The 121,896-nt window shown below is 39.2% G+C and overlaps 3 protein-coding genes and 1 long non-coding RNA gene across 4 annotated transcripts; all 4 read left to right on the top strand.

Annotated features, from left to right (window-relative positions):
- The first annotated feature begins 31,421 nt into the window (after window positions 1–31,421).
- On the top strand, window positions 31,422–92,525 carry LOC116721690 (helicase ARIP4-like). Its single transcript, XM_032565579.1, is given in 27 exon segments — window positions 31,422–31,548; window positions 43,150–43,306; window positions 72,913–73,156; window positions 75,097–75,230; window positions 75,441–75,656; window positions 79,913–80,129; window positions 80,291–80,465; window positions 80,705–80,838; window positions 80,989–81,185; window positions 81,317–81,520; window positions 81,609–81,747; window positions 81,832–82,009; window positions 82,125–82,346; window positions 82,444–82,562; window positions 82,723–82,847; window positions 83,448–83,547; window positions 83,644–83,849; window positions 84,361–84,536; window positions 85,321–85,517; window positions 85,666–85,729; window positions 85,731–85,866; window positions 85,972–86,006; window positions 86,008–86,062; window positions 86,286–86,381; window positions 86,874–87,262; window positions 87,264–87,578; window positions 87,580–92,525. Coding segments are annotated over 26 exon segments (4,545 nt in total). The 5' UTR covers window positions 31,422–31,548; window positions 43,150–43,197; the 3' UTR covers window positions 87,943–92,525.
- Window positions 92,526–93,608: 1,083 nt separating this feature from the next.
- On the top strand, window positions 93,609–118,364 carry LOC116721710 (uncharacterized). The gene is made up of 4 exons (XR_004339667.1): window positions 93,609–93,622; window positions 106,774–106,781; window positions 109,130–109,141; window positions 116,733–118,364. It is a non-coding gene; the product is annotated as an uncharacterized LOC116721710 (long non-coding RNA).
- Window positions 94,274–104,839, top strand: tmem115 (transmembrane protein 115). The gene is given in 4 exon segments (XM_032565496.1): window positions 94,274–95,798; window positions 98,110–98,430; window positions 98,432–98,475; window positions 101,262–104,839. Coding segments are annotated over 4 exon segments (1,164 nt in total). The 5' UTR covers window positions 94,274–95,306; the 3' UTR covers window positions 101,569–104,839.
- On the top strand, window positions 108,617–118,364 carry rhoab (ras homolog gene family, member Ab). The gene is made up of 5 exons (XM_032565523.1): window positions 108,617–108,742; window positions 113,795–113,952; window positions 114,451–114,571; window positions 114,990–115,120; window positions 115,809–118,364. Exons 2-5 carry the CDS (start codon window positions 113,797–113,799, stop codon window positions 115,980–115,982), a joined length of 582 nt encoding a protein of 193 aa, XP_032421414.1. The 5' UTR covers window positions 108,617–108,742; window positions 113,795–113,796; the 3' UTR covers window positions 115,983–118,364.
- Window positions 118,365–121,896: the final 3,532 nt, after the last annotated feature.

Consider the following 121,896-nt stretch of genomic DNA (forward strand, 5'->3'; position numbering starts at 1 on the left):
GCAAAACCAAAAATTACAAATAATTTTTTATAATTGTTCCTTTATGTTGTCTATTCTAATAGCAGGAGACACTAGTAAGGTAGAAATCCTCTACTCAACATACCTCAGATTCAGACAATTTCCAAATGTCAGCTAGAAACCACATGGTCTGCTGCCACTTTCCTCCTTCATTAAGGTAATGTAGATTCACATCAAAACCACTAGATGGCAAGTAAAAGACAGCCAATAGGATCAACCAGTATCTGTGGCATATATACACCACCCTGGCTTTATTCAAATTACAAAAAGACTGATGCTAATTCATTGAATAAGATTCAAAAGACTTTTTTCAGCAATCATCTATTTATTTATTTATTTTTTGCACGGCTTGTGAAACTGTTTCTTGGTCCGTTGCTCTATTGTTGATCAAATCGGGGATTCCTAATTATGTTCTAAGCCTTTTTTTAAAAAAACGTTTACAATATGATCATGCTCAAAGAAAGATTTTGTTGACTTTTGTCTGCTCGACGCTTAAACCGAAATGGCCAAGAATGCCCTAATTTCAATCAAACTTACATAAATGGTGCTCAGAAAACAGACGAACTGTGGGTGCACAAAGATGTGAATTCAAAGAGAACTGTGAGAAGCTTTCTCTTTTTTCACAAATAAATGTGATAAGATGACAGCAACACTTACACATGTCTCGATGTCCCTCCTCGAGGACAATCTCACAGTAGTTGGAGACGCTCTCACCACCAGCAGTGTGTAATAGATTGCTCCTTTTCAACCAAACACACACATGCACACAGGTGCCTGTTGCCTCTCCTTGGTGTTAAAAATCGAGTAGACCCTGTTCACACAGGTTGCACAACCGCTGACAGACTGTAAGTAACACATGCAAAAAAGGTGGAAACTGGGGCATAAATTGGATAACTAAGCTTGAATCAATAGGCCTCACTCTGAGAATGATCATTGGCTGAATGAGTGTTATAAAACCTAGTTAACAAGCCCACAAAGAGGTTGTTGTCCAGCCTGAAGATGGTTGTTTGGAGACAAATTATTCTGCGTATCGAGTAACTGACCGGCCAACTGAATGAGCATCCCACTGAGTTATTAACTCGCTGGCTCACTTACAACTAAGAGGGCAACTACAGCTCTGTAGGGGTTAAGAAGCAGCACTACACCTAAAGTGTCTGGTGAAAAAAGAAAATCCTATCAATTTCAACTGCAGAGCCTGCTGGTTAAATGGGCAACAGTCTTGGAGTCGCTGTACGACTGCTCTTTCTGTTTGACTCTGAAACGAAAACAGGCTGATTCTGCCAAATAGAAGCAGGCGGTGAATTGCTTAAACAGAAAACACATGATGAAGTTGAGGCTGAGATGAGAAGAACAAAAGGTTTAGGACATTCAACAGGATGCTTGACGGACTGATGCACACTTTGAAACCAGTGCCAATAGAAATAATCTCCCCTCCTCAAACGTTTGTAGATATATAAACATGAAAATTGACCATGTTTTTGTCCATCTAGCTTTTCTGTTCGCTATGCATTCATAATCAGTTTCAGCAGCACACCAGTGTGGATTTCTAGTGTTTATACTCATTAACTTGTCTCAGAACATATAAAGACTTGAGTCTCTCCCAAGGAACTGGTCTGTAGCAAAGAGATCAATTCCAGTTACGTAGTTATTGGTGGGTATGAAAAGCAAAAAAACAAAAAAAAAGAAAGCTATGGTGCTGTTTATCAGATGAAGCATTGCACCACCTGAACTATTACCGTAATAGCACACACACAGGGAGAGTCATGATAAAGCGTGTTGAGAAGAAGCCGTGGTTGGTTTATAATTTTTTGTTTTTGTTTCATTTGTTGTGATGTTATGACTCATGTTTACAGAGATGCATTTTTACCTCATGGAATATTTTGACCTGAAGAGGAGAAAAACCCCCGTTCCATTCACATTTTAGGTGTGCAAAAAGAATAAAAGAGGGAATAACTCAGCTATTTGGTCTTTACAGCAAAAAAAAAAAAAAAAAACACATCTGTGCAAGGTTAGCATCAGATATCATGAAAGTAGCTCAGTACATATCCCAAATGAGGCATGAACGATGAACAACACATTTCTCCTATGACCTTTACATCATGGATTAGTTATTGTTGATCATGTGATTAGAATATGTCATGTAAAGATACTTTAATTATCACATATTGCTGTTGTTCTTAAAGTAAATCAATAAAAAAGAAAATAAATGCTGTGGCACAGTCCAAAGTCTCAGGACTCTTTGATAACCTGATGCCTGTATAACGTGTGTAACATTTATGTGGCACTTCAAACATCTACATTTAGTTTATAACAGCTGGGAGCCTCAGATGTGTTGATTTGCTACGAGACATTTTTATACATTTGTTTGATTTTGAGAAGACAGGAAAAAAAAAAAAAAGTATGACAAGTACTTCTTTTAGAAATACAGTCGCTGCAACGTGCACTTACAGTCTAATTTTACATAACTTCTCACAAACTTTACATAATTCATTTCTTTAATCGAAATCATTGTGAGGAGTCTGATACATAAGGGGAAATTAATTAGACAAATGCATATGGGTGTCAACATGAGGCAGGATTAGAATAGAATTTTGAGTAAATAATTTTTTAGGTATTTAAGAATAAATAAATTCCCACAAGGTTTGATAGTCTTGTGATTTAAAGACAAGCAAACTTTGATTTGCTTGTCTTATGATTATTAGACAAGCAAATTATGCTTTTCTCTGCTCTTTCAGTGAGTTAATAAATACATTCAGCAAAAAGTTAATAGGTTTAAGTGATCAATTTTAATCATTTTAACCTACTGTAAACAAACAAAAGACAGAGGCACAGATTACATGATTTCTACTGGCTCTCATTCATTCATTCATTCATTCATTCATTACACATCTAAAAGCTGTTGCGTTGTTCTTTCTCCATCCTCGCTTAGTTTTTGTCCTCCCTCTCCGTTGTTTACAGAGCAGGCTTGTTTAGCCCTAAATAAAACTCGCTTCATAATTACTCTCATTAAAACAGACTCAACCCAAACAAAGCCCGTTTTGTGCTATGTGTCAAATAAGCAAATCGGAAGAGCAAAAAATAATTCCACCAGACAAATAAAGGATTGAGTGGGAAAATACCAAAGGTTTGATTCAATATGGACTCAAACTAGCTGAACTATATGGTCAATCAAATTGAACCAAACTTTATCCATTAAAACACGTATTTGTGAAACAGTAAGAATCAGAGGAACAGAAACATTCACAACTATTTTTCTCTTTAATTTTATAGGCAGACGAATTTGGAGCGGTAAACGACACACACATCAGAGAATGGCAATAAGTTAGTATTGGACTGCTTTCTTTTATTACTTCTCAGCAAAAGTCACTGACCAGTGTATTGACAAGCTATATGAACTGAAAGCATGTTTTTGTTGTTGTTGTTTTTTTAAGAAAACATTTGCCACAATTTAATTCAGGGTTAATTTTTAACCCCTTAGTAAGATCCAATGATTTTTTTTTATGTTTCAGTGAGTTGCTCCTTCCTGGTTTGCAAATATCATTTCCCTCAACCAGCAGCCCTTTTCTCTCCACCAGCAGCAGCCACAGCAGCAGGCTATTTCATGCTGTGTGTGTAGTAAAAGGATTAATTTGTGCTTCTCAGGCTCCAAATGGCCAGTAAGTGGGGCAGAAGGTTATAAATAGAGAACACCTTAGTAGCAACAATTTCTATTTACTGATATAAATTGCTCGAAACACAGCAAAACAAGCTGTTGCCACTCTAACACATCTTTTATATGATTTGGCCCACATTGTTTTTCTGGTATCTTTTTTTTTTTTTTACTGATTTCTCTCTTGCATTTGGTGCATCAGTGTGTAAATTTGAGCAGCATGGAAATCCATCATGGAAAATAGGTTTTTTTAAATAGCTGATCATTGCAATTTGAACAGATTCTAAATGTTTCTAATGCCATAAGAGGTCACACATTAACTCCATCTCCTGTTTGAAATGTGGCTTAGTGCAGGTCTGGGCAGTCCAATGTTTCCATGAGGTATCTGGAAGAAATTGTGGATGTAGCACTTGCTTAAAAAAAAAAAACCTCAACAGACTGTCATGCCAGTAAAATATATCAGAAAATATCGCCTTTAGTCCCTTCAGTGTGCATCGAGACGAATACAACCTGTAAATGAATCATCTCAGATTTATCAGATGGAACTGAACGAGCCCTTTCCACACCAAAAACAACCAAAATGAGTGTGAAACCTCAGAAAAAACTTTACAAAAACTCCAAAAGATATGCTAGCTTCTGCATGCATGATTGCATTTTTTGTTGTTTTAGAACAATCTTAAACAACACAAAGCTTTGTTGTTATGAGACACCAAGAGATAAAAGCTTGTAAAAAAACCATTTTGGTTTACCTTATTATCCTTCAGATTCAGTACGGGTTTAGAAACGTACACCCTACCTTCAACGTGTGCAGCAGAGGTGTCATCATGCTGCAGCTTCTAGATGCTCCAGGGACTCGAGGGACAAACGGCTTTTAGATGTGTCTCTACTTCAACATGCCTGAGTCAAATAATCTGATCATTAGCAGGACCCTGGAGAACTTGACTCCATACTGAGGAGGTAATTCAGCCATTTTATTCAGGTGTGCTGAACCAGAGACACATATAAAAGCCGCAGGACGCCGGCCCTTGAAGACCGGAGTTGCAGACCCCTGTTCTAAATGCAGCCTGCTCCCACACACCTGATCCAAATGGTTAAATTGCCTGCTCAGCAGGTCGTCCAGTTCTGCAAAGCATTGTTGATGACCCAGTTTGATTCAAGTGTAATGAAGTGTGGACACATGTAGTACATGCAATACACCAGCCAATACACCATCATTGGACTTTTATGCTCCTATATACGGGCTTTCAATTGTTGCTTTGTCCTTACTAAATGAATACTGCAATCTGTGATGTGTGGTTTTGTGCACAGGAGATTCCATGTAATCATTTATAAAAAGAGTAAAGATCCTATATCAGTTAAAACCCTAAAAACTGTCACAGTTATGGTAACAAGTCAGGCTGGTAGAAACCGACCCGTCGTTCTGCGCTGCAGGCGTGGGCTCTGGTGAAGTTTTAAACGGGATGCTTGTTAATTAAATTTAGAACTCAGTAGGCTTTTAAAATGAGCCATCAATAATTCAGGATCAGCTATGACCTTTAATTAGGATGCTAATAGCTCAAAATGCACACTTCCCTTGTTATTTGCTCTCACTGACGACACGTCTCACACCTTGAAATATAGACTGAGCCCATGAGATATTTGGCTAAGTGTTTCGAAACGTTCTCACTTTATTTTTAAATTTAAAACAATTTCAAAATTTAATCTCAGCCTAGTATAGATTCTGCGAATATCCCCATTATCTTGATGCACTCTGTGTCACAAGTGTATTCGCTGCTTGGAATTGAATCACTCAACATGCTGATATTTACATCAGAACCTGCCAATCGACACATTTCTCAGATCTGTGGTTGTTCATTTTTGAAAAATAATGACGCACTTTATTATGAATTTCAAGTTTTCTTAAGATTTAAGTTGTTTTTTATATACTGAATATATTTAAATGTTTAATTATCAAAGTGCAGCCGAACAGTATCGCAGGCACTGTTACTTTGCAATAAGAAAAGTCCTGGGTTTGAATCCCATGCACGGAGTTTGCATGTTCTCCCTGTACGTCTCTGGGTTTTCTCTGGGTGCTCTTCTTGCCACAGTCCAACAACACCGACTGTTAGGTCAACTGGTCTACCTAAATTGCCATTAGATGTCAGTGTGTGGTTGTGTGTCTTAGTGTTGCCCTGTGATGGACTGGCAATCTGTCCAGGAAGCATGCATGCTAGTACTGGGGGAAGTAATTAATCAAAAGCTGTTCTTCATTAATGTCAGTGCCATGAAACACAAAATTTATGACTTGACTGTTTACACTAAGCAGCAATGTAAAAACCATCCTCATCAACAATGTACAACTGTTTACACGTTTTGCTGTAAGAATCTGTCTAATTTCGATTTACCAGTCAGTCTGAAACGCAGCCCTGAATTTTGATTGCAGACACTGGAGGGTCTTAAAAATCAGCAGGCGCACAGAGGACTCTGTCACTTCTCAATACACAAAATCAATAGAAGCGAGAAGGTTTTTATGAGGTTGCAGTGTGATGGCGAGGAAATGCAGCCTGTCCTTGGCAGGGCCACAACACAACAGAACTGCTGAGCCACAATATGTTCTGCTGGATTTACCTCCCTCTCCAACTCTCTCCTCCTCTCCTCCCTTTATGCCGCTCATTACGTGTCATGCAGGACCGTCAAACAGAATCAGGAGCAGGCGGGCGGACTGCTGGAGGAGACCTTTATATTCACAGAGGTGCCTGTGCTCAACGTGAAGGGGTGTTGCTCGTTTCGTTGCTTTGGCAAAGCGGCAAAACGCTTCCAAAGCAACATGTTGCTGTGTTCACTCAGACAGTACAATATGATTTGTGCAAGGATGAAACGTTGCTCTTCATTTAAATCAGCTCTTGTAGTTGATGTGTTATCTGTGTAAGGGTGTTGTATCGACAACTCTGGCTCAGCAGGATAAGTAGTCGTCCTGCAGTTAGAAAGTAGTGAGTTAGATGCTCCCTTGAGCAAGGCATTTAGCTTCAAGTTGCGAACTGCTCTGGTTGTTGGTGTATGGATGTCTCTGCATACGTGAATATGGTTTGTTGAAACCCTTGAGTGGCTTGGATGGCTAATAAAGTGCCATATAGGTTTTGTCCATTTACCATTTACAGTATGCCAAGTTTAAATGCCTATAGTGGCGACAACGAATTAAATTTGGTACAAAAAATAAGCTGTGGCTCTTTCAAAGCAGCTGAAAAACCGCTTTCAGACGTATCATCCAATGTGACCGACTTTCAAAGATCCTATTTTTACCTTCACGCTGGTGACAATGACACTATATTTCAGTGTGTCTCTGTGCCGACCCTTCCCGCTGAGTCCAAAGGAAAGCAGGAGCTAAAACCGTAATGAAAATGAAGCTGTGCTATTCAGAGGAAACTGTCATACTTGCTGTTGTAAGGGTGCAAACACGGTAAGTGTCAGTTTTAAATAAATAAGAGAATGTGTTCCTGGATATTACACCCAACCGTTTTAGGAAGACAGATAGAAATCTGTGGAATCCTGATCTTTTCTCTCTGCATTCTTTTTTCTACCACCCATCCTTGAACAAACCCGAGTAAAGGCCGAAGGACGGAACAATAAATCAGTTTAGAGCTTGAAAAAGGAAACATAGAGAAAAGGTGCAAAGTTATTGAGAAAGAAAAGCCATTCATTTATCAGACTTTGCAGTGTGAAGGCGATAACGCTAATGGGACTACGACGTAGAAACGCCCTGAGAGCGTGTGAGGATCCACGTACTGCCGAGCGCCGCTACGGTATCAATACATTTGCTGTGATGTGGTGACAACATAATGAGAAACGCAGCACGACCCTTGCAGGTGCAGAAGCGGGAAAGTGGCAGAGCACAGCAACATATTCACTGACAAACACACACACACACACACACACAAAAAGACTCAAGAACTGTATTCTCAGCTGAACGAAACAAACACAGAAGATGAGCAATAGCATACATGAAAAATAGCGCTGACATGAAAAAACAAAACACAAAAAAGTCTGCAGTGCCTCACAAAATAATTTAACCTGTCCACATTTTTGTCATTTTTTCCATCAACAACTTCAATGTATGTTTTTGTGATTTCCTCTGATACAGCATCTCAAACTAGTGTATTTTTCTGAAGTAGGAATAAAATGAAATAAATTTAAAACCTTTGAAACCAATCTAAAATATTGCTTTTCTGCAATTACATTTTCAAACTTAGCCCCAGCGAGTCGTTACTTTGTAGAAAGTCATTTTGTTTAATTACAGCTGCAAGCATTTTGGTGTGTGTACAAGCTACACACAACCTCAGGGAGGAGGCGGAGCAGAACAATTGTTTCACAGCTTGTCTGTCTCATATTACACTGACACGACAGGGTGACAGTTTTAAGAAATACGTAACAAAACAAAAAAAACATATACTGTATGTATTTTTGCAATAGTTACAAAATGCATCTTTAAACAAAAAATAAATAAATTACACTGAGATTTTTGTTGACTTTGCAGAGAGGTACTGTACTGGGTGGGCTACTTTTTAAACCAGAATAATTACCGTGGGTGAATCATAGCAATGTAATAATACATAATTTGATAAAAGGGGTTCCAATCGTGTCCTGTGTATTAATGCTAAATTCTGAAACCAATTATGAAAAACTATTACCAGCGGCTGTTACCATAGAAACTCAAGCAATCTCCCATCTATTACCTGACATTTTTAATACTTCTTTAAAAAAAATAAAACTAAAAAGCTACTTTGTGTAAACAGTGCCTAATAGTTTATGTTTTGCTTCAGTGTGCTGCAACTTTAACTTTTAATATTCTGTTATACAAAATTTATAAATACTAATATATTTTTTGCACACTTTTATGCAACATTGTTTTTCTTGTGGCCTTTGAGTATTAACCTCTGTTGTATTTGGTGAAGTCTGAGGGGAAAACGGCCCAAAGAGGACACACAGATAAGGCAAACGAGGTCCATTTTAATTGAACTGTCACATCTGAACCAATTGTAAAATAGGTTGCATACGACAGTGCACCACACTTTTCAGATTAGAACAACATTTTTAAATCCCTCTACCATTCTCCTTTTCTTCTATCTATCTCATACAATTTCAGTAAAATACATCCCAGATTTGTGGTTGCAATGCGACAAAATGTGAAAAAAATAAAAATAATGGCCTGTGAATATGTCTGCAAATAAAAGACCTAGCCCTTGAAAACTTTATTTCACGTTGCAGTAGACCGCAGACTGATACCGCGGTACAGGAATGCCCTAACCTGACAATATTGTGCAAACTTGTAATATTGGGTGACCAGGTTGAAGCATTACAATGTACTCTGCTCACGACATGAGGTCAGGGCAAACTGTGCCGGCGTTTGTTACAAATCCCTGCTGAGCCTCTAGAAGGAGACGCAGCTCTCCTAAGAAACACGCCAACAGGCTCTTCCATCGACAACTTTCTGTGCTGTCGCTTAAATGCTGCTCCAAGTTTCAACCTGGAAATAAACGAAACAGCGACGTTTCAAACACAGTCAGCCACCTTGCGTGTACCGACAATTGTATTTCCATCTTAAATCAGTTAACTCAGTTACACCGTTTTAACTGAGCGATTGTGTCACCTTAAATTAGTTTTGTATTTTTACAATAATGCAAAAATACAATGAGGGCTGTTGAAAAACAGAAAAACAGATGTACCTCTGTGTTAGGATAATTCTTCATTATTTAACTGCTTAACATTAAGTAGGTGACGCCACAGAGATCTCTTCATTTGAAAGCACATCCCTCTCTTGTTGGCTTGTTGCTGTTTGCATATAATGCAGGATGCCAAAGTTACAATTGTTGTCCTTCAACAATTTTATAAAATGTTTCTTGATTTTCTCATCAGTGTTCCTCTTTAAGCAGTTTCCAACTTTGTCAATCTACTTTCCATCAAGTCAACCCACTGACCTCACGCTGAAATAATCTCACACACCTAAAAGTTTTATTTTTTCTAGTTTCTAAGTCTGTAAGAGAGGGACAGCTTGCTGATGTTAATGTCTCTAATCTTCCCTTATTTAAGAGTTTTAATTACTGATTGAAGTTCACTTTTCTCAGCTTCAGAAAGGAGGCATTTCAGAAAAATACGTCTCTCATTGATTTTAAATTCACTTCCTCCTTTTTGGGATGTAAATTGCCTGTAGAGCAAGGAATAATGTTTTTGTTTCTACAGTCTTAATTGTTTCAGTTAAAAACAAAAAAAACTCATCCAGCTATCTGCAAGTATCGTCTCTGTGATTCTGTATATTCCACTCCTTAGCCTGGTTCTGATAGCCGGATCACATCTGCTCAGCCCATTACTGGGCTTCACTTATAACCCAGGAGACAGCATCTTTTCTTTGCTGAAGAGTAATGCAGTTCTGGGTGTGATGCTGTAGTTATTGCCATCTTATCTCCAGGTGCAGCCACCCGACCACGTTCAGTATTTGGAAGCTATGTGGCCGCCTGATAGAGATCGGGGAGAAGACAAGAGAGCCTCCGTCTGTTGGTCGAACACATTGGAGCTTTACTTTTTCTTTTTTTTTTTTTAGAAACAGACTCTTGCTCTCGTTTTGGCCAAATGCAGTTCACAATCGCTTTATTTTTTTGAAACAAAACATTTTACTTTTGACTTTAGGCGATAAACAATTTTATGCAAAAGGGTTTCGATCAGTTGCTCCTCAAGGCCTCACGTTCTTGTTGAGCTTTCGGAGGTTTTTCTCTAATTTTCTTTCCACTCCTTGCACCTGACTATTTCAGCACATTGCACAGGTTGGTCAAAAAGAAAGTCAAGAATTTTATTTTAAAAAAAATGGTGTAACAAGCTCTAGAAATCCTATTTTCAGTGACCAAGTATGTCAAAGACATGTTTTTGAGAAATTGTACAGGCAGAAATAAGTTTACAAATTTGTCTGTGCTTCATTTGTTCAGATTAGGAGCTCCTTATGCCTGAATAATTCACACGCTCTCTCCCCTGTGATGAACCCTGAGTAAACAGTACAATTTCCCCTGCAATACAAAGACCCAGTTTAATTAAAACCGCATCAGATGAATCTCAGAGATCAGATTAGCCTTCTTACCTAACATCTTGCATGTAATGAAGTGGACGGTTAGATTGTGAAATCCTTTGTGTTTGCAGCAGATGGCGGATGCTCTAATAACCCAAAACAGCTGGCAACATATGAAGCAACACATTTCCTAGCAATAAAAAAAAAAAAATTCCTGCCAAAGGAATTCTTATGAAGGAAAAGGTTACAAAGCTGTCAATCTGAATTTTTAGGACAATGTCCCGTTTTTTAATTCTAGCATTGTGGTGTGTTTCTCCCAAATTAAGCTTGTTGAGCTACTTTAAAGAATTGAATCTTGTGGCAACACAAAAAAGAAAAGAGAAATCAACCACAAATCTCAGCTGCACTCATCCAAACGTTCAGAGTGAAGCAGCGGCCTGCGTGCATTTAGCGTGAAACAGCTTAAGTTTCTATCTCTGCCACACAGGGCCACAGGGACGGCCTGTAATCAGTCAATTCAGCAGTTTGGGAACTGAATCATAGCGACGCTTGTTCTTCTGCTGATGTGTGAAAAAAAAAAATCATGTCGCCCTGAGCAGAAATGTCAGCAGCACACCTCAGTAGCAATTGCAGTTGATTCCCAGCGAAAAATCACTCTGACAGGACGTTGCTGCCTCGCGAGTGGTAGACGCGTAATATTTAACAGGGAACGGCTCTCACACATCCTCTCCTCTGGAAGGTGAAAATTAGTCACGAGTGTCGAAAATGCACAAAAGAAAAGAAACATTCGAGCACTTTATTTCCTTCGTTGGTCTGACTTGCGCCTGACTCGGTAGGTGAGCTTTTGGATTAGTTTTTATAATGTGGGGAGGATGCACCAATAAAACCCAATAACAGCAGCAGGTTTATGGATATGGAGTGTAAACTCTGCTCTGAATTTCCAGCATCACAACTTTGTTGCTGCATGTATTCAGACTATTCTACACTGCAAAAAAAACCAAACTTTTAGTAGAAGTATTTCTGTCTACATTCTGGGGCAAATATCTTAGTAAAATTGAAATAAGACAAAACTGACAAGTAACTTTTCAGCAAGAAATAGAGCTTGTCGTGAGCCAGTAATTCCTTAATATGGATTAAAAAATATATATTAGTTTCACCTGCAAATTATTGCATGTAGAATGCACTGTAAAAAAACACAAAATCCTACCAGGTGTTTTTGTCTAGTTTCTAGTGCAAATATCTTATTACACTTGAAATAAGACAACACAAGCAAGCGGCGCAAAACAGTTAAGAAATCCCACCTGAAACACACACACACACACACACACCCACACACATTCATGCCCTCACATGCTCACACATTTGAGTCTGTTCTGTGTCAGATGATTAGCATTCATTTAAGTTGAGCCAGCAAGCAACAAATTCATGATGCAAAAGCAAGAGTGCTGCCTGCACCACATGTGCTGTAGATTATTCCTGTCTGTTTCTCTTCCTCTTCCTCAACCCTTCATCTCCATTTCATCGACACCTCCTGTCGTTTTGAATCTTTACCGATGCTTTTTGGTTTTTTTCTTGCTTAAAAATGCTAAACCGTTTAAAAATAAGTCGTGATCTACATGTGCTACCGTGTTTTTTTTTTTATATCACCCCCTTTTTCACCAGAGTCTTTTCACTGGAAGTGAAAATGTGAACATTTTTTTTCCATGGCCAAACAATTTAAACCCATCTGAAGAATAAGGAAAAAGAAGAAACTCAGCAACTTCAGCATACCAGCACACAAATTGACTCTGTATTGAAAAGAGCAAGCTGTCTGTCGCCATCATGTTGGCAGCAGCCAGTGTTGACTGATTGTGTTTAATTCTGTCCTGCTCGCTGTTATGAAGAAATCCAGCGTGATTCGTGTTTTTAAAGGTTTTTTTTAATAGATTGTTTAGGAATTAATCCTTCCTGACTGCTTCTGAAATTCTCCTCATTGTTGCACATTTTTCACTATTTTTATTCTACTTCAGTTGACTTGGCTTATTAGAGCAGTATATTTAGGAAAAATAATATTTTTTTTTCACATTTTATAATTGTTCTGTTTTGAGTCTAAATGGGGTTTTTTTTCCTAGTGGTTAACACATAACAGTGTCCAGACCTTTTTAGCCAGAGCACTGATAATTTCTTCAACACATTAAAATTCCTCTTGTCTTTATTTCCCTTTATTTCCTAAGATTTTTCTTTTTGTTTTTTAGTCTATATTTTTATATCTTTATTACATATGCACTATTTACTATTTATAATTTCAAGCTTTTATATTTTTATCGTGCTATTTTGCCACTGGAAGTTGCTATAATCTAGTTATTTTTTGCTGCTATCTAATTCTATCCAGTTATATTTTATGAAATTCAGAGCAAATTCAACTCAAATCATTGCTGTTAGGGATTTTTTGGTATTATCATTTTATTCTTACTTTAGTTCACATTAAGTCTATAGATCTTTGTGATTTTCTGTTTAAAGTGTTCTCTTCTTTAAATGACCTGGAGGTCACTACTGTCTGTTCAACTTTACGAGAAATAGATAACACTGAGTTTCTCAGCCCTTTTGCAAGAACACCCCCTAATTTAGTAAATACCTGTGAACAGTCGTATTTTGTTTTCTTGACAGTATTGACCGAGATTTGAACCGGGCTCAGACCTTTGATCAGATATCACATCTGGACCTGGGTTGTTAGATGTTTGGGTTAGAAGTTTTACGACCTCTGTTGTTTTTCCTGACTGCCCTCTTGCCTGTCCTTGTTTGACAATAAAAACAGGAGCTCATGTGAGAGCAGTTCAGAATGCTTTGTGGATTCCTCGGAGGAAGGATTCTCAGAGCCATCTCCCAGGAGTTCTTAAAGCCTTCTCCTTTTGCAAAAGCTTGGCTATAAAATTCATATACGTTGTCTGTGGTTCTTTCTTTTATTTAGGTTCGAAAGGAAAATACCTATCAATTGCAACTCATTATGATACACGGTAATCATGTGGCCACATTCAGACTCAGTTACAAACAATTCAAGCTAAATTTTGGTCAAGTATTACGGCCAAATTCAGATTTTCTTTAATTATGTATCATGTTTGATTTTATACGTTAAAATCCAAAGAAAAAGTAAAAGAAATTTTAAAAACCACACACACATGTGGCGGTATAAAGCAATATCTCACAATATCTAACAGCTGAAAAACAATACGCCGTCAATACAAAGAGCAAACAGTGGTGAAAGAGGTAGACTCTGTTCAACAGGAGGAGGAAATATGTAAAAAAACAAATATGTCATTTGCTAATATTTGCATTTTTGACGGGTCTCTTAATTTCAAATCAAATCCAAGTCGACAAGCAGAAAGAGATGCTTAAAAGAACTTTTAAATCGAATCTGTTTTATAATTATATATTTTACAATTTCACAGTTTCACACGATTCCAGACAAAAGCAAAAGAGATCAGTTTATCTTTTGATATATTATTATCGCATCAGACTCCCTCTCCTGCTTGTATCACTGTGGCTCTTATCTCCATCTTCCTCTCACTCCTTTCTCTCGACCCTTTCACCTTATTCAACTCTCTCCCTGCTTTCCCCTTCCCCCTCGCTCTTTTCTTATCTTTACACACCCATCCTTTACAGGAGAGAGCTTGTATCCTATTGCTCAAACAAAGCCATCTGTTGGCTGCAAGTCAGTGTTTGAAAAGAGGGCAGGGAAGAAGGGAAAAAGAAAAGGAGCAAGATTTTATGTGGAGAGAGTGACGTGTTGAGCTGTTCTCAGTAAGATAACTGGACTGGGAAAAGAAGAAATGTACTCTACTCTCTTTCGGATGATGCATGTTACTGTTATCCTTAAAGAGACAGTCCTACAAACATGACACCCATGATTTAATGTTGGAATCAGTGTAAACAGTCGAGGAAAGTATTCACAGCCCTGGGATTTTTCACTTTTTGTCAAATTTAAACAAACAAACTTCCATGTGTTTTTGTCAGTGTTTTATTGTTGGAAAAAAATGACTGAATTACCCTAAAATACTTAGAGTGGAAAGTGGCACAGAGCGCATAAAAACACTGTTTTCAGATCATTTGTAAAAGATTTTTAGAGCACATCTAATTCTTCTAATTCAAAATCATGTTGTTTATTCTCCTTCCATGATCTATCACATCATAGATAATGAAAAAAAATTAAAACAAATAAACATTTGGGATTTTACCGCAACAAAGTATGACAACGTTAAAGGGTTGTGTCTATTTTTGCAAGCCATGTCTGCAGTGTCGTTACCAAATGTCGCCTTCAAAAAATCCACATCAGCAATAACTTTATTGTTTCTAAATAGAGTGGATGTTCATCAAGATTTTCAGTGTAGAAAAATAACAGAAATGTATAAACACACTGCTGTAAACACTGTGCTAGCGTTCAACACCGTCAATCTGAGCATATTGTCGCCACATAAGCATAATAACTCCTGATTTGTATTATAAATCATCTGGTTTAACAAGGAAATGAAAATTAAGATATAGAAGTTCAGAAAACAACAAGGCTAGAGAATTTTTAAAAATCATCTAGCCAGACATCTGCAAAAAAAAATATGGAAGGATAGCTAAATATCCATTGAAAGTGTCAGGATCTGTGTTTTTCTGTGTTTATTTAGAGTTTTCTGTGTCCTTAAGTCTCTTCGTTGTCCTGTCCTCCCCTTGATTGTTCCCAGGTGTGTCTCGTCTCTGTGATTACCCTCCCGTGTATTTAACTCCACCTGTGTTCTTTCCTCGTCGGGTCCTCGTCAATGTTTGGTCAACGTCAACGTCAATTATTCGTCAATGTTAGCTTCTGTGTCGTCAGTGTTTCCTTGTGCCTGCTGTTCGTCGTTACTGGACTTATTTTCGTCATTAAATCATCATATTCATCTCATCTGGGTCTACAGCGACTGCCTCACCACCTCACCCGCACCCCCCCATGACAGAAGGACCCGACCCTAACCGAACGGTGAGGCACGCTATTTTTATTGTTACATCATGGACCCAGAAGAGTTAAAGGAGCTAACGGATACCATCGGGGAATATAAGGAGGCGATGGCCAAGCCGTACGCTGCCAGCCGACGCCTCGGTTTCGCCATCCGCCTGGGACTCTTGCTGGACTACTGGGTTCCTCGTTTTCCGCACCCGGGGTTGGTGGAGTTGCAGAGGGAGGCAGAGTGGGAGCGTATGGCGGCTCTAGCCGTCATGGCTGGCGAACCTCTGCCTCCCAAGCCGCACAGTTTCTCCGCCAGCCCAGATCCCGCTCCAGTTCCGGGACCAGCACCTCCAGCTCCACCCGAGGCCGTTCCAGCCGGCGTTCCAGCCGGCGCACCCGAGGCCGTTCCAGCCGGCGTTCCAGCCGGCGCACCCGAGGCCGTTCCAGCCGGCGTTCCAGCCGGCGCACCGGAGGCCGTTCCAGCCGGCGTTCCAGCCGGCGCACCGGAGGCCGTTCCAGCCGGCGTTCCAGCCGGCGCACCCGAGGCCGAATCAGCCGGCGTTCCAGCCGGCGCACCCGAGGCCGAATCAGCCGGCGTTCCAGCCGGCGCACCCGAGGCCGAATCAGCCGGCGTTCCAGCCGGCGCACCCGAGGCCGAATCAGCCGGCGTTCCAGCTGGCGCACCCGAGGCCGAATCAGCCGGCGTTCCAGCCGGCGCTCCCCAGACCGAATCAGCCGGCGTTCCAGCCGGCGTTCCGGCCGAGACCCTCAGTGTTCCTCCCGAGACCGAGACTCCTAGTGTTCCTTCCGAGACTCCCAGTGTTCCTCCTGAGACCCTGACCTCCAGCGTTCCTCCTGAGACCCTGACCTCCAGCGTTCCTCCTGAGACCGTGACCTCCAGCGTTCCTCCTGAGACCCTGACCTCCAGCGTTCCTCCTGAGACCCTGACCTCCAGCGTTCCTCCTGAGACCCTGACCTCCAGCGTTCCTCCTGAGACCGAGACCCCCTGCGTTCCGACCGAGACCCCCTGCGTTCCGACCGAGACCCCCTGCGTTCCGACCGAGACCCCCTGCGTTCCACCCGAGACCCTGACCCCCTGCGTTCCGACTCTGACCCTGACCCTCTGCGTTCCGACTCTGACCCTGACCCTCTGCGTTCCTCCCGAGACCCCCAGTGTTCCACCCGAGACCGAGACCCCCAGTGTTCCACCCGAGACCGAGACCCCCTGTGCTCCGACCGAGACCCCCTGTGCTCCGACCGAGACCCCCTGTGCTCCGACCGAGACTCCCAGCGTTCCACCAGAGACCCTGCATCGGGGGGCTCGTCGTCGCCGTCTGTGGGCGGCCCCCGGGGCTCATCATCGCCACCTCCAGGGCCGCGGACGGCCGCTGGACCGCCTCCTGGGGTCCCGCCTCCGAGGTTCCCGCCTCCAGTGCCGCGGACGGCCGCCGGACCGCCTCCGTGGTTCCCGCCTCCAGTGCCGCGGACGGCCGCCGGACCGCCTCCGTGGTTCCCGCCTCCAGTGCCGCGGACGGCCGCCGGACCGCCTCCGTGGTTCCCGCCGCCGCGGACGACCGCCAGACCACCTCCGTGGTTCCCGCCTCCTTTGCCTCCGCCCACCCTGTGGGTAGTTTTTTGTTTGTTTATGGACTCTTGGCCCTTCTTGTGTTTCCGCCCACGATGGTGGGTTGTTTTTTGTTTTTCTGGACTCTGGCCCCCCGTCCAGCGCCCCTCCGCCCACCCTTGTTGTGTTTTTTTTTTGTGGGCGTCTGGTAGCCGCCCTTGAGGGGGGGGTACTGTCAGGATCTGTGTTTTTCTGTGTTTATTTAGAGTTTTCTGTGTCCTTAAGTCTCTTCGTTGTCCTGTCCTCCCCTTGATTGTTCCCAGGTGTGTCTCGTCTCTGTGATTACCCTCCCGTGTATTTAACTCCACCTGTGTTCTTTGTTCCTCGTCGGGTCCTCGTCAATGTTTGGTCAACGTCAACGTCAATTATTCGTCAATGTTAGCTTCTGTGTCGTCAGTGTTTCCTTGTGCCTGCTGTTCGTCGTTACTGGACTTATTTTCGTCATTAAATCATCATATTCATCTCATCTGGGTCTACAGCGTCTGCCTCACCACCTCACCCGCACCCCCCCATGACAGAAAGCCTGAGCTAATTACACGGAGTGGCACACAAAAAGACGAATACACACTGGAAGAGGAGAGAACCGATGCATGTAGCGAGTGAGCAGGATTGATGTGAGCAGGCAGTGAGGCAGAGCAGCTCGGAGGAGGGAGGCAGAGTGTGTGTGTGAGAACCAGAGAGAGAAATGGGCGGGTGGTGAGCAAACACGCTCTCCATGTGATTCAATCTGTTCACATGGCCTCTCATTAAGCTGGTATAAATAGTTAATGTGAGGAGCAGTGTGCTACAAAAACTATCATCTTATTTATTTTTATTATTATTTTTTTTACTCTGAATGAGTTAAAATGCAAGAGCCAGGTATGAAAAAAAAAAGAACAAACATGACCAAAACTAAAAAACACAAGACTGGTGAGGACAGGGAATCCGGTTAAACAGGATAGTAACTAGAACCGGTACTGGCTCCATTCTGTTGTTGGTTATAGGCAGATAGCTGAAGCTGTCATCTGCTTCGCAAGTTTCTGTGTTATGTAATAACGGATAGGCACTGGCATCTCTGTGATCCCCTCCTGTGGACGAATGAATGAATCCCGGGGTGTGTCTTGAATACAGTGTGCACATACTGGCGCTGGCGCATGTTGACCAGCTGCAGCCCCACTCCTGCAGAAATACTGCAAAAAACTCCATCCTGATTGGGTTTCTGGGTTTCTGTACAGCGTGTGTGCAGACTCAGAGACAGCATATGAATGAGGAGTGGAAGACGAGTAGTTCTGCTCTGTGCACAACAGCAATGTTATGTTCAGTCTCTTTCAGGCGTTACTCCTAGGAGAGATGTCCCTGTCATCTGATGTCACTGGTGACATTTAAAATGCAAGTTTATTTGCATTTCTACATCAAATGTTCTTCTGAAGTTACTTATTACAAGTAAAGACTTTTGTTAGCTTTGTTTCTATTTATACTCAAGCAAATGTGGTGTTTTTGGTTTAACTGGTGTTTGGTTTAACAGTCTTACAAACTGGTGTATTAAGTATTACTTTGCAATTAAATTTGTTTATAATATGGTGTCTGGGGAAAACTTATAGCATTTAATGTAAAATGAAACATTATCATTTATATATTAATCATAACAACGCAATGTCTGGCAGAGAATACCTGCACACTTTATGTACTTTATGGTTGATTTCAGCCACAATGACTGGTTAGAAATGGCTTGATGATCTGCGGCCTTTAACAAACTGCTGAAATTCTCAACTGAATGAATCCAATGGCGTCTTTGAGAATCAGGTTGAACATCCCCTGAAACTCTACTCACAATCTGTGGGGCTTAGGCAAAAACACAGCAACAACAATCATCTCACTTTCACGTGCTTATTCTTGTTTTGGTTGATTTCGAATCCCAAAAAAACACACATGCAGTTCTACCTTAGGCTAGTGGAACGCCATGCCATGGCTGACTGGTGTGTAGGTCCCATATACTGTAACCTGTGAGCAAGAGACTGAAAGACTACGCTTTGCATGGCATATGGCTTATGTTGTAAAGCTTTAGATGCTTCGGACTGAAACTGTTCTCTTGTAGCCCGTTAACAGCTCTGGGCAGGTGTTGAAAACGCATTTTGTAACAGGGATAAGTGATGCATTGGCTTGCAGCTTCTTTTAAGTCATTACACATTCTAGTTGTGCTGCCTGAACAATAAACATGCTCCACATGTTTTGGAAATTTGCACGTAGGAGAATAGGTTCTTAAGATTCTGTGATCAGTGCCAAGGTTTGGTCTTACAAATGGTTTATGGGATGGTACGGTAGATTACAGAACTGTGTGCTACATATGATACGATACCACAGATACCGTACTGTATGGTATGGGAATATCCATTATCTTTTCTTTTTTTGTCGACTTTATGTCACTGTAAGTCAATAAACACTGATATTTTCATGGGATGCTAACTCTGCAAATCAAATGCAGGCCTACACGACTAAAAAAAGCAAAGGCACGCACTTGCATATACACCCCCACACGCCTACACATCCCCACACACACACTCGCACGCACCCCCCCCCCCCCCCCCTCCCCCCCCCCCACACACACACCCACGCCTTCACACTAAACCCTCTCATCCATGCGGAAACACGTGAGGGTATGAAGGCACTTCCAGCATCCAGCTGCATCCCATCTTCAGCATAAAAAAATGAAGCTCCTGTCACTTTAATTAATGACATGGTTACAATCAAGCTTTTAAAATGACCCCATAATAATGACACGTAGTTACAATGGCACGGTCTGCGAATAACTGCTAGTGCAACGCACTACGCTGCTGAGCCAAGGAGGAAGGGAATACTATTACAGCACATGACGCCGCGGAATCAAATCATTTCGATCCGTATCCAAAGCAGCACCCGTGCAGGCTTTCCGCTAACCAACATGGTGGTTGTAAGCCACCTTCACATGCGGAATTAACCCCATTCTGTAGACAGAAATGCGTGCTGAAATAAACAGTTTTGACTCAGTTGTGCTGCGTGCAGCGTTTCAGCACCGGGGACAGCGCTCTGGTTTTTCATTTCAGCCCTCTCCCGATACGAACGCAACATCATTTCTTTTTCCAAATCTTACACGAGCGAAAGGGGGTGTCTACGTAACATCTCGTTAATCCTGACCCTGTCTCCAAATCAAATGTCGTGTTTTTGTCTGTTTTCTATGAAGCATCTCCGTGCTAGATAAAACGTTACACACAGTGCCAACCACCCTAAGCAACGCCAACCCTGCTGCTCCTACCTTGCCATCCCCATGCCAGGGCCTCCGACTCCCATTCCTCCCCCGGCAGCTGCCCCGTTGACCGGCTTCATATGCTGTCCTGGCCCCGGTCCTGTTCCGGGTCCACCGGGCATAGCCGACCCCATCATCCCGGCGGCTCCCGGCTCCCCACCGCCCTCCATGCTCGCTTCGTTCCCCATCTCTGTCCGAGCTCAGGAGATTGGAGGGAGGTGAAGGCAGGCTGGGTCAAATCGACAGCGTTTCTGCTTTTTCTTTTCTTTTTTTTTTGTTTCCGTGACGCCCTAAGTTAAATGAATATATATAAAAAAATGTCAATAGGAAAAAAGGGGGAGGGGGGAGAGAAAACAGCGACTAAACTCAGCGCTGCTCCTCCATCACCGCCATCATCGTCCGCATCCTCATTCTCGTCAGCTTCAGCACCAGTCTCCTTCTGACGAAGGGGCGGGAGCGTGCCGCACGGCCACGGCGGCCAGAAGGCGAGGAAGAGCGAGATCACTGCTGACGATTAGCTACTCCACAATGAAGAAAACTCTCACTGAAATAAAAGCAAATAAGCTTTAAGACATCAGTTGACATAATTGGTGAGCATCAATTATACTCCCAAAATCATTTTAAATCTCAACTGTTACGAACTGATGATGTAAGTCTCAAACAAGTACAATAAACACCAAAAAAAAATGCAGTTTATGAGCCTGACACAAAGACAACTGACGAAAGAGACCATGGATTATAACACTACTACTAACTCGCGGGCGCGACTTCTTGCTGCGCGTGCTTGTCAGTCTTTTCCCAGGGAAGGACACGATGGCGACGCGAACGCGCAGAGGCGTCCACTGCACTGAAGCGTCACGTGGGCGAAGAGAGTACATGGTGTTACACACCTGCTCGGAGCTTTTTATTTATCAGGAGCTCAGCCTTGATCTGAACCAGGCGGTGTGGCTGCTGCAGGCGTTTGGGTTTTTGTAAAAGTTCTTTTTAATAAGCAATGAGAAATACATCTTTCATTGTTCTGTAACATTTTTGGAAACATAAATGAGGAGGATAAACATTCTACGGTAAAGCAGAAGATCCTTTCTTTGCTGTTGCCTGCAAGATTAAATTCAAGGCATCTAAGATCTATTGAGAGTCTGCTGTTTCCTGTTGTTGCCCCTTACAGTAACTGTATTTTTTTAATATCTTTATTTATGTTGCCAGTTTGAAGATTACTTCCACTCATCTTGTTCCACTTTCTGTTCATTTTCTAGTGATAACTTTGTGGTTTTAATGACCTCTTTGAATTGTTCTCATATCAGATTGGAATAGTTGTACAACTTCAGTCATGTTTAAAACCTTTGGTTGGGACTTTTCAACTTTGAACACATTCTTGGATCAATTACTAAGTTGCAGACGTAGCACACACATTGTTTTAGTCATCATCAAGGAACTAACATGATTTAGACTGAAACTTTGAGAAGTCTTCTTGTCAGAAATTGCAGAATTTGTTTAAATTGGTTGGTTTTCCTTCATAGCAATCCTTCAAATTCTTGGATTTCATCTTGTGTCAACGTTGAAATAGTTAAAACTGGGAGACGGTCGGGTTTGTAAAGAGGGGAATGAGCTAAGACTTACATCAGAACTGGTTTAATAATGACTAATACAGGAATGGACTTGGCCTTAACCATAGAAAATATTTGCAGACTAATCTTAAAGCCATGATTAGATCAACTATATAATGTCAGAAGAGAGGTTAAATAGCCAGCAATAATTATGGAAAACCCTTGTTAATAATGGCTGCAAAAAGGTTACGACTTCTCTGCAACTTGCTCTAATATTAGTGAGGGTATTCATAAATAAAAAAACATTCATACAAATCTGTACAACCTGAAAAGTTATTCTAAGATTTATGCACATAGTGAGTGTATTGGTTTAGCTTTCTGCTCCCTTCACACCTGACCTACATTTACTTTCCCTCAGCATTTTTTGTGCTTTAATTTATTCATGGCAAGATCCTTAGTCTTGGGTGCTTAACTGATTCATTTTATTTTTATCACTTGGCTTGTTCCGCTTTCTGTTCATTTTTATATAACCTGACTCCGTAGCAAAGTTTATTCAGCTTCCTCTGTCAACTAGCGTTTGCCCTTTTAGTCATACCTTTGGTTTATCTTAGACAATAGATATCAACAATAAGACTTCAAAACCACTTTCATGTCTTCAAACTGTTAAAAAACATCCTCTTTCCTCCCTTGCTTTTCAAATAAAAAGTTAAAAAATTCATGTTTTCTCGGGTTGGGGTGTGGGGGGGTTGCCACATAAAATGGATTTGAGACAACTACAAAATGAACAAAGCAGTCTGAAAGTCAAGACAAAAACTTTTGTGGTGATTTGGGTTTTATCTGCCAGACTCTGAGGTACCCACTAGGATCTTCAAGTACATGAAACCTTCTTTTTCTTTTATAATTCAAAAAGAAAAAAAAAGAAAAAGATAAACTCTTAGGTACTGAAAAACAACCCATGGTTATGCATTTGATCTGATACCTTCTAGCATCAGTGTCAGAGCTGTAGCTCCCCAAAAATAAGACAAACACAACAAGCTGCAAATGCGAATTTTTGTTTTAAATACATGTAAGTATACATGACAAAACCTAAAATTGAGCGTTTTGCAAAAAAAAAGAAGCACTGAAAGGTATATTTAGCCAGTTCAGCCACAAAACTACTGCTTAAGATAACAGACAGGCGGCATCTCACGGCCAAAGTCGATGTAAGGAAGGAAGGTCTGCTCTCTGTTGCACTGCCAAGTGTTTCCCTCTGAGGCGAGACTTTATAGTGATGAAGGAAACCCTGCCAGCCACAGCCTGGATACTGTGGAGCTTTTCTTTCAAAGGAAGGTAGAAGCTAAAGCGCAGCTGCAAATGTTAAGAGAGACCAGAATCTTACCCCCTTTAGCCTGTTTTGCTACTTATGTATTAATCCTGTTGCAATAATAAGCTGTGAAGTTGTGATTTGGCTAGTTGTGTTGAGCAAAAGGTTTTGCACCAGGGACAATGAAAAGAGAGCATCATCTTTACAGGCTCACTCAGAAACAAAACCATTAAGAATGAATTAGTCAACATGAACTGTAATATATTTAGATTTATTTGCTTGTAGTGTGTATATTCTACCTCAATTTGTTTTTTCATCATGCAAAAAATCAAACATCAGGACAAGCCACCTCACATCGGTGATTTTGAAAAGATTGTATAGCAGAGTCATACAACAACCAGCTATAAATTTTCAGCTCCAAGAAAAAACCTCATTGTTGTAGAGATCAACAAATGTTGCATATTTACCACAAAAATAAATACATTTTATGATCAAATATGAGCATTTTGACTCCACTAGAACTGAGTTAATCAGGTTGCTCGTGTTATATCAGTTTGGAGCCTGAACAGGGTCCATACTTATCTTTTATTAGATCTTTTTGTCTTGCATGAAACCATGACTTGTTTTGGTTTGACAAGCCCCTGGAAACACAGTATTTACTCAGACTGATAAACATCCCCATGTGCAATTAGGAAAAAATAAAACATAGATGATAACTTCAAGATTTCCTTGAGAAAATTTAACATTTAAAGAAATAGAGAAGCTTAGTCGGTATTGTAAAGGCAATAAGAAAGATTCGTTCTCCAAACTGAGCTTCTTAAATGCTGCAATTCTGAAAAACAGTTCAAACCTGCATTAAAAAACAGCATTTCAATTTCTTCATGACCGATCTATGTTTCTGCTTTCAGTGAGCATTCATAAGTTTAAAACTTTTCACATTGTGTAACTTCAACTTTATGTCATCTGCAAAGTCGCCCATAATTTTGAAGTGGACGGAATACATTTGAGTTTCTTGATGTAACTTGAAAGTATGTCAGAAAGAGGAATGGGTGTAAATACTTTTGCGATGAACTGTTGGCAACATTTCCCATTTCCCCAGCAACAGACTCCAGTGGCAGGAGTCCAAGCTGCCTTTTTAAACTCGCCGTCACTGAGTGGTGAATGAATCATTGAAACCAACAAATAGTCTCTAAAGCCAATGCAGGGTTTCCTGATCCAACAGAGTCCTGGCTGCTCAAGGAAATCTGCAACTCCAGAACTGATGGCTTTGTCAGACTGGCTCATTGATGTGACTGTGGGAGCAAATACTTAAGGAGATTAAAGGGAGCAATGTGCCAGCACTCCAATTCGCTCCAAGCAACAGCCCAGGGCAGGGAAACCCTATTGGTCAGCTGTGAATTGATGACTGAATGAGTGATGGGCAGGGTGGACATGAATCAGTACTTGCACTGCCTGAGTCCAGGTGTGGCGGCAGAGGGAAGTATTCACGTCGTTTCCTCCCAGAACGCACCAACAACACAACTGGCTTCTGACATTTCATAGGTTAAGACACCAAGAAGCCATTATTTCTGCCATAGAACAACTTTGTTTTTTAGGTGGGAATCATTGATAACCTAGAAAAAAAAAAGACTCACGTAACATTAAAACATTTTTTAAGTATTTAAAAACAAACTTATTACTTACTTTTGTCTCCAGACTTTCTGGAGCTTTTTTCAGTGCTATGTTATGTATTTTCAATCTTCTGTTTTTTCCCAGTCCCTGGGCTTGATCAATCATGAGGTGGAATGTGTGTTCAAGAAGTGGACAGAGATAAAAAGAGTTAGGGCTTTAAGAAAAACAATGTCTACAGCAGATAAACTATCTGAAAAGATGTCTTTAAGAAATGATAAATGGGATGGTGGACTGAAGATAATTATTGGTGGAAGAAGCACCTGAAGGTTTTCCTAAAATCCAGACTCGGCGTCCTCTGTGGAGGATACGGACTCTGGGGAACTTAGGTAAAATGTGAGTCTGTTACCATGGCAGCTGTGAAGCTCCCCAGCATCAGATGTAATTGGTGGGACTGTTCTCACTGACACACATTTTAAATCATTTTGAGGATGAATTTGTTCATTTAGAAAAACACTAGCCTTCTGCCTGTCAGGTATTTAGCCAAAGCTACTGTTTGTTCAACATTCAAATTTTGACCAATTAACTGGTCATAAAGTCAATGTAGGCAGACTTAAGAAGGTACATATATTTATAATTTAATTTATGGCATGAATGTTTCTGATGAATTTATAAGAAGCTCAAAATCCTGGCTTTCTGGATGACCAGTAAAGACACCCCGACACCAGCTGGTATAGAAGATGACATGGTTAAAATAATACATTTCAAGATAATATTATTTTAGAATTCATTAATCAAAAGGTTATGAGGCTATTCTTTTCAATCCATTCTTTAGATGCCTCAGCTTCCAACACCAGTCACTTTAATCCATTTAGCTTGTGCTGGAAAGTTAACAAATTATGCTGGGTCAAACCCTATTGCGTTAAAGTAACCCAAGTCTGGATTGGTCCATTTTAGACCTACAGCCGTTCAAGGAAAATCATCAAAACTGGATTGTATTTAGCCCTGCAGCTTTTGGTTTGTTTGTTTGTTGCCTAATTTTTTGTGGATCGAACACTTGCTCATCCCTTGAGTTCAGAAGCTTTTTTTTTTTCTATTCTTGAATGATTCATGAGTCACAAACATTCCCCTGAAAAATGTTCTGGAGATTTAATAAAAATGAGAGGAAAAGCAGCTTAAAATTCAAAGACAGAATTTAAAACACCGTCAGTAAATCCGAAGAAATACTGATCAATGCCACTGTAAAAGATTACAAATAAAATCTGTCACTTTGAGAAATATAGAACAGAACGCCTTTGATTAAAATTAAACACAGTGCTCTTTATGGCATCAAACACACACACACACGCCCCCCACACACAACTGGGCTTTAGTATAGCTTTATTTATCCTACAAGCATGAGATAATCTTTGAAGATGATTACAAATAATAATAAATAAATATTAGTTATCAGTTAAATCTATATCCCTCCTATTTCTTGGTGCAGGACTGACTTTCACAGAGCATTCAGTGTTGTTTACCTAAAACACACAGGGTTTAAAATGAAGCTGGAGGAGATCAGGTCTGGATTCAGGTGTGTTTGTTCTTCAGCGTGCCTTGCACAAAGTTTTTATTGTGTTCAGCAGAATGACACTGAAAGCTTTAGGCTGTTTTTCTTCTTCCCGTCACAGCTCTGTGTTTGCAGTCCATGCGCTGCAACATATTTCATTCTTCTCTAGACAAGAGAGATGTTAGAAATAAATGGGCTTGTAAAAAGGAGAGTTTGTTGGAGGGAAGAGAGAAGGTTGTTTGTGTCTCATTCTTTTCTCGAATCTATTCTCCTTCTCAGTTGTGTAGTCATAAAAACCGTCACAAATAGAATTGTACTCATCAAAACACATTTTATTGTTCTCCTTTATTTTGAGTGGAAGCGCTACAGATGACAGAAGTGAACCCTGAAGTGTTTGCTCCTTTGCATGCTAAGGAGTGAGTGTAATAAGCTGTTTCATCAGTTCTGTAACTTCATGCTTCTCTCCATAACTCACAAAAGAGCTGCACTCCCCTTTTCATCCTCTGAATGCAGAGTTAATTACTGTAATGTGCGTGACGGGAAAGACTTCGCTCCTCGTCAGCATTCTGCTCGGGCAGCGACCCAGCACGTCCTACAGAGGAGCCGAAAGAAAGAAGAAAATAATAGGAAGCCTAAAATTAGAAGTTCTTTTCTTCTTATTATTATTAACATGGTTATTAAATTTGGTTTGAAACTGATCTGGAATACGAGCTTATATCTTTTAGTGTCAGGAAGATACCACAACCTGCCTACAGTGGCATAAGTGGGACATTTTAAAGTAACATGTCGTTGAAACACCTTTTGATTCAAGCCTACAATTCAGTCCACATTTACCATCAATTATAGAGAACTGGATTAACTCTTTTTAATTAAATGGCACATGACCTGGGAAACAAATAGGGGCTCAACAACGTATTGCAACCACTTTTCAGTTTAACTGTAAAGGAAATATGCTACCTTACAATCGAGAAAAAGATCAATCAAAGTCAGACGTCTCACAGCATGTAGAGCAACAAGCATCCTGGCAAGGGTTTGTGTCGACTCATTTTATCTTTTTCGGCTTTTTTCCTCTGAAAGGCAGAGCAACAGACGACTCTGAAAAGAACATAAATAAAATGTAAAAACAAGAACTCAGTCACAGACACCCCATTACATCATCTACCAGAGGCTTTTTAATGCTCCTCCTTGTTAGTGAGCCAATGGGGGACGTAGTGTGAATAACAACACAAGGTTTTACAGACAATGAAAACATAATTTCTTCTACATATAAATGAAGCAGCTGTGAAAACATCTCCTAATGAATTTCTGGGTAAAACGGTTGCCTAAGCACTCTTATGGGAAACATAGCAGGTTTATCAGTTTGCTGCTTGCGTCGGATTCATTATTAGACGTCTCAAAAAGACTCAGCTTCTCTATGAAGCAACATATGGCAGAGCTGATAAGTGATGAATTGAAGGAACACGTGACTCCACCCGCTCCTGCAACCACGCACACACGCGTGGAAGGTTTAATCAATACACACATAATTGAACCTTTTCATGCGTTTGAGATGCTCTGCCGTAGTGGAAAACCCACGTTTAGAGCATTTAATGAGCCCAAAGGAAATTGCTGTGCTTAAGAAGGTGCGATTATAAAATTCTGAAACTAAAAAAACCGAATAAATATATCCAGTGGCAATCCAATCCGTCTGTATTCTCATTTAATTATACTTTGCCTACTTTCCTACCTTGTCTTATGTAATCAGAGGGCAGGAAAATCCTGAGTTCTTAGTTACAAAAAGCAGCTCCTGCTGCGCAAGGCTGGGTCGGCCACAACTTATCATCCACCCACTTCATAAATACCTGGCTGCTGCAACCACCCACCTGTTTCCAGAACGCACTGGGGCGTGACCTCGCCACTGCCTGCTGCGTCACTCTTCAAGTTGTCACGTCAAACCCTCACAAATCGCCTTCAAGAGGGCAGTCAACCATTCTGAAGTGCAGCCAATGGCAGGCAACAAGACAAATCCAGTTTTGTGTCAAGAAACGGATTCTGATGATGTCGATGGTAAAGGTAGACTTTAATATACAATGAGAAATGCTTTTGTGTCATGCTTTTACTTTGAATTCCATAATGTCTGACTATGCTAAAGCAAATTATGTTTAGATTATGGCAAGTTTTACATTTTAAATGTAGTTATTTGTCAGTAATGTCAACTTTACTTTGTTGTTTCATTTTATATGAAAGATGAAGCTGTCTTAGAACTCAGAACTGTTTTCTGATCAATGTTGAAATTGCTCCAAACACACAAAAACATATCGTGACTTTCTTTTGTCCATACCACCCAGCTACACGGGTATATATAAAGAAATTTGAATATTAGTGTAAAAGTCACTCAATTCAGAAAGTGAAACTCATTTTATATTGATTCATTAATATTTGAATAAAATCTCCTGAGCTGTTTCTTTAGCTTACATGGTGCGTTTATCACATGTCAGCATAATCTTTTAGCATTTGGTTGAAATCTTTGTAATGATCTGACACATCTCGGGTAACGGCAGCTGTAAAACATTCTTTTCGTTGAATAGCATGATTAGATTTTTTGTTCACTCAAACCACATTACCTGTATACTCTTTTAAACCAACAAAAAAAAAAAAAACAATACACTGTGTCTGACATTATTCCAACAAAGAAGCAGGTTGGAGAGAACTTCCAGTGATTACAATAAACCTGTGAAATCAGTGATAAACAATCATTAATCTGATACAGATTTTGCAGAAGAAACTTTTCTGCGTTTTGAGAAATTGATCAATTGTACGTAAGCATCAGAACACTGAATAAAAAGCCAGATTCTTTGATTCTTCGGTTCCAGTTTTAACTGCATCATCAGCTTTACATGGTGAATGGCTCCATCTAGTGTTTACAAAGAACATAATGTGACCAAAAATGACCTTTTACTGATGTTTTTATGCTTGTGTTTCTCAAATCCAGTCCTCAGGCTAGGATTCCTCGAAACACTGCCTAGAGGCTTGTGTCCTGTTATTGGTTATTTACAACAGGTCATAACAGCAAGAGGATGCTCTACGGAGTACTAATAGTGCTTGTCATTGACGCTACAGCAGTCACTAAAAGTGGCATTTTGTGTTAATTTTTTTTTTTTGACACTTCCAGTTGTCATGTGGAGGAATTTAAATTGTTCTTATTACACAGCTAGATGTACTGGCAATAATTATTTTAAACCTAAAATAATTAGGTCAATTTTCCCAATAAACCTAATTTGCAGAAGGGGTTCAATCATCTTCAGCACAAAGTATCCATTGCTCTGTACGTTGCCCCTTTAGTTATAGGGAAATTGGCAGATCAGGAAGAGCTTCCACGAACTGGACTGATTTCCTAGGCACTATCCGGTTCCTGGAAGAGCTTTTCCATTAAAAAAAAGAAGAACAACAATTAAAATAAAACACAGCAGGATTGCAATAATGCACATAAAATAGCCACCAGAGCACATTTGGTGCCAAATCAACCAGCTCTTCTTTCCAAGCAAGAAAAAATGTTATAATAGAATTCAAACTGTGAAAAACTTTACATGCAAACTAATATGTAATTACTTCCACTAGTTACTTTAAGGAATAACTTTATTCTTTCATGCAGAGTAACACATTCTTCAGACTGACTAGACATGGAAATCTTTACACATAAAGAACAAAACGAAAGGACTTGTCTGTCTTGAATGACTCAGGTGAAAACCGTTGCTATGTCAACATTTAGCCAATAGAGGGCAGAGTTTGAACGAACAACAGAGTGCCCCATCCCAGGGCTTCTGGAAGATTTCACCCTCTCACTTGTTTTACAGCGCAATATATCAAACCGTCCTTGGATTTTTCAGCGATTATATACTGTCAACAATTAAAACTATTTTTTCAATCTGCAACAAACCAACATTTTATGTTATTTTATTTTTTTACATCTAAAGGGTTTGGGCATTCCCAGAAAGGGAGAATGACGTTTGAGGTTTCTTCTGAGTTGAAACTTTAGCGGGTAAAGAGGCAAGAGTTCTTCCAACGAACAGCAAAGTCTCACTCCTTATTTTTTTTTTAAATGTGTGAAGGACTTTTTTTTTTTTTTTACTTGATAGCAATATGGTAACACTACGTTACACCCCTTGTCTAGCCAGAAAGAAAGCATGGCTATAAACAAAAATAATCCGGATGTATTGAAAAGTGCAGTTTGTCCAATTGTATCATTCAACGGCTATCACAACCTGCATAGAATTGTAAAGTAGTAAGATAATTAAATATATGAAAGAATGATTACTTTCAAGTAACTTTCCTGGAATTTACTTGATCAAGTTATAGTGTGAAATACAAAAGTTTGTTTGTAGTAAATCTAAAACCTAAACATTGCAATTTATTGTTAGAGGTGGGTACGACAAGTAATATGAGGTTGAAGAACTTTTTGGGGGATAATAACCAAGTTTAAAATTGACTTCAACATTTAGTGTCACTGCTCTATTTTGCAAAGATGCTAGTGAATTTACTTGATTTTTGTTTTATTGTTTAAAGATAATGTGCACATTGTTCTAGAATTGTATCTGATTACATCATTGCCCTAATCAAACAGCTCTGACGTGAATAATCTTCCTCATAGAGTACATTTTCAGTGGACATGGTTTTAATTATACTTTAGTAGCATCATTTGGAAGTAACGCCACTCTTACTTGAGCTACAGTTTTGGGCACACATACCCATCTATCTCTGTTGGGTTTAGTTGCAGTTAAATAATCTCTGTGTTTTGCCTCGTCACTGTCATGCAGCGCTAGAAAAAACCCACAACAGTTTGGATGCTCGTGCACTTCCGGGACTTTCGTAATGTCGTGAGCGGGGCGCGTGCACGGCGGCAGGAGCGACCCTCCTCTTTTCAGGCAGAAACCGGTGAATCGGTGAAAGCGGCCAAGCCCTCCCTGCATCTCATTACTGCTTTAAGCTTCTTCTATTTTTCTTTAAACTTGAAGGAATTGACGGCAGAGACGCGGACGGAAGGTGAGACACTCAGAGCGACTCCTTATTTGTTGGTTTGAATCCCTTTAAAACTACATTTCTGTGTTGGTGTGAGAGTGCGGATGGTCATGAAGTGCTGCTGCCCCCCCCACCACACACAATAGAAGTATGTAAGGCATTCTGCACTTGCGCACCTTCTCTTCCTTCCTGCGGTCTGCATTGCTGCGTTAAAGCTTCATTCCGTGTTATGAAACGAGTAGAAGCGCGCGGCTTTTGTTGTTGTGTGACACCAGCTGCCAGCGGTGACACATCTGCAGGGTTATATGTCCTCGCAGATGAGAAGTTTTCGGTTTAACCTGTCCAGGAAGGTTAAACCGAAAACCAAGTGCATTTTGACATACCGTGACTATATATATATATATATATATATATATATATATATATATATATATATATATATAATATATATATACAGTACAGACCAAAAGTTTGGACACACCTTTTAATTCAATGAGTTTCCTTTATTTTCATGACTATTGACATTGTAGATTCACACTGAAGGCATCAAAACTATGAATAACACATGTGGAAATATGCACTAAACAAAAAAGTGTAAAACAACTGAAAATACCCCTTATATTCTAGTTTCTTCAAAGTAGCAACCTTTTGCTGTGATTACTGCTTTGCACACACTCTGCATTTTCTTGATGAGCTTCAAGAGGTAGTCACCTGAAATGGTTTTCACTTCATAGGTGTGCCCTGTCAGGTTAATAAGTGGGATTTCTTGCCTTATAAATAGTCATGAAAATAAAGAAAACCCATTGAATTAGAAAGGTGTGTCCAAACTTTTGGTCTGTACTGTATATATATATATATATATATAGTGCTGATTTGAACTTGCAGTGTTTTTAAGTAGCCTTGGAATGAGTGGATCTAGTTTCAGGGAAGTCCAGAGGTGAAAGATCAGGGGGGCTCACAGATGGAGCTGCTCAGTATCACAATGCTGCCCCTGTATTGGAAGCAACCTGCAAAACTACTGGTTTGAAGACACCACACCCTGATGGAATTACACACCACTAAGCTCAACTTTTCCAAAATTAAAGTTGTCCATGAATCAAGTAGCCACGTACTCAGAGCGATTCTGTGCCAACAAAGTTGTAGCAGAAACATTTGTTGCAGCTTGGTGGATTTGGACTCAACTTGACATTTGATGTTTGTTGCCTGGTGTCTCACATATTCAGTCTCTTACTTTTACAGTTAGGTGTAGGCCTGGTTTGTAGCATCAAGGCTTTAAATGGTTTCAAATGTTATTAAATTAATGGCTGATCTTTTGAATCCATTTTTTTATTCTCAGGACTTTAACATATGAAAGAAAACTGTGTAACTGTTTCTTCAACAGAGATAATCTTGGAGAAAATGAAGAAATAACAAGATTATTTCCAGGTATGTTTCAGATCATATCTCTAACCTTTGAAAAAATTCAAAAAATAATAATATTTTATGAATAATTAAAAAAAAAAAAACCCCATCAAAACTAAATATTGTTTGTAAATAGGACAGATTGTGCATCCTGTTGAACCATCATAGCTCAAGAATTAAGCGTAAATCACTGAATTCTTGTTTTCTGTCCTCCCTTACTGACCTTTAGGTCACGCTGCTTTTCTAATACGACATTGGTTCAAGAATCTTCTTAATTATTCCCAGCCAGATTCAGCATTACTGCCTGAGTATTCAGTTATGTTTGTTTTTTTGTCTTGTACTTTTTATTCTGCTAATCTTTGACAATGGCTGTCTGTACAAGTCAACATCATGTACCCTCTCAGGTCAAATGCAGATGTGATATGCTAATTGGGATGTTGACATTTGCAGTGTTTACTGATGTTAGACTGCTTATATTTGTGGAGAAGAAGTGTTTAGAATTAATGAAAATTGTAGTTGAGAGAACGTGTTTGGTGTAAGACCCATCTGGTGGGTTTTATAGAAATGTATAAAGTTCCATATATCATACTTAAGTTCAAGCATTATTTTAAATGTGGCATTCTGTGTCGTATTTAATTTATTTCTTTCTGCTATACCTAATGCAAGTTACATCTGCTGTCTTTTTTGGCAACGATAGTTGACTGCAACTTCAATTTGAGGTCCTGCTTTAGACCAAGTTTGAAATTTCGAATTAAGTTATTTAAATGTCAAACCTATATTCGCAGGCAGAATCTAATCTCGTTGTTGAAGCTAGAGCGAACTCTTTCAAAACAAAGTTATTTTAAAATGTAGCCCCAGACTAAGAGAAAAACATAATTAGATCTTCTTTGCCAGCTCTTTGGATCCTAACTCAGCTGCAGTGTCACTTTGACCTGCACTCCTGCTTGCAGGAAGTTGATGGATGCTGGTCGGAGCCGTCTGACCACGCTTCAATAGGACTGGCAAGTAACAAATTCAGGTTGTAACAACAATATCCTGGTGGCCAGTAAATATGAAATCACAAATCTTAAAGCTTACGAAGACTTTTACATAAATGTCTGCATGACATGAATGTAAAAAAATCTGATTATCTTTTTTGTGAGAGAAAAAATAAGAGATTACAACAAGAGAAATGCTGTAATAACAGCAAATAATTCAAAATTGAAGAACAGTTGGAGAATGTAGCAAAGTGAGGAAAAGTGGTCAGTATGTCCTTCCCATTATACTTTTAGAAACTTTGTAAACCTGCAGAGTGAATTGCTCTGTTGGGACAAAAATGGAACAATCTGACTTTGATGTGTGACAGACTTGATCATTGAGATGCTTTATATGCAAGAGGGGAAATTTACTTCTTTTTTTTCTTCTCTTTTTAATAAGAATATCATTGCCCAAAAGAGGTTGCTTTGATTTCTATTTAAATCTTTGGGTGTAGTTTCCACCAAATAGGGGTTTCGATGATAAAACTATCATGGCAAAGCGTTTCTTTTAATTAGTCGTTTAAGACACATTCAGTTTTCAGCAGAGTTTCTTTGGGAAAAACCTCATATGTTACTTTAAAACAAAGCACAATGGACTATATTTTTGAATCAGCTCACCATCCTGGATAGTTTTTACATATTACCGTTACATGTTTCGTATGCTTCTCGTCCCCTTCTGCAGATTTCAAAGCAGATTGTTTGGCCTCGTGCTAAAACTAGTCTCCTATTGTTTTTCAGATTTTATCAAGGTCAGAAAAAAAACATGGCCTCAACACAGAGAGCTGAGACAGGGAGACCTTTTCCCCGCAGTATTCTTAGTGAACCATAAACAGCCTGAGTGAACCCGTTTAACCCTTTCTGATTGGCTGGACAGCTGCCAGTAACATCCAATTGGCGATCACCTTGGGCGATAGAATGTGATCCTTCCCCTGATGCGTCCAAACCCTTCCCCCACAGGAGGTACAAGTATTCACCGGACGATGGGTGAAAAACCACTGTGCAACAAAAATGGTCATTGTTTTCACTGATATTTGAGAACTTTTATTAGTTTTTGAACCAAAGATGAGATCATTTGTTCATGTAGATGTTCTTTTCTTTTCCGTCAGCTGAGGTAGGTGGGCTTTACATGTCACACAGCCGGGTTGGGATTGACCCGGGGATTTCTGTGTTTAAAATTATCCAAGCCGTTTCAGGTCAACTCTGTTTCCTGATCGAGGTCACTTATTTTTTGCTTGTGTGTGACCGTCTGGGTCAGTGAGCTGGAATACAGGCTAATCCATGTGCACTTGGCGAGTATTTATAGGCTCATAGATAAAATTAGAATAATGGTCTGATTCATTTAGTGGGTAATTCAAATACCCTTTTCAACACTGACTGCAGATTTCTCAGGGATTATATTAACCAATGTTCATACTATAAACTTATTCAAGTGGTTTACAAAGAGAGTCATATCATATGACCTGTACATTGCTATAAGGCAATAGTCTACAATGTATTTTTAAAGTTTGCTATTGAAATATTAGGTAGATTGGCTCACCTGTGTCCCTTGGAAACATACAGATGTGACATTAAAAACTATTGAACAACGTGAAGGGTTAAAGTTGTGACTTAAAATCTGCTATCTTTTGAAACACTGCACACTAATCGTGTTTTTCGCGGTTTTCAGGATGTTTTGTGTCGTCCCTAGGGAAGACAAAATTTTACTTTATATTTTTAGATGTCTAGCTGCACAGTGCCACAGTTGGTAGAGCTTTTGCCTTGCAGCAAGAAGGTCCTGGGTTTGATTCTTTCTGCATGGAGTTTGCATGTTCTCCCTGTGCATGGTGGGTTCTCTCTGGGTACTCCGGCTTCCTTCCACAATCCCAAAATATGACTGTAAGGTTAATTGGTCTCTCTAAATTTTCCCGAGGTGTGTGTGTGTGTGTGTGTGGTGGGGGGGGGGTGTGCATGCGTGTTTGTCGTGCGACAGACTGGTGACCTGTCCAGGGTGACCCTGCCTCTCGCCCAGAACGTTAGCTGGAGATAGACGCCAGCACCTCCTGACCCCACTAAGGGACAAGGGTGTAAGAAAATGGATGGATGGATGGATGGATGGATGGATGGATGGATGTATTTTTAGATGTTCTAAATAAAGAATGAGCAACAATAATAAGACATTTAGCAAATCAGTTTCTGTGGAAACAAAATTGATAGTGGTTCAAGAAATCTCATGATTAGTATTTGTGAAATCTTTTTTCTTCAAACATTTATCTTGCTCACACCGAGGTGAAGGTTTGCACTCTCTGAATGCAGTCTCTCTTTGACCTGTTTGTTTATCCTGTTGGCTTTGGATGAAAGCAACCTGGCTTGATTTGTTAACCCTCTCCCTCCCCACTTACACCACCAGGCTTCAGTACTGTGTAATTGTGTTACACAAGCAAAGCGAATTTGATGCAGACATAAGTCTGTAAGCCAGTTCCACATAAAAAAAAAAAAAAGTTATACAATATCCATTAGCAGCTGTCGTAAAGTGAAGTGTCAGTGGTTTTGTTATTCTTGCAAATTAACTGCTTCAAATGCAAGAGCGGGTCAGCAGACAGTCAGTAGACATTTTAGTTTGGTACCACCAGAGTGTTCGGCTCAAAGAGTGTTGCATAAGAAAGCCTTTTCATTTCTCTTTTTGTTTTTTCACAGTGTAATGCAAAAATACTCACCACCTTTACTGTTTTTTTTCTTTTTCATTTATCATGTTGTAATCCCATACTACAGTGAATAGCAAAACGGGTTTATGTGACCAACCAACACTAAGCTGTTTAATTTCTAATCAAAAGAAAAATGATTCATGTTTTTATTTGTATATTTTACTAGTAGGAACTGTAGTTTGTAAATCGCACACTTGGTTACATTTGTAAAGTGGCTTAGCACCAACGTAAGTCAAGGATCTTTTGCTGTATCCACCTTACAAATCAAAATCAAATCAATAAAATTTTATTTGTATAGCACATTTCAGCAAGAAGGCATTTCAAAGTGCTTTACAGTCATAAAAAAACACAAAAACACAAATTCATGCAACATAGAATCAACAATCAAAACATTAAGTCAAATGCCATCGTTAAATTCGTAATTGATTATGTTTCAAATACAACTCTAAACAGGTGGGTTTTTAGTCAAGATTTAAAGGCACTCAGTGTTTCAGCTGTTTTACAGTTTTCTGGAAGTTTGTTCCAGATTTGTGGTGCAGAAAAGCTGAATGCTGCTTCTCCTTGTTTGGTTCTGGTTCTGGGGATGCAGAGCAGACCAGAACCAGAAGACCAGAGGGGTCTGGAAGGTTGATCCAGACCCCTCTGGTCTTCTTCATCACCAGAACCAGATATAAATATGGAGAAGCAGCATTCAGTTTTATGCTCCTCTGAAAAAGAACAATTGCTGAAAGATTTTTGAAGTAGTTTAAGTAGTTGCAAAAATACTGACAAAAAAAACAAACAAACAGATTTTAGCCTTTTAAATCAAGACTAAAATCTGTTTAGGGTTACTTGAGATTAATAATAACTGAGATACAGATTCACTCCAGTCTTATTTACAATATTTTATGATTTTGACAATGTCATTTGTGAAAATCCAGTATTGCTTGTTTGTTGTTGTATGTTCTCATCATGTAAAATCTTAAATTATTTGTTGCTGAAATGTGCTATAAAAATAAATTCACTGTGCCTTGTGGCCATTTGCATTCATTTCCTCCTGAGTTAAGGCTGTTCTCAGTTGGATTTTTTGGATTTACGTCTTGACTTTGACTAGGCCATTCCGGATAATGCTTGTTTGTTCAACTGGAAGTTAAGGGTTTAAGGCTTCTTGTATGTTTTGGGGGGTGTATTCTTACATGTGGATCGTCATGCTTGTAACAGTTTGAGTTCAGCTTGTGGAAAACAGTACGATGCCGCAAGGTGGAGCCTGAAAGCACATCCACTGTTCCAAGCACATATGCGTGGCTGAATATAAACGAAGAGGGAAAAACTACTGCTAAATATTTGATAGACTTGTAAAACCAGCTTAAAGTCACACAACTTTATAAGTTGTGTGACTGCATTCAACAACTTCATAAGTTGTTGAATGCAGGTAGATTTTATCCGCAGTGCCTTCTACTAAGAAGTGCAGCAAATTGAGCAAAGGTATAAAAGCAAGGACAGCGATTATTACTCTTTGAGACTGAAGCCACAATTACACCTTTGTGTTGCAGCTGTTCAGTCTTTTGCAGTCTCTGACATGTTTGGTCATGCAGCCCCGTCAATTTTCTCATTACCTCTGACTGCGTTCCCTTCCCCTACTGAAGAATTGCTTCCCTAATTCTTGATACCTCCACCACAAGCTTTACCCATTCAGATGACGTGATTATGGTTAGGAGCACCGTTGGTTATCTAACACATATTCAGTTTTTCATGGAGGCCTGACAGTTTGATTGTGTTTTCACTAGACCAGAACACATTTTACCTTTGAGATTTTTTTTGTTTTCTTCTGTCGGAGTGCACGACTAATACCTGTTCTCACAACACTCACCACTATAGTGACTTGGTGACTCAAAGTAATTCTCTACTTGCCCAAGCTGTCAGTTTAAATAGTCTTGGTAAGTTTGAGGTTATGATAGATAAATACTCTCCAACAAACCACTGAGGCCTTTACAGCCCCGCTGGATTTATACTGAGGTTAAATAACAGGTAAATGTTTGCACTGGATTTTATATAAGGGTCTTGAACTAAAGAGGGTGAATACACATACTGCCACTCTTTTTAAATTACTTGTATGACTGTCTTCATATAAGCTCTGATGCCGGGTATTAAGTATTTTCCAGGCACAGAGTGCCATTTTATAGCACAGTCAAGTAACTATGTTATTTTCTGTTGTTGTAAAAATTATATATTTATCAAAAAAAATAAAAGAAATTTGACTTCACATGATAGCCGTATGAAATTGGTATCTTTCTCTTTAAGAAGCTTTTCTGACGCTCTCTTTCAGGACGTAATCAAACCCATGTTTCTCCGTGATGCTGGTTACAATTGTTCTTAGAAGTGTTGGATCAGTTCCACCAGGTGTTTGCTAATCACTACTGCGGCTACTCTGATGGAGGTGTGTCAGAAAAAATTGTTGAGTGTCAAGGCGAGGCCCAACAGATTTACTTTCACAAGCAGAGGGCTGTTCTGTGTGGCGGCAGCTCCAAGGTGGAGCTTTGCCACAATACAAGCAAAGAGACTTCAGTTTGTCTTTCAATCTGTTCAATCAGGCTTTTGATGAAAGTTTGGTTTCTCTTTAAAACAGTGTCACAACTTGACTCATTTAAATCTTTCTCAAAGTTGTGTCTCCCACAAAAATTTTTCTTTTTTAACTCCAGTTTATCTCTCCTGGTATAAAAAAACCAACTCTGAATAGAGGAGAATTTCATCTCCATGAAGCAGTGCTTGTCCTTCCTCTCTGTTATGGTTTGAGGTTCAAGTACTCAGATTTCTCCACATTTTTAAAGAACTCTTTGGGGATTAAAATCATAATTAGGTGTTGGTTTGGGACAAATAAAGATAATCTGTCAGCTTATGTCTCTTAATTTGATTCTTATACAAAGCTGTCATTTTTAAGAAGCTTTTTTGTATTTGGTGAGACATTGTGTTGACAATTTTACTTTGGAATAAGTCTTGTATAATTTATTTTTTATTCTGAGTGATCTCAAAAATCCTTTTGCACACACCTCTTAATCTAGGTGATAAAACAAAACTGTTGACTAATTAATGGCACACATTTGATGCAAATTATTTCTGTATAATACTGCATCTTTTAACAACTTGTGAGCATTTATATTTTGTATATAGTCCCACTATATCTCACCTCAGAAATTGAAGGAGAGGATGGAGAGAGAAACACTCAGATAAATCAGTTTTTTAGTAGTAAACTAGATTATTAATATTAGCAATTAGAAGAAGATGCTTAAGAGGAAGCCACTGTAAATTTACTGTGCTGCACATCTTCTTCAACATGAAGCGAAGATGATTTAAACAAAACCATGAAATTAAAACCACCTGATCCTGAAACAAATCATACATCAGATCTCCATTATGTTTCATTGAAAACTTTACCTCTGGGATATATTTAATCGTGAATTTCTCATACAGTACCCATTCTCAACCCATATTTAAGTATAACAGTACAGTACAGCACAGTACTGAATATTACTGTGTTATTTAACAGGTATTTCATTGCCTGTCATGAACAGAATAGCTTTCCTGTCTTTCCTTGGGCACATGACGTTACATAAAGCGTCATGGCAATGAGTCAAGCGGTTTCTGGCTGCTAACAAGCTGTACTGTATGTCTGCTAAAGTTTGCTGTGACCTACTTTGGCAAATCTGAAGTTTAGAGACAGCTTACTGTAAAAGTGTGTTTTATCTAGTCTTGTTTTTTTTCTTATCTGATTGAGTTTTCTACAATTGACTTTTGCAGCAGCTTTTGTGCAAATATGAAAGAGTTTTCTAGTTGCTCTGTTGGGTTGACAATGTCTAATCTTTTTAGATCGGCAAATAGCACTGTGCTTTAAGGAAAACATTTTAAAAAGGCTTTATCCCTGTTAGTCTGTCAGCACATAAATCAAAATCATAATTGAAATGTTGAAAAAAGTGACAAAACATCTCACAACATTCTTGTGTTGTGTGCTGTAACTCTCACTGTTACATTAAGTTGTGCCATTACACTGTTTAACTCAATTGTGTCAGTCAGAGTTAAAATGGAAATGCAGCATTAGAATTATTATTATCAACCTCATCATTTTGTCTAGAAGACAACTGAATCTTTAATTCCTTCATCTGAATAATTTGATGTAAAATTTCTAATAAATTCTATTTCTTCAAAATAATTAGCTACTTTGTAATTCTATCTGAATGGCAAATAAACTCTTACACATCGATTAGATCCTTTTATTTCCTCCTCAGTATTCAGACAGGATCTGGTTTCTACAGCTCTGCTCGCTGTGCTTATCTTTTCCCCACCCCACCTACCACGGCCCTTTGACCTCCACTACCCCCCACACACAAACACACAGCGTGCGCTTCACAACGCTGCCCTATCTCAGCAACACAGAGATTCCTCAACTCGCCAGATATAACTTGACCACAACTTGTTTGGTGTCATTTGTTCGTTTGTTTTAATTCGGTTTATTAAGTTTTGCACACAAAACAGTATCTGATGGAATGTCCCACAATCACAAGGACACATCGTGTTGTGGACAGGTACTAATGAAGGCTATCAGTTGTGCTCAATATTGAGCATTCAGAGAAATCGCTCTGAAAATTTTGGCCGATAAAAATATCCGATATCTATATTGTGTTATGCCCGATAATAGATGTCATGCTATACTTGTTTACTACACTTTTGAGACTGTGAAAAAATGACCACACCGTGTACACTGCTTCAGTTAAGGATGCCCACAGTTTTGTGCTTCATTACCGTCACATGACCGTACAAACACCCCATGGTCATCCATTTCCCCCTCCTTAAACACAAATGATGAAAACAAACATTGGTTGTTAATATCAGCTCTGTTTTACTTTTCAAACCGATACTGTTAAAAAATCGACTGATATCAATGTTGATGCCAAAATATCACGCATCCCTAACAAAAAACTCTTTTTGGCATTAACACAAGGCTTGGGCGAAATGGCATATGGTCATAAACTCTTTTCTTTCCTATGTTTTCCTTTATTTGTCCAGTCTGAGTTCTTTTTCACATAATGAAGCAAAACTTTTCTTTTACCAAAGGCACACACCTTGGTAAAAGCTACTTTAATATGTGTTGCCCTCATTTCATTGTTAGCAGTAGGTCGGAGAAAATCCAATGAGTGAGGCAAGTGTGATTTTCTTTTACAGAAAGGTGAAGCTTTCAAAGCATCCTTAAACTCTTAAAAGCTCTCTGCCTCGCTCTTTATGTTTCTTCCTGGCATGTTTTGCTTTTTCTGTCTTCTCTCCAGCAGCGCCTTCAATCAGTGGGTCATCTTGACCTTTTTTCCCCTCCTTCTGAAGTGATTTTTAAAATGTTTCTCCAACTCGGTTTTTCTCTTTGTGTATTCAGAAAATGTGGTGTGCAGCTGGAGAATAAGTTAAAGAAGAAGCCTTTTAATACAAATACAGATCCGTACACTTTTCTTTAGGGTTCTGAAATGAAGTGCTGGAGTTGATGAGTACAGTTCTCACGTTTTGGTTTATGTAAATTTGCTACCTCACATAAACCATCTCACTTGTTAAAAAGCTTCAGGCATATGGATCATTAGCTTCAGTCTGTACTTTTCCAGAGAAAATCTGAAGATAAACAGACAGAGATATGGCAGCTGGGTTTTTAACCTTGGACTGGTTCGACGGGCTTCATGTCAAGGCTCACACATTCATGATCACATGAGTTCAGCTGGTCATGATTGCGCTCCAAATGAAATGCCTGTCCATATGTCGAAGCCTGTTGCCGTTATAACCTTTAAACTTTGGTACAACTTCCTATAAAACTCAGTTTATTTTCATTATTCTGTAACTTTTTGATCATCTAATCAGTTCTAATGTGTTGTTTTTCTACATATAACATTGAGCTAGATTTCTTATGATCTGGAAGCTTGTTAACAATTGAAGCCATCTAAAGGTCAAAATAGGATGTGTTGAAGTTTACACATAAACGACTATCCATTCATTTTACTTACACCGGTTCACTATCTCCAACAGTGATAGTAAACAGAGCAAGAGTCTCGGGACTAGAAATTGGCAATTTACCAGTATCTTGGCATACCAGTTTTAACAGTTAGCATTAGCAAAATCACTAATCATTAACCGTTCTTACAAGTTTTAAGCTTCTCCAGTCTACAGACGAGAGCATATTTCTCCGTATACTTCCAAATATCAGATGAATTGTTGATACGTTGAAGAATAAAAGAAGAAACAGTACGACTTGAGACATTTCACCTCACTTCTCAAGTGGTTGAATTCAGTAATTGTAGCAATAACTAGCAATTGAATTGTGATTTGATGTGAAAAACCAAACAAAAGAAAAATGAAGTATGGCTACAGAGACCAACTCTTAACTGTACTTTCTAAATTATAGACAATAAAACATCAATTTACCATTTAAAATGTGTGTCATTCATCACTTTTATTCAGGTAACACTGTTTTAAGTTGGGCTAACAGTAGCATGTCTGACTGCAGCCATACTTCTGTGTTTCAGGCGCATGCAGAGTGGCCATGCTGAGAGAGCAGCCGCCGTGGGGTTAGGATGTCTGACGATGAAGAAGAACAGCTGAACCAGAGGAAGAGTGAAAGAGAGATCTGCTTCATCAGTGATGACAGTAGAGATTATGGAAGTGGTGAAGAATGGTTTCATGGTGAGTTAATATGATAGATTAATCTGATCTCATCTTATGTGTCCACTGTCCATAAGTGTACCCACAACTAAGTAAGAGGGAGGAATAAATTAACTGAGAGCTACGTTTTTAGGCGAACCAGAGTTTGCTTTTTTGGTCTTCATCAGAGTTCATTTGGTCAGTCACACCTCCCAAATGAACCTGACTTTCTAGGCAGACTAGAGTTTGATTAAAGCAGACTAAACAGGGCTGGTGTGAATGCACCCTAAGTCTTCATGGCATTAATGATTTAGGAGGTTTAATCGCTCTTGTTTGCAGACTGTGGAGACCTTTGGGCCTCTGATCATTATGAGTCACTATTAGATAACCCTTCTAAATTTACAGATTACTTGTATTTTTCCACCCTGGCTGAACAGACCTGTGAACATCTCAAGTACTCCTAACAAACCTCCTGTTTCTCACTGTTCTCTCTCTCTCACATGCAAACAGAGCAGCATGCATGCTCACACACAGAGACCGTACATTTTGTCCTCATTAAATCTTACAGCTGTACTCTGCAACATGTCAAGTTGCTTTGGTGGACGCTGCAGAATTCCATTGACCCTGAAACTGTCACTGCATGAAAAGTGGGATTTCCGTCAGCTATTGACACCTAGCACTGCTGTGCGCTTAGAGATTGAGGGCTATCGGCAAGAGTTTTTTGTCAGAATGGGAAATTGTAGGGAACTGTGAAGAATTGTCAACAACTGTGTTGCCCTGTCACCCCCCTCCCCTTGGGCCTAGGTGAGGCTTTCATATTTTAAAGACGATGCTGGGAGCCACACAAATGCAAATAAACTCTTGAGCACCGGCCTTTCTGACTGTCGTTCCTGTTGTAGTTCACCCATTTTCCCTTCTGTGCACCACTCAGGTCTGTTTACCAGTTCCAGGACCCGACCAAAACCCCTCAGTGTTATTACCTTGAGAAATAATGAGATTTGTTTAAGTATAAAACATGCCAAAAATGTTCTAATGTTAAAAAGTCATACAAATGAAACAAATACAGAGTGACATTCACCATCCAGCGTTTGGCCACACTTAGCTCACCTTAGGGATGTAACCAAGTGTGCAAAGTACAATTTTTAGGGTAAATCTGATAATACATTGTCAACATTGCATGTTTGTCACGCTCATCCAAGATTGTGTGGTGGAATGCAGACAGAGCCACCGCTGTGCACATTTCCAAGGGAAGTGTTTCTGCCGACATGAAAGCACTGCGCTTTACATAAAGCACATCAGTTGTGTCATAACGGACAAAGTTCCAATCACTTGCACATGTGAAATATGGGTCAATATTTTATATTGGTCAATATAAAAAATATAGTACCAATAGGCACATGTTCATGGCATACTAAGTTGTTGCTGACTCTTCTGAAATCGCCTCCTAATCTGGACTTTGTGATTAAACATTCTCAGTATTTAATCACAAATACTGAAATAATGGCTCAAAAAAGCCTGTCTTCCAACATTTACTCCTTCAAATGGAGATGTAAATACATGTTGGTGTTGCAGTGCAATGGGCCAAACAGTTTAATACATTTTGAGAAGTCTGTAGGGATTGTTCAGTTATACAAGTATGCCATGAAGAAGTATGATTGGAGAAAGGATATTAAAACAATGACCCTATCTTATGCATTAAAATATATCTTGCAGGTGTTTAAGTTTTGGTTTAATTGATTATATAAAACCAGAATATACAGGATTACATACAATAGACTTTTGTTGGATGTGATCTTACTTTGACATTCCACCCAGCTGTAGATTTATCATTGCATAACTTAATCAAAAATAATAATAAAAAACATGTTCCACAGTGGTTCGTTGTGCAAAAAATATTTTTGTGAACAATATTCAAACTAAATGTTACTCTGCACTGATTGTTTTAAAGACCCAGAGTCAGGTCATATTGGAGTATGCTATTCCATGTGATGATTATGAGATGTGATCGTGATTATAAGGAAGCATTGATAATCAAGTTCTTGAATTTTCCAACTTGATGTTTGAGCTTACGAAGCATTTGTATCACACTTTGTATAATTGTCCCAGTCCAAGAGCAGAAATGTGTAACAGATATATTTTTTAGTCTAAAGATTTAAATTTTAATGATTGGGAAAAAATAAATAGTCATAAGTGATGCAAAAAAGGCTGTTTTCACAACTAACTAATTGTTTTTATTGAAAATTACAAGCAGCTGTTGTAGAAAATGTATAAAAACCATTTCATGGTGAGGCACCAATGGAGGTACAGTGCCATGCCCAAGTATGCCTATTGTACCCCTTGAACTTTTATGTGGACTTTTGAAGACAAACCAATAAAAAATAAATCTATATCAAGCATCTCAAAGACCATTCCCATCCACCACTTTAAATAGAAAGAGTTTAGACCCGATGAAGGCTTATGTCTACCAATTTCTGAATATAACCAGCAAAGGAATGTGATTTCAGCTTCAAGAAGAAACCAGAAAGTCCTGTCTTCATTGTGAAACATTGTGGTGGCAGCAATATGTTGTATGGAGGTTTGTCCACAGCAAGAACAGAGAAGCTAGTCAGATTTGATGGAAATATGGAATGGAGCTAAATGCAGAGCAATGCCAGAAAAAAACCAGTTATTTGCTGAAAAAGACTTGAGACTGGGAAAGGTTCACCTCCCTGAAGACAGGTTCGACTACTTTTAAAAAGACTGACATCCAACTGTTTGATCTAAAATACCATATTTCCGTGCAACTTCCTGTTTAGGCTTGTTTGTATTTTGCTCCCTTCAACTAAGCAAGCCTGATTCAGAGGACATTTTATGGGGTTTCCTCAGTGTGTGTCGAAAGGGGAGGATCTACATGCTCGTCTTCCTTGCTTTGCAAGTCTATTTTATTCCGGTGACATCATCCGCCCCCCGCAGTCTCTTACGTCTGTCCCATGGTTGCTATGACAACTGTCACCAGGATGCCAACCCCCTTCATGGCAGTAACATCCTCCTGGTTAAATGTCCCCATTTCTATCTTTTTCCCCATGTTTTCTTCTTTTATTCACCTTTAAACACGGTGTTCTCCAAACTCATCACCATACATTTGTCTTCATGCTCCCAATGATTGCTTTGCCATTTTTTGATCGCTAAACTTCACTTGCTGGGATTTCCAACTCTCCTACTGTCCCTCAGTTTTATCTTTGTTTAATTTGCATACAAACATTATTAACAAAAAAAGGATTACATTTGAGAAAGGGTAGGGTATGCAAACCTAAGAAGTTCAAACCACTGGGCTAAAATGTTGCATCCTTACACAAAATTGCTAAAACACCTCCCTACTGATTATTTCTGTATGACTTCATTGTTCTCTGCAGCATTTCTATAAAACACACTGAGGAATGAGTTTTAAATAAAACTGGAAAAAAAAACATCAGTTTTTAAATTCAATGAATATGTTTTTTCCCACAGAGATTTTGTTGTCATGGTTATTACTGACACAGAAATGTACCAGCTGTAAATACCCACATGTTAGGGCCATTCACTTCCTACAAAGTTGCATGCAATATGAAATGGTCTTTGAACAATAAGCTTTCAAGGATGTCTGAAGGTCTTCAACTATATTTTTTTTTTTGTGGTTGTCATCGTTTGGACTGCCTATTTTTCTTTATTATCTTATTGGAGTAGTATAAGGCACATGCATACCTGATTTATGTGAAAAAGCTGTTTCACCACAGAAAACTGTAAAAAAAAATTAAGGACTCTGAGGTGGACCAGATAACATCTTCCAAATAAGGAATATTTGCAGGACAGATTTCACATTTTAATGGCATCTTACTTAGTTTTCAGGTTTTGTGAAGTTTTGTGTTTGGATTAAAACCAATTCTTTTGTCAGTGTATTAGGAGCTTTTTCTGGATTTGTATTTGTACAGGTCAAAGTTTTTTGAAGTTATTTGGTTTTCTTCCAACTCTTCCTCTTTAATCTTTTCATTATTTCTGTACTACAGAACAAAATTTAAATCCCTAAATAACCGGGGGAATTACCATGGTGTGCTCGTTCGGATTGAAAATTTGTTAACACATTTAACAAATTTAAATGTGTTACATTTTTAATTCTTCAATTTAAAATGTGCAAAATTTATAAATTTTAAATTGGAGAAAAAATAGAGTTTAAATGTCTATTTTTTCTACAATCGTTCACTTTGCAGTTTGAAAAGTTAGCATGAGGTACACAGAAGAATCAACAACAGTAATTTAGGAAAGTCTGTTGTGAAGACTGCTGGGAATGATAAAACCACTGCTGATTACTCTAAGCCAATAAAATAGTTTATCGCCTACCAAAGTGTTTTTGTTATTTTAAAATCTTATTACTTTTGATTTCAATGTACCACTCGTTGGTGCAAAAAAAAGCACTTTATGCTACAGGGAATAAATTCTTACCAAAAAAATGTGAACAGTGCATACAAATAAAAAAGAATGCATGCAAACTCTTAAGCTTGTGACAACTGGGCAGCACTGAATCTGTGCCCTTATAAGTGAGGCCATTTGTAAAAAAAAAAATTGCCATTGAGAAATGGACTTGGCATTGGACTAATAAAATAAAATTGCCCTGCAAACTGCAACTCGATGCTGCTGTAATACTGGGTCAGGTGGATGTGTCTGCAAAAGAACACCCCGAGGAGATTATACAGCCTGTTGTTGTCTCTGCACAGTTCAGATTGTCGTGAGGTCTGTGTCTGCACATGCACGCGTTGACTCCAGAGAGGAGGACAGTAATAGTCTGTTAATTAGCCTGTTGCTCCCCTGCCTGTGTTGTGTGGGCGTCGCCAAGCAGAGCACATTCACGTTCGCGCGAGCTGAAGAAAAACAACTAAACATGTTTCCTCCCACGAATGCTAGCGACACCCGGTTGTTTATTAATCTGATAATGAAACTTGTCAGCTTTAGTTGAAAGTGGGCAAGCTGCTTTAACAGGAAGTTATCCTTATAAAGCAACTTAGCAGGTGATATTAAGCTAACTTCTCAAGTCTTCGTTAACTGCTTTATGCATCTTCTTCCCATGTTTTCAGCAATCTAATAAAAAAAGTACAAAAATAGGACTCTGACGCTCTGCACCAAACAGATAGCAAAGGTCATCCGGTGAACTAGATGAGGATTTAGGAACCCCTAACAGATCTTATTATTTCACCATCTGTCTTGAGTTCGCTCCATTTTCAAGCACAATCTCTACCGATGAATCTACCCACAACTTACCTGCGGAGTTCTGTTCTGTCTTCAGCACAGACATCAAATAACTTGCTGCACAGTGGCCCTGGTGCGTTTTTCCTGAGATTTTCCTGCCAGCTGGTCGCACAGACTTTCAGTCATTGCCACATCACACCTGTGGTGAAAACTTGCTCCTTCTTCTGTCAGTTGACAGTTCTCACTATCTTGCTTGATGGCTCAAAGGAAAGTAAGCAGAAAGTTGACTTTAACATCCCTTGCTGCTTCAGTCTTTTCAGAAATCACTCACAGATGGTCTGATCCTTGTTAAATCCAGGCCATACATCTACACATCTCTGCCAAATTCAAGGTTTTTATGACAAACATATTAAATTATTTGCAATTCATCCGAAAAATATAAACATTTTAAAAATACAAACTTAAACATACCCCAACAACCTTTAAACCAATGCTTTTCTAAAATACCTTTTAGTTAAAGGTCTGTCAGCATCTTCCTTACACACGTTCTCCCAATCTGCAACCACACAAAATGGGATGCATGAAAAGCAACACGCATACTTCCAACATAAGACGGGATTTGAAGTTTCACATGAGATTTTGATACAAAACACATGGCGGGAGAGGAAACTTAAAAGAAAGGGTCACCATTTTTCTCAATAGATTCAGTTCCATTGTAAGCTTTACGATTCCTGATGCCGAATTAAATATTCGAATTTCTAATTGTCCGTAGTTTTCTATGGCAATTTTGCACGTCCACGTTCGCATGTCCGCTGCACTGTTTGTGACAGATCAGCAGGAGAGAAAATACGGAAACATTTTAGCAAATCTTCCTAAGCTTTTACTACCACTGTGAGGGCTGATTGCTTCTGTGCTCCAGCTCTTCACTTTCTCCACTGACACAGATTTGAGTTGTTCCTGCTGCATATATCCCTTCTCATATTCTGTCTTTGTGTGAGTCTATTTGCTGTTATTATCTGTCAATTTGCTGCTATTGCACAGAAATTACCCACTTTGTGGGACGATAAAGGACATTTCTATTCTATTCTATTCAAATGCATGTTGGATCCATTATGAACATAGCAAGAAAAGAGAGAGTTTGATCTGAAATAGGATATTGTCAATATTGTCAACATTCACCGCAAATTTCTGAAAATAAATAAATAAATAAAATCACAGTTGCTACTCTTGATCTTGCTATATAACCCATTTTAATCTTTAGATCACACATTTATTATGGCATTAGAATTTATCGTTAAGACCCGGTTCCTTGAAGTCTGCTGGGACTATATTGTGAATCATAACATTTCATAACATCATTAGTGTGTGTTGATGTGTGCGAGTGACCTGATTAAGGGCTGCACAGAGCGAAGTGTAGGAGGTGATACAGTAACACCAGCTGGTCCACATACTGACACACCAGACTGCCAGATAACATGGTGTGTGTGTGTGTGTGTGTGTGTGCGGGGGTGGGTGTGTGTGTGTGGGGGGCTCTTGGAGCCGAATCTTGGTTGCACAGAGATCAGGTACCAGGCTGACTGTCATGTCAGTCTGATAATGAGTCTCAGTAACTCGTCAGCACAGCCACCTGTCATTATTGTGCTCAGTCATGTGTTCGCCGTGGCCTTCGAGCTGTTCTGATGTTTACTCACACTTTTATTACTCAAACTGATGCCACTAAGATGGAGTTTTTTATTCTGTTTGTGATGGTTTGATTCAGCATTTGTTTTTCATTTCACTGTCAAAAAGCAGCTGTTTTGTCATCTTCTGATATTTTCTGCAGACTGATGACTTTTTGAAATTGTCTAAAGAATTTTTTTCAACAATGGAAATGCCACATGTATTAGCAATCATAATGATGGTCAGTAGTTAGGCTTCTCGTTCCTGGTCCCGCTGTCCTTCATGTTTGAGAAGAGTCCCTGTTCCAACACGCATCAGAAATGATTGAATTACCTTCTCTGCAGGTCACTGAGTTCACACTATTAAACCAGGTGTGTTGAAGGGCAACGGGTTTGGAAGACCAGGGTCGATAAACAGAGTTAGAAGACCTGGACACGGTTTCTAAACTTGGGGAAAATACTTTCACTGCTGTGTCTGTTGAAGAAGCAAAGCTTCCTTTTTGGCAGCAGAGCTTTTAAAGAATATCAACAGATCAGATCTCATTTTATTGCTGAATTTATGTAATTCCGGTTTATGATTAGATGAAAGTAATTGCTTTGTTTGCATCAATTTGCTCAGTAATATTCTAAATCTGCTCACATGACAGGGAATTTTTAATGCTAATTAACTACTTGTCACTTTTTAATTTACAAAAGGATAGTGTATGTGCTTGATTGAATAATTTTGTGGAAGAACTACAAACGGTTTTAGTGAAAGAGAAAAGTATTTTTTGTGAGGCTGTTTTTTTTTTTCAAATTACAATATAAATAAATCAAGTGCAAGTGTTCTGGAGAAAGTTCTGATCACATTTGTTTTGCTCAAGATTGAAATGTTTTTTGTGTTTTTTTTCAGCCAGCTATTTATAGGATTTGTAAAAGCACTGTGTAGAATAGTGAACCTATTCCTTCCCCCAATAATGTACTGAAATAACACAGCAATTATTCCATAATCGAACAAACTGAGCAATTTAGTATATTTCAACAATCTCTTGAACTTTTACTTTACAAAAACATTTTCAAAAACCTAAACAACTAAATAATATCAATAAAAAAATTAATAAGTCTAATAAATAATTAATTACACAACACTCGGTTTTGAACAGTGGGATCTGTTGCTGCTTCGTACAACCTCAGGTTTAATTCCTGCTTTAGACCAGCTGCTTTGTTGGTGTCTGAGGAATCCATGACTAACTCAAAGGAAACTTTATGGGTTTAGTAATTATCAATAGTTTGTTGGCCAAATAAAATGATCTCATAGTCATCACCTGCACCATGTAGAAATGTATTCCTACTGTAAACAGCAGTCAACTGTGTCAAGAAGTAGAATCTTTTGTCGTTGTAGTTTTTACTTTGTGTTGTTTAAAGAGAAGGTTATAAGACAAAGACTCCAAAGCATATTGTTGAACTACTACTATTCGGTAGTAATAGTTACCCACTGATGTCCACAGGTAATGGCCTGCTCATTAAGGTAGGAATAGAAAAACATGAATTTGTTGGTAGCTTCTTTTACTAAAATACGGTGGTATATTGCAGCTAGTTCATCTGAAAGATATAACTTACTCCAATTTTTTGCGTGTTTAACACTGAGGCTTTTTGTGCATATGCTGAGTAGCTATCAACAAAGCAACAAAATTCTGGGGTAAAAGAAATCTGAGCTCAAACTTCGAATAATTTGATTCTTAAAATAGTCTTTAAATCATACATATATGGCAAAAAAAAAAATTCAGAAACTCAAATACAACTTGATTTTGTTCTGTATGAATGTCTTTTATTTAGTTTTTACCTTTGATATTTTGCTATCATATCAATGTGTAGAAAACCAGTGAACATTTGACTTTATTTTAGAGGCATGAATTGAGAGAAAAATGCAAATCCGACAACATATTTGCATATTTGTGCTGTATTTATGGATAAAAACAGTACAAGGTTTATTCTAAAGCGTTATTAAACATTTAAGCTCTACAAGTTGTGCAGTGACGAAAGTCCTTTTCTCGATATCATCAGATTCGAAGCCCAGTTCATTTTTATAAAAGTAAAATGTCAGTTGCACAGCAGGAAAAGTCTTCGCACAAGAAGCAGCATTTTAATGCGTTTCTCAGCTGGTAACAACAACATGTTAGTAATTGAGGGATCCTCAGTTCACCATGTTACTCTTTCCCAAAACCAAAACCTGTTTATATTTGGTCTTTTTCAAAAATGTCAAAGAGACCTTCAGATTTATAACCAAGTAAAATGTATGCAAATTTTCAACAATGTTGTCTGCAATGTTCACGTTTTATAGATCTTACATTACAGATGATCACATTTCATCCAGATTGTATTGAATAAACTTTTGAATGAAGCTTCCAGTTTTTGCCCCCGTGCTCAGTGAGTCGTATCAAAAAGTCCCACTTTGTTGACACTCCGTTTTTTTCAATGATCAGTTTTGTCCTTGGCGTAAAACAAGCCACAGTTTCACTAATGCAATCCGATTTTGCATGTTTGCAGTCTAAAGTCATTTATACTAGAACAAAAAGTCTCACTTCAAAGTCTTTTAGGATCTTAGCTTGCAATAATAAATGATTAGAGTGAAGGAGAACCATAAAACTTCAGTGTATTTTTTTTTTACTATCAGTACACAAGTAAGAAATTAGTGCAATAAATAAGGATTTTGGATGTACTTGCTGACAGAATATGATACATTTATTTATTTACCATATTTTTGATTTTACTGCATGGAAAATTTTCTCAAGGTTTTTTTGAAAAAATATATGGAATTTGTTTTTCCTCCATTATGCTTTTAAATTATTTCAATATTAACAATTGTTTGTTAATATTGAAATAATTAATATTAGATTTCATTTAATCTTTTGTGATGTAATTCTCTGACTTTGACTGAACCAACTTCTTTCTGCTCTGCAGCTGAAGTGCCATCTTCCTACAGTTCTCTGTTGTCTCTCTCTATTGGTCACTTTCGGTTATGTAAACAGAGAAATGTGAGCCCTCCCTCCTCACAGGAGGCGTGGTCAAACAGCAAAACTGTGGTAGTGTGGCAAAGGTGACTGAGCTTGTGTGCGTGAATTTTTATGTTACCAGGCAGACTTTGCGGTCTTTGTTGCTGCTGTCAACTCTTCTCCTCCCCCCTACTCAACCATTTCTCACTGCTGACCCTCCCCCACACACTGCGATGTGGGTTGAAGAGTGAAGTCATGTGGTCCGTTTACGTCCCATCCTCCCTGTACACATGTGAATGATAATCCAAGGGTCTTGGGCGAACACACATATTAACTCTCTCCAATTCTAAGATTGTTTGTGTTCCTCTGTTTTATTCCTTTATATTCGATTTCTTCCATCTTTTCCTGCCTTGAATTTTGTCATTAATCCTCCTTTCAAAACTCCTTAACTGTCACGAGGACACTGGTGTCCTAATGGAGTCATTATGTAACAGGTAGGCAGTTTTAGGGGTAAGGGTTTAATCTTTGCATGCGCAGGAAAAACCAAGAGCCAAAGGGTTCAAGGACCCACCCTGTAAGTTTGCTGCTCTCCCTACAGGGTAATTCTTTTATGCATAATATATTTTAGGAATAAATAGGTCTTTATTTACAGAAATAAAATAGTCAAAAAATAAATCAAGTGAAAAGGACAAACACATCCATCAAAAAGCAGACAGTTATTGCAATATTTAAAAAAGCTTGAGGTATATATTGTGTCGCTATATGTTACAGAGCTCTTACTATTATTTGACACATTCACACGGCACATACATTTATACATGTAGCTCCTCAGTAAAGCATGAACAGTTGGGATGCTCCTCATAACAAACATTTAATTTGCAGATGTGATTCTTGGAAGTTGAAAATGGGATAAGTACATTGTGATGCTATGTCCGTTACTTATTCACTCATAGGCTACGTTTACATGAGACTGCTGTCTGGAAACTGTTGGTATTTTCAGATGTTGATCGGGGAAAAGTTCCATGTTTAGATAAAACCACCAGGACATCTTGAATCTGCTGTAGTTGTCATGCCAGGCCACTACATGGTGCTGTGAGCTTAGCATGTTGGTAAAATGTGCATATACTTTGGGCCCCTAAGACTCCCTTATACTGATGAATACTGTGCATATTTAGTGAGTTGTGCAGACACCTCACACATTGAATGGTTGAGACTTCATAGTGTAGCATACAAATATCTTCCTTGTGACACATTCCTTCATTTCCGACAATCAGAAATGATACTAGCAATTTTTATGAGATAGCTTGGCGCAAAGCCTCATGTTTTTTCCACTAGGCCACCTGTTAGTGTTGCTGAGTGGCAGCCTGGGGGATTGTCAAACTTATCAACTCAGTGTCATATATGTGTCTGCATTTAGTCTGCTTTAATTATGCGTGGATCCTTTGCAAGGTGAGATATGTTTGACCTTTAGTCTGCACCTCGCCAACTTCCACCTTATTTTAGAACAGTTACCTAACTCCAGTGAACCAAGGTCTCATGTAAAACACACACGTATTCCTTATCAGAGCAAGTTAAGTAGCACATCCAGTACAAAGCTGTCTGCCATTGTTTTTGTTGTTATATGCAAGTACAATAAACCCTGCAGCCTGTGCATTCTGTGCATTTGCGCTTTCACACCAGTGAAGTACTTCACAACTCCCCAGGGTGGATCACTCTGAGGCCTGGCTTCAAAAAGTGCCAGTGTCAGAGAATCTTCTGAGATACTTTCCTATAGTTGGTCCCATAAGGCTTTCTCATGCCAACATAAAAGACAATCTCTTCCTACAACAAAGTAAAATGGTGGTTTTTTTTTTAAGCCGTCCACTTTTTCTCACGTTGATCAACGCTTTTTTATGAATCGGGTTTTGACATTTACGTGGTACAAACGTTTGCAGTAAATGTGGTGTTTATGATGTGTTTATGACAGTTTATGATGTGTTATACTGTCTTCTGAAGCCAAAAGCTAATTTTCCAATAGCTGGGCTGACCACAAAAGTGGTTTGCTCCTGTTGCTCAATCTTCCTTTGTGTCTTTTCTCCGTGTTACTCTTTATTGATTCCTTCTTGCTATATACTTGTTGTTTTGTGTTTGCCTAGTGAGGATAGTTCTAAATGCCAGTGTTTGTATTAGTATTGTTGCTGACCATGTCACTCCTTCATGACCACGTTGAACTCATCTTCTGACGACTACTTCCAGGTCAAATAAATCTTCTCTAACTGATTTCTATTAAACAACAACAAGTTCCCTGTATGGCAATGGCCTCCAGAATCACCAGATCTCAATCCAACAGAGCACATTTTGGATTTACTGAATTGGGAATTTGAGATTTGCATTGGAGGTATTCACCCAACAAAAATGCAGAACCTGTGACATGCAATCTTATTTCAGTATAGACCAGCAGACTCAAACTGCCTTTCTTTAGGGCCAGAGTCGTGCAACTTTTAGATGTGTCTCTTGCCCTACCTGTTAGAAATAAATGATAAATGGTGAAACTGCCTCACTAGGATGCAGTCAAGCTCTACAGAGCTGTGCTAATGAGTTGATATTGGAGCCAGGTGTGCTGAAGCAGAAAGACATCAAAAGTCACTTGAGGACTAGAGTTTGAGACCGCTGGTAAAGACCCACATCTCTGACCAATGTTTTCAACACCTCTGCCACAGGAATATGTGTCCCAACTTGGTATTATACTTAAGAAAGTGGCCATTAATTGTACGTTTCTTGACAGCAGATGTTTTCTCCTCCTTCACTTTAAAGTCTTTCCTTCAGAAGCCTGTAAAATGTTTCATATATGATTGCCATCTTAAAGGTTTCAAGATAAATAGGCTTCAGGAAACCTTCATGGTTGTTGTTGTTTTGCATTCATCTGCTCCTCCTCTTGCATCCTTGTCAATCCTCTCACCCTCCATCCTCCTCTTCATCTGTCCATCTCGTCCTGATTGAACCCGTTACCTCTGTTACCTAAGGCAGCCTCTCTGGGGTGGGCGTGGCTTGCTGGCGTCACATCGGCTTCTGTGTCAGTTGGTTAAAAAGGGGGGAGGGGGAGGGGAAGAAGAGGAGGCGGACAGGAAAGGCAGCGCCACTGGAGGCGTGGGGGGAGCTCCTACACTCGCCCGGCTGAGGCCCTTTTCAGCGACTCATTGTTTTGTAATTGTCCCATTGACACTGCGTCCTCGCCGGTTAAACTGCGAAACGAGGCTGGAGGTTGGGACGCTCACAAACTCTGACACACTTGCCCAGCGAGGGAATGTGTTGGCTGTTAAAAGATGGCGCATACACCAACTGGAATTAGTTTTTAAAGTGAAACATGGATCTCTCAGCACAGTAGGAGACAACAACAAAAACGTTTCAGCCACATGACATGGGTGAGTAGCTGGAGTTTCTTTTGAGTGACTGAGTGTATGTCAGCTCTTCTAGTTGGCTGAAAGTTGCTTCCACACTTTTCCCCCACCCCACCTCTGACATCTTTAAGTTCATATTTCTGCCATGTGTATTTTTATCAGACACAAGGCAGGGGGAGATCTCTCATACTGACCTACATGTGGTGCAGTGCAATTCTGGTAGAGCACAGCTCTCTCGTTTCATAAGGCATATTATGAAATAGAAGCAGAAGTTGTCCTTGTTATCCAAATAAAATCCTAGTTTACAAAAAAGTCTTAAAAACTCATTTGACTGGATGCAAATTGTCATTGTTTTCATCATAAACTGTTGTAAAAGTGAGTTGCTCAATTATACTATCAGTCTTTGTAAGTAGTTTTTGGATTACAAATAGCTGTGATGAAGCATTTAATCACAGATTGCATCTTTTCTGAAATGTTTATAACAGCATTCACTTCCCTCTGTGTATTATTGTTACAAATCTGATTGAATAAGCCTACAAATTGAATAAAGTAGCTTCTAGTCTCACATTAGTTCCTAGAGATTAAGGTCAAGTTGTTACTTGGCAGTAGCTGACTTGATATATTATTCTTTACAAAAAAATGTTAATTGATTTTGTGAGTCATGCCCTCATCAAGCCACGATTTAAAAGGGATTTATTTTACTGATCAGATTTCAGTTTATTTGGTCATTAAAGCTACTACCGACTTTTGTGTACAGAAAATAAAACTCAATTAAAATATGTAAAATACAGTTTGTTATCTTCAACATGTCATGGACTCATTTTAAGCGATAAAAGACATTAAGAAAAATGGCGTTTGATAAAAGACGGCGGGAGCAGCCACTGTATTTGCTGCATTATGATTTGGAGGTGAGTTATGTTTTAACATTTTTTATAGTTTAGTTTATTATTATTTTTTATAGTTAACATTTTTTACTGAATAAACATAACCACATATAATAAACATGTATAAAAATGACCTTTAGATATAGTAATAAACATTTCCACATATCACTTCCATATCACTCTCCCCTCCGTTCTTACGTCTCCCCGCTTTCTGATTGGCTACCTGTCACATTCAACAGGCTGCGTTCTCGCTCCCAGTCAGGGAAAACCCCACAGGCTGCGATAATCGGGCCAAGACAATGTTGAATATTCAACGCACCACACACTGCAGGACAGTTGTAAGATTGTCGTAAAGGGAAAATCGGGGCAAAAGAAAAAGGTTTTAGTGGGGACACCAACGTAAAAGCATTATCTGACGCCCCCCCCCCCCATTCCCCACCCCCGGGCCGCAGCAAAATTGCCAAGTCTTGACCAGTCTGTGGTAATAAAAAGGTTGGGGACCACTGCTTTAGACAACTTGGCCGTTAAATGAGTCATGTTAGCTTGACTAAAGCTGTGTCAGTGTCTTATTACCTTTCATTTTCCAGCCTACGTGAGTATTGCAAGGTATTTGTTTGTTGGTATTTCCAGAAACCTTGACCCAGATTTTTGCAACCATATTTCTTCTCATTCGTATTACACAACATAGCTGACAAAGAAGTTGACTCTCTAAGGTTGTGTGCGCAACCACTATATCGCTTACTTCAAAGAAAGAAACTACCTAGATGTTCTAACACTGTTGAACAGTGAATGTAATTGTTATCAGCATGTTTTTATATGCAAAATATTAAAGTTTTGTGTTTTATGTCTTGCTACGGCTGAGAAACCTTAAGAATGTGTACATTAACAGGATGACTGTAAGTGACTGCTTCCGCACATGCTCTGCTATCCTAAGTGTGTTCATGGGGGCGTGTATTTCATTTTTTCTTTCGTTTGGAATAGGGGGAAGGCAGAAAGTGACACTCAGAACCCTCCCATAGACATACCCCCTGAATGGGGCCCCAGCTCCAGCATGCAGGGTTATGTAAGCTTTCATCTGCCGTCCCTCCTGCCTTCCCCTGCTTTACATTGGTGTTGTTATTGAGTGAAGAGGAACACACAGAGCGGTCAGCAAGAGCAGTCAGTCACTCACCGAAGCTGCCGATTTAAAAACCAGTTGCATATTAAATTTAGGCTGAGAGGAGGGTGATAAACCTCCTCCTTTGATTTCCAGTTCACAAAACAGAAGGTGATTCCAGTGTGACAGAAAGGCAGAGAAGTCGAGCTCTTATCTTTCCGCAGTAATCATGCTGCTTCTGGATGAATCCGAGTCTTTTTCAGGTAGGTGACATTACTTACTTCACGTTTTAGCAGAACTGGTGCTGCAATGAGCGTAGAGCCCGGAGGAAAATCTGTTGAAAGTTTTGCATGCAAGATAAGTGAAAAGATCTTGCACAAAACACCAGAAACAGGATTTGAGGTTAGAATATGAGAAGCGCAAGAAAAAGGATTCAGAGATGATTCACAGCCAGTGGCTTATTTGAAAGATAATGATCGGTGCTGGTGTGGTGCAGTGCTTCTCTATGCGACATCCTGTTTGCAGAATAACAGCATGGACTGAAGGCAGAACAGGGCAATGAATGTAGAAAACGATAGACCTTCAATAGTGAAAAGGACCCAAAACAGGGATATTTCTATAAGTTTAGAAGAAAACAGGAGGTCCTTCACTGCTGGACTGTTAAGTTACTTAACATTGTTGTGTAACAGCAGATTCGTACCGACCAAAGCAAGCATGGTCTGTCTTCTCATGTGTCTACCAAACCTCTTTACTTTCAACTTGTCTGTTGACCCGTCCGTCCCTCTCGGATGTTATTCCTCGTTTTGTCTCGTTTTTTCCCACTTTTTGCGTTTTTTGCCGGTCTCTTCGACTCACGTACGCAGCCTGTTCCTCCTGTTGTCGTCCAGGTCCCGCCTTCCCATTGGCTGCTCGTATCATTACCTAAACCCCGGCTTGTGTCTGATTGGTGGAGCCGTGCGGGCTTGAGCCATGCTCGAAGTGTGAGCATGTGGAAGCAGGAAAACATATGGTTCAGCAGAGCACTGGGTTATGGGGGTAAACGTGACAGGCATAAAGGAAGGACGGCTCAGCATGAGAGGGTGCTGTTCAGCTGAATAAATGTTGAGTACTGAAAGAGCTTGTGAGTTCTGAAAATGTTGTTCGATTAGTTTAACAAGTTGAACTTTATTTTGCCTTCTTTGACTTTAACTGTAAAACAAAAAGACATCACTACAGTTACCCCGAGGTAAATCATAAATTTGTTTTCTTGTTTTGCAATGCATTTCAGAAATGCCTGGACTTTTAATATCAACTTCAACATAAACCATGTCTTGTTTTTACTAGCAACTTAACAAATGTGGAGTAATATGTACAAGTTAGCTTCAATCCTTAAATCAACCTGTTTTCCTTTTCTTAACTGTAAATATTGTTGTTGTAGACTTTCTGGTTTTAATCTGTTCATTTATACATGTTATTTAGATTCATATTGATCAGAAATAGTTTGAGCAGCATTATTTGTAATGTATTGATTTGCCAATATAGAATTAACTGACTGATTTCTCTATAATAAAATATTTTTTCCAGCCTTCCTGTCCTAATTGTAGAGTAAACATTGTATTCAGAGAAAAGATGCTGTAAAACTGGATTTGACGTTTGTTATGCATTACTTAAACAGCAGGGTCTGTGTACCTTATAGAGTGTAAATCCTTACCTTAACGCACATTTCCAAAAGGCTGTCAACATTTCAAAATCCAGTATGCTCATTCATAGAGGCTGAAAAGCTCAAAAGAATAAAACGGAGCAATAGTTCTGTATTATGCTCAAGTCTTGCTCTCTCTTGTTTTCTTGCAGCCTAAAAGCCATGCAGTAGAAAATAAAATGCTTTTCATCCCTTTTTTACTTTTTTAACATAACGTAACACATACCTGTAACACACATCTCAGAAAGAAAGGCTAAGTTTCTGTCAGTTCTTTTGTGAACAGTATATTAGAAACATGGCTGAAAGTAACAATATACGTTTTTCCCTTGGCTAGATTTATGGAACGTTATGTTAATAGATTCCTCTTTATTTGAATGGATTTCATTCTGGATGTTCTTTAAAACATTGCCATAACTTAAAAAAAGGATGTACGTTGATCGTCTATGGAGAAATTACAAATGTCCACATGTCCATATGTCCTTACTTATTGAGATTTCATTTGGTAGTCTTCGGCGAGCTGGAGCATTTGATGATTCATTACTGAAATGAGTCATGACGAGCAGCGATAAGGACTATAGAACACTCATTTCTCCTCCTAATTCATTGTGCTGAGTATGCGGGCGTGGGTGTGTGTGTGTGTGTGTTTCCTACCCCTGTGTGAGTACAGTCTGTCTGTTAGTGAGGAGATACTTGGTGAAGAAAATAGAAAAGTGGACCTTGGTGGTACAAAATGAGGAGAGGGGCTTGACAAACTAGAGATTGCTTGTTCTGTTCTGACAATCTGAGAGTCCAAAGTTACACAATAATTTTGAATATTGTCTTTATAAGTGAAGGGTGTTTTTGTCACAGTGACCTCTTGTACTATTATACGTTTTTTCCAACTTGTATCTTAACTTTTGTGCTTTGGGTGGAGTTTTTCCCTGACAATGCTCCAGCTCCAGTAGTTTTAGTTAGTTTAATATCTAAACCTTTGCTTGTTATAAAAATTAATATTCTGAGTCATCCGGCTGAGTCATCGGCTGTGGGAGCCCTAATGTGCTGAATCATCCTTTGCTGTTACTCAGCAAACCGGGTTGAATCTGACTGGACAGTTTGTCTTCCTGAAAATGTCCAGAAGGTTCTAGGTGCTGACCACCACTCAGGAAAATCAGGTGGGGAACAATCATCTTTGAAAGAGCTTCTGTTGGTAATTCTGTTGGTTTTTCTTTACCTTAATTTGAGTTGGTACGGGTAGAGAAAAATCCACATCTTAGTATGTAATAAACTCAGACAGATGTGGAATTCTTTGATCTAAAATAGCGCCATGTGTTCTGACACAAGTTTCCGCTAAATGTTTAAGAGATCTGTTTCTTAGTAGGTGGGATTTCGCAGAAGTATTTTACAGGGGCTGAAGGTAGACGCTGTCTGCCAAAGAACATTACGCAACAGGCTATAGTTTGTCCAGCACGCCGACAGCCAGCACTTGCTTCCAGCATGCGTCCTCTCCGCCTCTATCCTCCTCGTCCGATCACTCTCCTCCTCCTCCTCCTTCTTGGCAGCATTGACACACTGGCCTACAAACTATCCTGTTCTACCTCACCTCACCCCTCTGCTGCTGTTGCTTATTGTATTATCTCCTTATCTTCTATCTCTCTTTATTCTTTGCCATATTTTCCTCCTATTGGTGGTTTCTTTGACACACGTTTCCTGCGGGAGCGTTTCATAACTCACCTGTCTCACTCTAATAAAGCAGCCCTAATAACTAATTCAGGGCAGTCTCTTATATAAGAGATGTGTGTGTGTGTGTGTGTTAATGCGTGCGGGGGGGAGTGTGCGTGTGTGGGCGTGTGCATTTGGGTGTTGGTTTGGGTGTATTTGTGTCTTATTTGCTTTGTAAAATTTAGATTTTTCATGTAATAGCTAGTTGAATCTTCTGTTGAATCTGCATTTTAAATTTTAAAATATGCAAATAGTAGTTTATTTCAGTTGAAACCAGATATTTACATACACTGTACAAAAAGACACATGACCTTTTATTCTCACTATGACATTAAATCAGGATAAATGCTTCTTGTTGCAAGAGTACTAAGATTATTTCTTTTAGCCAAATGCTAAAATAATTAAATTTTTTAAAGACAAATTTTAATTTTCTTCGAATTTAGATGTTTTCACACATTTTTGAAGCATTTGGTAGAATTGCCTTTTAAACTATTTGACTTTGGTCGTGTATACACGAAGAAACACCCATTGAATCAGCAATTTTTATGTCTGAGAGAGTCATTGGGACTGTTTAAAGATAAACAACCTCTGTCTCTTTCTCTATCAAGTCAATTTACTATTGATCAATTTATCTGTTGTTTTGTGTTTGCTCTCCCGTCTATCTCCTCGTCATCCATACATTGTGTTGGATTTACTCTTAAGCCTTTGTGAGGCTTCAGAGCAGTCGCTAAAGTATGAGAACAGCTTTCCAAACAGCCGGATTGAGGCGTAAAAATCCCAAAATCGACAGGGTGTGCAGAGAAACACTCGTAACTGCGTTTGTACGTTTGTTCTTGAAACATCACGGCGCTCGTCTTGTAAGTGCGTCCTGGATGTTTGTGACGTGGTGCATCTTTGTGAGTGTGTACGCGCTCAGGACGTGAGATTTGTGTGAACATGCTGGTTGTGTAACAGCCAGAGGCAGCAGTTATATAAGCGTCCGCTCTTGCCCGACTGGCCTCAGCAGTGGTGGCCTGTCTTTTTAGGAAGCAGCTCTCTTCTTAAGTGAGACTGAAACCTTATGCCGGCCGGTGTGACAGCGACAGTAATTGGGGTTTTAAGAAATCAGGTTGTAGTAAGGACACCTCAGGCTGGAAGTTTTGTACACTGCATACATTTCATCATATTCCAAACTACTGACCTGATTTAACTCAATCAGTTTTTAATATCCGCACTCTTTCATCCATGTGCTGCTGGTTGGTGTCATATCAGATAAAGCTTCCTGTTATCTGGAATTTTTTCCACCACAGCGCACTTTGTCCAGAAAGTGAGCTTCATCTAAAGAAAAGATGAATAAAAGATGTCACTGGGATGAGTTGTTGCTGCATCTCTTTGGAGGAAGCAAGCCTTTTTCAAGTTTGGGCAAAAGCTGGGGTGGCTTAAGAGAGTAAAAAACCTGACAGCAAATGTTCCATTTTTTTTTATTGTGTTTTCTTTTAGACTTCTTGCCATCATTTGTTTTTAACAGGATAATATTTGCTATCACTTGTGCACTCAACATTAGTTAATGACAATTATGAACTCAAATCAAAAGCCACATTAAAAAAGCTTATTTCACTTGAAGGTAATATGAAGTTTTTTATCACCTGTGCAAACTGAGAGCAACCTGCTGGGTTGCTTCATGGATTTTTAAGTCTATTTGAATTTGCTACATTTACTTTTGTCTCTGAGACACTAGCTTCTTTCTTGTTGATTTTACTTGGTCTTATCAATAGTTAGTTTCTTTTCTTTTTTCCTTTATGATGATCCACAAGATCTCAATGAAAATGTACACATGGGGCCAATATGCTTAATAACAACATAAATTTTTGGACTCCAGATGGGATTGTCCATAATAATCTCCTGTTGATTGCCTGTTAGATGCATGGAAATTCAGAGTAAAATGTGAACTCGTATGGATCCTCGGTGTGTTGTGCAATTAGAACTGATTTTCCTAATACTTATTTGAGATCACGCTGAGACCTAGATGGGGTTCCCAGCTGCTTTTGCCTATATGGGTTAGCCGACACAAGTGGGTGCCATAACAGAAGCCCGCTGTGACACTAGTTCCGCATTTAGCCGGAGCAAACTTTTTAATTTGCCCACATACACGTTGCCTGCAACGTGTAAAATCCTGCGAGTAAACCCACCTGAGTCGGGTCACTTGATCAACTCTGGTTTACGAGTCCAAATCCCTTTGACCCTGAAGAGTATTACCCTATAAGCACGCACTGCAAGGGGATGAGGAAGAGATTCACCTAGCTTCTCACTGGCTTCATCTGACTGTCGAATTCAGCGTTCTCCAAGTCTATGTAAAAATGTATAGATAATAGACACATTCATGGTCTTTTTTTGTGTAAAGACCTTGAATTTAGTTTTTTTTTTTTTTTTACTGATAATCTCAAGTAGGCACTTGAGATTGCATTCTTGCAAAAAGATATCATATTTGGTGTGCTATAGATAGACCTCTGATATACTTTCAGCTTCAATTGAAGCAGATGTGGTGTTGGGACTGTTAATTTCAGCTAGTGTCTGTCTGAACAGAAGAACATCAGTTGAAGCTGGGTCAGATTTTGGGCCTTTACTGTCTTCGTTGAATCAGTTGTTAGAAGAGAAAAAAGGATGCAAATACGATTTTTGAAAGCTGTATGTGATAGTGACGGGTCAACGCAAACTTCTGCTTAATCCTAGATTTCCGCTTGCGTATATTGTTTTTAATAAATATAAATCTTCCAGTGTGAATGGTGTACTGTATTAAAATCAGCTGAATTCAGTGAACAACCCTTAAAAGTCACTACAAATATAAGTAGAGAGTTAAATCATTTTAATTTCTTCCTACATTTTGGTCATCTCAAAATGACTTTGTGCACCTTTTCGAAAGGTTTTTGGATATGGGCGTTATTTATTTATTTATTTTAATGTAACCTTACAAACTGTTTAATGATAAGGCCTTAAAGTGGTCCATAAAGCTATCAGATGTGCAGTTTTCTCTTTTAATATTCTGACTTATTATTAAGTTATTTTGCTTCTTACTCTTTAATTGTCCAACAAGCTGCCCTCTCTCTGCTGCATTTCATAATCCTGACGTTTCACAGTTCCCACCCATGTTTTCCAAAACAGGTTAAAAAACTATCATGACACAGTGGTAGTAGAAGGGCACAGAATGTACTGTACATGTTTGTCTTCTTAAGTACATCAAGCTAAGACTCAGACAGAGTCTCTTTAATGTCTTAACCCTTACTTTGATTGCAGAAATAGACAAACTATTTCAGTACTTTATTTCATTGACATCTTTATCCCTCTCATTCCTGCATGTTTCCCAGAATCTTCCATCAGAGTTGAATAACTAGTTTGTTCTTAGTGTGTGTGTGACGTGAAGGATTCTCCACAGTTATATGCTGTCATCTGTGATCTGCTTACGTAGACGACAGCCGGAGGGTATTGGGGCACGACAAACAGAATGCCCATTTCAACTCCTCTCTTTTTTTTTTTTTTTAAATTTCCCCCCTCTTTGTTACTTAAACATTTGAGATGTTGGCGAATGAAAAAAGAGATTGCAGAGGCAGGAAAGTGTAAACGACACACAGGATTTGCTAGTGAAGCGAGACGGATAATGAGATGTCTGAAACCGAGAAAAAAAGTGGGACCTTGGGTAAATGATTTGCACTCTTTGTCTCACCACTGATGAGTCTGCAGAAAGTTAAATTAGGTCAAGTGCTCAGGGTCTCAGTCTAGACGTCAGTCCTCAGCTGCCTGACTTCATGTTTTATAGATGCAAACTCAGAAACGTTCAAGCAAGAAATGCTAGAATGTCCTGAACTTCCATGAAGATGACAGCTTTCAGAAAAACAGTTGGGAGACAAAAGATTATTTTTTGTCCTGTCTGCATTTAACGAGCCAGCTCCAGAAAATGTTATAATGTCACTTCATAGATTTTTACAGCTCATTTGAGCTTAAGTACAAGACATTTTGCCTTCTGCTAATTGGAAATTCAGTCCAAATGTGCCATGAAGGACAAGAAATGTACATCTGAACAAAGTTTCAGGAGGCGCCATTTATTCAATTTCCCTTTAGGGTTAATAAAGTATTTTTGAATTAAAATTTAATTTACAGGGTAACCAACACTTTACAGTGGCTTAAGCATTAAATTATGTGTTCATTAGGGTAGCAAGAGACCCTAATGTTTAAATCTAAATGCTTGTCCCATCTGAAAGTAAGAAACATGCGAGGCAATGGGTGTTTTATTTTTTCCTTCATTTTTCTTTTTTGAAAAAGCCAAACTCAAATGCACCGTTATATAAACTCTCAACATATACCACAGATGGAGTTGCATAATTTTGTGGTTGCAGTAGATGTTTACAGCTGCAGCTCCCCTCAGAGACGCTATAGCATACTCATGACAAACAGGAGTTTGTTGAATTGTTTTTCTCCATTTATTGCTTCACCCTCTGCCGTTTGTTCGTGGAGCACCAAGTTTTTCTGCCCACACTTAACTGAACAAATGAATGGTTTGGAAACCCTGCTGTGGGTTCTGAGTTACCGAGTCACACTTTAGACTTTTGATGAGGCAGCCCGTTATCGGGATGCTTGCTCGCGTGTTTTTTGCAGCTCACCTTGAACTCCTTTTGAGGCTGAAGCTGCTTTTTTTGTTTGTTAGTTTGTTTCATCCTCTGATTTCTACCTTACTTTGTTGCACGTTGATCATTTGATTCAGTCACCTAGCAACTGTCAGCAATTACGCTTGGAATTTTCTCAAAGTAATTCCTCCTAATTAGCTGGGCAGGTCTCACATGTTGAGATTGCATGAAGATTGGAACCAGTGGCATTTTCCTCTTGTTCTTTCATTACGGCTACTTCTGAGCTCTTCAGTTTGTCTCCAGTACTGGAAAAGACAAAGGGTTCGCCACTTTATCGTTTTGAGTTCACAGAGATCATAATAAGAGGATTACTGTTACTGTAACAAAGACTCAGTGTGTCACAAATGTTGAAAGCATTGCCAAAATGCCTAAGTTCATTAAATTCTCTGGTCATACAATGAAGGAACTGACCACTGTACTAGCAAGCTTAAAATTGGCCGTCAGAAAGTTAAGCACTAGAACCCACATTAACATATTATCTACATCAAAAGGATTGGGATTTTTATTCAACTTAGAAATTATTTCCAGCTCTTCTGTTATACAATATACAATACTAATTTTTTTTACAATAATTGTAGAAAATATGGAATTTGTGACTTACTAAGCATGACCCATTAATCAATAGTAAGGTAAAGTTGTATTACTTTAAAAGGAAACACTGCTGGAGTAGGTAACTTTTATAAACAATATGTTTCTTTACGTTTGTCAACTGTCACCATGTCAGTCATGCTTGTGTACTTGCTGCTAAATGTGCTAACTGTGGAGAAACAACTTAACGGTACAGAAAGATTGCTTAACCATCATCCTTGCTGGTCTGCTAGCCAGCCTGAGCATTCGAGGCAGGCTGCAGTGTTTGGAGCTAGCTGCATTGTAGCAGAGAGCAAGAGGAAGGGTCTGAACAGAGGAAGGGTCTGAACAGAGGAAGGGTCTGAACAGAGGAAGGGTCTGAACAGAGGAAGGGTCTGAACAGCGTGGACACAAAGGAGATTGACGGCGCCTCCGTCCTGGCTTTGGCTGGTTGTTTTTCCCCGGGAGCGACGTATTCCTGCAGACTGGCAGTAGGACCACATGGTGGAAGCAGGGGAGTTTGATTTGTTTTTATTTTTTTTAGATTATCTGTCTCATATTATACAGTCAGAACATCGGTGACAGTTTTAATAAATGTGTAAAAAAAACAAAAAAAACATATTGTTCATAAAAGTTAACAACTGCAACTTTAAAATTCAAAGAAAGTGACAGGAGTTTTCTTCAGCTGACACTAAGGTCACTCCCCCCGACCTGTTGCTGTGCACTGCTGGTCAGCACGCTTAGCCTCAATAAGACAGCTAATATCAGCTTGTAGAAATGTATTATTCTACAAAAGTGCAGTTATAAAAAGATGCATTATATGCAACGAGCATGTGAAATACTATGCTAAATTTAGCGGCCATTTATTCAATTTTCTTTTTTTCATGTAGCAAAAAATCCTAAATTACAATGAAAACTGTTCATGTTAAGATTTTGTGTAAATAATATTCCTGTGAGACAATGAAAGATTTATGGTATTTTAACTATGATCAACATTTTATATTATTTTTGCTAAGATGCTCTAAGAACTTAAACCGAAGCAGCTGGATGACATAGAACAATTTGTGTAGTTATCGTACTGTTATCACAATACAGTTCATAAACTTGTTAGATTTATAGCTGACATGTTCTTCTTCTAGCAAGTTCTTCATATGACTAACTCATGGCTTCTTTTAATATAACAACATCTAGAGAAAATAATGTTGGTTTGGAAAGTGAGAGTAGGTTCCAAAAGTTTACCCAAAATGTTCAATAAGCAGCAGGATGCTCTGCTGTAACAGTGGTGATGCTTTGATGGCCGGCCTGAGTGGGCTGCGGGTTGCAGTAGGAGCTGATTAACTGAAAGTTAATAAATGACAAGCTGAGTTATCTGGATGTGATTTTCTCTTATTTTTTCCCACAATGTCATGTGGGTTTGTGTCTTTACACAATCAATTACGTTTGTCTAAATACTGATTTTGATCGCAGATTCCTTGAGTCTCAGTGAGGGAGCATTGATTAACCTTTTTAGTTACATAACTTATTTAGTGCCTTTATGTGGGTGAGTTGTATAACCTACCAGCTCATACTGAGCTAAGATTAATAAATGCACTTCCATTAAAGTCAAATATGATGTCGTTTTTTTAATTAGCTTAGTTCAAACATTTAACAGTCTCTCTAATTATTTCACTTCATAAGTTTGATTGTTTTAGATGAGATAAAGATGTGTGTTAGTCATAAAATGTTTGGAGTTCGCTTGCAGCTGCTGCCAACCTGTTAATTGCCTACACGAGCGTCCCACTCTTCTATTATTGGTAACGTCAAACAGAAATCTGGTGAGCAAACATGTCTCTCCTGCACTTATCCTTTCAGTTTTATCTCTACTCTTTTAGTTTGATTGGCTCACAGTGTACAATTTTAAATGCTAATAAAAATCACAGCCTAATGGGATTTTTAAATGAAACCTCCAATTTATTGTGGCAAGCAATATTACTTTGCTGTTTGGGTGAAATAAACATGTTAAACTTTAACTGGACGGTATCATGTGAAGCAGGTATAAGTGCAGTAGGCGTGTCTAAGAGCTTTTTAGAGCACATTTTGTAACCAATTTGACAAAATGTGCTCTTTCTTACATTGGTGAATGAATCTTTGACTTGTTGTCCTCTTGACCCCCTCAGTAGGAAGGAGTCTTGTTTCCCAGAATCTGCGTCTGTGTTTCGTTTGCTCGTGTGTGCAGTGTCAGGATTTTTAACGTGTGTGTCTGTGTGCTGCCCACCCCGCTTTGATGTCTCTATTCCCTTTTCCTCTTTCCTTTGGTTTTCCTGCCTCTTTGTTGTCGCCCGACTGTTTGTGTGTTTGCGCTGATGTCGAGGCTCTGCACATTTCAGGAACTGTTATATAACTGTTGTGTAAGGTTGTGCCGGACAAATGGAAAATGGGGTACAGAGTGTTTTCGAGTGAATTTCTAAATCATAATGTGTCTGGCAACGAAGGTTGTTTTCTTTCTCTCGTCCTTCATCTGATGATAAGGTTAATAAGACTTGTTTTATGAAACCTCCTTCATTTTAATTACAAGGACCACAATTTTTATTCACTATTTCCTGGAAAAACTAAACCATCTGATGCACTTATGTTGCTGGCATCCAATCAGAGGAAAGCAATGGTTTCATAAATGTCAGGAACTTGAATGGAAAAGTGTCTGCCCCGTCACAGATTTATTCTGTTTGCTGTTTTTGTCATACGCTCTAGATCAGAGGGGGCTAAGTCGAGTGCTGGAGGTATACTATTCTGCAAGTTTTAGATGCAGACCTTTTCCCAAACTGAGTCAAGGGAACAGCTTATTACTGGGTCTCTGTAGAGCTAAATGACATGTTAGTCGTCTGACAAACAGGCAATAAGTCCACTTGTTTTCTTAAATATCAGTCTGGAACATAAAACCAAACAGACTTGAAGCCTTCAGATTTTCACTTCTTTAATTAGTGTTTGCTTTTTGTTTTCCTTTAGGACTTTGTTCACTAGTTTCCTGACCCTCAGTCAATATTTAGTCTGTTGTAGCGTCGAAGGCTGTGTCTTTATGAAGTGTTAGTGCCACGGCAAAAAAAAACAAAACTGTCCTTGTATGTTTTTGCAATGGTCTGTTGTTGAAAATAAATTTGCATTAGGCGCCATGGCTAAAACAACCCCGATCTTTTCACACCATGGAGATATACTGTAATTATTCAGAAATGTCAACATTATTATAACATTTGGAGAAAGCTGGAGGCTGCAATAACAGCTCCTGCAGTTGTTCAGATATTTCTACAGTTGGACTGAAAGGATCTGCTGGAACAAAGTCATTTTTCACTTTTTTTTTACTGACTCTTAACTCAGCAACTTTTTCTCAACGTTGTTAGATCAATTTCTTTAAACGTTAAATGTTAACACGTCAATCGCTCAGACCCACGGCAGAGCTGGTGTCATCGGCAGCCTGTTTAAGAAGTATGTTGCCATGGACTGTAGGAGCGTTTTATGTAAGTTGTTTTTCACTTCACACTGAGATCATCATCACCTGGCCTCCGTGCCCCATTATGGCAAGGATGTTTGTGCGAGTGCATGCGAACATACGCACATTCTCATGCCAGGTATCACGCTGAGAGCATGTTTTCTGTGCTGGGTTTTGTGTGTGTTTGCATTGAAATGGAGGGGGTGTGTGTGGGCGGGTGTGTGTGTGTGTGTGTGTGGCATTGTTGCGTCCTTGTTGGTCCAGTCTTCCCAGGCAGAATCTTGGCTGGACTGAAGGATAAATTTGATTCATGTCATGGTGTGGGGATCCAAAACCTGACAGAACATCATGTTATTGGGAGTTTCTGTACACAGGGGAACCAAATCATGTACAAAATGATTTTTAGGAGGGATAAATCTTGGTTTTATTGCTACTTCATTTATTTTTAGATGGAGAGCAACAGGCTAAGGAATCTATTCAGTCTCTTAAATGTTTACCACAGAAAGATAAACACAAGCGTTTTTACATGTGTGTTCTGATATTTAATCATTGATTAATGTTGTTTTATGAGTGCTCGTCCTCTGAAATATGTCTGTCTGCGCGTCAGTGTTTGTGCCCTGTCTTGTGTTTCATAAGCTGTCCATTTTTATGATGCAGCTCTTACATAAGCTCCAGATCTGGTTCAGTGTGCTCCTGATTGAACAAGCGAGAGAAGGAGGGCAGAAAAAGAGAAGGTTAAAGTTTCGTTCAAGCAGATTTGAGGGAAAATTGATCAAAAAAGTACAAAAAGCAATAAAAGTTTTCACTTTTCTGTGGGGTTTTAGAGCAGAGAGAAGAACTTTACTTGCACTGGTTAGTAAATGCCACCCTGAGCCTCATTCTCCAAGATTAAGCAAGATAAATCTAATGTTTTTATTATTATTATTATTATTGTTATTATTATTATTAATAAACCCTACCAGGCAAAACTCAGAAAATAAATCCTAAAAATTACAAGAAGTTACCCTAATATTTTGCTACCAAAAGATTTCAGCATTTTTATTTAAACTTATCAATGTCTTACTAAAGTTTTGAAATTATTTCCGGCTCAAGTTTATCCAAACTTTTGACCTGCGGGCTATATCATAAAAAATATATCAACTATTTTTTTTGTACTGCTCTTACTTGTTCTACCTTATTTTAAACTTATTGTTGAATCTGTTTTACATTGACAGCAATTCTGTTGACTTGTGGAAATTGTTACAAAGCAATAGCAACAATGGTTGCACGTAGTTCACTAATCGGAGAAAGATAGGACTCAAAATCTTCCTTACTGGTCACCAGCTGATTTCCTGATGCATCTCTATATTATGTCATCAAATATTTTGAAATATTATCCTATACTTGAGTTGGGAGTTGTTCCAATCTAACTTCTGTCAGATAACAGTTGTCAACTTTACCTCTTTGAAAAAAAGAACTTTAAATTAAACTAATGTTCGTCTATGATACATTACTGTGCTGTGCTTTATTTTGACATGTTTTCATTCAGATTTATACTTCAATTCTTTGTGAATATTTCAACTCAGAGATAAGAAACATAAAAGGGAATTGGTAACAAATATACACTATGTAGGGAAGTTATACTTACCATGTCTAAATTGTGGCTCTTCCTGTTTTAAGTGGGTAGCCTGAGTGTTTAAAGTTGCTTCTCCGTAACAGTGAAACACCAGCCCATGCCACTTCCCCTGAGTCATCAGCTATTATAAAACATTGTTATGCAAGCCTTCCTGCTGTTGAGAGTTGGCAGACGCCATATTTTTTCATTCCAAATACCTCTCTAACCTCTGTCTTCATCAAAACGTAACTTGTCATTGTTTCTGATCCAACATACAAAACCCATCAAGGTTTTGATGAAAACTAAAGAGAAATATACAAAATACATATAAATATATGATAAACACATCAAATTTTGCAAAAGTGTATCTTAAATTTGGCAAAGGTGTAAAACAACAGCATAAGAGTGCATAAGATTAGCTGTGAGGAAAAGTTGCATGTAAAATTTATCAAAAAATGAATTTATTCCTGGTTTGGCTGAGAAGTTGCAGTTTGTGTGTGTGTTATTATGAGTTTTTCATCAGTACTTTCAAAGACAGCCTCAATATTTGTTCTCATATGTGAGTGAATAAAAATACATGATAAATTGCTGCTGATCCTTTTAAACCCTGAGCTCAGGCTAGGCTAAAACAGTACATGTAACATGGATACAGACGCTTTTATTTAGAACTGCAGCAATTTTGTTCGTCACTTTGAAGTAATCGTATTTTTTTTGTTAATGTTAATTCTTATGATTAATGATAAGAATTGAAGCTAATCTCTCCTTTATTTATTTTTATTGATCATTTTCTATGCTCCTGTTTTCCTCCTACAGACCAGTCCCACAGCGCCCCCTTCAGGTCGGAGAATGAGGCTCAGGGTGGCGATCCGGCTGTGTGGCAGTGCACCCCTCCCCCATCTACCTCGCCTTCGGCGGAGACGCCGCACCACCCACCCACCTCGCAGTCCTTGTCCAGACCCCACTCTAGGCCGGCAAGCCAAAGCCACGCCCCTCCGTCCGCCCTGACGGGAACCAAGAAGAGGAGCTCCAAGCCGGCCCACATGAGACGAAACATCAGGTACCAAAGTCGGCACCTCGGGCTAAGCTTCAAACGCTGTCTGAGTCAGAGAGATTAGAAGGACACCCACCTAGTTATTCTGTAGGGATTCTTGAAGAAACAACACAAACCCATCTATTAAAGCAAGCTCAACTCAACGCCTTATAGAAGTGTTTTTTTTTATTAATGCTATTGGGACAGACAAAAAAACCAGCTAAAAATACATCAGCTGATTCTATAATGTTTTTATCTTAGTAACCCTTAGTTGTAGTTGCACTAAAATTTGTTTACCAGTTTATATGAGTTTTATTATACTGTGCAGCTTTTTTCTATTAGAAAATCAACAGCATCCCAGTTGCCCATAAAATCTGTTAGTGATTTCAAACACTGTATGCTGAGTCTACAGCCTCATTCCTCCAGACTGCCAGTAATGCCTTAAAGCTGAACCCCAACTATGCTGCTTCACTGCAACACAGCGCATTTAGATAAATATCAAACATATGTTAATAATGACGGTTCTGGATCCTATTAACAGTTTCTAGAGCCCTTTAAAACTGGGATACATAAATATTTCCATTAGGAGGATTACAAGGCTTAAGGATTCTTTTAAACGAGTTCATCTCACAGGTATTTAAGACATACACCCCAAATTGAGGATGTATTAGTTTCAATGTTTCTGGAAGGATTTGTATTAGAAAATTATTATTTTTTTAAATTCAATCTTCACCGTATTTTGCTTACAGTCTTGAGTAAAGAAGTTTTACAGCATTTTTTTTTTTAAATGAACTGATCATAGATTTGTGGTCGATTTCAAAACTTTTTTTTTGTAAACCTTTGATGTGTCAGTGACTTTTTTCTGTTTCTCTTTAAAAGCAATAATAATAGTCCTAGTTATTTAAATAACTTCCTATTTTAAATGGAAGTGCTACTAGCATTAATAATTTTAAACATTAGTCTCTGTGTGTATTCACAACAGAATACAGGTTGTTTTAAATCTGAGCTCCAGCTCCAAAACAGGATCCAAATGCAAATAACTGAGCAACGTTGCTATAAGTTTCCACTTTCCTGCTGTCTACTGATAAGTCAGCTCCATGGAGTGTTTGACAAAATAACTCCCATGGTAGAAATTGTGGGAGATAGTTTGCTTGCAAACTGCAAAAAAAGAAGAAGTAGAAAACGGTAAAATAGCAAAATATCTAGCAGCCTCCAAATCCTAGTTTTCTGTTGCAGCAGACTGACTGGACAGCTAACATGAAACTATTGAAAACATTCCTTTTAAGTAGCCTGATTTTGAGTTTCATCTCCCCAGAAACAAATAAAATCCAGAATTTTGTGGTTCATGTTTAACATCCTGTAGCAAAAGCTGTTAGAATTTACCAGACAGAGAGCAAAGCAATTTCAGAGGAAGTTCTGTGTAATTTTTATTCAATGTTTTATTAGCTGTGAAAAGGAAATCTCAAATATCACTGATGCAGGTTGATGGGCTCAGACTGAGTAACTGTAGAAACATTTGACTGATTTTGTTTAAATAAAAAATGTTGCTGTGTTTTGAGTCATCTGGATATGTCAGGTATTGTTTTTAAAGTTAGTTTTTTTATATGAACAACTTATACTCTTACAGTCTTCCAGGCATCCCGGAATTTTGCTGAAGAGTTCAAATTGAACAGCTGTCCTACTTTTTTTTTTTTATCAGAGGTTTTACTTAAAAATGTTTAAATTTACTATTTATAAATGTCTCACAATCTTATGTCCAGGTGCAAAAGCTACAGATGACTAATATTTCACAGCATATAGTTTAGGTTTTATTACATTTAACATAAAAGATATGCTTTATTATAAATATACAAAGAGCATCCCTGAAAAACAAAAAAAAATTACATTTCATGTAATAGAATTTGGTTGTTTGTCAAAATACACAATTACGATTAAATTAAAAGTATGTTTATCTGGCTATATTTTAGGAAATTGTTGAGGGAACATCAGTTAGATGCAGTGACCAAAGTCGCCCAGCAGGAGGAGCTAGAGCGAAGGCAACGTCTGGAAGATCAAAGGAAGCAGGATTTTCCCGTACCGCTACTGCCTGAATACACAACCGGTGAGAAGATGTGCACAAAGACTATTAATCCTTCAGTTTCTGAATCTTACATTTCTACTTGAAAAATCTGTAATCAACATTCTTTATCATGCACAATAAAAATGATTGCTAATTAATTACACACATACTTGCCTAAACTTTTCTCCTTCATTGTCCATTCATTAACTCCATGTGTGCTTCCATTTTTTTTATATTTCTTCCATCTCATAGTTTCTGACTTACATGTTGCATTCTTCATGTCCCCGTCCTCAGGCGATGTTACTCAGCATGTGACCTCATCGTCTGCATCAGTGTCATTCCAGCAAAAAGTAAAGTCCACCAGACAGGATGGGATGTGCCTGGACTCCAGCAGCACCAGTATCAGCGCAGATAAATGCAAGACTGACACACTCACCTCTGCAGCAACAGCGCAAACACAAAAAACAGGTGAGATACACAATCCTCAAAACAAGGGCTTTATTTTCAAACTGCTTGAGCCAGCAGGTAAATTAAGTATTTGAAGACTTTGATAGTTGAAAATAAGTGTATTAATCAGATACACTAAGAGGACTTCTAATCCTGTTCACTTTAAGACCCATTATCAATGGTGTAAGCACTTCTGTGCTACAGTTGTTGCTGCAAATTGGGCTTTAAATCACAAAGTTCATAACATATAAATGAACTGTTTTGGATCAGGTTCCATAAGTGTACAGAACCACACAACCCACATTTTGAAACCAAAATGGAAAACAACGTCAAAAAGTTTAATGTACCTCTAAACCCCAAAATTTAAATAGGGCGTACTTTCTTTATGACTAAATACGAAAATGTAGTTTTGAATGTAAATGAACTACTCAGTTCATTTTAGGGGGTGGCTTTCATTTTTCAAAATGCCCTCCCTCCAATCCAATGTGCAAAGTTAAAAAAATTAAAAAGACAACAAATAGCACATATGTACTGTATGTATATTTCTGGATTTAAACTGAGAATTTCTTTTTTTTAAATTTCACCTTGTTTTAGCAATTCAATGTTTTTATTTTCTGATGTTTGACTGTAGTTCGAGTAATGACTTGGAGCTGGTTACGTTTGTCACTCAAAAACCCCTCAAACTCTTTATCATACCATAAAGTTTGGATGTCGTAGAAACCAGATAGCTTCAAAGGACTCAAACATGAAATAAGTATAATATGAATATACAAGCAAAGGTGAAGTTCAGCAAAGCTAATATTATTATACTTGGCTGCAGGGACGTGCGGTGAGGTTCATAGCTGGTGAGGCACTGACTTAATCATATTCAGATTTACAAATATAGACCCCCTGCATGTTATTGTTTATGTAAGGAAATTATTACTCGCATGTGGACGACGCTGGAGGGCAAAAAGACTATTTCCGTTCACTCAATCAAACTTGGACATGTAGATATTATTCATTTCGTGCTGTGCTCCACAGCGAAGGGGAAACCCGTTAAAGTACAACTCAAAACCACGTCTTTTGTCGCTCTCGGTATCAGCGCAGCTACGCGCAGACTCGTTGCCATAGCAACTGACAACAACGCCACAATAAAAAACACTCAAATATTTCCCACGCAAAAAGCAGAACATTCAGTCTGTTGCCGTAGTATTGTTGTAGTATTATTTTGCGATTATTAATTAATTGCTGTGGTAAGAGGAGAAAACTATAAATATATCGCTGCACTTGACCTTATTGTATGGCTAGCTCCATGGCTAACTCGCTGTTACTCTTACTCTGCAGTTGTGGAATCACAATGTCTGGGATCATGAGCGCCCCCTGCCATGAGGCAAGAGAACTGCCTGCCTCACCTCGAATCTGTTCTCTGCCGTTTTTGATCGCTCTTCAGCACATGAAACACGTTACACACACAATTGGTGACAAAAAAAAAACTCTGTACATTATATACATAAGCTAAATTATGGAAAATCAGCTCATACATTAAATGTTTTTTAGCCATTTTATTGGCGACGTACAGACAGGAGGAACATGCTCTCAGAATGGCAGCCAGTGCAGTTAGCGAGAAGTTGCGCAATCCCAGGTGAGGCTCAGCTCGCTGCTGCCTCACCAGCTGAGCTTCCATTTGAATGGGAAAATGCAGAAATTCTGCGATTTTGAAGAAACAATCATCTGAATTTTTTTTAAGTTAAATGAAAAATAGGTATAGTACAAACCACAGGGTGAAAATAGCAATATAAATGATTTTATCATTATTATTTTTCCATGATTACAGGTGAGGCAGAGCCTCACCTGCCTCCCCTGACCGCACGTCACTGCTTGGCTGCATTTGTGCCATCCACATTGTAACCATGTTAAATGAACATGATAAAGTTTCTAGTTCTATTTTCTTCTGTTTCAGTCAGGTATCCACACAGACACATTATTGTCGGAGCAAATTAGTTTTATATGCATGGTCGATGTCTTCTTCTCCATTTCTGGTGTTTTAACCTGTCAGCTGTACGGCGCCCCTCAGAGGCCTGGAATTGTAATTATATGTAACATTTTAAGGACGTCATTTGCCATTCTGCTGCTGTGTGGGCTCTTTTCACACCAAGGCCATTATTGCCTGTTTCTGAAAAGAAGATGTTGTAAACAAATGATGAGAAATGAAAAATTAAATGGCCTTGAATTGATTTTCACTGTAGTGTTTTTGAAAATGACTAGAATAAATCTCACTCCTTTTATCCAAACCTTTTGAGCTTTGCTATATGTTACTGCATGTTTCTCATCCTATAAGCCTGCATGCATTCAGTGCTACATTAAATCTGATGGTTAAGTCAGAGCCTTCCTGAGTGGCTCATCTGGGTAGAGAAGCTACTGAGATTCCCATTGTTTCATAAAGCCTCATATCTACTAACTATTTGCTTCTCAACAGCCATATAACAAGCATCAATTTATTAAATTACACAGCCTGTTTGAAATTGACTTTTGACCTCCAGGGTTTGGAGGAGCAGCACATCAAAGGACTTTATCGCTGGGAATTTCCAGGAGAGAAAAAAAAATCTGTTTTTACTCAAAAACCACAGGAGAGATGTGTACTAGTATTTCTTTTTAAGGTTTTATCAGATGGGTTGTTAAATGACGAAGGTTATTTTTAACATCCACAAAGAGATCTGAGTGTCGCATAAACTTGCCTACTTTTCTGTCTTTTTCTTCAGTTCTCTTCTCCTTTTCTTGTTTAGATAGCAGAGACAACATAAAGTCAATTTCCAACAAAAATGGGCGAGATCCTGATAATGATTCTTATTTTGCAAAATTGTTTAAGTTAACTGACTGTAAAACTTACTTGGAGCCATTTAAAACTCAGTTGTTACACAAAGTTAAACAAATGCAGTTAACATGACTTTTGCTAGTTAAGATCAGTTGAGTTTTCTTCTTTTACCATCCATGTGCTCAGATACACACATTCCAGCAAGTCAATCAAATAGACCAAATAAAGACACACACACTGGGATAAATTTCAGAGTCGAGATCAAAGCAAATTGCAGACGCACACCTGCAGTGTGAGGAGGGAAGCTGGAGACGGATGAACAGGTAAACAGATAAACAACGAGAGGCCGAGGGATGAAAAACACGAAAAGTGAGAAAACAGCCAAATGGAGGGAAGAGAGATGAAATGAGAGGGGTAATAAATCCAGCAGATTAGTAGGGAGGAAGCAGAACACACACTCATAATGAACACACACCCACACCACAGTGGGACAGTGACATTTCCAGTTGGGGTTGCATAACCAGTCGCCCCCTCCACTCTAATCCTACTTGTATAACCAGCCATTCACTGCAGTTATATAAACTCACTCTGTTTTTTTTTAACACACACTTGTCCTCTTCACAGCGTGCTCTCTCAGGTCGCCAGCTTGTATAACTTTGATACTCCTTTCTATTCTCGTTTATCAGACAGATTTTGTCCGACAAACACAGACAGACTCAATTTCTGTTATCATTGGACAACTGATACCCCCAGCTAGCAGAGATGAGAGCGTCAAGAGCTTATGGAAATTTGATGGGAACTTATTTTAGCAGAAAAACTGTCAGTTCCGTCCTGTTGATTCAGCTCATTTCAAGTAGTTTTTTTCTTCAAAGAGTTGTCTAATATGCAAAATTTTATTTTTCCTTCTGTGTATCAAAAGCAGCACTTAGACTCATGTAAAACGTGCCTCTTAATACTACGTTAATGGCAAGGTAGAAAACAGTATGAAAGCTAAAACTAAATTTTGGTGTTTTTTTTCTGCAATACCTGTTGTTTTTTCTTCTTTCGTTCTATTTTTACTTAAACATGATGTTAAAAACTCATACCGCCTTACCTACAGTCCTCCCAACAACGAAAGACCGACATTGAAACATTTACGGAAAGAATGTTAGTCAAGATAACTTAAGGAAGATACAACACTCTGGCATCTTTGAATCAAATACAAAGATATTACTGAGAGGAGATTTTAAATTTCTGCATACACTTGTTAATATATTGTTTGCTTCTATTTACTTCAGTAAACTAACTGTATGTTTTGTGTGTATTTTTGTGGGGAACTGAGTAGCCAGCATTGTTTTTGTCATGCCAGAATGCTCCCCTCAACATCAAACCTCACATCTTTTTACATACAGATTGTAAGACCAGGTTGACATTTGATAAATAATAATTGTATTGTAAGCTTTGAGACCTTAATTATTTCTCTGTTTATTTATCTTCTATTCAGAAATAATAGATTTGAGGACAGATGACCATGACACTGTTGCTCAAGTCTCCAAAGAGGAAGAGGAGAGTGAGCCTAGTGGTGCACATGCCAACGATACCCAGAACCAACCAGACGCCCAAGGCAGGGTGCTCGTCAACCTCAACCATCCAGAGGCAGATGAGGACATTTTCCTGTCACCACAGCTGGCGCGAGCAGTCAAACCTCACCAGGTATCAGGATACACTCAGAATAAGCATATAGATAAATGTTCCACTTTAGATGTGATGCTTGGTTAAAATATCCGTCCACTGGAATCTCCAGAATTTGGATTTCTTCTCTCTTCTTGGTTGTGTCACTTCATCTCTTGGGTCTTTCTCAATCTGTCTTCAGATCGGTGGAATTCCGTTTCCTGTACGACAACTTGGTGGAGTCCCTGGAGCTCTTCAGCAATAGCAGCGGCTTCGGCTGCATCCTGGCTCACAGCATGGGCTTAGGCAAAACGCTTCAGGTCATCTCCTTCATCGACGTCTTGTTCAGGCACACTCAAACTCACACTGTGCTCGCCATCGTACCGGTAAGCTTCTGTGGGCCTCTTCCATTCGATGCCTGCACAATGATTATAAAAAGGTTAGGTGTAAATGTAAAGATGTGGTTTCATCTGTGTAGCGTAAAAAGAATTGTCCTGAGTACTGAACCCCATGGTATCCCAAAAATGGCTAAAGAGGTGTAAACAAGATTTATCTTCACTGTGAGCCAAACAATGTGACCAAGTATGTGTACCAAAATCTGATACACATACTTATTCCCTTCCAGGTGAATACACTGCAGAACTGGCTGTCAGAGTTCAACACATGGGTCCCTCCTCCTGAAGCATTACCTCCAGACACTGATCCTGCATTGGTTGCACCGCGTGCATTTAAAGTTCACATCCTCAACGATGAACACAAGTAAGTCACCGGAACAATTACTGAACTGAAAATGTCTGTGGAGCTTACAGTACTTAATATCACCCAACCATTTGTTTTGGGGATTTTTATGTTGGGGAAAGCATTTTTATTTGACAAAAAAATAGCCTTTCATTTTCTCCTGATACCCAGAAACACAGCGTCTAGGGCCAAGGTGGTGGAGGACTGGTCTCGGGATGGTGGTGTCCTGCTGATGGGTTACGAAATGTACCGTCTCCTGTCTTTGAAGAAGAGCTTTGTGGCTGGGCGGAAGAAGAGGAGCAAAAAGACTGGAGCACCTGATATCATAAACCTGGATGAAGAAGACAGACAGCAGCAACTTCTAAAAGGTTAGGAAAGACGTAGAAGGGGAAAAATGAGGAAGTTAGGGGAGAGAAAGTGAAGAAGATTAAAGTAAAATTAGAGTAAAGAAAGGGAAGGAATCTGGAATAGCTCACTGAAGTCAGTGTCTTTTCTTAAGGTGTTGAGAAAGCTCTTTCCCGACCCGGTCCAGATGTGGTGATCTGTGATGAAGGACATCGCATTAAGAACTGCCACGCCAGCACGTCTCAGGCCCTAAAGAACATACGAACCCGGCGGCGTGTAGTATTGACCGGCTACCCGCTCCAGAACAATCTCATCGAGTACTGGTGCATGGTCGACTTTGTCCGTCCCGACTTTCTAGGTATGTGGTGAGTTGTGATTCTGCATGCCTGCTTTCCTCCTGAATGCTGCTCATTTTTTCTTTTTTTGTTGAATTTTACATATTTCAGGAACAAGGCAGGAGTTCAGTAACATGTTTGAGCGACCCATCCTTAATGGACAGTGTGTGGACAGCACTCCCCAGGACGTCCAGCTGATGAGGTACAGGAGCCACGTCCTCCACAGCCTGCTGGAAGGCTTTGTGCAGAGGTAAGAGCATCGCCATTCAGGAAATTAAACTTAGTCTCTCTTAAGAAACTCTTTCTAATACTGACTGGTTTATTTATAATCCAGACGAGGCCATGATGTCTTGAGGGACCAACTTCCCTCTAAGGACGAGCATGTGATCCTGGTGCGTCTGTCTCCCCTGCAGAGGGCACTCTATACTGAGTTCATGAACCGCTTCAGAGAGGCAGGGAACACCGGCTGGCTCAGCCTCAACCCCCTGAAAGCCTTTTGTGTCTGCTGCAAGGTCTGTGTGTGTCCAAAATGTTGCTTATCCTCTTCAGTATTATACTTTTATTCATTTGGAACCCATTATTTAATTTATTTTTTACATCCAAATGCATTTTGTTGTTGTTTCTTAGATTTGGAATCATCCAGACGTGCTATACGAAGCTTTGCAGAAAGAAAACCTGGCAAGTGAGCAGGATTTGGACCTTGACGACATCACATCCACTTCACAGGGCAGATGTCCGACGGCAGCACCGGCTCCAAAGTCAAAGAGTTTGGACAACCCAGATCCAATCTGTGGACTGAGTCTGAACCAGCTGCAGGAAAAAGCCAATCAGGTCATCACATATGAGTGGGTATGTGCTAGTTTGAGGTTTTCTAACATTGGATCTCAAAAATCGTTTATGTGACAACAGTTCTAATGGCATTTCTTTTACTCCTTCACATGGCCAGGCGAAAGAACTGATGTGTGACTACAAGCCTGGCATCCTGGAGAACTCGGCAAAGATGGTGCTTCTGTTCCACCTGATAGAGGAAAGTGTCAGGAAGGGAGACAAAATCCTTGTGTTCAGGTGAAAGATTAAAATAAAGCAAATCTGTTTTCTTTAGGATAGAAACTTTTGGTTGTGGGATTCCCAAAGCTTTCTTAGCTGTATTGTCCCTCTCATCGTTTTCTACCTCTTCATGGCCCTTCTGTATGTGATCTTACGTTTTCTACTGCTCCTCTTTCAGTCAAAGTTTGTCCACACTTACTGTGATCGAGGATTTCTTGGCCAAGAGACCAGTGCCTCCTTCACCATATCCAACCGACAAAGACCGACCCAACCAGAACTGGGTCCGCAATCTCAACTACTACAGTAAGTCATCACTGATTATGGTTTCAACAAGTTTCAAAGACTTACTAGATACTGACCATCCAAAACACACCTAAGGAAGAACTGATTTCTTTCAATCTCTATTTTATCTGGTACAAAGTAGTCATGACTCAATATTGAGTTATAAATGTTCTGTAGAAATTGCAATTAGTTTGAATATTGCATCAACATTTTTGCCATGCCCAAGTCTTAACCTTAATACACTGATAAATTTGTCTAATCTGTAGAAGGAGAGTCTTTTCTTCTGACTGTAGTGATTCTGTGCATCAGTCGCGATTCAATTGCAATGACATGCAATGAGTGCTGCCACCTGCAGGCGATTTTAAGTAGCAGACAGACTTCGCTTCCCCTGGTTACTCAAGTACTTAAAAGTCACGGAAATTGTTGCTGGTCTGTAATTTATGTGCAGAATGGCCTTCCTACCACGACCTTAGTTGTTTTTTTTTTTTAATTCAAGCAAAACACAGACTAGTTAAAAGATAATTCTCTGTCAAAAAAAAAAAACCGTGCAGTTTCTTACTTTTGCTTGTATATTTTTTTTACTTAAGTTTAACTGTGGATTTGCTGTGGGATATTTTCCAGGACTGGATGGAAGCACAACAGCTTCAGAGAGAGAAAGGCTGATAAATCAGTTCAATGATCCGACCAATACCTCAGCCTGGGTTTTCCTACTTTCAACCAGGTAATCCCCTCTCCCCGTCCCCCCACTCACACTACACCATTATTAATATCAAGGTCCAAAGTCAGAAATGATGTAAGATCACTGTCTGGACCTCAGGGCTGGTTGTCTGGGTGTGAACCTGATTGGAGCGAACCGAGTGGTAGTGTTTGACGCCTCCTGGAACCCTTGCCATGACGCCCAGGCTGTGTGTCGCGTGTACCGCTACGGACAGAGAAAACCGTGTAACATCTACCGCCTGGTGTGCGACTTCACTCTGGAGAAAAAGATTTATGATCGTCAAATCTCCAAGCAGGGAATGTCTGGTGAGTTCTGAGTCGGTGTGTTCTAATCTGGAATTGTTTGAGTTCTCCAGGAAGAATATTTCTAAAATGTGCTTCACAAGCTGTCCTGGCTCCCTGCTGAGGTGTCAATTGTAGCTTTAAAACTCTCTCTGTTTAGTTTCCACCACATATCCAAAACACATTTAAACAGTCAAAACAGAAATGTGGTCGGGGGAAGCTGGAACCGAAAACCATAAATTTTCTGATTGCACGACGCTTTCAACTCCTTAATAAATGTTGATTCATGAACAAAAACCATAAAACTAAACAATTGTCTTTGGCAAGAAGCCAACCTTTGATGTTTTCTATGAGGTTTAGAAGATGAAAAACATTCATTCTGGATTTTCTTTTTTCTTTTTTTTAAATATCCTTTTGTATTAATTGCATGATTTTTCTTAAATCTTTTCGGAGTTTGGTCTCACTCCTTTTCTTTTACAATTTCAGCTAAGTATACTTTATAAAATTAAAATGTTGCTCTCCCTTCTTCCACCAGACCGTGTTGTGGACGACCTGAACCCTGTGCTGAATTTCACCAGGAGGGAAGTCGAGTCCCTTCTTCACTTTGTGGAGGAGGAACCGGATCCATTCCAGGTCCGGCTGCTGCCTGGAGAAATCAGGGAGAGCGTTCTGCAGAGAGCTTTGCATCTCTACTCCCACCTAATCACCAAGGTAGGTGGATATAATGCATATTTAAAAGTGAACTATAGCCAAATTATGAAAAAACCTGCAGGAGAACCTAAAGGTTGCAAAAGACGTCAGTTAAAACTGAGGCAAAGGTTCACTTTACAGCAGGACAGCAACTATAAACATACAATGGAGTAGTTGTTGCTATACAGTAATTAAATGTGTAGAAGGTCTAGATTCTAGATAATAGATTGCAATATCCTTCTACACTCTAGAAGGATATTAGGGTTGAAATGATTAATCTGATTAATTGTGATTAATCAAATCCTTCTTTGTTTGTAAATATGTTTAACCCAGGTCTCCTCAAGTGCCATCAGTTTTAGCTTAACCTGGTTTAAGTTCTGCAAACAAAATCTCATTTTAAGTCCTCTTTCAGCTACACTGGATGTTAAGTCAAGCAAGCTGACCTTTTCACATGTTGATGTTAGAAGTATTTTCTTAGCTGCAAATGATCCAGCGTACTCTAAACATATTCAATGTTATTGTATTTTAGGCCATAACATAACATAAAAAGGAATTTAGTAGTATCTTTGCCTTTTCATCTATTTCTAATATTGTATAAAAAGGTCTAAATGGTTAAATGAAAATGTGCAGAGTGTGCAAATTTTTAATTATTATTATTTTTATCTGATCAATAGAACAATCAATTACAAATATAACTTGCAGTCCTAAAGGATATGAATAGTTTTGCAGAGCACTATTTTAAAAAACTGTAACAAAGTTGATTAAGATTGAAACTCTAATCACCGATAATATTCCTCTTTTTCAGCAACCCTTCCCCCATGAGTCCCTCCTGATAGACCGCAGGGAGCTAAAACTGAGCAGCGCTGAGAAAAAAGCCGCCAAGAAGGGCTATGAGGAGGAGAAGAGGGCGTCTGTGCCGTACACACGCCCGTCCTACGCTCACTATTACCCTGCCAGTGATCAGAGCCTCACCAACATCCCTGCTTTCAGCCAGAGGAACTGGTTAGTGAGTTGCTGTTTGACAAAATATCCAGAAAAATTCCTTTAAATGCTGTAAAGTTTTCTACAACATGTTCTCTAATCAGGTTTGAACCCTTCTAAAATGTGCATTAATAATAAAGTAACTAAAAAAAACCAACCTTCTGTTCAGGCGCCCTCCCACTCGCACAGAGGAGAAACCAGTGGCAAGCGTCCGGCCAGTTCAGTCTGCATCATGCTCCCATGATGCCCCGCCATGTGGCTGCGGGTTCAGCCCCAGACCGCGGCTCCTCTTCATCCAGCCTTGGAGGCTTCCCTGTCAACTGCCTGCAAAAAGCTGGGGTGTTTGTGCAAAAGATCGTCACCACTACTGGTAGGCAAGCGGCACTAACGCTTTTGTCTCCATCCATTGTTTGTTGTTGTTTGTACATAAGCACATGCCTCTGAAGTTTCATAAGTTGCGTCTGATCTCTTTCAGACATAGTGATTCCAGGTACCAACAACTCAACAGACAGTTCAGGCGAGGATCAACTCCGGAGAAAGCATTCATGTTATCAGGGGCACAAAAGGTTCAGTTCCAGAACTCCTAAATTAAATTTAGCTTCTGATTTTCTACTTTAAATTAAATGGTACAAGCCTTTTTTTGTCATCTTCAATCACTATCTGAAACTTAATAAACATCAACAATGCTGTGTCTTCCTTAAAAATGTAGTTACTTTTGATTCTTTAGGTAAAGTTACATATCAGTAAGTGTGTATACTAAAAGCATTGTTTACTTCTTCTTGTATTTAGGGACATATATCAGGACATCTGATGGCCGAATCTTTGCCATTAGAGCAGCTAACAAGGCTAAGACTGTGGATGAGAGTGTCGCAGCTCCTCCCAAAGGTAATTACTTATTCATTCATTAACATTGCATCGCAACTTGAATTTTATTTATTTTTTATTGCTCAAAGTAGTGAGTAATTGAGAAGCTAAAGAAAAATGATGGATTGCTTTCTATAATTTTAAGAATTACAATTATTATTTGCATTGCCACATTTTGATACAGTTAGAATGCAAGTCTTTCAGGTAAAGTGGCATTCACTGTCTGTATTAATATGCTTCTCAGCAAAATGACTGAAACTCAGTTAGACTGCATAGAGAGAATTTCCGAACAGCAATTTCAAAATCTTACCAAAATTTGGATTTCAGACTAGACTTTGACTGAGCCATTCTCACACATGATTAGTCTAAACCGCAACATTTCAGCTTCGATAATGCAAGTGGAGCTTTTTATGTTGTCTTTTAGTAAAAAGGTTGTATAGAAAATACTGTTTAGATATGTAATAAGTTATATTATTCTTTTGAAACCAACATTGATTGTCTTTCTTCTTTCAGACTTGAAGGCTCCAACTCAGGAAGTTTCCTCCGGTGGCAGTAATGGTTGCATATCCCCTGACAGGAAACCGAAGGTACCCTCCAAAGCTGTGCCCCGCCCTCTTTCCCCCGACAGCCCAGAGATCATCAGCGAGCTGCAGCGCTACGCGCCCTGCTCGGGGTCTGACGCCACAGACGGAGAAGCTGAGAGCGGCACGAACGCCCCGCCTTCTAACAAGCTGCTGCAGAAAAATTGTGGCAGCACTTACTCTGGGGAAGCCTCGAGCCACCATGATGCCTCAGCTACTAATGTAACCCAGCCGAACAAGGACACCTGCATTCCCCAGGATTTGAGAATAGGCAGCAAGCGTAAAGCCCCCAGCCCATCGATAGAGGAGCGAGCCGGCAAGCATGCCGTACGCAGGAAAACACTCCTCATCTTCGCCAGGGTTCCCATTCTCTGGGGGCTACGGCCTTCCCCCGATGGGTCTCAACTCGGCCATGTTGGGCGGTTCAGTGGGGCATCCCCTCTTCATGGGGTCGAGCTCACACTACTTCCAGCCACCCAACAGCCAGCTGGGCGACCCCACTTACATGTACCGAGACATGTTTGGCTTGAGCGGAGTCAGCGCCGCCCCTTCTTCCTCATCTCAGTCTTCGTCGACCACAGTCACGACTTCTGCCTCGTCATGTCCCTCTACATCAGTCAGCGCCGCCGGTTCTCTGACAGGGAGCCCTCCCGCCGTACATGTTGGGCCCCAGCTTGGCTGGGATGCTCCCGCCAGGCTTCCCTCTGTCATACAGTCCGTCTCTAGCCGGCCTGTACTCTGGGTCGATGCTGCCAGGTCCAGCTGCCACCCCAGGTCCAGCCGGAGCCAGTTTCCTGTCTCAGTACCCCCAAACTGCAGCCTCTGGCTCCTCCTCCTCCTCCCCTTCCTCGTTTTCCCCTTCAGCGCGCTCAGAAAGCCACCGCGTCCCGGTTCTGGTGAACGGCGGGGAGGTCAGTGGCGGCAGCAGCTCTGATGATGATGATGATGACGTCATCGAGACTGATGGGACAGTAAGACAACTTTCAGTTTCGACGTGTTAGTCAGACTGCAGTGTCCTCTGAGGGAGGATGGACAAAGAATTAAGGAAAGTTAAGGTCTAAGATCTTCATTTTGGTCACCTGTATTGCCTTGGAGGAACAACCTGAAGGGTGACTGAATAGACTGGACACTGAGTGACAAATGTTGATGCTGAATATCAAAATGTGAAGCATTTAAAAATATTCAGAGGGGATGAAAGGGGAGGGTTTTAAATTCTATGGACTTTGAGCTTCCAGATTTGTTTGTCCAATCCTGGTATTAAAAAGCTCATCACTGGACTGAGAACTGCTGAGTGTGAGCCTGTAGTGACTACAAACGGCCATTAGTTGAACTGTCAACGTTAGAGATTCTGCAGTAGTTCTGCAGCTTTGCAAAACGTGAAGACTCTTTGCTCACAGCTAATCAAAATGGCAGCCAGAAGCTGGAGTTTCTCTTTATGTGATGGTTGAGGTTTTCTTTAAGTGAGGTTTTGTTAAATAGTTCTAACTTTTTTTGGTATATTTAAAATAAATGCAGATCAATCGAACCCAAAGCCCGACGCTAACAGCCAGTCTGTTAAGAGCCTTGGAACAACTCTGCTCTATCACAGCAGTCCATGTGAAGGCTCTTTGATGAGTGTAAACCATCAATGCGTTTGCTTTTGGCTGGAATTTACACAGACGCTAATGATTACATAAACAGGAAATTGAGGTTGGAGGCTGTGCGCCACCAGTGATCTTCCCATGTGAAACGCACACTGAGAATGGAACATGCAAAGTGTCTGCAGTTAGTCATATTTTGATATTAAAATTAAGATTTTTAAGAAGAAAAAAATTTAATTGGAGTTTAAGTGGACATTATTTTATACATTTTTGCACTGCCTTACCATGCTTATTAGGCAGTTGCTCTATCCAGAAACATGTGCTTTTTCCTCTGTTGCAACTCTGCCTCCTGTGCCCACTCCCTGTGTAAATAATTAGCGCCTTCTTTCTCAACATCATCACCAAGTTTACTTCCTAGAGTATGAAGCTTTGGCAATTGGAGTTTTCTTAAGATGGTGGAAGCCTGCTTTGGTCTGAGCTTCTTTCGGACTAGACATTAGCTTTAGCCTTTAGCCCAAGCTAATCAGGATTTTGACTGAATGAAGACACCAGAGTTAGCCAAGGCAGTAGGAGTCTAACTGCTTAAAACATCATATCAGAGCCTCACTTTGAAAATCCTGACCTATCCCATTAAAGAAAAAGGTCCTTCCAGCTGAGGTAGCTTGTAGTAAACGTGTTCAGTAACTGAAAGTTTTGTCATTTGTTGAATACTGCTACTGAATATTTCCGTGGACATCTAAAGAAAATAGCTAAAAATATCAAACCAAACTCAGAAAAAAAAGGATTGTTGCGCTTAATACTTCACTGCCAGGACAGGATGTCTTGTATTTTTTTCTCTTTGAAGGGTGAAATGATGTGACATCTTAAGGCTTGATGAAGGTTTGAAAACATTTTACTGAAACTTAAAAACTCCAGTGAAATAAGAATGTACGAATAATCAAATGCCTTCATATCGGGCCTTTTTCTGTCTGAAAAGATTCCTTCTATTTAGGCGTGGGGTGTGGGATGGTTTTCTTTTTTAATTTTTTTTAATGTCTACTGTTTTTTTATGTAATCTACTTTTACAAAAAAAACAACAAACAAACAGGTGATCGCCTAAAAACAGGCAGGTGGAAAAGAAAAAAAAAAGCTAATGAGGTGTCATCCTTGTAGCGGAGAAACAACCAACAGAAGATGCCTTTATTTGCCTCCCATCTTTCTGAATGTTAGCTGTGAGAAAGAAGAGGTAAAGGGAGACTGAATCTCACCCACAGTCTTACTGTAGCCTAGTTGAAAACGATGCAAAACACTCACTAAAGCCTATATATACTGATACGACCCTAGGGGGCGCTGAGCTTCACAGCCCCCTGCCCCGCGGACCCCTCAAAGCTTTGGTTACTCTCGTGTCGTTACTGTGTTTGTGTCGGCGCCTTGTCTTTCTAAAGGTTACAAAAGGAATTATTTTCAAGAAGTGAAAAATGAAAACGTCCGACGTCGATTCATGCTTTCACTCTGCTGCTTTGTTTTGTTTTTTCTCACTCATTGTCTCTCTGTCTCGTGCTGTGAGCAGAGTTGAAACGTAAAACCAAACTTGATTTTGGAGATATCGTGTGGCTTTTCCAAAAAACAAAACAAAACAAAACAAAAAAATAACACAGCACAAACTCACTAGAAACCTCAAAAACAAAGAGGATCACATTTTAGAGCAGGTATTGATTGCAGAGCAGAAGTTCACAAACGGCATGGGCCGGTTATTGGTAATGAGGTGATTCAAGATATTTATAAACTTAGGGTTTCCAAACTGTAAAAAAACAATTAATTAATCATCTTACAATGTGAAGCAGAAACATTCTAAATGCATTCCACAGGCCATTAATAACCACTGAAATGATTTTATTTATTTAACTTTTTTTTCTGTTTGTTTTACAATTCACAAATGGTACAAATTTGACCTGTTGGACAGGCGGTCAAAGCGAATGGAGATTTTCATTGACAATTTAAAACTTCATGAAACAAGATGTTGGGTACAGCAAAAACTTTTAGTAATCACATATTATTTGTTTCATCTTAATTTTATTGCAAGTAAGACCACAAACACATGGTGACTTTTACTCCGAGGCAGACTGGGATGTGCTCTTTCACTTGATGTTGTGTTTTTCAAAGAAGGAGCGATCCACATCATGTTAAAGAAAAATTCTGAACCACAGTTAGAAAAGGATTTACCCAAAACTTTTTAGGAGACTCTCTGCCTTTCGTATAATAAGGCAAACATGCGAGACCCTTTTTATGTTTCCTGTCTATGATTTCTACAAAAATCTGACTAACATGGTCGTTTTGATGCAATGTACCTTGTTTTCTTTTACCTGAAGGTAAACATGGAGAAATATCATTAAGATAACTTTGGCATTTTTAATTTTAAAATTAAATATTTTTGTGGCCCGCGAGTACTTTCATCTTGATGTCTGGAAATTTTTCCAGTCGAGAAAAACACGGAAACAAATGGCACCATCACTCTTGTGATAATATCACTGCTTTAACATTGTGAGCTGGTTGGCAAGCTGTTTTAACTAGAAGCTATTGAATTTTTCTTTTTTCATCTTAGTTTTGAATATCTGTAATAATACCATGACACCTTAAAACTGTAGTATTCTTACTCACGGTTATGCAACCATGAATCTCCTACCAGCCCATGCCTAGTCTATAGCAGCTATGGTTGAGAAATACATATCCGCAGCATACACTGTGCTCCACTGTAAAACAGACATTAATCTGTGCACGTAGGTTAAAACAAACCAGTTTCTTTTCCCATAACTCAACGTCAGCTTCAAAACCTATCCGCTTTAACAAACTGTCTTTGTGTGTTTCCCAGTACAGCACACACACTCCTCACAGGAGACATGTGAGGAGTTTTGTCTCCTCGCATGAACACAAAACTCCAAACATCATCAAAGCAAGACTCGAGCATTTCTTGTTAATTAGTTTTTTATTCTTTAATGGATCTGTTCTTTATTCTGAAATGTTTACTCATGCTTGTTTGTTTTGTTGTTGTTGTTTTTTCTGGGCTCTTCTCATTCGACACGTTCTGAAATATTACCAAATTTAATTTATTTATGACTTTGCATATTTATTCGTTTGTATTTTTATTTTTGTACAGTGTTTTCTCTTTTTTTTTTTTTTGGTTTCCATTTTCTTTTCTTGAGAATATTTGTAAGATTTTTAGGGTCCTTGTAATGTTTTTCCAACAGATGCCTCAGACTTGTTAGAGGTTTTTGTTCGCTTATGACGAACCGAAAAATGACCCAACAAAACAATTACTGGACCAACTGATTACTGTGTTTGCTGAGCAAGATCCAGGATCTGAGAACAAACTGGCTATATTTGAAATACTGTGTGGAATAAATGTGGAGAAAAAGACCAAAATAAAATTGGCTACGTATAAGACAAAACTCTAAACACTACATTTAGTATTTGGACACATGGACACGTAAGCATTCACATGGGTTTTGAGAGACATTTGTCTGAATTTAAACTTATGTATCTAAAAACAACTGAATCTGGATTTTAAAACCCCCCCCCCAAAAAACCTGGATCTAAAAAAATGTTTTAAAAAATCAGCAGGGGAAAGAAAGCAACTTCATCAGATGCTTTTCATTCCATATTTCACCACATCTTAAGTTGTTTTGTCCTCCCGTGATGCCAACGAGTTTCCTCTGTGATGAACTTTCCGGCTCGGCTTTTGCTGTGAAGACTGACCTGCTTACTAGTTTTACAGCTTTTTACTTGAATTTACATATTTATTAATACGAAGCGGTTTGAGTGAGCAAGCTGAGCCGACTGTCTGAATTCCAGTTTAGCCGAGGAGAAGGTGTATTAAAAAACAATGAAAAATTGTCTCCTGACTTTGAGGATGTTCTCTGTTCCAAGCCTGTTGAGCAGATGATCAGTGCTTCATGAGAATGGTTCGCCGTTTTACATGTTTTTGTTTGTTTCATTTGACTTTGTAAATAAAAGAAACATGCTCTAAATATTTTCCCCCCCCCCCCCCAATTTCTTTATCTTATTTGTAGATGCAAGCTACAAATGACTGACCACGTGACAGCGTGTGTGGATTACACAGACATAAAACTTTTGATTAAGATAAGTGTGGAATAGTGGAATAATTATTTTTACATTAGCAAATTCTTCAAAAATACAGTTTGGGTTTCTGAAACAAATGAAGAAACACTCTTCAGTAGTAAATTGTTACATTTCTTGTCCACCGTTTATGTGGGAAGCTCCACTGCTCCCACACAAACTAACTAACCGCGTGCAAAGCTGGCAATAATTGGCCATTCCTTTTTCTGAAAATAAACTTTGCATGTTCATTGTCAGTAATTGTAGACATGTTGTTGTTAGCTAATGTTACAAAGGAACATTCAATATTTAGCCATGTAGCAAATGGATGAAACTGAAACTTTAAGGACTAAATTCAAGAGAAATGTAAATATTTTGTAGCCTACTGTGACTTCCATCCTTCCATCAAAAAATGAAAGGATGGGGGAAAAAACTAACACCTAAAGAGGCTTCCAACACACTGTTTAACAAAAATAAAACATTTAAAATTTACTTTTTTTTAAAATTCTCTGCATTTGAAAGGTTTTTTTTCTTTTTTTTCCCCCTCCATTTCCACTCATACTTATCTGTGCTTCCATTTGGTCGTTTATGCATCCAGCCTAACAGTAGCACACTGGTAAAATTGTTGGATGAGAGAAGAACAGAGTGAAAATCTTCTCTTTTTTAATCCTACCTTAACCTTATTTGATTTTCTCATTAGAATTTATATACAATTTTCTTGGCAGACATTGAAAAATCCCTTTTTATTTTTTTTTCTTTGCAGGTTACTTTAGTTTAAAATATCTTCGGTGCCATTGAATGTCTACCAAAAATAAAGTAGAAATCGGACTACTCCAATGAGAGGTATTGCAGGTTTTTAATGGAATCATTGTACACCCAGTAGTCATTGCTTTGGCAACTCAACTCACTGGACAGCATGCATGATTCTCAGGCAGAAGAAACAAACAGCTGCAAAATCGCCACATACCTGCTAGACTTTAGATCTAAACTGTGCCTAAAAACCAGTCATGTGCTTAAATATGTTACATTATCCGCCATATCAAGAAATAAAATTTGAGTTTGACTGCAAATGTGTGTGTGTGCGTTTCCACTTCGCTTTTGGTTGTTGTGTGAAGCACACTGTATTTCTGTCTGCTTTCGCATGTGAGGCTTTCTGTTGGTTTCTCAGAGAGAAAATTGCCGTTTAGACCTTTTTTAAAGTTCCTCTGTCCCGATGGAAGTATACGAATGAATAACCTGTTAGGATATAGTACCAAAAAAAAAATTAAAACAACATTTATTTGAAAGGATTTTTCTCAATATTTCTGCATAAAAAGAACTAGTTCAATAATTATTTTTAAGTTAACATAATAAAATCAATCACATAGTTAGGATTTCCTCTTGATATAGGATTTTTGGAGAGTAAAGCTGCTTTCATTGTACCAAATGGTTCTACAAAATCTCGATTTGGTGAGGACCGAATACAAATATACATGCCATGTTTTTCAGATATTTATTTGCTTAAGAAAAAAAAATCAATTTCATCGCCGCTTCACCAACATGTGCCCCTCTGTGTATTTCAATCATAAAATCCCTGCAGAAAACTGCCTTTATTATGAAAACGTTAAAGAGGAACTACCTTTAGCGCTGTAATTCACAACTCAATTACCCAGCATGCTCTGCTCCAAAGCAGTTACGTGACGTTTCCACATCCATTGCTGATGACGGTGGTAAATGGCTGGGAAGAGAAGTGTCTGCTAAAACAACATTATTTCGCCAGGCAGCTTTTCTATCCAAAGGCAACAGAATGAAGAAATAAAGGTGAAGTGACCCAACAGCCGGTAAAGTTTACCAGAAGCCTGTGGGGTTCTTCAACGCATCTTAGCTTTGTTTCCTGGGCCTGTTGCTAACGTCGGGAAATCCTCGGGCTGACTCGGCAGGCAAACACCGGGACAAGAGAGCAGCAGACCGAAGGCTGGAGCTCCGGGCTGCTGCTTCACTACGACCAGGTTCCTCTGACACTCACTGGGTTTTCTCATCTCCAGAGAAACTGTATTGTCTTCATACTTTGCGACGGACGTGAATAATCGTACCTGAAGGGTTAGTTTGACAGTTTGCCAGCATTTAGCACTCCGGTGTTTACCAGCTAACTCAACCAGAAGCGTCTCCTTAAAAGTAGACTGCTGGTTGTATTTGTTTCAGTTTGAAATGTACATATTTGACTCCAAGCACGTTCCAGAAATTTGTTAGACATTTTGTCGGCTCCTTGTGTTGCTACCTACAAAGTGAAGGTGGCTAGCTTGGTGGCTAATTCAAAAAGCTGCCTAGCTGAGGTTATCGCATACTTTGGGGCTTATCTACTAAGTTTGTTAGCTTGTTGAGGTGTAAAATTATGACTTTCTATCAACGTTACCGTCTTTAGCTACAAAGAGTATGTTGTAGCTTACTTTATTTAAAGGTAAAACACCTGACGAGAAGTATTTGAGAACCAAAGGCAGCTTTGTCCACATTCCAGACAGATACTGGATGAAGGCTCACAGAAAAGCCTGGATATTGATGTCGCCAGGACTCGCTGGTTTCTCCAGTTCTGCTTGTCATTATTGCTCCTCCAGCTACATCTAGCAGCCGGACGCACCAGAACGAACTGACCCGCCTGTAAGCTCTCTCTTTGGGCTTATTTGCTCAAGGAACACCCTCCTCCAAGCAGACTTAAAATGAATCGTTACCTCCCTGTGGCACGCCAGCACTTCCTGGCCGCGCTGGCGAGCACCAGCGTGGTGGTGAAAACCATCAGCGCCTTGGTGGTCCTCCTCTACCTGCTGGCCTGGGCGGTTGACACTTCCTACGCGCTAGGCGTGACCCCTGGCTACCTGTTTCCTCCCAACTTCTGGGTGTGGACGCTGGTGACCCATGGGCTGGTGGAGCAGCATGTGTGGGGCGTGGCGGCCAGCGTGGGGACAGTCATGGCCTGTGGGCGCCTCCTGGAGCCTCTGTGGGGGGCCCTGGAGCTCCTGATCTTCTTCGCCGTGGTCAACGTGTCAGCGGGACTTCTGGCAGGGCTCTCCTACCTCCTCACCTACGTGGCCACGTTTGACCTGCACTTCCTGTTTGCTGTGCGCATCTACGGAGCCGCGGGCTTCCTGGGAGGTGTCCTGGTGGCCCTGAAGCAGACCATGGGGGACACCACGGTACTCAGAGTCCCACAGGTGAGACTGAAGGATCATCATAAATAGGTGTCTTTACAGTGAGGTGTGTTTAATGGGAGTGCATTATCAGTGTAATGCTGCACAAGTTAAAAAGAACAGTGTCATCTGGGCCTTATGTATGTAGAGTTTGAAACATAATTGTTTTTTTTACAATTTGGACAAAATCAAGTGTCAAGTGCAAACACCAATGTAGTCACTTGATTCTGGAAGTATTTTGCTTTTAATTTGGATGAACACATAATCTTAAGAATGTATATGTCCTGCACTTTATGCTCAGCTGTCAAGCAAGTTGTATTTTCAATTATTCCTTTGTATATTGAACTAAGGTAAATAAACTTCAGGCCTGAATGTTTATGAAAATAAAAGTGAGTTTCAGGCTTTTTTTTAGGAGAATATATGTACATGTGCGCCGCACATGTACATATAACTGAAGTTATTATTCAGTTATAATAACTTCAAAACTGAAGTTATTATTTTTGGACCTAAAGAGGAACGATCTAGAGTCAATGCACAGCTTCAGTTATTACAACTGAAAACTAGCGATCAGGCCCGAAACCTGGGAGTAGTGATGGACTCTGACCTGAACCTCCAGAGCCACATAAAGACAGTTACAAAGTCGGCCTTCTATCACCTGAAGAACATTTCCAGGATTAAAGGACTAATGTCTCAGCCAGATCTAGAGAAACTCGTCCATGCGTTCATCTTCAGTCGTATTGATTATTGCAACAGCGTCTTCACAGGTCTGTCCAACAAATTAATCAAACAGCTGCAGCTGATCCAGAATGCTGCTGCTCGCGTTCTCACTAAAACCAGGAAGATAGAGCACATAACACCAGTTTTAAAGTCCCTCCACTGGCTCCCTGTAGCTCAAAGAATAGACTTTAAAATACTGTTGTTAGTTTATAAATCACTGAACGGCTTAGCACCACAATACATTAAAGATCTGCTTTTATTGTATCAACCTTCCAGACCTCTCAGGTCTTCCGGTTCTGGTCTGCTCTGCATCCCCAGAACCAGAACCAAACGAGGAGAAGCAGCTTTCAGCATCTATGCACCACGAATTTGGAACAAACTTCCAGAAAACTGTAAAACAGCTGAAACACTGACTTCTTTTAAATCTCAACTGAAAACCCACCTGTTTAGAATTGTATTTGAAATGTAATCAATTACAAATTTATTGATGTAACTTGACTTAATGATTGATTCTATATTGCATTGTGATTCTGTGTTTGTTATGATGTAAAGCACTTTGAAATGCCTTGCTGCTGAAATGTGCTATACAAATAAAATTTGATTGATTGATTGATTGCAGACATATCATGACAGCAAGAACAAAATCTCACCTTTTGATTTTCTTAGCTCACAAGTTCTTTTAGGGTTCAGGTGAGGAATGGAGTTGTCATTATTTTTCAAAATACTTACTGACACTATTCTTCTCACATCTTTGACAGTTAATTTTCATCAAAGCCTTTGATGGTTCTGTGATCACACCTCGATAATTTGGCTATTTGAAGTGTGTTGTATCCTTCTGAAATAGTTTCTATAGAGGTTTTTGTTTTTCCAGAGTCATTTAAATCTCTATTTTGATAAAAAAAAAAAAAAATCCATTCTCTCTCGTTGCAAAGTTACATGTCACCTGATATGCTTAAATCTAAAAAGCATTCAAGTTTTTACATCTTAGAATTTGGAAAATATGCATAAAGCTGACAATTTTAAAATAATTACTGTGAAAACACTGGAACCAGTCAAGGCTTTCCTGACTTTGGGTTTCAGATTTTGTTTTCATAGGACTTTAGCATATAAGACAAAAACATGCTTCAAGTTCTTCTATAGTTTTTTTTTTTATCCAGCAAAACACACCAGAATTAAAAGGTCATACCTATTTATTCAAAGCGTCTGTCTAGATTTGTCTTTTTTACTGTTCTTTTTTGTCAAAAAGGTTCTGGCATGTTATCTTTTCATTATGTTTTTTGTCCTTATTTAGTTTCTATATATTCATGCTACATATATAGCAGATTATTGCTGAATATCATGGCGTTTTGTTGACAATGCCTCCTTTAAGGGCTCATTTTCTTGTAATACGCTGTTGTATCACGACGGATATTACTGTTTGCGTTAGCAAGCAAATTCAGACAATTATCTTCCTCAGTCAGATTAGTGTTTGATAAAGGGATGTTTTATTTTGTGTAAGATAAACAGCTGTGGTTTTACAAGCTTAAAAAGTTTATTCATCTACTTATGTTAAACTGAACTATTTGCCAGCCACGTCTCCCGATTCTTTTCGCCCAAAATGTTCCCCGTTTGGTTTCAGGTGAGACTCAAAGCTGCCCCGGCGTTGGTCCTCCTCCTCCTGGCCTTGCTGCGACTGTCCGGGCTGCTCGGCAGCTGCGCCCCGCTGGCTGCGTACAGCTACGGCGCGCTGTCCGGCTGGGTCTACCTGCGCTTCTACCAGAGACACAGCCGGGGCCGCGGGGACATGTCCGACCACTTTGCCTTTGCCAGTTTCTTCCCTGAGGCGGTCCAGCCGGCGGTGGGGCTGCTCGCCGGTCTCGTGCACGCCGCCCTGGTGAAGATAAAGGTGTGCAGGAAGATGGTGAAGAGGTACGACGTGGGGGCGCCATCCGCCATTACGAATCAGCTTGCCAGGGACGGACCCCCAGGATGCTGAGAGGCGGAGGTGAGGTTCTGGTCAATAGATTGTTGGTCACAGATCAGTTGGTTTTAAGTAACTGTAATATTCTAAGCAATCTAGTATGAAGTTTAGATTTTTTTAGCAATAAAAAGGATCAAGTTAAACAGGAATGTGAAGTATTTATACTACAAGCTGATGGTTAATATGTTGTACTTATAAATCATGGGATTAAACAGTTTTCCTTCCTCTCAGCTGCTCTGAAATAAAAGGCTCCTTTTTGTCTTGTTTGCTTGTGCGGTTTGTTATGCAGCTGTGCTGTTTTCCCAGTCGCAGCCTTCCATGAATTCTTTCACACTCTCACAAACACCTTCTGTCAAGCTGTTAAACATTATTTTTCTACGAGCCCGATTGTCACAGAGGCACTCCTGCAAGCTGCTGTTCAGATTCGGTTAATATAAGATGCAATCCCGAGCACGCACATAGTTTTAGACGGTTTTATTACATTTATCCCAACAATCATGGTATTTATAGTGTAAAAGAATTATGTGAGCCATAGCTGAGCAAAGGCAGATTTTTCTGTTGCACTTAGTTGTTTTGTTAGGTATTTTCTAGTTTAACAGACATAACAATGACTTAAATGAATAAATGTAAATTATTCTGATCCCTCTGAAATTTCTTGATCTTGATTAGCTGCATTAGAAGTTGAGAGGCCTTCTGTTTTTTGATTAGACTGGGCCGTAATCAAGATAGAAATATAGATTTATTCAGCAAATCCAAAGCTCCGTTCAAACAATCAAGTGAAGACATTTTACTTTGTTTTTCTCCGGGCTGTCAGACATGAAATACCAGAACAGACTAACGTCTGATAAATGTGTTCGGCTTGTGCAAGAACTTGCTGAAGTGGTTCTAGGAGAAATGAAGAGTTACCATAGAACAGCTGAATCACTATTCGGGTGTGAAGCAACATTGCCTTGCAAATGTTTTGATCTTTTTTTATGTGTAGGACTGAGAAAGAATGGAATGATTAAAGGGGGAGTTATGCAAAATTTATGCTTTTTGAGCTTTGTATCATATAATATTTTATTCTCATCAATAAGGGTGTAAGGTTTTCAAGATATTTTGCAAATGCAAATAGGAAAAGTGTTGTTTGCCTTTTTGCTTTCAGTCCTCCTGAGTCATTAATTTGTAGAACTGCATTTTCCTGCAACTACAGCTGCGATTCTTTTGGTGTTCATCTCTTCCACTTTTGTACACGTACAGGCTGAAATTGTAGCCCATTCTTCTTTGCAAAATAGCTCAAACTCAGTCAGATTGGAAGGAGCGCACCGACAAACATCCATTTTTAAATCTTTCCATAGACTCCTTAATTGGATTTTGGATCTGGACTTTGACTGGGCCTTTGTAATGCATGAATATTCTTTGATCTAAAACCTTTCCATTGTTACTGTGGCTGTATGTTTAGCTGCTGCTGAAAAGTAAACTTCTGCTTCAGTGTTTGCTGTGTCTACAACACTACTTGTGGCATACTGTCCTTCTGTCAGCAATGGGCTACTTCTTGCCTCTCCTGCAGCTCCTTGTGAGCAGCTTGTTAGTTTAGGTGGACGGCCATGTCTTGGCAGATTTGCAGTTGTTGTAGTCTTTTCAATTTTAATTAATGAATTGATCGCTGCAAGATCAATGTTCATATTTTGCACTCCTGTAATATATTTGCCCTTTGGTTAGTGTTTAACTGCCCTTGATACTCACACCAGATGCATAATTTAAGTGGCTCATAGGAAATTGCTACAGTGGAAAAGAAGGAGTTACTAATGCCAATGGTTGGCATTAGTTAATTAATCTAGAATGGCATTAATCTAGAATGTTCCTAGATTAGTATTTCATGGTTTTCATGTCATTGTTTGTTTACCAATGTTCTCTAAACATTGGCCTTCGAGGCCTTCGCAGAGCAGCTGCAGCTATGCGGACAATAGAGGGTGCTGTGGTTTCACATAGTGGAGTTCTGAATGCAGCTGATTGCACTGGGTTTTATTTAGGGGTATCAGGAGCTGAACTGTAACAAACAACAAACATTCTACACTCTTCCCCCCGCCCCCCCAAGAGTGGGTTTAATGTCAGCAGAAGACAGATATTTCATCTAGAATGTGGGTGATGAAGACTTGCTCTTTGTGCTTAAATCAGGATTTCTGCACATCCTTAAAAATGGATGTGTGGAATTTTAGTTCATGTATCTAAAATTAAGGCCTTAAAATGTCTTCAATTCCTTTTTTTTTCTTTTTTAGAAAAGTTTGCCTTAAATACGTTAAGTACAGGTTTTAAATTTTGGCATGGCAGGATTATTTCATGTTGTATATTCTGACATGTAATTTTCTGTCAGGCAAAAGCTTGAGTTGTGCACAGACATTTTTCTTATGTTCTGTGACTGGAGACAGTTGAACTAGCTGCTAATATACCCCTGCCAGCTAGCTTTTTTGTGTTTATCATGGGTAAGTTCAAATTTATTTCCAGTTAGTCGGACTATGTTTGTCTTCGCCACTGACTCACTTCTGTTGCCAGCCTATAAGATGCCACGTTCATTCTGTGCAAAAAAGTCTGTAGGGAGCCTGATGCAGGGTGAGAGGCACAAGAGTCATAAACAGTTTTTGCTCCATCCATTCCCTAAATTTGTAGTTTCTTTTCTCTTAATTATTAGAGTTGGCAATGGCATTAACAAGTCTTAAATTTGACTTGCTGAAACCTGCAGATCCCCTGTAAATGTGTGCTTCCTCTCAGCTTTACCTTACATATCCTGTTGATTTTAGCAATCATTGTCTCTTGTTGCCTCTTTGACTCAGACAACTGGCCCTGAAAGCTCTGAACGAACGCCTAAAGCGAGTGGAGGACCAGTCCGCTTGGCCCAGCATGGACGACGAGGAAGAAGACGACGACGACGAGGTCCGAACCGACAGCCAGCCGCTCCTCCCCGGTGGGCGCGATGCCTCGTCCTCGGCACAGAGAACGTCCGGAGGGCCCTCAGGCACTTACCTGTCCTCCACCTCCCCATCGTCGGCATCACAGAGCGGCGGGACAGCGTCTCCAGGCGGAGTGCAGCACCCCGAGTCCAGCATCATCACCTTCGAGGATGCAAGCTCTAGGTCATAGCAAGTGGAGCCTCTGGTGTATGCAGATGCACGCTCTCGTTGGTGTCACTGAGCAGTATGCTAGTGCTTCACGCGTCCCCGGCTGGTAATACACTCAGTAACGATGATTAGATGTCGATATTTCACTCTACACAACATCTGTGATGAGCAACACATGAAATTGTGCTCTCACAAACTGTCTAAAGACTGCAAAGAGCTTTCAGTTCAGACATGTTTGTCACAAAAGCTCGGCGCCGTTGGGCAAACCTAGTTCCTACTCTCCTTCCCACGTGCAACTGAAAATAAAAGAAAATCTGTATGTTAGGGCAACATCCCAACTTGCAGAACTCTGATCACTGCTACAAGTGTTTCACCTTCTTTCTGAAATAACAAAATCATTGTGCAGATCTCTTTTTCTAAGTCTTTTCAGAACAGACGTATTTGTCGTTTTGCCTGCCTGCTACAAGAAAACGGTTGATGACAAAGACGCAAGGTGAAAATATTTATCCTTTGTTGAGTGCAGACGAAGCTGCTTCTAGTGACACTTGCTACTGGTGTGTTGGTTCCATTTGGATCACCAGCTTTGTAACGAAGAGTATGAACAGCGTCTAGGTGGTACCAACCTGCTGAACGGCGATGCCAAGCTCAAAGACTTGAAGAAGTGCCAGAATGATTCTCCAGAAACATTTTGTTTCCCACAGAGAGAGAAATGGAGCACATGGCCTGTTTTTATTTTTCACTGCTTTGCTCAAACAGTAGAAAAAAACCTTTAGTTTTTCTTCTTCTGGTTCTGTTGGTCTCTAAAGGAAATTAAAAGTTTGTTTTGTTTGATCTAACAAGAAGTGTTGGGCCTGTCGCACTGCTGTTCAACTCTTACACATCCTGGGGTCTGTACCTATTTCATTGTCTTATAATATGGTAAATAGTATAAAGAGGTGGGCTATGTCTTCACATTTACTAATAAAACAACAGCTAATGATGCACAAGGAAGTGCAGAAAATAGTTTTTGGTATTAATAGACAACAGTTTTATGATTTATTAATTTCAGTTCATGTTTTGGATTTTTTTATTTATTTATTTTTATTTTTGCAAATTTTACACATTAAACCCCGTGAACACGTAGCTCCACTCCTTCTGCCGCATTGATTTATATTCCATGTGTCAGAAAATCCTCTTGCTGGAACATTTTTTATTTCTAAGCTCAAAAGTGTAAGGCAGTTAATGATTTTCCAACGTGAACTAAATAGTTTCATCAATATCAACATGAAGAAGTCCATGCAGATCGAAAGGTCAGCAATTTGTTCAATTTCTTGGCAGTCGTTGCTGGAGATGTCACATTTTATTGTGTGGGGGGGAAAGAATCAATTACTTGGAGGTCTGATGTTCCCCGTGTCCTTTTTGATTAACGTCATTAGCGGATAGGAAAGTAGTGGAAGTGATTACTAGGATGTCAAATTGGTATTTTATATATATATATTTAAGTTTAGTCACTTCAGTTGAGCTGAGAAGATAAATTAGTTTAAGCTGCACCATGTCCTTTATTTTCTAATTAATATCCTAATGTTCTTGTAAGTGGGGGCGGGGGGAATAAAAAGAATCTTACCCCAATTTTAGTGTGTCCTATTAAACAAATACTGAATGTTAAACATAACTATGATCTTGGTATCTAATACAGGTTTAACTTTTCACTACAGTTTTCCCTTGTTGAAGAGAGGATTATGTCATTGATGGCGCACTAGTAGCAAAAAAAAAAAAGTAGGACAAACTATTATTGCCTAAATTAAATTCAGACGGGGAAGAGCCTCCCAATGTATTGAAGTAGATGTTGGAGTGTGTTCGTTTGGCAGTTGTCTTGTGTTGTTCCAGTATTTGTCCCTGAACAGATTTACCACAATTTTGCTTTCAAACATAACACAGACACACAAAAAATTGTCAAATTCTGACTTAAAGTGCACAGAAGGACAATACACTGATGCAAAAAACCTCTGAATGGCTGCAAACAAAAAGGAAAAGAAAAGTCTCAAAGTAGCCCGATGTTAAGAAAATGTTCTAATGTGGCTGAAATTTAATAATTCTACAAAGAGGAGTGGACCAAAATTCCTCTGTTGTGGATTATCACAAATGCTGAATCACAAAGCAGGATGACACAACTGGCTATTAGGTTTAGGGAGCAATTACTTTTTCCACGTAGAGCCACGTTGGTTTTTGATAGGCTTTTTCCCCCCACCCCTAATAAATAAAATCCTCTTTTAAAAACTGTTTATGTTGATGTCAGGTATCTAAAATTAAAATGCTTTTTAATACCCAAAACTTGCAAATGTGACAGGAAAGTAAAAGCAGAAGAAATCAATTCTGGGAGAAGTACTTTTACAGTTTTGTACAAACCAGAAATGAACAAGAGCCTGCTGGTAGAAAGTCTAGAAAAACAAACTTTGCCTGGAACGTCCTGAATCTAACTTCAGGGTGAGGGTATACATTTGATCATCTGTCAAAATGATTATTAGTAACCAATATTTATGTTAAAATACTTAATTTTTCACATACCAGCATATACTGATTTTATACTTTTTACAAACAAAAAAAACCTGGTGTCATAGTGTCAAATTTATCTGCCAGCTCACTTCAGCTTGTATGTTGTAATGGAAAAACAGCAGTAGAGTGAAACGCATTGTCACTGTTTATGAAATAACTGAAGATGGGGGTTTTTAGACTGAGTCTAGTTAGCTTGGTTTCACCCAATCCTTGTTCTGTTTCAGATTGTGTTGAGAAGACAAAAATTCCTGTTTTGTTGCAAATAGAAAATTGATTACCAACATAAAAAACAAAATAATACTGAACATAGGATTGCTTGACACAATACTACATGTGAGTTATAGTGGATAAAGTGCCTATTGCTCTCAATTATAAAGACTCGTCTGGATGTGTAAATTATAACTTGTCAAATCTTCCAGGCACCATTCAAAGAATGTCATTTTTTTTCCCTTGGCTAAAACACTTGCAGATGATATTAGCCTTCATGACTCACTTGTGGAAACTGTCATTTCACCCCCCTAAGATTGTCAGAAAGTGTTTTCCTTTCATTATTTTCATTCCCTAAATGGTTTGGAGAAGTGTCATTTTCCTTTTCTGTCTCTGTGTATGCTTCACCAGAAATCTACTCTTTTCTTTTTTTAAAAAAAAACAAACAAAAAAACAGCCTCCTTTTCTCTCTCTATGCTGTGCAAAGATACTTGTTTTCGGTTTTTGAATACATTATCTCACAATTAAATAAAATATGATTGTAAGAAGTTTCAGTTCTGGTTGTGTCCTGTTTGCTGTCCTGGATCCGGAGGAACAAGCCCAACGAAGCAGACACTTACCAAGGCAGTGCACGAACCTGAGAGAAAAAAATAGCCAAAATTCTGAGGCGGTGCACTAACCTGAGGGGAATATTGAGGCTTTTGTTTTGAAATTTTCAGTAAGCTTCATTTTAAAGGGCCACACTAATACCATGTGTAACAGTGGTTGAGTTAAACCAGTCATATAATGCCCAAAACATTCCACCATCACAGTAGTTCTGTTCAGCCCTCCTCTGTAGTAAACTGAGAGCTCCGCCATCATTGTAGTTCGAAAGGGGAGCTCTGCTCTCTGCCAACTATCGTGTGTGGGAGACAGAAAGGTGGAGAAAGAATTCTAATTACGAAAGCACTACAACATTAACGAAGCACAATTACAAATTACGAAAGCACTACAACATTAACGAAGCACAATTACAAATTACGAAAGCACTACAACATTAACAAAACGGAAAGGGTATGTCCCAGTTGGAGACCTAAGAAATCACTGATTGGACAATAGGCATGAATACGCAGAGCCCTATATATGACCCATATAAGAACAAAGAGAACAAATGTCACACTCAGCATTCACTCTATTGGTAACATTTGAATATTAAAAAGAACAATATTCTATAATTGATAGATTATGAAGTGATTTTACTAGAAAATCAAATGAATACATAGATAGAAATGCTGAAACACAGACTCACTCATTGCTGTTGAAACACCAATGAACCCAACATGGATGCTGGGTCTATTGAACATATTTTTGTTTATGGGAAAAACCCAGAGCACCCAGAGAGAAAACTTCTTCATTTTCTTCCTGGTTTTCCACTTGTTTGCTGCCAGACTCTGGAACACGTTCTTCTGATTCAGCTTCAGTAGGAGTCGTCTCCTCAGGGATTTCTGCTGGAGATTTACATTTGCAGCAGAACCTGACGATGCTTCATCTCCTGCATGAGCTCCACTGCAGAGTTCCTCAACCACAGATGATTCAGACGGCTGGTTTCCATCCAGGGCAGTCTCCTCTTGGCTGACTGGATTCTGCACAGGTGGGGTGGACTTCACACGTCTCTGTTTAAAGGGTTTGCATATGGCTTCACCCAGGCCTTTGAAAAAACGCGCAATTAAGGACAGTGTCTCTGCAATATATTTCAAGACTGACGCCACAATTATTCTCTCCAATACTGCGTTTTTTGTAAGAAACATCCCAGAACTTGACTGGATCCCCTAAATAATTTTCAAATAGCCTCAAAAATCTTCTGGCTATGGACTGAGATCGTTACTGGGTCACTGGGAATTTCTTCCCCCTGAACTTCAGCCCAAACTTTTTCTATGAGGCGTTTATGAATGGTACGAACGTCCCAAAGACAGAAGTGAAAGCCAGAAGTTTTAATGGCCTGGACGATCAAAAAGTGCATCAACAAAGACAATGAATCTTTCTTGTATTGTAAATGTGAAGCCTCTTTCTGTTTTTCCACAGAGGAAGCTGACAATCTCTCTGTCTGACAGAGTTTCCCCCTCAGATGGATCAGATGAATAGGGGGGTTTCCATCAAACCATGGCTCCGGCTCTAATTCCTCCACCTCCAAATCTGATACTTGTCCTGGAAGAACAAAGTCCACCCCAAACTTTGGCTTTGGTTTAAACACCTGTACCTGCAAATCTTTTGTTGACTGGATCTCAGGTGCAATGTTTTCTAGATCTACGGTATCCGATATGTCTTCTGGAGGAATTAAGGGCTCCACCGAAGTGAGTTCTTCAGTTGATTCCAGATTAACAAAGTCTTCCACGGGTGAAGTTTTCTCTGTCACTTCTGCTGGCCAAGCCTCTGCTACACATCCTTTGTCTTCAGGTTCACATTTGGGCTCCAGTGTAATGCCAGAATCTAATACAACTCATGTTAATAGCACTATATGTTTTACTCATAATCTATCCCTAATATATTTTGAGAATAATTTAGAGAAACAGAAAATTTTACATTTATTTTTTATAATGTAGGACTGAAGATTTTTTTTTAAGTTTTCAAAATGTACATTTTTCTAAGAACTAATACAGTTTTAGAAAAATTTAGAGAAAAACTAAAACTATATGAGGGCCAAACTTAATTTTTGTATTTTCAAAGCTTAATACCAAACTGCTGCTCCAGTATGTCCTGGAAGAGTCCATAAGAGTTAATCTTATGAAGAGTGAAGCATGTCAAGCGACAATAAATAACTTATGTAATAATTAAGTGTGCCATTAATTTATTAAAACTCTTCACTGTCCAAAGAGCTGTGTCTTTTGATCCTTCTTTAAATAACCTAACTTTATTTATAAATTGCCTATTTAAAAATGTAGGCAATTTTTCAAATTGCCTACATTTTATTATTATTATTATTTTTTTCTTGCAAATATAAGTCAACAGATCTTAATTCAATGTTCAGCTTGGATTTGATTTAAATGGAAATCATGAACTTCTTGTCGTTTTGATGTTCATAAACTAAATAAACTTTATTTACTGGTCAGAATCCAGAGCTGTGCAGATCAATACTTCAACTGTGATCTACAGAAACAAAGATTCTCAGCCTTCAGCGAAACCACCAGTCAGATCCTCTTTTCTGTAAAAAAAAAAAAAAATCATCTATTCCAACCATATTTATTATCTTTCAAGTCCCTTACGTAACTATGAACCATTTACTTGAAGTTGTAAAATTGCAAAAATAATAACAGAATTTTCCTACACTTTTCAATGTTCTATAATGTGTGTTGAAAACAAATACAACTTAGAATAGCAGTGAAGCTGGATTTAAAATGCAATTAATTTGCTTTATTTTGGGGCTTTTGTTAGGGCGGGTCATTTTCGACCCGTAGGACAAGTGGAGTAAACAGAATGTTAGGATTTTACAAGGGTTAACGAGGATGGAAGAAAAAATATATAATTTTAAAGAGACATTCTATTGACGGTAGAACAATAGGTGCCTCCATGCATTACGTGGGAGGCTGTGACTGGCTGCTCCGCGAGGCCCCAATAACCCAGTAAGTTAAATATTTAGAAAAAAAAAACAATCATTTTGAATTTCAACTTTTAACTTCAACAAATTTGTAGCAAAATTCTTCAAATATATTAATAAAAAGCTAAAAGGATTGGTTTTATGTTTACAGTATTTCCCCATTGCTTTGAGTACTTTTATTACGTTAAATTACCGCTAGGTGGGGCAAGAAGCTTTTTTTCCCCGATTCATTGAGGTTGTAGCTTAATTAACTGTAGGTTTAAACCTGTTAATCTGCTTGGCTTTGTGTAAACAACATTACTTTTGTTTTAAAATAACATGATGCCAGTAAAAAAAACCCAAAAAAACAACAACAACAAAAAAAAACATGTTTGGTTTTGATGCTAAAATGAGTGTTTTTATTGACACTGGGCTCTTGAAAAAACACTACTGTTGCTTAAAATTTAAGGAAACTTTGGGTTTTGAGTATTTCTGGACTCAAGTAAAGATATAATAAATAGTCATTAGGGATAGGCCTTTGTAAACCGCTACTGTCATAAAGTTGTACTATTTGTAGTACTAAGAGTGTGTGACTCAGTGAGTTAATTGGAAATATATGAAATTGCACGCCTGCCTGAAAACAGACCGTGTTGATGGCTAAATTCACCAACATCACACATTTAGCTCCCTTCAGCTCCAGCTAGCTCCAGACGTGCCCGCGCAGGCGTGGCTCTTGGGCTCGTGCCTGCCACCCCTCCCCCCCCAGCACGGTGGCGGCGCGCTCCCGTGAACTAATTCATTGTATGAGACTGAGACAGGAGGAAGCAGCGAACGACTGGGCAGACTGGAGAGCCGCTTAGCTTCGAGAAATACTGAAAAACCCGACCGCTTGGCACATAAACTGAAGGTAAACTACTTTCTTGAGTACATAATGTTTTAAATAAGACACTTATTTGGTGTTGCTTAGTTTAAAAGTTTAGAACATTAATTTGTAAAGTTGTCCTTGGTTTTGGGAGGCCAAGCCAGCGAGGCTAAATGCTAGCGCTGTTAGCTTGCCGTAGCTAAGTACTCTGCCCCCCACTGTCCGACCTCGGTTTCTGTGCTTCTTCCGCAGTCGCCACATTACTTGGTTTAAAAAAAAAAAAAAAACAGCCGTGTTAATTCAGAAATACGAAGACGGAAATGTATCACATATTTCACATACGGTCAACAGAGGTTTTAATGGGGACTGCGAAAAACTATGTCAGACTTAAAAACTGAGCCTCAAAGGCTGGCCTTGATTTGCGAGCCGTAGCCAAACAATGAGGTCTTTTTTTTTTCTTCCCTCGGCTAATCAGGCGGCTTACCATCTCTCAATCGTTTGTCTTTTTTTTGTAAATTTAGTTTCCCAAAAAAATATGTAGGGACTATTAAGCTACACTTAAACAGCTAAGTTAGTTTAAACACTACATTCGCGTTAAATGTAGTTTTTTTTTTGTGTGTGTAGATTTTGTGCCATATTAGTGAGTAGACAGCATCTTTATTCAGCTAAATATATTCGGCATTTAAATATGTATTGTTTGTAATTAATGTAACCTTCACTAATAAGCGTATAAAATATATTGATATGCAAGTTTGATGTGTGTCGGGGCCACCCACCCATTCTTCCACTGCGGACACACTAGCCATCTGTTGCCTCTGTGATGACGCCATCTTTCTGGTGACCCACCCAGTGGCTTGCAGTTTACGAAAAAAAGAAAAAAAGTTTTTTTTTTGGACACTGGTAGCTCTCGGTGGGTATGCGCAGCTTTTCTTTTTCATTTTCCGTGACTTCCTCGTAGGGGTTTGCCGCCCTTCACGTCAGATGTCAGTTTTCTAACTGGTTAAATGTCTGATCACTCCGGTAATGACATCCTTCACGTTGTTTTTTTTCCCATATTAATTCTCTCGTGTTTTGTGATTAAAAACTGCAACAGTCTTTGTTTTCCTTCCTCCATATCCATGTCTGCCAGTGGTATTTTAAATATGGAATGTATTTAATCTATGCATTTACTATTAATTATTTATCAAAGCATAAAATTACTTTATAGAAGGACAAGTTGTATTATCCTACATAAATCAAAAGTTGAATTGTTAATTAAAAAGCCTAATTTTGCTGAAATAACTCATTAAAATGTATTATATTTGTGGTTCTTGCCAGTGAGTGGCTTGTATAGCATATGAATATTGCTGTGGCTCTTTTAGCTGTGCCTAAGACATGGGTGGGTGTGAGCAGGATTTCACTGCAGGGTTGTCATGCCGTCGACCTCAAAGCTGTTTAGTAAATTCATCTTTTCAGTTTCACCAAAGGAAGTCAGCCACCGTCCGCTGTAAACAGACGGCTGCTCAACGCCTTTAGTTTGGGGAAAAGATCCTCCAGTAAACGAAGGATAACACAAGCCAGCTTAGACTATGTGTTCATGCTTTGTTGGGTATTGAGTGTAATTTCTCTGTAATACATTTTGGATAGCTTAAGCTCAGTTTCTGAAGCTTCACTTACTTATGAAATGTTTTTTTAATGCTGACACACTTTCCAAATAGTGGTTTCTTTAACTGTTTATTTTCATGTTAACTACATCCGCTCTTAGTTACACATATCAAGTATGACCCCAATAAGGCAACTTAATTTTGTTTAAACTGTGAGATGTTGAAAGATGATTTATAACATCACTGTTCTTATAAAACTCAATTTGAATTATTTTGATTTGTTGATATAATAAATTTGACGGGTTAAGAGACCACTAATTATCTGATTGTCTTGCTGCTGTTGTGGTGTCTGCGTTGATGATAGTTTAACATTGGTGTGACGCACCACATTGCAAACAGACGTAATTGTCTCTGCAGTGATTACTCGGTTGAATGGATGTTTTTGTAATTTTCCAAGTTACCCGAGAACAGGATCAACCTGAATCACACAAATATAAAATGTTTGGTTTTCCTAGCTTTAAACTCGCACAACCACTGAAATTTAAAAAAAAAAATTAAAGTCTTAAATTGAAGACTTGTGTGATATGTGTGGCTATTCACCTAACATGTTATGATATTTGCAGATGTTCTTTCTAGCTAGTTGTTGCTGTTTTGCTTTAAAGTCTGGAGTAAAGTACACATACTGTGCACTGACTTCATCACACCTTATAGTGCAAGATAGCATCTTGTTAACAGGCATTGTCTCAGATCGTTGTCCTTTCTTTTTCATCAACCTAAGAATAGAGGTCTATTTAAAGCACAAGTAGGCTGGACCCAATGATTGTCATTCCACAGGTTAACACTCAGTCCTGTTAGTCAGTTTGGTAATGAGATGTTGGGAACAAGTTTGGTTTTGTTTTCCATAACTTTCTAAAACACGAGAAGAATTTTTTGCAGAGTGGTTTTTCGTTCTTAGGAACTAAACAAATCAAGCAGCATTATTATAAAATAAGATGTTTTAATTACACATTCCAGTTTCATCTACACATAGTCTGTTTCCTAAACACTTATCAGGTGGTAAAAGCAAAGGACCTGCCAGGTTTCTGTCTGAGGCTGAAATATTTCTCAGCCTTAAATAGCAGCTAATTTTGTACTCTCACTGTGTGGGATATTTCCTGCCTATAGATGCAACTTCATCCTGTGTAAAGGACAAGATGATGAATCATCATGTAAAACGGTAGCTAGCTACTTTGGTAATGCACCAAGATCCGTATCATACAAGGCAGTAATGCCTGTGGGAAAGTGTTTCACTTCACACCTTTGCAACACCACGGGTAGCTGTATTTTGATATTTTGATAAGGTGCTTTTGAAGCCTCTGGAGTCAGTTTGGTGGTTTGATTAGTTCACAAATATATTGATTGGTCATTGATTGTTGGTTTTTGTGGCTTTATTTTGATAAACTCCTAAACACTGTACTCTACTCGGTCCTTCTCTATTGGATATTATCCCTACTGAAAGAGTTGTGAAATCTTATCAGAAGACATTTCTAATTAGATCTATCTAATTATCAGCTCAGTGTGTTTGAATAGGAATCAAATTATTTTGTTGGAAACTCTCTGCTCACAGTAGGACTGGCTGATTAATCAGATTTAATCAGTTAATCAAATTCTGATTCACTAAAGTCCTTCTCTTTAGAAAATCTGGGCTTTTTTCCCCCACCAATGCAGTCAGCCTGCCCATGGCCTACCATTTCATTTTACAGTTTGAATTTGGTTGGACTTTGAATTCAGGTCAACTACCATGATGATTGAAATAAAGCAAGATTTTGAAAATGTTTCCTATCATTTGTAATTTCTTTTTAAGAAAAACAAAAGCAAGGGAGAAAAATTTAAAATCAGAATTCGTATGAAAAAAATTCTGAGATTTTGAGCCACATTGCCCAACCTTAGCTCATATGTCCATCTCAAAACTGTTGACTTGCCATTTTTACTTTCATTTCTTACACCCATAATCCTGCACCCTTCCTGATAGGTCACATGAACACAGTCCTTTAAAAAAAGGATTGGTCAACTGTGACTAGGAAGAAGCTTTAACGATTGTTGTTAAAGCTTCTTCCTTTTTGTGGTCCAAGTTTTGCACAATAATTTTCCTTGCTGCTGGTGGGTTTTATTTTCTTTAGCCTTTATATATTTAATTGTTTATGCCCATCAAACTTACACACCAACTAGCAAATCTCATCCTTCCACTGAGAATCAGAAGCTGCTTTAGACAATCTGTGCTACGTCTCTTCCTCATAATTAAGTGTGGTAGCTTTAAAGGCTTGGTGGAAGACACATAAAAAGCATTTGTTGAAAGCAGGTCACTTATATCTGTTTCCCCACTGGCTGTCTTATTCAAACACTGACCATAGACCGGCCTGCAGGCTGCAACCGTCCCCATTTCGTTTTCTTTTTATCCTCCATCATAAAGGGAACGGTCGGATGTTGTTTGACATTGCCGTCCTACTTAAGACTATTCAAGAACCATTACAGCACCTCACAGGGCTTTGGTGCATCTGAGATGAAACCTGATGGGAACAGACTGTGAATGAAGTGTTAGCATCATAATCAACCTGGATGTTGTCACCAAATTCTTTGAATATGACTCATGAGCTTTTTTTTTTTTTGCTTTTTTTTTGTCAGAGGCTAACAAAGGAGAGGCATTTGCATAGCTAGCTCTACAGATCCAACTAGCGTCTACTGTAAGCTGGTGAGTCAGAGAGCACAAGAGTTTTTAGGAAGTTAGTTTTTTTATCCAACAGACAACGAAGGCACAGATTTGGCACCATTGCAACAGTTTGTTTTCTATTAAATTAATCTCTGATGATTGAGGTGTATTTAATTTCCTCGCTGTGAATAAAGTAATTGTCCACACCCTTCTGTTGGTCAGAGATGAGTCTTATTTGTTTACCTGTAAGAATCTGTGTCATTTTTTGCCTGGACTTCCTTTAACTCAGTTGGCCACCTACACATTAGTGTTGGTCTGAATTACTGGAGCCTTGGCTAAATGTGACTTCCTGGCAGCTCACATGTTCCTGCTCTGCTCTGTGCTGTGATTGTTTGATGGCGTGTGAGAACAGGAAGCTCCTGGTATTTAAAGATCTGGAACAATGTTTAGCATTTAAAGCGTGATTCCAACCCGTCCATTGGGGCAAACTGACAACCACAGTCTTTGAGATGAACCAATCCTCTGACACAAAAAGTTTATGTTGACTGTTTTTTGGTCATTTATAGAGTGATAAAACTTCAATTAAATATGTACAGTCAATACTTTAATTTGATATTGAATTATTTCCTCTCAGCCCAGGTTTACTGAACCTGAGGTTGTGAAAGCTGTTCTTGGTCTGTGTGGTTAAATGTGTTAAGCATGGTGTTGCATCTGCACTATGCAGGCCTGCACTAATTACACGTTCATCTCAGAGGGCAAAAATGTTTTATTTTCCTTCAGATGATGATGTTTTGCCTAACTGTACCTCTTTTCGTTGCTCTTCTCCAGGGATGGCAGCCATCCGTAAGAAGCTGGTGATAGTCGGCGATGGAGCTTGTGGGAAGACTTGTCTTCTTATTGTCTTCAGCAAGGACCAGTTCCCTGAGGTCTACGTTCCCACCGTGTTTGAGAACTATGTTGCTGACATCGAAGTGGACGGCAAACAGGTTGGACAAGTCTTCCTTTTTCATGGGGTGGCACCTTATTCACATAGTGGTTTTTGTATGATTAGAGTAGGTTTTTCATTTCTCTGTGAATCTATCTAGATATAGATGTTTTATTTTATTTTTTTGTGAAACTGCCTGACACGACATCTCACTGGCCACAAATTTGGAAGTCCTGACCTAGTTCTTGGTTAATGGGATTCTGGGAAGCTGAGACCGAGTCTTTAGTGGCCGGTTAATTTTTAACCCTGTGTGCTGTAAAGGACAACACAAGCTACTTTATGTGGGTCAGATTTTTAGCACGGTCTTGATCCTGTCTGCCTCTTCTAATTGCATTCTGTTTGGTCGATTTGGGCTTATATAATTGAATCAAATTCTAACGGATATAAAGTTTTTCTGTTAAAATGAAAGCTAAAACTCCTTCCCTCTTCCTCTTTTTCCTTGTTCCCTTTTCTTAAAACATGTAGCCAGTGTTCTCATGTTAATGATTGTTTGCGTCAGGTTGAGCTGGCTCTCTGGGACACGGCCGGTCAGGAGGACTACGACAGGCTGAGACCCCTCTCCTACCCAGACACTGACGTCATCCTCATGTGTTTCTCCATAGACAGCCCTGACAGCTTGGGTGAGTACAAAACCACACAGGCATCCAGGCATAACATAAAAAAACTTAATGCTTCTGTTTTTGCTGTACACTTTCCTGTTTTTCCTATTTTTTTAAAGGTGTTTGTAGATTGAAATTATTCAACTTTAGTTTTAGAGCTTCTTGAAAAGGAACATTTGACATTTTTTAAATAGTCACACATTTTCCTGTTTTTTTTTTTCCAGATCTTCTAATCACACGTTGAAGTTATTATGATCCAATAATTTTTATAAGGTCAAATTAGATAATTAAGAATATCAGATAGCTGTTGCAATAAAAGGCATATATATAAAAATATTGTTTTTGTTGTTAATTGTAATTGTTTATTATTCTACAATACATCCTCCTACATTAAACACTACGTAATCCGGTTATTTTTCTTTTGTCTTTAAAATGACAGAAAACATTCCTGAAAAATGGACCCCGGAGGTCAAACACTTCTGCCCCAACGTCCCTATAATCCTTGTAGGAAACAAGAAAGATCTACGTAATGATGAACACACGCGTCGAGAGCTGGCCAAGATGAAGCAGGTACCTCTTTTTATGGATTATTTCAAATTATTTAGGTCATTCTCTGAATATTTCAGCATTGTTTTGGGGTACCTTAAGGCTCTCTGTTGGTATTTCAGCTATTTATGTGTATTGATATTTACAAAACATCTGAATTGGCCTGGTGGTAAGAATTCACACACAAATAGAAGGTGTCGAGATCTAAACGGTGTATGAAATTAAGCTTGTGGGTGTCACAATTGATGACAAAAATAGCTGAAAATCTTTTTTATCATACTGCAAATAAACTGTCAGTAAAGATAAGCAAATGGTAAATCACAAACATTTTTATTAATTGTACTTTATTGACATATTTAAGTACATTCTTCTTTACTATCCTATTCATATGACCTGTAGCATAATTTGGACTGTCAAATTATGCTACAGTTTGAGCATAGAACTAAAACTATGTCTAAAAATTATTCAGCTTAAAAATCAAGATGTTATTTTTACAAGAACCAAGTTTTCATTAATTTCATTAAAATGTCAGTGAATGGTGGTTTTGCTGTCTTTATTCGGGAGCTGCTGTGCGTCGACTTGCTGGTTATTCTATAGTGGTGAATAATTGTGTCTAAAGGGGAGGCTGGATCAAATAAATGTGAACTGTCTTCTTTGTTCATAATGAACGTGTGAAGCTGAACCCAACTCAATTCGTCTCCTCATCCCACAGGAACCAGTAAAGTCGGAGGAAGGCCGGGACATGGCCGGGCGCATCGCAGCCTTTGGTTATATGGAGTGTTCTGCGAAGACCAAGGATGGTGTACGGGAGGTGTTCGAGATGGCCACCAGGGCGGCGCTGCAGGCCCGCCGCGGAAAGAAGAGCAATAGATGTACACTGCTGTAAAACGGCAGACATATTTGGACTGTTTTTGCCCTGGGCTGTTCTACCCGGGGATAGGGCTCAGTGGGGAAAGAGGGATCACTAGAACGAGAGGGAGGGGAGGGAAGGGGAAGAAAAGACTGCAGTACATGACTACCGCTGTAAACTGGCTGTTTGTTGGACTCTATTTACCCTGGGACTTGGGTTTAGGAAGGAAGGAGCACAGTAAATGACTGCCGCTGTAAACCATCAGGCTCTTCACCTGTGTGTGTTTCATTGGGGCGGGAGATTTACACCAGCTACCAGCTGACAGCTGGTTAGATTTGCTCTTTTTTGGCAAGCCACTGACACTGATTGAGATGATCGAGGAATCCCAGTCCGCTGTTAAAATCAGACTGGTAGACCTTTGTTTTAAGGAAGACTGAAGTTTAGTTGTTTTTGCCACAAGGGGAGAAGGGGAGCTATTCCTCCCCGAGTGCTCTAGGCTGCCGTTGGACCACAAAAGTTGCCATGACGAAGTAAACACCAAACCAGAGCAGCATCTCTTAGTTTTGCGTGATGGATTACTTGAACTTCCGTAAAAGTAGGCAGACACCAGTGGACTCTTATTAACAGGATCCTCCCACAAATAGCCTTCCAGCGTTCATCATGAGCTAGAAAATCGTCTCTAAGATCGGACATGAGCAGAGGCAACATGCTCGCATGCTCACACCTCTTTGCCTCTCACTGTGTCTAATCCCACGCTTACACACTCCCAGAGACAAGCACGCTGAGATTTAGTCTTGCTGAGATAATCCACAGGTCGCCTGATATCGAGCATTGATTGTAGATCAAATTTGATAATCTCATTTAAAACGAGTCATCACCAGATCTGGTCGTCAAGCTGTCGACTTCTTCTATTAGCAGCGTCCAAAAGATTAGTTGTGACCACGCAAGGCAACCAAACGACTGCCTGCTCTGCTCCTGGTGCATCCACTTTGATCGGTGATCATTTGCATGCTCTTTTTCCATTTACCGGTAAATCGAGTTGGCCTGAATCAGTGGAAGTGGCAGAGGAATCGACTTCCCATTGGACGGCAGAGGTAGCTTTCTGCCCCGCATGGCGAGGCCTGAGCAGCTCCAATCCCTTCCTGTTCCACTTAGCTGACCGCTGGTGCTCACCTTGCCCTGACGTTTAGACCAGGACAAAGAACAAGGAGAGGGAGGGGGGGTAATACTGTTTACATGCACAAAAACTGATCCTCTTGTTTGAGATGAACAGTGAAATTCTTGTTTAGGCATGTAAAGAAAGAGATTGAACACACAGTAGAGATAATTCTTTTTTTAAATCATATTTTTAGAGGAAGTGAGGTGCCTCCGATGGACCCTTATTTACATATTCGAGTTCTGCTAGTAAACTACTTCCATCTGCTTCGTCGGTGAAGCGGACAAACAAAAACACGTTTATCTGGAAGATTTTCCACGGGAACGTCTCACTCATCGGGTTGGTCGACCAGATGGATTTTTGTGCAGGTAATCTTAAGTTGCTGTGCAGTGAAAGGATTAACCTCCTGCTGTTCGTTTTGGACTATTTTAAAGACGTTTTCTTAAAAGATGTATGGCCAGTTTTTATTTGGGTTAGTAAACAGTTTATTTTTTAATGTTTAACTGGCAGATTCAGGGTCTCTTGGCAGCATTATACCCTCCTGTTCTTCTTCCTGGCCTACTGGGTGGAGCCTGTTCCAGAAACCAGTCTTGTGTTGTATTTGTATTTTATTTCCAGCTTTTTAAAAATAAGAAAGTCATAAACAATGTCTATCAGTATTTAAAAAAAAAAATAGGAGGTGGAAGTCTTTGGGAATTATTTGTGTTATTGCTTGAGTTTCTTTGGCTTTTTTTTTTTGTTTTGTTTTTTTTTTTTCCTTCTTGGCGCTTTACCAGAATTTTTCTGATGATTTACATTTGGTTGTAAGAAACCGTCAATCATCCCTGCCAAATGCTGTTGTTAGGCAGTCAGGAGAAAGGCTGGCCTCTCGGCTGCCTGTCTAGGGCATCGCCAGGGTCACGAGTGCTGGCTTTTGAAATTTTTTTTTTTTTTTTTTTCTTTCTCGTTTGTTTTGCACACAAACCTGGCTGAAAAGACGGAGGAGCGCGGCGGCATAAATCGGCTCGACTCATAATGTAGAATTTTTATTTTATTTTATTTTGTAAGATTTTACTCTTGATTTTTAAATCCTGATTTATTTTTTCTTGGATGCTGAAGCAGTGACGTAAACGAAAGAAACAAGAACACCACGCTGTATGCAAAGTCTGTAAATATGAAATGTGGGGGTTTGTTCATACTAAACTATACACACGCACATGACTGGAAACTGTATTTGTAAACTAGCTTTGGTTTGTGTAATAAATTACTTTCTATAACACCCACCTTATGCTCGTTGTGGTTTTAAGGGGCTTTTTATGTAAATAAAACGTGTGAGGTATTCATTCTTGTGCTTCCTGGTTAGCTAATGGTCTATTTGAAGTTTATTACACCATAAAACGTTTTTCTGCCCAATCGTAGACTGAATTGGCCGTTCATACAATCAAAAGCAGTAATTTCCTTTGTTCTATCGTATATTTCTAGTTCAGAAATATATTGCAATACATGTTAAATCATCCATTCAAACCAAATATAATGGTATCTGCTCTAAAATCAGAACTTTTAACCTCAGTCTAATTTTCCAATTGGCCACTGGAAGAATAGATTAGTGATTTAAAAACTTAAATATTTTTTTGGCTACAATAATTTAGCAATTTAGGAAAATACCTCAACTGTCAGAGTGGTGATCTTCTCAGAGTATAATTTCAGTTGGAAAAAGGATAACCGCAGAATGATGCACGAAATATATGAAAATAAAATGGTGCTTAGCGAAAACATCAACTTTGGCTTTGAATACAACATGCACAAAAAGAAATTAAGCTGCTGATTCAAAGAAAAACTTTCTGCCAGATTTTGCTTTTGTGTTATTACAGTAGTCATGTTTCCACATTTTACCCAGTGTCAAAATAACACTGGGATTAATACAATATATTGCCATAAGTTTTGTGGCAATATACTGATCTCAGTGTTTAATGATAAAATGATTCCAATGTTTGATTTATTTCATATTAGTCAGACATTAGTCAGCTTTAAGAAGGTGGATTTTCAGAATAAGATGTTCAGTCTCTGACCTGCAGCGAACAGCAGACATGAAGAGGATTCGTGGTCTGAGCGGAACAAGAGCTTCCACGCTCTGATACTCAGGAACACGGCTTCCTGCGCAGCAGCTTCCCACAGCGAGACCTGTGCTGCTGTGAGCGTGGGAGGCTGCGGTGAGGCGGCTCCAGCCTGTGTGGGATGATCCTAGATGCCGAGTTGACGTTCGAGGAGCTGCTGAGTTTTCTCCAACATTGTGTGCAGCATTTTTGTTCAGCAGCATAACTTTCAAATATACAGCTCATATTCAGCTATACATTCACATTAGCTCTCTGTTGTTTCTGAAAAAGACTAGTTAGAGCTTGTCTTTTTTTTCTTTTTTAATAAGCTGACATGATCTTGTAGGAAGAATCTCTACATAGTGTCATTTGCTTGCAGACTCACTTAAATTAAAACCTATTTATGAGCCTGGCGGCGAGATAATGAGCTGGAGAAACTAAAATCTATTTGGTCTCCATGTCGGCACCGGGAACAAGAGCACACAATAACAGGAAGAAAGGTGACAGTCAGTCTGATTGGTCTTAATGGGAGTAATAATGCCAAACCTCGAGGACTTATTATTAGAAAAGGGCTTGTGTAATTATAAAGGGGGCCCTTTGTGCTTCAAATTTCCTGTATTCTATGAGAATAAATAATAACACCATTTACAAATACAGCTGTGTGAAAAAAACCAAACCATTAAGTATCACTGCCTTCAAAAGAAATCATGATTTTACACATACGGAAAAGAAAATAATTTAATTTCAGGCACATTCATTTTACTTACTAAGCAAAATATATCAACAAAAATGTATTCTGTGGGAAATGAACTCCTTCCTTACTTCTCAATGCTGCATCTTACTCTTAATGTTTGAAATTACTTGCGTCGTCCGTTTCTGGTTTTTTGCAGACAGACATTTTAGGTTTTCTGGAAACGGACAGACCTGAGCTTGTTGGCGGCAGCTATGAATGTCTTTCCACTTGCAGACGATTTTCTAATGGACTCTAAAATCCCTTTGAAACCTCTTAGAAGCAACCACACTCTTCTTTGTGGAGGCCTCAGACAGCTCTTTTGATCGCACAACCTCACTTCAGCTTTCAGTGAAGACACCAAACTACATCTCTGAGGTTTAAAGAGGGGAAGCCCCCTGTAAAATGTTGAAAACCCGAAATCTAACCGAGAGCACCTGATGTGGTGGGAACAAGTGTTTTAATTACTTCCACGCCACAAATAGTGGTTTTTGTTTTTTATGACTATTTTACATAAAAGTTTGTATAATCTTTTCTTAAGCGGTTATAGCTCATTCATATCACTCAGTATAAATGAAGCTGACTTTAAACATCCATGTGATAAGTTAGAAAAACATGGATGAAAAGTTTGTAGGAGGAGGTGTTTACAGGATTTAACCTTGTACTTTAAAGACTAATTTGAACATGACACGAACACAGCAGAAGCTTTCATATTTATTTTATAGTTGCTCTGCTTTGGCATATTTTATAGATCGTTTTGCCACTTTGTACACAGGTTTACTTCTTATGTTTGCTTCATGTGACGTTCATTGTCAACTCTTTTGACTCCGTGTAGTACTGCATGTTCTGTCTCCCTTTCACTCAAAAACAACATTGCACATCCTCACTGTTATTTTTCCATCTCTGTTCTTATGTGAACTGTGGACATGTTTATTTTTCTGTCTTTTGCACTGAACATTTGATTATAAGAATCATCAACATTTATTTAATACACATTTTGTACGTAGGGCAAATATGTGTGTCTCTTCTGTCACTACCTTGTACTTTGTCCTTTTCTCAAGAGAACCAAGATCTTCCTATGTAACATTTATTCATGTTGGAGATTAACAAACAAATTGGGATATTTAATCAACTCTTTTCACACGTAATAGATCTTTCTGGACCATTCTGTACTGATTTAGCCTTGACCTCTGCCAGACCTATAGAATTAAGAAATTATTCATTAGAAAAATAAAACAAACCAAAACAAAAAATTAAAAAGGCAACACCACATGCCACTATCTAACAAAATAGACAGAGTCCAGTCCGATTGCTATTGGACTGGACGTAAACTCCTCACTCCTCAGAACAACATCTGACGGACTGCAGGCTTCACGTACCTCAAGGTCAGTGTTGATCAAAAAGAACAATATGGCGTGTGTGTCACAGTCCCTGATCCTGTCAGGAAGATGTCCTGCGGACCACGCTGGAACTTTCTGAAGTGTCCTCGTCGGGTGCAAAACCAACATGGCATTTCAGAAAATTAGCATCACATCAGTCAGACAGTGTGATGGCGGTAACAGTGGTGGGGGTGTGAGACTGCTTTGCTGCTTCTGGACCTGGACGTCTTCACATACTGAATGGAAACATAAATTCTGCTCTCTAAAATACTGAGGGTTCATCAGCTTGTGACCTCAGAATTTAAGAGCACTTTACGTAAGGCGGGAGGAAAGTGATTCAAAGGACACCAGCAAGTCCACCTCTGAATGGCTCGAGAAAAAATAATATATAGAAAATTAAGGGTTTATTTGGGGGGACGGTGGGCGGGCGCTAGTCGAAACCTGTACTACAATCCGATTCAAATGCTTCATGACCTTAAATGGGTGGTTTATGCTTAACCCTTGTTCCCCAGAGTCTCTTGCAACAAATTAGGCAGCTCTAGGTATGAAGGGGTTAAAAAACACTATTTCTGAAGAAGAGTAGGCCAAAGGTCATCCACAGTTCCATAAAATA

This window comes from Xiphophorus hellerii, chromosome 1, assembly GCF_003331165.1.
Source record: "Xiphophorus hellerii strain 12219 chromosome 1, Xiphophorus_hellerii-4.1, whole genome shotgun sequence".
In the NCBI taxonomy this organism is placed as follows: Eukaryota; Metazoa; Chordata; class Actinopteri; order Cyprinodontiformes; family Poeciliidae; genus Xiphophorus; species Xiphophorus hellerii.

What these genes read in the sequence shown, in the direction of transcription:
- rhoab (XM_032565523.1), top strand. Translation starts at nt 113,797, where the DNA reads ATGGCAGCCATCCGTAAGAAGCTGGTGATAGTCGGCGATGGAGCTTGT. An exon ending in TCGAAGTGGACGGCAAACAG is followed by an intron (nt 113,953 to 114,450) that starts GTTGGACAAGTC and finishes TGTTTGCGTCAG; the next exon opens with GTTGAGCTGGCTCTCTGGGA. An exon ending in AGACAGCCCTGACAGCTTGG is followed by an intron (nt 114,572 to 114,989) that starts GTGAGTACAAAA and finishes TTAAAATGACAG; the next exon opens with AAAACATTCCTGAAAAATGG.